At 38.0% G+C, this 144179-nt stretch overlaps 7 protein-coding genes across 14 annotated transcripts in view; 2 read left to right on the plus strand and 5 right to left on the minus strand.

Moving 5' to 3' along the window:
* Window positions 1-6299: 6299 nt before the first annotated feature.
* On the minus strand, window positions 6300-23957 carry LOC121734259 (bromodomain-containing protein DDB_G0280777-like). Of its 6 annotated transcripts, none has more exons than XM_042124749.1 (3): window positions 23939-23957; window positions 10060-10145; window positions 6300-9099 (listed from the first exon to the last, which is right to left on the minus strand). In XM_042124749.1, the coding sequence occupies exon 3, from the start codon at window positions 9068-9070 to the stop codon at window positions 6422-6424; it is 2649 nt and encodes an 882-aa protein (XP_041980683.1). In that variant the 5' UTR covers window positions 9071-9099; window positions 10060-10145; window positions 23939-23957; the 3' UTR covers window positions 6300-6421. The 6 variants fall into 6 exon arrangements, with proteins under 6 accessions (XP_041980683.1, XP_041980679.1, XP_041980684.1 ...); XM_042124745.1 differs by lacking the exon at window positions 23939-23957 and adding an exon at window positions 23018-23113 and having other exon boundaries at window positions 10050-10145; XM_042124750.1 differs by lacking the exon at window positions 23939-23957 and adding an exon at window positions 23018-23037.
* Window positions 23958-25352: 1395 nt separating this feature from the next.
* On the minus strand, window positions 25353-53646 carry LOC121734311 (cytochrome P450 6a22-like). The gene is made up of 9 exons (XM_042124841.1): window positions 53263-53646; window positions 43107-43305; window positions 40647-40913; window positions 40200-40318; window positions 39740-39838; window positions 36937-37152; window positions 35601-35746; window positions 29846-29954; window positions 25353-26053 (listed from the first exon to the last, which is right to left on the minus strand). The coding sequence occupies exons 1-9, from the start codon at window positions 53552-53554 to the stop codon at window positions 25599-25601; spliced, it is 1902 nt and encodes a 633-aa protein (XP_041980775.1). The 5' UTR covers window positions 53555-53646; the 3' UTR covers window positions 25353-25598.
* Window positions 53647-63201: 9555 nt separating this feature from the next.
* LOC121734225 (A-kinase anchor protein 17A) lies at window positions 63202-90624 on the minus strand. The gene is made up of 14 exons (XM_042124705.1): window positions 89624-90624; window positions 89121-89328; window positions 80957-81101; window positions 80530-80679; window positions 79880-79957; window positions 77577-77736; window positions 77005-77181; window positions 76223-76414; window positions 69954-70112; window positions 68577-68734; window positions 65449-65535; window positions 64785-64870; window positions 63963-64035; window positions 63202-63315 (listed from the first exon to the last, which is right to left on the minus strand). Exons 1-14 carry the CDS (start codon window positions 90538-90540, stop codon window positions 63227-63229), a joined length of 2679 nt encoding a protein of 892 aa, XP_041980639.1. The 5' UTR covers window positions 90541-90624; the 3' UTR covers window positions 63202-63226.
* A 2972-nt stretch (window positions 90625-93596) lies between these two features.
* Window positions 93597-111649, minus strand: LOC121734189. The gene is made up of 7 exons (XM_042124657.1): window positions 110087-111649; window positions 100328-100569; window positions 99550-99660; window positions 99152-99234; window positions 96997-97117; window positions 96356-96534; window positions 93597-96132 (listed from the first exon to the last, which is right to left on the minus strand). The coding sequence occupies exons 1-7, from the start codon at window positions 111039-111041 to the stop codon at window positions 95916-95918; spliced, it is 1908 nt and encodes a 635-aa protein (XP_041980591.1). The 5' UTR covers window positions 111042-111649; the 3' UTR covers window positions 93597-95915.
* Window positions 111650-121917: 10268 nt separating this feature from the next.
* LOC121734301 (zinc finger protein 383-like) lies at window positions 121918-135766 on the plus strand. Its single transcript, XM_042124827.1, has 13 exons — window positions 121918-122324; window positions 122597-122728; window positions 123058-123345; window positions 123824-124006; window positions 124673-124810; window positions 127605-127732; window positions 128348-128422; window positions 130136-130265; window positions 130833-130966; window positions 132117-132258; window positions 132987-133106; window positions 134019-134216; window positions 135486-135766. Exons 1-13 carry the CDS (start codon window positions 122217-122219, stop codon window positions 135669-135671), a joined length of 1962 nt encoding a protein of 653 aa, XP_041980761.1. The 5' UTR covers window positions 121918-122216; the 3' UTR covers window positions 135672-135766.
* A 2549-nt stretch (window positions 135767-138315) lies between these two features.
* On the plus strand, window positions 138316-143016 carry LOC121734118 (omega-amidase NIT2). Of its 3 annotated transcripts, none has more exons than XM_042124536.1 (6): window positions 138316-138366; window positions 138982-139128; window positions 139784-139968; window positions 140555-140723; window positions 142255-142488; window positions 142877-143016. In XM_042124536.1, the coding sequence occupies exons 1-6, from the start codon at window positions 138354-138356 to the stop codon at window positions 142960-142962; spliced, it is 834 nt and encodes a 277-aa protein (XP_041980470.1). In that variant the 5' UTR covers window positions 138316-138353; the 3' UTR covers window positions 142963-143016. The 3 variants fall into 3 exon arrangements, with proteins under 3 accessions (XP_041980470.1, XP_041980469.1, XP_041980471.1); XM_042124535.1 differs by having other exon boundaries at window positions 138319-138458; XM_042124537.1 differs by lacking the exon at window positions 138316-138366 and adding an exon at window positions 138655-138725.
* A 273-nt stretch (window positions 143017-143289) lies between these two features.
* Window positions 143290-144179, minus strand: part of LOC121734164 (D-amino-acid oxidase) — a 5819-nt gene continuing 4929 nt past the window's right edge. The window contains exon 8 of the mRNA XM_042124600.1: window positions 143290-143542. Coding sequence (XP_041980534.1) covers window positions 143445-143542 — 98 coding nt within the window. The 3' untranslated portion in view covers window positions 143290-143444. The remainder of the gene's footprint in view (window positions 143543-144179) is intronic.

The following is a 144179-nucleotide window of genomic DNA, read 5'->3' on the forward strand; positions in this document are numbered from 1 at the left end:
TACCTAAAGGACTGAAAGAAGGAAGGAAATATAAGAATTTAGGGCGAAAACGTATATCGTTATTAGAAAACGCTTAGGGAAGCCCGCTTAGACAATTCCCGGTACAAAATACTGGCTGACGTGGCCGATAAATCGACTTCTTTACTGATTCGAACCCACTTACCACTAACTATACTTTATTTTCACAAAATTTCTCTTACTCTCCGCCTGTTTTAGCGAGGCTTTTTGCTGAGCAATAAAATCTCTCTTAATAATATAACCCAGCCTTTTCCAAAGTGGGCGATAACGCCCCCTTGTGGGCGCTGAAGGCCTAAAGGGGGGCGGACCCAGAAAAAAATGGGAGCGTTGTGTAGAGCTTTTAATTTAAAAGAAGGTGAAACAAAGGGGGCGGGCCCCAAACATTTTTTTTCCATAGTTCCCACTTGGACAAAATAATTTTGGGAACCCCTGATATAACCTGATTGGCCCCAACCTATTAGGTTTTTCCAGCATATCTTAGAGTATTTTTAAGGAAACGAGCAGTAGGACCACTTGATGGTAAGTCATAGCCATCGCGAGAGGATACTCGCAATACTAGAGGAGTTTCAAGTACACCTCCAGTAATCCCTATGCCCTTGCTAGACACAACATACTTACAGCATACTTGTTTTGTTTCATGCTGAGTTTCTGTAAGGCCGTTGCATTTATTTGGTCGAGACTCGAGCCGACCTATTTGTGATGACTGATGAATCATAAATCTTCAACATTTCAAAATCAAAATATTTATTTCTAAATAAGTTAACACTTTCAGAACGTCCCTATGAGGTATTTAAAAGCTTCTCATCAGGTATGTCAACTAAGATATTCTTAAGTTTCTTTTCCTGTTCTGCCAATCTGAGAGAGTTACGGACTAAGCAGTTAAGGGGTTCTAAGTTCTAACTGTTAGAGCCCCTTAACTGCTTAGTCCGTAACTCTCTCAGATTGGCAGAACAGGAAAAGAAACTTAAGCTAACAACCTCAACAGTTTAAAAAATAATTTTGATGAACTTACTGAAACATTAATTTCAGAACTAAAATCACTTTCCAAAGTACAGTACATTCAAACTCTTGTTACTGTTAGTACAAAACCTTTTGTAGCTGCAAAAGATTTTGAACTAACAATTTTCTGTGTAAGTGAATTTCTGTGCAGGCATTTTATTTTAAAACCTTGCATACATCACTCGAACGTAGCCTCATTTCGCTAAACTTATGACTTTTACAAATCTATTTGTATTTTTAAAAATCGGCCATTTTTGGCACCGTAGCTGCGAGTACCTATTTGGAATATATCCAATACATTTTCAAGTTGGTGCCTTTCACACGTAACTGCGTTTTTATGTAAGTTAACTGCATTTGAATAGGATGTTTGTTAAGACATCTTACATAATACAGAATAAAATATTTGTATATTATTACTCTATGAATTTACAAGCACAATATATCAATATATATAGCACAGTATATAAGCTTATTAATATAATAATATTTAAATGTTATACATTAATGCGAGAGTGACTGTATGTCTGTTACCTCCTTACGCTGAATTAATTTAGATGTAAAGTGTGTACTTTAAGGACTGCAGGGAAAGGACGTAGGATAATAGCAGTTTCCTTAAGAAACTGATGAATGAATGAGGCATTTTAATTCAGTATTTACATACTTTATCCTTATTATAATATTATGGACGCTGTTAATCATAAATTGTGATTTGTGTATCATCCCACAAAAATTACGTATTTAGATATGAATTCAGTCATGTTAGCATCTCCGCATTCATAACTCAACAAATGTGGGTTAATACACAAATGCTTAACAGCGAACATATAACATATTTTCAACGTTACCATTATTCCAGAACCGCACCGCGACTCGTCTGAATCGCCGTTCCCAGCCTTCGCTAAAACTTCAGGATGAGAGATGGACGTCATTTCTCTCCAGCTAGCAATAAATGTATACGGTCAGATACCTTACCCTTGTGGGATAAGGATATGGACCCCGTATGGCTGACGGTGAGCAATATTGTAAATGTAAAATGCAGATTGCGATGATTCAACCCTCTTGCCATAGTAAAAGGAGGGGAAGTAAGTGATCTTCGGCACCGCGCGCGGCTTGTATGTGTGCGCCATAGTATAAATGCGTCGCCACGTACGGCACACAACAAAATCTCGGCGGTACCAGCCTAGTAAAACTGGCCGAGATTTTGTTGTGTGCCGTACGTGGCGACGCATTGATACTATGGCGCACACATACAAGCCGCGCGCGGTGCCTTTGTATAAAGATAACTTACTTCCCCTCCTTTTACTATGCTCTTACTGCTGCACTCAGAGACGAACATTATTTACATAAAAGTTAAATGTAATTAATTAATGACAATTTTGATTAAGTACTTACTCCATACATTATCTGTCAAACTCTTCATTAAATTGAAGGTTAATCATAGTTAAATGTCTCTGAGTACGGTAGTTAGTAATATAAATATCCAATATAAAATGTGTAACCAAACTGAGTGATAATAATTTGGGGTGTGTATGTGTCTCTTATATCTAAGAGCTCACTGTGAAAGTAGCAGCATTAGAAAAGGATTTTTTGTGATTTGTCCCCCAAGAGTCCCGCGTTATGGATTTTTCCAAAGTTGAAAGTTACTCTTTCAGAGCTGCTACTTTCACAGTGAACTCTATATAGGGAATTAGGGACCCATACACACCCTAAAGTATTATCACTTAGACCCAGTATACGTTAAAATTTTACGATTTGTCTTCGTTCGTTCTTGGCTGATACGTTAAGAAAATGGCTTGGCAGACAGGGACAAACTACTGTATACCTACATTATTTTTTTTATGAAATAAGGGGGCAAACGAGCAAACGGGTCACCTGATGGAAAGCAACTTCCGTCGCCCATGGACACTCGCAGCATCAGAAGAGCTGCAAGTGCGTTGCCGGCCTTTTAAGAGGGAATAGGGTAATAGGGGAGGGTAGGGAAGGGAAGGGAATAGTTGAGGGTAGGGAAGGGAATAGGGTAGGGGTTAGGGGATTGGGCCTCCGGTAAACTCACTCACTCGGCGAAACACAGCGCAAGCGCTGTTTCACGCCGGTTTTCTGTGAGAACGTGGTATTTATCCGGTCGAGCCGGCCCATTTGTGCCGAAGCCATCTCTCCCACGTATTATATCAGAATGATACAATATTATAGTGTTAGTTTTTAGTAGTTATGTTTTTATTAGTAATGTATGTTAAATACGCACTTACAGCAGCCTGGGGTATTTTTAGTACCAAACCCTGAAACTCCAAATCATTATATTCAGCATACTAAACCGTCGCGGCTAGTCCGGCATAGAAACGTCCTAGCATACATTCTGTGTAGTTTAAGTAAGAAGCTAGACATGCAATACGAAACAGCTAGTGGTTAAATAAACGGCCAAGTGCGAGTCGGACTCGCGCACGAAGGGTTCCGTACCATAATATAGAGCAAAAATAGGCAAAAAATTGTGTTTTTTGTATGGGAGCCCCTCTTAATTTTTTATTTTATTTTAATATTATTATTGAATATTATAGTACACATAATATAACTAAGTACTTTGAGAAAAATTCAAGTACCTACCTCTTGCCATTATTGATATCGAGCAAAAAAGGCCAAAAAATCTCGTTTGTTGTTTTTTTTTTTTTTTATGATATAAAGGGGCAAACGAGCAAACGGGTCACCTGATGGAAAGCAACTTCCGTCGCCCATAGACACTCGCAGCATCAGAAGAGCTGCAGGTGCGTTGCCGGCCTTTTAATAGGGAATAGGGAAACATGAGAGGGTAGGGAATAGGGGAGGGTATGGAAGGGAATAGGGTAGGGGATTGGGCCTCCGGTAAACTCACTCACTCGGCGAAACACAGCGCAAGCGCTGTTTCACGCCGGTTTTCTGTGAGGACGTGGTATTTCTCCGGTCGAGCCGGCCCATTCGTGCCGAAGCATGGCTCTCCCACGTACAATGTATGGGAGCCCCCCTGAAATATTAATTTTATTTTGTTTTTAATTTGTATTTGACATTTGTTGTTATAGTGGCAACAGATATACACAATCTGTGAAAATTTCAGAAGTCTAGCTATAGCGGTTCTTCAGATACAGCCTGGACACAGACAGACGGACAGACAGATGGACAGACGGACAGACAACGAAGTTTTAGTAATAGGGTCCCGTTTTTACCCTTTGGGTACGGAACCCTAAAAAGAACAAAATATCACTTGTAACTCCGAGATTTATGAGGGTAGTATGAAATTGCAAGTTTTATATTTTGTCTCAAATAAGGAAACATAAAAATGCAATAAAGAAGTGAGAGAGCGTTGAGGTATTCATCTCATTTTACCTTAGGGGCCTGGCGTTATGGACACTGCTGTGCCACAGTAAAGTGAACCTTAAGTTAAGAAGATAGAGACGATTGTCGCGTAGTGATTGGACTACATGATATGTAAGCCTAGAGCGACTATTTTATCTTACTTCATACATTAGGTAGTCTGTAACAAGTCTCAAGATATACATATAGTATAGGTCCCATTGACAATAAGGTTGTTTTATCGTTTTGATGATGCCAAAGCGCCAAAACAAACTTGTAGGCTTATACTAGTGGTTGTAGTAGCAAAAATACACTAACTACCGCACTCAGAGATGATTATTAGTAAGTAGTAACTTAACCGCAATTAAGAGGAGTCCACACCGCCCTTTTTTCCATACAAACGTTGTCCCCTGTTTCCTCCCTGGATAATGCTAGTAGAGTTATAATTTTTTTTCTGAATATCTACGGCCACTAATGCAATGTCCCTATGTTTTCTTTTTTTTTCATAATTTAATTATTAAATAAGATATGAACGTTCAAAAACCCAAAAAAATGGCAAGATTTTCCGCTGTGTTCAAACGTCCAGAAAACAGATTTGGCTAGATTATACAAAAAAAAGCAAAACATAGGAACACAGCTCAATCCTTTTTTTAATCGGTTAAGTTTTGGAGAAGGAATCAGGGGACAACGAATCGTTGATTTTCTGCAGTTGTCTCTATCGCGTTCTGCGGTATAGGCTTGAGGTAAGGGAGACAGCTATAGATATTACACGTACTTTTTTTTCATTTCTCTAGCCCCTGGTGTATCCTCTTAAATAAAGAGTTTGACAGATAATGTATGAGACATAGGTCACTGACCTCCATTATACAAGTACGCTGGACTTATGATAGGTACCCTTTAAAATGACAGCTATTTTTTGTGCCTATTTGAAGTGGAATCAGCGCCCCCAATGCGGGGGAAGAGAACTTAATCTGACGTAAAGCAGTAGTGGGAGTACTTGGAACTAATACTAGTTACTACAACCAATACCGATTAAGCGGCCATTTGCAAGTTACGTCAGATTTAGTTCTCTTCCCCCGCATTGGGGGCGCTGATTCCGCTTCAAAGAGGCACAAAAAACAGTTGGGTATCATAAGTCCAGCGTACTTGTATAATGGAGGTCAGTGGGCATAGGTACTTAATATTATGTCAAAATCTTCATTTTGTTAGGGCCAATCATGAACGCAACGCGACGCGTAATATGCATTTCTAAATTTGTATTAAATTGACAGACTTGCATGCCGTCTCACGCAGTTGAAGTCTGTCAAATCCATAAAAAAATAGAAATGCATCTACGCGTAGCGTTAAGGTCTGAATTGACCCTTACGACGTTTCTAAGTGCGGCAGTAAAATATGACGTATAAGCCATTATGCCATTTACACTGAAATTAACCGGACTTATGAACTATTTGCTGGTCGTATAAAAAACTACAGCGTTCTTTGCCAATATTTTAATAACAACTTATTATAGTCCTTCTTCAAAGCTTTATATACATATAACAAAAAACATAACAACTTACAAACTAGACGCAAGTTCACACCGAGAATGCATTTCTAAAATAGAGATTCTAAGCGATCTTTATTCGATATCCAGGAAGATACAAGTTTCATCGTCAGAGAAATGAGAATTTTCGAGCTGAGTTGCGACCCTCACTCTTCTACTGACTCCCGCATTCAGAGACGAATATTAGTAACTTAACTGCAATTAAATAAAGAGATGAGGTAGAATAATATTATGTCAAAATCTTCATTTTGATAGGGTCAATCATGACCGCAACGCAAAGCTTAGATGCATTTCTTTTATATGGATTTGACAGATTTGCAAGACGTCCTATTGCAATTGAAATCTGTCAAATCCAAACCAATTTAGAAATGCATCTGCGCGTCGCGTTGCGGTCTGAATTGACCCTTAGTTACAGTTTGTCTCTGAGTGCAGCAGTTGAACGTTATATTATCGTGTAGTTAATGATAATATTCAATGTAAAATGGCTGCGCCTTGTCGCTTCTCGGTGTGAGCTCCTAAATTACATTTTATCATTAAATCTATCTACATTAAATCTTTGGTAATGCTTCTATTTGACAACATCTTGTCCTGATCAAACATCGCATATTTAAAACTATTCCGACTTCTTTTATATTTATACTTACTAATAAGATTCAATTTAGCTAACATTTCAAATGTTTTCTTAAAGGTGGGTATTGGCAGCACTGGTGGTGAATATTCCTTCTTGGAAACTTTTGATAGCGATCTAGAGGCAGGACTTCCATAAGTGGTGTTTTGCTTGGGTGAATTTTCAGCTTTCTTTGTAGTCGATTCCGTTGGATTTGGTGTTAGTTTAGCAGGTTGCGCTGGTTTTACGTTAACCTCTTTTTTTTTTATTTCTATCTTACTATATTCTTCTATTTTCCGCTTATTAACTATCTTTGGTGAGCTTTGGTGTGTTTCTACCTTTACGCATTGCACAGGACTTTGGTATGGCGATATTATAGTGTTTTTCGGACTTTGCCTGTGTGCTGGTATTTTTACAAAAGACGGCGTTGTTTTTACCTTTTCTTCTCCTATAGTTGGTTTAGTTTCTTTTTTAGCGACTTCTTTTTTTATTGGCTCTTCGATTATCTTTTGAGTGTCTTGCTCAAACTTATCGTTATGCTTTGGAGAACTGTTTTGAGATTTTGCTTCAATTTTTACACTTTGTGGTAGCAATTTTTTTTGAGTTTCTTCTTTGTCTGTGTTCTTTTCTAATGGAATCCGCCAGGGTTCTGTTACGTTTTGTACTGCACTTACATGATTTATATATTCCGAACTATTTTGAGGTTTTGGCAACACTTGTAAAGGTTCTACTATTTGACGATTTTGCAGGGTAGGTATTTGCTGAGGTACTTGATTATTTTCATACAAAAACATTTTCCGCCGGAATTCTTGAATTTCATCCGGATGGAAACTTGTCGAAACAGCGCTATGTTTGTTAGGTTGAAGTGTCCATACTTCTAAATTCTTATTAATGTTGGTTTCTGGTACATTATTCACTTGTTTATTATCTTGGGCTATTGCATTTTGGAGGATCTTAACTACTGCTGGATGTTTATTAGTGACTACACTGTTGCTTTTTAAATTTGTTTCATGAGGAATATTTTTGGCATTCATAATTTTATTGGGAACAATTTTACCTTGGTAACTATTCTGTGGCGATGTCGTATCATTTATCGTTGTTCTTCCAATTTCTTGTTGCTTCACTTTATTATCTTGGGCTATTCCATTTTGGAGAATCTTAACTACTGTCGGATGTTTATTAGTGACTACGCCGTTGCTTTTTAAATTTGTTTCATGAGGAGTATTTTTGGCATTCATAATTTTATTGGGAACAATTTTACCTTGGTAACTATTCTGTGGCGATGTCGTATCATTTAACGTTGTTCTTCCAATTTCTTGTTGCTTCACGCTAGCGGACAATCCATAATTATGTATCGGCCTTATTTTAACGCTTCTGGGATTCTCATTAGCTTTGGCCAATTTTTGTAAGTGTGGTTTCATGAAGTTAATTGATGATAAACTTCTTGGCTTAGTAAAATTGGTTGTAGCCTGATCAGGAAAATTCTTAAAATTGTTATTTTGAAGTGCAAAGTGTAGATTGTTGTTACTTGAAAATTGTCTTGGTGGTTGCATAAAAGCTTTATTTATATTATTATAATAATATGGTATTTGAGCGTAGGGGCTTGTTACTATTGGAAGGTTTGAATGATAGAATATCGACCTACCAACTTGCATGGTAGCTAATGGATGCATGTTTACATAATTTTCTTGATGCCATTCATACATTTGTGGTCTGGGTGTATAATTTGGTAAAAGATTTATGTTATTCATTTGGTTATGACAAACGTTCGAATTATTCAATGGTACAGTATTGTTCGAGAAGTCTAATGGCGTCTTTGAAGACTTTTTATAGTAATTATTTTTAAGTTCTTCTACTTTTGCAAGCATATCTGCAATCTTTTTCTGCATTTCGATATTCAACTGTATTGATTTAGTATGATTATTTTTCTTTTTATCTTTCTTTTTTATTGAATACTTTGATTTATCTAGTGACCGATCTTTATTTTTAGTTTGCTTACTACTCTTGAATATGTTGTGTTTTTTTGGATTTTCTCTTTTATTGGATTTGTTGTCGCAGACTGTAGAATCGAATAGACTGACGATTTTAGGAGAGTCGAACAATAATGAATTATCAGGGCTAAAATTATCTTTCCTTGTTTGAGTCATTATATTTGAATTTACTTCTTTAGCTTTAGAGATCGAGGTATCTTCATTATTCACACATTTTATTTGTTCATCTCCTCTTCCATTTTCTTGAACATTGTCGAACCTTATCAAATCTTCCATATCAACTTCATCAGCAATATCTACATCTAGTTCTATAGTGTCATCGTCACTTATATCATCATCCTTTTCAGAAAGTATCTCTTTAAACTTGTCATTAAAATTTTCTCTTGTCTTAAGATCCTCAGCCAGTTTGTCGTTGTAGAATATCTTAAACTTCTTACAATCTACCACCTGGATCGTCAAAGGGCGACATCTGTTTAACAGCTTAATATTTTGATTTATTCTACAAAATGACTGTGGAAGTATAGCTGTATCTTTTTGAAGAGAGCTGACATACTCATCGAAGTCTTTCTGTTGTAATTTACAAGATATATCCATAATGCCTTCGTCTTCTATAGTTATTAGGTCTGTAACAATTACAAAAAGTATTATGATATAATAATTGATATATAATTATTTATCACTATGTCTATTGGCACGAATGAGGAACACTCATTTGTGCATAATTCTCAATTATTATTTGTAAATGATATCATCCTTATTTTTTTATTATTTTTTTTCATTTTTTTATTTATTTATTTATTATCATCCTTCTATTGACAAATCATTCGTAAAAATCTAAAAATATATAGGTTGGTAGACAAAACTAGTTATAAGCTTACTCATTGTGTATCATTTTCATGAATATTTTTTGAAACATTAAGGGTGGGTTGCACCAACTTACTTTAACTATAACTGTAACTTGAACTATAACTTTAACTTTAACTACAATGCAAAATGTCAAATCTTTGGTTAGTCAATAATTGATGCCATATTTGACGATAGCCTTGAGTTCGACAAGGCTTTAAATGAATGTGGGCGGGGGCGCTGCGGTAAAGGAGAACTGTCAAAAATGGCGTTTTTGTATGATGGCAGCGTGTTAGTTTCTTTTTTTACCACGTGCATTTAAAGCCTTGTCGAGCTCTATGGTTATGGTTAAATATGGCGTCTTGATGGCGTCCATTTCTAACTTTAACCAAAGATTTGACATTTTGCGTTGTAGTTAAAGTTATAGTTACAGTGGGGCTAAAATGGTCGCTTTGAAGAATCATGATATGAATCATAATATGATTCATTTTTCTAAAATCGCAAAATGCAACTCTGCTTGCAATTCATTTCTATATTTTTGTACTGATTTGACATTTGTCAGTTTGACAGTTTTGACAATTCATTTGCTGAATTGATTGAGAGGAATTGCTAAATGTGACCATTTTAGCCCCGCAGTTATAGTTAAAGTAAGTTGGTGCAACCCACCCTAAATAGTTAAAGTAGCATACAGGATAGCCATGTAAACTACAGACCACATAAAAAACAATACCTTGCAACACCTCGTACTCGTCCGTATATTTGTTCTTGTCCACGTCCAGCAGCACCACCAGGTCTTCTAATTCGTCCTCAAACTCCATCTTTGGCACTGAAAACAACAATAACACGATTTTACAATGTGAAACGATCAGCAGATCATCTAATGGTTAGTATGTAGAAACTAGATGACGCCCGCAACTCTGTTGCGCCAAAATTAGTTCATCGCGCGGGAACCGTACATTTTTCCGAGATAAAAGGTCTCCTAGGTCCTTTCCGGGACTCAAATATCTCCATACCGAGCAAAATCAGTTAAGCGGTTTGGGCGTGAACGTAATTCAGACATACAGACACACTTTTGCATTTATAATGTTACTAACATTGTTGTGTAACACCGTTAGTATAACATTACTAACAGTGTTTCTTGACCGGAGAAATACCACGTCCTCACAGAAAACCGGTGTGAAACAGCGCTTGCGCTGTGTTTCACCGAGTGAGTGAGTTTACCGGAGGTCCAATCCCCTACCCTATTCCCTTCCCTACCCTCCCCTATTCCCTTCCCTTCCCATCCCTACCCTCTCCTATTATCCTATTCCCTCTTAAAAGGCCGGCAACGCACCTATATCTCTTCTGAATTCTGATGCTGCGAGTGTCCATGGGCAACGGAAGTTGCTTTCCATCAGGTGACCCGTTTGCTCGTTTGCCCCCTTATTTCATAAAAAAAAAACAAAGTTAGCGGCTTCGTTTTAATTGCTCGGTATGGAAAAACCATAAAGTTAATAGGAAAAACACGTCTGCTATCTTTCTCGTCATTATGTGAGATCGAGAGGTCGTACGAAAATGAATGTAAGTATGCTGACAGTAGGTTGTGTTGTAATACATTAAACATTTTTTTAAATTAAAATGGCTGACTCTGGCAACAGCAATTTTCTTAATGAATATCATTTTGTGATCACACAGTACAACTCACAGAAATTAATTTTGCAGCTTCTTTCATACGGTTTTTTTAAAACGAGGTGCCTACTTAACTTGTGCGTGTTATAGCTATGAATAATATTTTATAACCTTATCTCCACATATTCAGATACAAAGTACATACTTATTTTACTTTCACAGGAAATATTTTTTATAACTTAAACAAACCTTTACTTAAACATTTGATACTTTTAAGTAATTTAAATATTATGTTAATTATATTTTACAATCACAATCAAATTCGGCTGCATGACTATAACATTACATACTAATAAAATAATGTGGGTAGTTGTTAATAACATTCAATATCTTGCTTATAAAAATTTTCGTTAAAATATCAGCTGATTGATTTAAAATCCTACCATTTTTGGGTCGTATGTCGAAAGTTATCCATTAGCTTTGTCCACACTGTGCCTTTTACTGTTCGTCAAAGGCATGCGTTATAGCGCAGTCAACAACGAACGTGAGGCATGGCCGCGACGCATTCCCTCTGATTGTAGGTATCCAAAACTTCGAAAATGACAATATTGGCGTTGCGTTCCTTGACGCATTCAATTATTGAATGCGCCAAAACGAAAGTTGAATGAAAGAAGATGACGAAAATTGAAGACGAAAGCGCATAGTGTAGACATAGCTAATCAATAACGCTAGTGAAAAGATAAACTTGACACTGGCAGAATGTTGCAAAAAGCAATGGTTTGCAGTAAAAGACGAAGAGGAGTTTTGCCGGGAACGTGAAAGAGTGCTGGGGCTGGCCGTAGCCAAAGTCCCTTTCGCTAAAAACGATGACGAAATTCGTTATCAAAATGTATGGGATTTGACATTAGTCTTCGAAAGCGAAATGTCATTTAGCGATGACTTATGTCAAACCGCATATTATATTATTTTAATAACGATTTTCATCATCGTTTTTAACGAAAGATACTTTATCTAAGGGGATGTTGTGTTTTTGTATTATTTTCCTAAAATTGTGTTATCTGAGTTTTTAATGTATAATATTGGTAGAATATTAACCATTAGATATTCGTTATCGTGAACAAGTGTAGGCAAATGTTGCTACTTCCAGAAACGTGCTATTTTGTAAAATTCCCTCCCCTTCCCTCCAAAACTCCGTCGAAAGTTTCAGTAAAGCGTCTACCACTTTACTGAATTGACCGACTTGACTCCTTGACTGCTTTGAGTTTTGCTTAGACTCTGACTAGACTTTAGACATGATGATATTTAATATAGTAAAACGTTGATGAAAATGATTATGAAGAAGACCTTTGTATGTGGCAAAGTACACCCCCGGTGTCAGTGCCAAAAGTAAAAAAAAAGGCTATAAATGGTAAAGGAAAACATGTCAAAAATGGGGTTTTCGGCGGCGTTAGTTCCTTTTTTGGCCACGTTCATTTATAACCTTGTCAAGTTCATAGGAACTGCCCTGCGACATGTTTAATGTAAGACCACACTAGGCGACACTACACTGCATCGGAGCGACCCGAGTCCCGACACGTCACGGTCAAATGAAATTCTATGAGCTACACCGCCCTACGTTTCGGCGGCATTTTCCCACGAGCCACGACACGACACAATTTAACCCATCAATCCCCAACAACATTTCAACAAAATCTCGGCCAGTTTTAGAGGCTAGTACCGCCGAGATTTTGTTGTGTGCCGTACGTGGCGACGCATTGATACTATGGCGCACACATACAAGCCGCGCGCGGTGCCTTTGTATGAAGATAACTTACTTCCCCTCCTTTTACTATGCCGCAGTCGCTTTAGTAGTTCTACAGACAACTGTCATAATATTGTGTCGTACGGTCCATAGTGTGCAAGTTCATACAGGTTCTAAAGTTTAGTTCACGCCAAATCGTTCACGCTTTTTTGCGGTAACGATTTGGCGACTGTTTAGAATCTAAACAGTCGCCAAATCATGGAAAAAGGAGGGGAAGTAAGTTATCTTCATACAAAGGCACCGCGCGTAGCTTGTGTGTGTGCGCAATAGTATCAATGCGTCGCCACGTACGGCACACAACTAAATCTCGGCGGTACCAGCCTTATAAAACTGGCCGAGATTTTGTTGTGTGGCGACGACGCATTGATACTATGGCGCACACATACAAGCCGCGCGCGGTGCCTTTCTATGAAGATAACATACTTCCCTCCTTTTACTATGGCCAAATCGTTACCGCAAAAAAGCGTATCAACATAGCAGTATCTGACCACATAGCGATTTGTCGTCTGAAATTCGTGTGTCGTGCTGTGCGGCGTCGTTGCATGTATAAACGGTACATAGAAATATATGGCAGAGTCGTCACCGCATTTTGTGGTGTCGTGTGAAAACCATAAAGTTAATATACCTTGCGGAATAGAGAAACAAAGGCCTGAGCAAGAGAGATGTCACTATCAGTAACACTGCGGGGTAAAAAGAGACGTGTGATACATGACAGCAGCAATCTTTTTTTGACCTCCAGTCGGCACGTGCCGCACGTTGACAATTTAATCTCATAGAAATCATGTTCAATCATGCTTGTGTAAGTGTATACGTACACATATTTTTTCACACAGATGAAACCAATTTCGGTTTCGTTTGACAGCTCGAGATTGTTGCTCTATTCCGCTAGGTATATTAACTTCATGAGGAAAACGCCCATGCGCGACACGTAAACTTCAGTATTATGGAACATGTGACGTCATGTCGCCTAGTGTGCCTTTATGATTATCGACAGTTTCAAGACAGTTCCAACTTAAATACCCCAATTGCAATAAGTATAAATATCAAGGTGCCGGTTGGCAGCGGGCGACATGAAGCAACCGCAGACGACATGTCGCAGCGACACCACTGGTTTGTATGTATTTCTATGAAATACCCTCCGCAGCTAGCGACACGAAGCTAGCGACACTTTTTCATAGAAATACCATAGGAAATACATACATAGAAGCCAGTAGTGTCAAGTGCCGCAACTCGAAACGACACGTCGTCTGCTTCATGCAGCCGGCTTCCAACTTGTACCTTTTTTGTAGACGGACCAACCTTAGCATCTCCATGGTCTCACACCATCGTAGGTACAACATTACACTGCTATACTACACTACAACTTTACACCGCTTTTTTTTAATGAAATAAGGGGGCAAACAAGCAAACGGGTCACCTAATGACAGCATCGGAGAGCTGCAAGTGCGTTGCCGGTCTTTTAAGAGGGAATAGGGTAATAGGGGAGGGTAAGGAAGGGAAAGGAATAGGGGAGGGTACGGAATGGAATAGGGTAGGAGATTGGGCCTCCGGTAAACTTACTCACATGACGAAACACAGCGCAAGCGCTGTTTCACGCCGGTTTTCTGTGCGAACGTGGTATTTCTCCGGTCGAGCCGGCCCATTCGTACCGAAGCATGGCTCTCCCACGTATGCTATACTACACTACTACACCAAACCACAAAACTACAGCGTACGCCAACACCAAACAACCAAAAATACAACAATATAGTAACTACGCCACCATACTGCTACGCCAAAACTACAAGAACTATGCGCCTTCGTACACAGAACACTAATACTTGCCTTCGTAGCAGCCGACTGACTACTGACTGACGAAAATTACTGCTAAAACTTCCAGGGTTATTGTCCTTTTATGGTCCTTTTCATCTCATTCTCATCCCTCCATTCCTCTTTCCTTCGTTATCACAATTCGAACTCAAAAACAATAGTCACCGTTGTCTTAAAAGTGATAAAAGTTATCACAAATGAACAATAAATTTCGGGTCTTTAAGTAATTTGTTTGATGCTTAAAAAATACGAATTGTCTTACGTTGTACAGCCAACATCTGTTCGGACTTATGAAACTTTTAATATTTTACAACTCTTTGTTACTTTCCATTATTATTTAGTTAATAGGAAACACTTAACAGTATATTTTTATTCATCCTTATCCATATTATGTAACTTCTCTAGTAAACTCTTTTAACCTTAATATCCTTCCCTTACAAGCCACTCATCACTATCCCCATTCCTCACCCTCTCTCCTGGACCTGATGATTGTGTCGTCTCCTCACCTTGTTGACACGCATGGCCAGCACCCAGCAGAAGGTTTTTCCTATCACGATTGTATCTTTCTATCGTACAAATGGCGAACACCTAAAGCTAAACCCAAGGTTATTATGCAAAGAGCATTTAAAAATATGAATTTAGGTCATCTTCGCGCGGATGCAAACTATGTAGATTGGTCTGAGATTTTCAATGCCCAGTCGATTGATAACAAAGTAAATATTTTCAATAACATTATAACTGAACTCTTTGACCACCACGCCCCCTTGCGACCAATTAAAATCAAACACTTACCTGCACCCTGGCTAACGGAAGAAATCAGAACACTAATTAATAGAAAAAACAGAGCCAAAGTTAAATTTAAAAAATCGAAATCAGATTCTGATAAGTTACTTTACAATAAACTGCGAAATCGTTGTAACACTGCTTGCAGGGATGCGCAAAGGCGCTATATTCATTCTTCTGTAGATAACGCTGACCAGGCCAAAGTTTGGAAATTTTTAAAATCGTTGGGTGTTGGGAAGGACGCAAAAGCATCGGTTCCTTCTAATTTAAATCTAGAACACTTAAATTCCCATTTTGCTAATACACCACGAAGCTTCGATGCTCACAAAAAGGCTCAAACCTTACACAATCTGACCACCTTACCTTCTCCCGATAATGCTCCTTTCTCCTTCAGAGAGCTGTCTACTACAGAAGTTAAAAGAGCTGTTATGTCAATCACATCCAGGGCTGTGGGCAGTGATTGCATAGGTCGAAACATGATTGTTCCCTTGTTAGACATTTTAGCTCCGGTCCTGGTCCATATCCTCAATTACTCACTTTCTACCGGTTCCTTTCCCTCCTCCTGGAAAAACGCTAATATAATTCCTCTCCCCAAAAAACGGAGTCCTAAAAGTTTCTCTGACTATCGTCCGATCTCTATTCTACCTTTCCTTTCTAAAATCTTAGAACGTTCTGTACAACATCAACTTCAGACCTTCCTTAACTTGCATAATTTATTAAACCCGCTACAATCTGGATTTCGTTTCGGACATAGTACCTCCACAGCCCTGGTGAAAATCACAGATGACATTCGTCTGGGGATGGATAGTCATCATTTAACTATACTCACGCTCTTAGACTTTAGCAATGCCTTCAACTCCGTAGATCACGATATACTATTACTTCTTCTCAGCTCACTCAACCTATCTCCTATCGTGCTCAACTGGTTCCGTAGTTTCCTTCAGGGACGCCGGCAGCGTATCAAAGTTGACAACACATCGTCAACTTGGTGCGATATTTTCGCCGGTGTCCCTCAAGGCAGTGTCTTATCTCCTCTCTTGTTTTCAATTTTCATTAATTCTATTTCTCGCCATATTTCCTCTTCCTATCATTTATTTGCTGACGACTTACAGATATAGACGACTATATCCATGTCCTACTTCCCTTACTATCCAACGGTATTGCTCAAACAAATGCTGATTTGAATGAAATTTTGAGGTGGAGCAATGCCTATGGCTTAGTCCTAAATCCTAACAAAACACAATGTATAATCATTGGCAGCCGACAGCTAATTGCGAAGGTGGACTGGAATACCTTGCCCAATATTGTCCTTGATGGGATTACCATTTCCTACGGCTCCGCAGTGCGTAATCTTGGAGTCTATTTTGACCGCACTCTCTCTTGGAATATCCAGATCCAACAACTCCGCAAAAAGATGAACGCTGCCACTGCTTCCCTTAGACGACTGAGCAACCTTTTGCCAATCGCAACAAAAATAAAACTTGCTACTACTTTACTTTTCCCTATTCTCGACTACGCTGATGTCTGCTACTGTGACATAAATGAAAATCTTCTTTCTTCCCTTCAACGCCTTCAAAACTTATGTATTCGTTTTATTTTTGGCCTTCGAAAGTTTGACCATGTTTCTAATTATCGATCTCAGCTCGAATGGCTCCCGATCAAGTTGCGTCGAAACTCTCACATGCTTCACTTACTGTATAACATCCTTTTTAGTCCTTCTACTCCTAACTACCTCAAAGTAAAATTCAATTTCCTCGGTCATGACAATCCTATACTTCGCTCTGCAAACAAACTGACTCTTGCGTTTCCTTCTCACAATACTTCATTCTACGATTCTTCTTTCACCATCTCCGCTATTCGTCTCTGGAATTCCTTGCCCGATTTTATAAAAAAATCGGAATCAATTAACATCTTTAAGAAACGTTTGAAAGCACACTACCTAGATCAGGCTCAGTCCTTGTAAAGCTCTTGGTGTTTTTTGTAAAATTATTTTAATGTTCCTTTATTTATAATGTAGGTTTTTAATGTATATATGTATATATGTATGTATGTATGTATATTTATATATATATATGTATGTGTATATATGTATGTATGTGTGTGTGTATGTATATGTGTTGAATGTGATGTATTACACATAATATAAAAATAATAAAATATATAAATATATTACTATATATATTTTATAAATATATGAGGATATTTTTTTTTTCTTTGTTTAAGTTTAGCACTTACACATTATTTTCTGCCACCATATTTTGGTTGCCTGGAAGAAACCGCTAAAAGCGGTAAGGCCGCCTATTTGCTATGTTCCTTGCCTAATGTTGTTTTTTGTTATTTTATATTGTTTATAATGCAAATAAAAAATTTATAAATAAATAAATAAATATGTATATTTTACATATTATATTGTTACTAACTGTAGTGGGGAAAACAGACTTTAATTAAACACTGAAGTTAAATGCAAATGATATATATATATTATTCAGAAAAGGTACATTCAATAATTATTAACAAGTACAGCTTTACAATTCAAATCAGTTATCAGACACATGTGCCTCTATCTCGAGCCTAGGTCAGATTGACCCTGCCACCCCCGGCTCTCCCTGGCGTCGACCAGGAGGCTCACATTTGGTTACCATTAAATAACATTATTAATGGCCCTGTTACAAGAAACTCAGCCTGTCACGCCAAGTGAACTATTAAATATTTCTTAGGATTGTTTTTATATTTAGTTCAACTCCTATTTCTAATGGGTGTGATATTTTAAAAGCTTGTTTCCTTGTCAACTTAAAGTAAATTATTAATGTTTGTGTTCCTCAACACTTGGCGTCAAAGACCGTAATTCTAGTATTTTATGTTCCTTGTCAAAGATTAAGGTGTTTACATGTTTCAGGGTTCCTCAATTTATGTGATTTCTGTAACCGACCTCGTAAATGTACAATAACTTTTTAAACATAGTTTTAGATTAAAATAATATAATTCCTAACAATATCAAACTAATAAACACAAACAAAGCTTCAACTTCTATAATTTTCCTGGCCCAGAACGTACCCAGGTTCTGGGCCAGGGGGAGGCAAATTACCCAGGTTCTGGTGCCAGGGGGGGGCAAATTACCCAGGTCCTGGGCCAGGGGGGAGCAAATCAGATTTTTCATAAGCAAGGTGTTTATAAAGAATAAAAAATTAATAATTTTTAGTTGTAAAAATATTGTATTGCAAATAAATGGCAAAAAATAGTTTTCTTAATTTTTAATTTTTATAGATAAAAGTACTAGATAATATACTTAGTAGGGACGTCAACATGATCCAGGGGGGGGGGGCAGCTGCCCCTCTCTGCCCTCCCCCTCGGTACACCCATGCCCTTTATAATATATTTTGTAAAGTTTTATTTTGAATGAAAATTACCTTTTCACATCCTTTTCATACGACCACCTTGCTTCGTTTTTACAGAAACGTCTGAGGTAGGTATGTTACATACATAAGTAATATTTTTGGGAAAGAAAAACTTAATTTACAGTAATTATAAATTAATTTCCTAACGCTTGTGACTTCTGAGAACATAAGAAATGACAGTTAAGTCATTGCAACTTTGACTTAATTTGAATTGAACAACAACTGACGTTATTTTTTTTAATAAAAGAACATAAGTTGCGTGCTTTGGATGGAAAATAAAATAATCGTTTGTTGGTACCAAAACCAAAGATCTCACCTAACCAAAACACGTGAAGCAAATGAACGCAACGCCACTGCACAACCATAGTATAAAACCTCCTTTTTGGAAGTCCAGTAAAAATAATCGAGCAACATTTTTGGAGATGCTTTCTCTAATCGATAGCATATTGCTATACTGTGTCGATAGGTAAGCGTCATAGGCTTCCTGATAAAGTTACATCAAAATCAGGCCGTACAGAATGTCAGAATTTCACTTTGTATTGTTTTTTTTTTAGATTTTGCATTAACAGCGTTTTACAAAATATGAAGCTAACGGTTCACACAAAAAAAGGTTAAAAACAATGGTTAAAAATATGGAAATTATTATTTAGAAACGCATTATATCGTATGGGCAGATATTCTGAATTTTACAATTCAGATTACGAATCTAAAGAGCCATTGCAGCTGTTCGTGACCTACACTGGCTTGTCAAAGCGATGATGATCACGACCTGCGCTATAAACAGGACGATCCCTCGCTTTTCATTCGCAGATCGTAATTATGATAGTATACAGCGGTAACTGACGTAAAAGGACCTTTTAAATTCCCGCAAAGACGCTGAATATTGCGGAACTATTGGCCGACACAAAGAAGGTTTTCATTTAAAATTATTGCAGATTTTCCGCAAAGTTACCGAATGGTATGTTTTAAACACCAAATAACTTTCCTAGCAGCCTAAAATTCCTTTCCAATCGGTTTTAAAGCGGTTACGTAAAGGGGTAACAGTCGAAGAGACAATGATAAGCCTGAGTGATAAATTGATAACAAAAGTTTTTAGTTTTTAACTTGCTTAATATCTCTTCCAAATACATACATAGCTTCAAAGTCAAAAGATTGTTTGTTTGAGAGGGCCTGCGTGCTTTTGTCTACCAATCAGCTTAACTTTATTTGATTAAATAATATACCTACACAACATTATTATTAATGCAGGTTAAAAATAATTCATATTATTAATTAACTTACTGAATATGCACGTGTTATTTGGCATTTTCATTGCGTAAGTAAATTTTTTCGCTATAGATTTTGTACGAGACGACGAAAATATAATATAGGTTTTAGTTTGTGCAAGGACAATTTATAGTATTTGTGATAGGACAGTAAAAATATTATATAGAGTACATAGTTGAACATATAGATATTAACTTGTAGTTTGTTCATAATAGTAATAGGTTTAAAATACTTTAATTTAATTCATAGGTTTCATGTAAGAGTGAGACGGAAATAAACCATCTCATAATGTGTTTTTTATTCCCAAAACCAAATAGTTTAATAGTCAATAGTCAATAGTCGCATTTTATTAGTTAATTTGTATGATTTTATGTCTTTATTTCTAATTCTGTTAAATTTAAATAGCTTTAATAGTAAAAATAGCATAATTATATCGTTCTTTGTAAATTTCGTGTTAGAGTAGGATAGACATATACAAAGTAGCATGTAATAGATAGAGATAGCTTGATTAGTCACTTTGTTTTACCAATTTTCCGTAGTTTTAATAGTTTACGTTTAATATTGTAATAGAAATAGGTAAATAATATAGTATAATAGTCTTTAGAATTAGTAACATAGCAATATGTTTGTACGAAATAGTGTAAATATTTATAAAAAATAAAGAAAGTTTGGCGGGGGCGAGGTGATAACGGGACCGCAGGTCAGGCCTATTGTTTTAAACCTAGTATAAATAAAGGGCCGGGCCGGCCGCCGACGAGACCGCTCCGAGCCTACCTAGAAGAAACAGCAAGACAAGAAGAATCGGGAAAATATTGGGGAATTATTGGGTCATCGCTACATCGGAAATAGAAGAAAGGCTGGCCGGAAATCGCGTCTACCTCGACCCCCGCTAATAGTACAATGTGTCGAAGTTTATACTTTTCTCAAATTAAAGTTTAACATAATTTATTGACTTGAGATTCGCTTTTTAAAGTAACTTGTGTCATTGGAAATTATAGGTTATACATTAATTAGACCTATAATGATCTAAAAATAGTCTTAGTTGCAGTATTTTTTATTAACATGCTATTTTTTTAAAACTCGGCGTGTAGACGGACTTCCCTTACAGTTTGAGGTAAGTCCGTCTAGTAGCAATATAGCCCTAACCTGCGAAGTAATATGCATGGCAACGGTTTCTAGCGAAGCCGCAAAACGGCCATTCAAATATGTGTTTAAGGTGTCGGTATTAAGGTTCGCATTCCAGAGAAAATTAATTTTATAACATTTTAAGGCAAGTCGGCATATCGTAAGTCTAAGTGGTTACAAACATTTTTTGAAAAATTAAACACTAAATATGCACATAAAATAATGTTAATTACAAATTCAAAATTATAATAATTAGTGCCGGCAAAATCAACAACTTTGCTTCATTATCATTTATATTTTATGGGATAAGACATTTTTCAACATACTCCCCTACTTAATTTTGAATTGATTATTGTTTATTCATAATATGTCTACTTATTACCCAATTTTTTATTCCTTAATATTAATATTTAGTCAGTTGGAATAACTTTTTAGTTCACGAAGCAGATTGGGGCCATGCACGCGAAAGTTACGCGTTTTTACCATTATTTTCGCCGCTCAATTAAAATTATACGGGTTGTTGGTCTGGGAGGTAAGATTTTTCATGACGTGTTTAAATCTGAAACGAATAATTATGGCATTAGAAAAAGAAGTTACTTTTACAAGTTTTTTGTTTACGATAAAGGGGGCAGACGAGAAACGGATCCCCTGACAATAAGTGAACTACCGTCACCCTTGGACACCTGTAACACCAGGGGAGTCACATGTGCACTGCCCACTTTTTAAAAAGGAAAGTTCGTGCAGTAAAATTTGGGTAATGCTATGATCTAGCAGTCCTATTTTTTAATGCAAATTAACAATAAATACATGTAGATCTGAAAAGGTTGACAATATCTGATTCGAGGCAAGACCGGCATATGACGGCCTTTCCTTATGCAAACTAGACGGACTTCCCAACTATTGCAATTTTAGGTTAGACATATGCACGTGATAATAACGAAATTAAAGCGATATTAACGAATTGAACATCAGTAATAAGTAAAAGGATCACTAAGTTACTAACGCAATCCAAGAAACTCCAAAAGTTCCTTCGTATTCCTACTTTATTTTCATTTTTTGGCAGAGACTTACACTCCGACTGCGAGTTCAAAACGGGAAAAAATGGCAGATCGTTTTTTTCGTAAAAGGTAGTTAGTAGCGACATGTCTGTTTCTTAGGTCAAACTAACTCTGCAATATTGTTTTACCCACTGAGCCATATGAAACTAGTCGATCAAATATGGAAGCTATTGCCTATAGACGGACTTACCTCCCAGACGGACTTCGACACATTGACCTTACTATATATTATAAGTTACTATAAAATATTATGATAAATTATTATTTTCTTAAGTAGGTACAGTATGTAGTTCCAATTTGGAATAATTATAATGGAATAATTATACGTCATGATCTTGTGTTTTTGGGAATACTGTTTATAATGTTTTAAATATACTACTTCTTACTAATTATTTTCTTATTTGACTGATCTATAACATAAAATGTACCTTGTACTATCTAAGTACTTCGTAATTCATAAAACAGATAAGAAAGATAGGTACTTACTTATCTATATGGAGAATCTGTCAAAAAAGTTGTGAAAAGCCTATTCGGCACTTTATCAGAAGCCATATGAGTTCAGCCATACTCGAGATCAACAAAATTTAAAATTCATTTTTATTTACACGTTTCACATATAGTTAAATAAAATATAGACATAATTATGCATATATTATAATGCTGCGTTTCGCGCGTTTTCATAATAATAAGAATTCTTCTGCGAGAAAAAAAAACAGACAGACGGAGTTGCAGGAATTATCAAAGTCTTAATCTGAGCCGGTTTTTACCCTGTAGGTGTAGGTAAAGGTACTAGGTACGGAACCCTAAAAATCATGGCGATTTTTAACTTAAGAAATAAAATTCGAAATCTTACCTCGTAGCATAATTTCTTCTGTAGGCAACACCATTTTTGCACGTTTCAGGATCACTGCATCACAAGTATTCCAGGTCCAGGGAATAACAACCTCCCTCTTCTATGTGTTAATAACAAATGAAACAGGCAACAGCCCTATAGGTGTCAAATTATTATGGGATAAACAATTTACACTTAAGTTATAATTGTTAACGAAATGTTTTTCTTATGACCTGTGTGATTAGGTTCGTTTTACATTGCGTAAATTGTTTTAATAAAAGTTTGCATAAAAGAAGCTTACTTGCAAAATAATGCACTAGTAAACACACCTTAATGTGATTATTTTATTAATATTGTTGTTATTAAGTATGTAATATTTTGTCATTATTACTTGTAGACTATTACCTCTGCTAATAAATCCACTGTCTCCGTCTGTCATGTGAGTTTCTAATATATCAGACAAAGACAAGCAGACCCTGTTTATTAACACGTTTTTAAGCTTGGGGTGTATGTATGTAACGGAATCTATGAGCACAATTTTTACCTACTTATCTGCTGCATAGTCTAATTAATTCGAAACCTTGCATACGTATTAAGAGCCAATGACAAAGCAATTTTTCACAGTTTCCGTTGCCGCTATAAAAACAAAATAAAGTTTTAATATTTAAGGGGGGCTCCCATACAAGAAACCTGATCTTTTTGCCCTTTTTGGCTGGCTCGTAATCAATAATGGATACAGCTTGAAATTTTCACAAAATCATTTCGGTCATTGTTATAATATGTGATCGAAGCAAAATCCATATTTGTACTTACTTTAATAATTAATAATTAAATTTAAATTAGGTAAATATTTAAGGGGGCTCCTACGGGGGCTCCCATACAAAAAACACAATTAGCATAAATATTAACTTTTTTTAATAAGTAAGTAAATAAAAATTTAACGTCTCTGTCGATATTCTATTATGCAGTTCGCCTGAATACCCTGGATCTCTTGCAAAATGCATTTTATCACAAAGCCCGCGGGTTTTTATATCGTCTAAGCACGGCTAAATTCACGTATGCCTCTTTCTGACTGATATTTAAGGCAGGCATCTGACAGTAACACCATTAACTATTTATCAAGAAGGCATTCAACACCATAGCGATCTATGTCTCAAGTTTTATTAGTCATGAATGCGTCAAGTGTCTATAATGTGCACTCGCCTTTATGAGTACTTGCTAACAGGAGTGTCGGATTCTTTCTGGGAATGTAAGATAATAAACAAGGTTCAAAGTGCTGAGAGCGAATTTTTGTTAACACTTGAGCGCAGTGCAGACGACAGACTATCTGTGACGCAATTTTTAGTCCGTTGAAATAGAATCTATGCAATTATATGCAGTAAGCCAGTAACGCACACGATGCGCAGCGCAGACGTGGTTCTATTTCCACGGGCTAAAAAGTGCGTCACGGATAGTATGTGACGCTGCGCCTTGCTGTGAACATTTTATACGCTGCGCACATATTTAAGATTATTCGGCAAAGTTGGTCCCTGAGTACCTAAGGAACTTCTGACACGGGTACTAAATAATTTATTAATATCCCTCCCAACTAGTGCATTTGTTCAACCAATAAGCCACAGAGGTCATGAAAATTTTCAGTTCACTTCTTTACGTCAAGTAATGAAAAATCCCGCACTTGGTGACCGTACAGACAAAAACATAATATCATTCCCTGCAAAGTTGGATAAAAAGTAGCACAAAGTACTGAATTGTGAAAGAGGTACAAACATCTGGTTTCAATATGCAACTAAAGCCATCGAAATGGACCCTTAGATTGATTTAAGAGGTCCACTACGTTAAAAAAACTTGAGTGTCTCGAGTCCCGTCACAAAAGTGTGAGAAACGATAAATTATTCAGGCAAACTTTTTTTACGGACTCTTGTAGAAATAATAATAATATCTATGGACGCATCACACCACGTCAGTCTGGCCCCGTGGTAAGTACCTGAAGGACTTGTGTTACAGGTACCAGACAACGGAAATATATTTAATACTTTTAATTTTTATACTATACATATATTGCAGATTTTTATTATATGATAAACATATTTAATACACATCCATGACCCAGGAACTTTTTGAAATCTTTTTGTTCCGTCGGCGGGATTCGAACCCGCGACCCCCGGCTTGAGCTGCCAACGCGCTCACCACTGAGCGTAACTATTTAGTAATCTGTGACTGAGCCACAGAGGTCGTCGTCAAAGGAATGTAACATTCTTTTAATTAATGTGATGTGTACTTAGTTTAGCTTATGAGTGGCAAAACACTTTAATAATAAAACAGGTTTTTTACTTAACGATACGTTTAATCACAGAAACAATATTAAGAAAAAATCTATTCTACTTATGATAGACATTTTCTTTACAATTTCCCAAATATATTTTTTTGTTCTCATGCAATCATAATTTTTCAATTCAAATACATATTCTGTAGACATGTGCAGTAACACTTATAAAAAATATTGTGTTTTATACTCAGTACTCACTGCATTTTTGCGTTTTTCTACTCACTTTAAAAAATCAGTGCTTGGGGCTTCCACGGATATTCTATAAGTCTAAGTTTGTCATAATAAACTTAAAGTCACTCTCGAGTCAGCCGGATGTAAGGTCATTGGACAGCGAACGTCAGCTGCAAACGGCTCTCTGCGACTCGACTTAAGTCTAGATCTTGAGTGAGGCTGAGTACATGACTGTGTGTATGAGTGAGATTGAATACTCGACTCTCGTATAATGTACGGCTGTGATGCGTGAGTACATGACTTGAAGTCAGATTTAACGCTTGAGTTAGAGTGAGTATATGACTCGGAGTCAGATTTTACATTAGAGTTAGAATGAGTACATGACTCAGACTCAGACTTTCCGTAAAAGTGATTGCTTGAATCAAAGTCAGATTTATCATTTGAGTGAGTCCATGACTCTGAGTCAGAATTGTCCTGTCTCCCTGGCGCTGGACTTATCCTCACGTGTTGCAGTAGTTTCACGAGGCAGCATTTCATTTGGATTATAGCGAATCTTTTACCTGAAAACAATAAGCAATTGAATAAAAAAAATTATAGCCGAACATAGAAACTCAACATACTTGAATTTTATATAAAAAAATTAGAATAAAAAGAGAATTTTATATAAAAAAATAGTTAAATTTTTATTTTAATTACATACTTATATTATCTATTTATTTACACTGTGCTTATACTGTCTACAAGTTAAGTTGTTATTTTAATTGTCTAAAGTAATGTAATTGGGGTCACTCGTTTTAATTAACTGTAAATAAATAAATTAACGAAATAATTAATTAAACATTTTGGAAGTCGTTTAAAAATAATAATTCAAAAATATCTACATTCTACAAGCAAAAATGTAAAGTTACAAAAATTCGGACAGACAATTTTGTCGTGTTTATAGATATTATAGTAGGCATTACTAATCAAAATAAAAACGCTTCAATGCACATTATTAACTGCAAAACACATATTTAGTTTTTGTTGCTTTAAGCAAAATAATTATATTGTAAGTATATTACTTAACCTAATAAAACAAAAGTTTCGAAATATGCTTTGATAGCTCTAATCTAATTTAATGAAAATGATAAACACAAACTATCCAGCGGCCTGATGAACTATTATTACTAAGAACCACTCTCGGTCATGTTATCTTTCAAACAGAGAAACTAGACTAAAATTCAAAAGTTATAGGGATATTAGGGATTGCAATCCGGATACTTCGAAATCCGAAAAATCCGGATTTTCGGTTTTTTCGAATAGTTGGTAAAATTATAAAAAATAAGCTTTTACGTAGTAAGTATAAAATTAATTAAGATGTATTGTGTAGCGTCTGACATACGAATTCACATTTGTTTAAAGTCACAATCACAAATTTGCGCGCTCAATAGGTACCTATCTCAGTACTTCGTATGTCCAACATTGCATTGTTTAGTTATTTGGCGGTTGTAAATTGTGTAGTAACATTTTTAAATTTTATAAAGAACGTTATTTTTTAATATCTTATGACCTACCGTTTATTTTACCATACATTTTACCATTTAATAATATGACTGCAATCATGATAAATGTACAATAATTATTCTTTTAGGTATTGTCAGTATTGAATAAAAAGGTTTTCTATAAAATCTTCTGATTTGTGACTGTTTGTCTGATATAATAAAGGAAAAGGGTTTATAAAATATTAAAATGTTGATTTAATGTTTAAAGAATTATTTTAAGTTTTTACATTCTGTACAATAAGCCTATTGGGTCAAATTTATGCTGGACAAAGGTTCCCCTAGGATATTCCACTTATCTCGCTCCAACGTCACTGCTGATATATCTCCAAGGGAGAGTTTGCAACCGTGTGCTAGTCTGAGGTCTTTGCAATAAACGGTTGCTCACAAGAGCCAAGAGATGATAGTTAATAAAAATATATTCATCTTCTCTGACAGTCAAGCTGCACTTAGCACTGCAGCAGAAATTTCGTCAAATTGGTTCTAGATTGTGGTGATACGTAAAACATGCTGGAAGAGAAGAACAACTTCGACTAGCATGGGCCCCGGGTCACATTAATGTATTTAGGCTTAGAGCTGAGAATCTCATATATGATCCAGAAGCGGTCTGTGAAACATCTCCCATTGCTACAAAGCAAGTGCTCGAGGCATGATGTCGCAAACAAAAGAAAAGAGCAATGTAATTAGACTCCTGGTCTTGAACATTCTAAAGTACTAATTCCTGGCTTTTACAAAACTAACTATTAAAACTTATAGATAAGAATAAATATAAAAATCTTAATAATCATTCGTTATTAATATCGTTCACATAATAACTAGTATATCTAGCATTACGCCTTGCAGATTCTAGGAAAAGGGCCGAGACACCTTTTAACTTGTTTTGTTTTTACCTTGTTGACTATATTACTTTACTCAGCAGCTGTAGCTGCTGCAGCTCAGGCAGCTCAAACTCACCTTCTCTACTATAGAGGAAATTGGTGGCACCAATTCCAACCACATCGTTTAATTTATTCTATTGTGACTACTTAATCCTCATAAGGATTAAGTAGTCACAATAGATCCTCAGGAGTTTTGGTGACTTCAGGGCTACAGAGTACAGCAACCTGCCTTCAGAGGGAAAAAATGCCTCCAGGGCATCGAGCTATATTTTCCTAGGCCTAGGCAAGATACCCACTCTGTCGATATCCAGCCTAGATGCATGTGGATAACACGACCAGCCCAATGCTACTTTAGCCGCCGTCTTGACTCCTACGTCTGAGATTCTTGTTTGGACGAATTTTTTGTTTTGTCGAGAAGACTTACTTCCAACTTACTGCGATTCATTGCTCTTAGGCAGGCCCCAAGTTGGATTTTTGTAAATTAGTCAATGACCGAGTTTGCGCTCTGTTGGTTAGGACGAGTAAAATACACATGTCGACGAATCTGTGGTTCCCTGAGAGGGGTTTGTCTTCCTTCATCAGCTTCTTCATGGACTAGTTTCTCTGTATTTCCTTGTCTGTTATCAAAAGAAACTAACTGGCCCAAGTACGTCCACCTCGATCTTACATCTCGTGTCATTCATTTCATTTCAGGTCATTGATTGTGCATAAGGTAATTTTTATTATCTGTTTTCGTAGGAGCAAAAAGGGCTTAGTCGTCCATAAACCGGAAATTGTATAGGATTTTATTGTTAAGTGGAACTTATTCAAATATCTTTAAAAAATCAAGATATTTTTAAGTGGTTAATAACGTCTTAATTATCAGATACTGTTATTTTATTTTCTTACTTCATCACGCCCATGTGAAAATCACTAACTTAAGAAAAATGTTAATTGTTTTAAGACGTCTGATATTGCGCTTTTAAAATCAATGTTTAATAAAGAAGTAACAAGAAAATAACTCGCATTTAAAGCTTTAAATCAAAAATATTAGAAAAATTTCATAAAATCCGGATTATCCGGATAATCCGGATTTGAGCTTGTCAAAATCCAAGTTTTTTGCAATCCCTAGTTATAATAATTATGTATCTATACATTATATAATAAAATCGTAGAAAAGTCAATTCTGTACATTGAATATTTTTCAAAAATAATACTTGGGATGTGATCTACAAGCGATATGGAAGCCAAAAATATACTTTTTGGTATTTTTGTCTGTTTGTCTGTATGTACGTCCGGGATAAACTCAAAAATTTGCGGAGTGCTTTGGCACCGGTCATTTCTTGGGGGGGACTGCGCCCCTGCCCCCAAATCTCCCCCCTCCTGATTTTTTTTCAATAAGTTGCGGCGTTATATTTCTCCTTTTTTAAGAACAAAGTTAAACACTAAACTACTCCCCACGCGTGGCGTTTGTACTGCGTCCAATTTCTCCTTTTTAGGAACAAACTAAGCCATCTATACATATTATAATGAAATCGTAAGAGACTCAATTCTGTACATTGAATATTTTTGAAAAATATTACTTGGGACGTGATCTACTATGCTAACGCGGACGAAGTCGCGGGCAACAGCTAGTATACTTACATATAACTTTTGAAAAGCACATTTTTTTCAGACGCTGATATATACCGCGGCCGCACATGCGTTTATCGTCACGAAGCTTCGTGCTATGAGACGATACGATTGGACGTTACACGCAGGATACATCGTCCAATGGTATCGTCTCAAGCACGAAGCACTACGCATGTGCGGCCGCAGTAATAGACTAACATAATATACGAAAACTGGGCAGTTCTGGAAAATTTACATACATAGGCGTTAAATTGATAACCTCCTTTTTTTGAAGTTGAAAATGTTCTGCAATTGCGACTGCACCTACGTAACCTCTGATACTCACCGATGCAGTACCGAGGGCCCTCTCCGAAGGGCATGTAGACTCCGGGCGGGGGAGGGGGATTCCCCTCCGCCCACCGCTCAGGTATAAACGATGACGCGTTCTCGAAATACTGAAACAAAATACATAGATGAAACATATTTTATTCGGTATTTTTTTTTTAATATAAAACTAGACGTTCCGCGCGGCTTTGCCCGCGTAATTTTGGAATTTCACAGACAAATTAGCCCACAAAATAGTCTATAATCCTTCACGTGGTTTATTTTTCATCTGTGACTGTGAATAACATAAAAATTGGTCGAGTAGTTCGTGAGAATAGCCCTTTCCTCAGAATTCAGAACAAATTGTTCTGTATTCTGAGGCCCTTTTAAACTTTTCAAATAATTTTCCCCGTTTTTCCACATTTTCCTCTTTTTCTTCGCTCCAATTACATTGGCGTGATAAAATATAGCCTAGCCTATAGCCTTCCTCAATAAATGAGCTATCTAACACTAAAAGAATTGTTCAAATCGGACTAGTAGTTCCTGAGGTTAGCGCGTTCAAACAAACAAACTCTTCCGCTTTATAATATTAGTATAGATAAGGGGTCAAACGAGCAAACGGTTCACCTGAAATGCCTACCGTCGCCCATGGACACTCGCAACATCAGAAGAGCTGCAGGTGCGTTGCCGGGCTTCAGAGCTTTAACACTGGGTTACGCCGCTGCAGTCTACTCTTACTTAATATCGACTCACATTTCTATACTAGACTAGATGACGCCCGCGACTCCGTTTATCGCGCGAGAACCGTACATTATTCCGGGATAAAAAGTATCCTATGTCTTTTCCCGGGACTCAAAATATCTCCATACCAAATTTCAGCAAAATCGATTCAGCGGTTTGAGCCATATCCCATATCGTATTCCCATATCGTAAATTTTAACTTATTAGAATTTCGAATTCTGAAGTTATAATAATATACCGTTTATAAAAGAAAGTTCCATCAGTCTTGATAATGGCCGCTGCCCGCTTCGAAATATTTCTTCGTAATCTATACTTATAAAATTACATGTCCTGACTGACTGACTGACTGACTGATTCATCATCGCTGAGCGAAAACTGTAAAAGTTACAGCCACGAAATTTGGTGAGTAGGGTTGTTTTATTAAGTAGACACCCACTAAGAAGGAATTTTGAAAATTTTACCCCGAAGGGGGTGAAATAAGGGTTGAAAGTTTTAATGAAAGTCCGTCATTTCTTGAGTTAAAAACATGAAACTTTATTTTTGGGTTACTGTATTTAAGCGTTTTTGGAAACTCTACCCCCAAGGGGGTGAAATTGGGGTTGAAATTTTGAATGAAACTCTGTTATTTCTTGAGTTAGAAACATGAAATTTTATGTTTGGGTTACTGATTAAAAATGATTGGATACATGTTTAAGCGTTTCTGAAAATTCTACCCCCAAGGGGGTGAAATAAGGGTTGAAAGTTTTAATGAAAGTCCGTCATTTCTTGAGTTAAAAACATGAAACTTTATTTTTGGGTTACTGTATTTAAGCGTTTTTGGAAACTCTACCCCCAAGGGGGTGAAATTGGGGTTGAAATTTTGAATGAAACTCTGTTATTTCTTGAGTTAGAAACATGAAATTGTATGTTTGGGTTACTGATTTAAAATGATTGGATACATGTTTAAGCGTTTCTGAAAATTCTACCCCCAAGGGGGTGAAATTGGGGTTGAGAGTTTAAATGAAAGTCCGTCATTTCTTAAGTTAGAAACATGAAAGTTTATTTTTGGACTGCTGATTAAAAATGAATGGAAATTTGGTGAGTAGGGTTGTTTTATTAAGTAGACACCCACTAAGAAGGAATTTTGAAAATTTTACCCCGAAGGGGGTGAAATTGGAGTTGAAAGTTTGAATGAAAGTCCGTCATTTCTTGAGTTAGAAACATGAAACTTTATTTTTGTGCTACTGATTAAAAATGAATGGATACGTATTTAAGTGTTTCTGGTAATTCTACCCCCAAGGGGGTGAAATTGGGGTAGAAAGTTTCAATGAAAGTCCGTCATTTCTTGAGTTAGAAACATGAAAGTTTATTGACGTTTGCGTTTGACGTTTGCTTAAATAGGGTCCGTTTTTACCCTTTGTATAAGGAACCACAAAAACAAAAAGGAGAAAACTATCCATCTTTGTTATTATACTATGTTAACGCGGATGAAGTCGCGGGCAACAGCTAGTAATTATTATACAAACAATAGCTTTATAGGTAAAAGGGCCCAGTGAGCTTTGTAATAAATTTTACTATTTTATGGTTAACAGATGTTGATTGTTATGGTATAGTTGGATACGGTACCGTGAAGACTGACCTTTTGGATGCTAAAGTAAATAAAATGTATCTTATTCAAAATATCTTTTAATCCAGGAAGAGCGCTATGGCGTAAAAATCCGTTTTTATTGCGGTAATATTATTTTAATTATATAATATTAATTGGTTATCTATACTAATTAAAATGCAAAAGTGTGTCTGTCTGTTACCTCATCACGCCCAAAATACTGAACCGATTTTGCTAAAATTCAGTATGGAAATACTTTGAGTCCCAAAGGAAATACTTTTTATAGTAGTACTTATATCTCAATTCCTTTTTACTTTTTATACTTGGATTCTATGTCCAGTGTGTTCTGTTTGTTTTTGGTGCATTAAAGTATTTCAATTAATTTATTAATTCATTGTCGATTTATAAGATCTTTTAACATTGTAGGAGGATGTTAAGTTGAAATATTAGATGCTAGGCCCGATCCTATAGCACTCCGAATCTCGGTTCAGTTAGCGTTGACTCATTCGCATAGCTAACAAATCGTACATGAGTGAGGGCTGGACGATTGAAATTCAAGACGAATTGGGTTCCCCAGAAGCACTGAAAACCACCCGAATACTAATTCCTAGGTGTCACAGAGGTGGCGACTAATATACCGTTTGGAGTCGATTACAAAGCGCCTTTGAAAATGTCGCCACAAAGCATTCTACTGCACGCCACTCGCACAGTGAGAGCGGAGATATACGCAGCTATTTATAGCATGAAAAAAAAAACATTGCTAGAGAGTGAGTTTTCTTTCTGATAATAATAATTAATTATTTACTTATTTCCGAATCATCAAATGAATGGAAGTAGTGCGTTGATGTCTTTTATAGGGCGATTGATCGTATGTTAAGTCTGTACTCTGTAATCATATTTTGGTCTTGTACTATAATAATTTAACTTAATTTGTTGAAAATATTTTCACTGCGATAAATAATAATGACTTATAATATATTTATGATCACAAAACCAAGTATATTTACTCCACATATGCGAAAATTCATATTTCTGTCTTTGTATGTCAAATTACTTTTTCAACGTAAAAGGTAACAAAGAAACAATTCGGTCTACTAGACAATGTTTATTCAATTAATTATAATATTATAATCTAGCTTGTATCTAGTTTTAAGAGTTTCTTTTTAAGACGTACAGGACAACATCAGTGTGATATTATGAGGATACCACAGCGGCTAGAGAAATGAAAAAAAAGTACGTGTAATATCTATAGCTGTCTCCCTTACCTCAAGCCTATACCGCAGAACGCGATAGAGACAACTGCAGAAAATCCAGAAAATCAACGATTCGTTGTCCCCTGATTCCTTTTCCAAAACTTAACCGATTTAAGTACTTTTTTCATTAAAGATTAAAAAAAGGCTTGAGCTGTGTTCCTATGTTTTGCTTTTTTTGTATAATCTATCCAAATCTGTTTTCTGGACGTTTGAACACAGTGGAAAATCTGGCCATTTTTTTGGGTTTTTGAACGTTTATATCTTATTTAATAATTAAATTATGAAAAAAAAAAAAACATAGGGACATTGTATTAGTGGCCGTTGATATTCAGCAAAAAAATTATAACTCTACTAGCATTATCCAGGGAGGAAACAGGGGACAACGTTTGTATGGAAAAAATGGCGGTGTGGAATCCTCTTAAGTTTATAATATTATTAATATTTAGTATAACGCCTCCGTGGTCTAGTGGTATAGAGCGCGGCTCTTGACTCGGAGGTCGTGGGTTGGATTCCCGCGTTGGAAACATGTTATTTCCAAGTTTGGTTAGGACAGTGCAGGCTGATCACCTGATTGTCTGACAAGTAAGATGATCCATGCGTCGGATGGGCATGTAATGGGCTCTCGCCGGTCGTGTCGGTCTGCCGTCCCACTGGGTTATGAGAGTAAAGGAATAGAGAGTGCTCTTGTGTACTGCGCACACACTTGGGCACTATAAAATTACTCCTGCGTAGCTGGCCTGGTTTCAATGAAACCGGCCACCGTCACTGAAACCGGTGTGGGAGCTATTATTATAATATTAAGTATAATAATATAGCTCGGCAGTGGAGGCAGCCCTAAAATATCTTGGTCACAGTAAAAGCTTAGCAAGTATGCGAGCGTGTGGGGGGGCGGATGCAGTCACAAAATGTGCATACCTGTGATTCTTCGTACCGGGTAAGGGTAAGCGCATATTAGACGTAGTATTTTTACATCGTACGTGTTTACCACCACACCGTAGCTTAGGAAGAAAAATTAAAAAATCGATTACTTTATATTACTTTTTTCTGATGGGTTTCGTGTTTTATTTTTCACGTCATTTAAAAGTGTATGATTAATCATTAATAATGGCTTAAAACTTTTGTAATTTGTTGTGTTTATGTTAGTAAATAAAGAAGTGTCTCTTAGAAGAAACAAGATAAGTAAATTAAAAAAAATAAAACTCCGAAATCCTACAAATGGAAGAAGAAACAGACCTTAATGTTTTAAAGATCGCAAGTTTGCATCTGCCCTTAATTGATACTTTTGCATACAAGCGACTATAAAATGTTTGAATTTATTAACATTATTTATTTGCTTTGAACTTGCATACGACTTCTATGGTAAAAGAAAATTTAAAAATGCATCTATCTTATTTAATATGGCATTGTTGAGTTTAGAAAATATGGATTACATTGCTCCCAAAGTGATAATGCGTATAGAAATTTTCGTAATTTTTTGGCAACGGTCTATTTCCCGAGCGTCGGAAGACGTCGCTGCAAGCGCTGCACTATTTTAAACTTAACTTTAAGAAAAACAACGCTTGGACGTTACCATGGTAACGACTAACGCCGCTATGGCTTCCCGGGGAGTTAGCGACAGTGGACAGCCACCGGCTATATGATATTTACTTCTATTTCTTTTGAACAAGGTGCAAAATGCAAGTTTCATAGATTCGGGTGATTTCGTGATAACGACAATTAGCGAAGATTTCCATGCGCATTATTAATTTGGGAGTACTGTATCTTATATATTATTTTAAAACTACGGCTACTAGTATTTCGTGTCTGTAGGTTACTGTAATATTGCCTAACAAACGACGAGATGAGACGAAGCATTCAAAATTTTACTTATACAAGGTGTAACAAAATAAGTGATAATACTTGAGGGTTTGTATGTGTTCCTTATAGAGAGTTCACTGTGAAAGTAGCAGCGCTGAAAGACCAAATTTTTTTTTCACTTTTGTACGGGGAAACTCGTGACGTTCGGGCGCTTGCCCATACAAAAATGAAAAAGTGTTTTTGTTACACCCCGTATAAGTATGTGGTGTGTACTGCGCACACACTTGGGCACTATAAAATTACTCCTGCGTAGCTGGCTTGGTTTCAATGAAACCGGCCACCGTCACCGAAACTGGTGTGGGAGCTATTATTTATTATCATTATACATAATATCTAAATACCTGTTCGTCTCTATGCAGACCGAGCGTGGGGAAGATGACGAGGGTGTCCGGTTCTATGACGGTGTCGGTCTGTCCATCCGCGAGCGAGTACCGCCTCCGGCACTGCCGCTGTATCGCCGGGAACGGCGGGTACAGGCGGAGGGTTTCTGGAAGGAGAAGAAGAAGAGAATATGTAGGCTTAACTGCGAGATGACTATTTGTTTGTGTTAATTACTTGTGGACTGTATTAGACGTTAAGATGTAAAAATATAAGATATATAAAAAAGGTTATTACGTTGAATAAAAGAAACTGTTGCACCCCGGCCGGGGTGGTTTCATAGAAGAGAAGTGTCAACTGAAGCATAGATTACTAAGTTGAAGGAAGTCCGGTGTTGCCAGCCTTTCTGTGTTACATGACACGTCTTGACAGATGCTGGATTGCTTGTGTGTTTTGCCCGTTAAAAAAGGGAATGGTTATTTTAATAGCGCATTCGCGTACACTATTCATTATTAACTGAACCTTATTTGTCAAACTCTTTATGAAATCGAAATCTTCTAATATATAAAATTCTCGTGTCACTATGTTAGGCCGCGTACTCCTCCGAAACGGCTTTACTGATTTTAACCAAATTTTATATGCATATTCAGTGGGTCCGAGAATCGGCTACTGGGTACTTTTTATATTGATAAGTGCATTTGTTGAATAAATAATAATAAATTATTACAACTCGAGACTGACGGCGACCATTGTTTGTGCGACGGGATAGCGATGGAGGTTGCCATGGTGACATACTTATTTAATATAATATTATCTCTGAGTGCGTAAGCGTCAGAAGAAAAGAGTGCTTATAACTTTTTTTGAGCTAATGGTGGCTGGTAAAAGTTAAATAGATAATACACGCGATTTCTGAGTGTAGAATCCTCGAGACACTGGCTCACTAACACACCCAGTACCACTGCGGAGCGCACGTCTATCCACCGTCACTGTCACTATGCAACTGAGAGATATTGACTACTTGGCAGATGATTTATATAGACTGCATCCCTACTACTGGTGCTTATCAATGTTAAGTATCTACTATGTAGATACACTGCGCATACACTACACTGAGATTTTTAACTGACTTCCAAAAAGGAGGAGGTTATTTTTAAAGGTTTATCTTTTCATTAGCGTTGTTGATTGTTTATTTTTTGCGAGAAAAAATATAGTGAATAGATGAAGTAAAAAAACTCGGAAACTGGGCGTTAGCAGGCTCACTACGCGCGTGAAAATAGAATTACTTTTAATACCAAGTATCTTTCAACTTTCAAGAATCCCAAACATCGTCTGTTTGTAAAAAATAATTTCTTCATTTACCTTGTATAACCATTTCCATATAGGTAAGATCCTGTAGAGTCTCATACGTGATCATCCCCCCGTGCTTCTCCAGAACCTGGTGTATCTCGTCCCTCATCTTCCCCTGGACCTCCGGATGTTCAGCCAGCTCCAGGAACATGAAGGACAGGGTGGAGGAAGTGGTCTCGAAGCCCCCGAGGAAGATGATGAACGCGTTGGCTGATATTATCATGTCCGCTGGAAGAGGTAGTTTGGATGTGAATAAAATGTTTTAATGGCACGTTAATGTTTGGAAACAAGTCTGCTTTGTAAAATAGACTAAAATAAAGGTTTTATATTCTAAGCCACTAAGGCATAAAAACACAGGTATTATACAAAGGTGAGTTACAGTAACACAGACCACAATGTTTTGATTTTGTCTGTCAATTTACTTTCTAACGTGTACGGTATAGGGTAATTATAGTATTAGAGTTTTACGAGCTTTTGCCCGGGGCTTCGCCCGCGTTAAGAAGTATTATTATATACTAACTTTCATCCCCTATTTTAACCCCTTGGAGGTAGAATTGATCAAAATCCTTTCTTAGCGGATGCGTACGTCATAATATCTACCTGCATGCCAAATTTCAGCCCGATCGGTCCAGTGGTTTGGGCTGTGCGTTGATAGATCACCATGTCAGTCAGTCACCTTTGAGTTTTATATATATAGATTAGAGGCCACTGTGTGGATTTTTTCATTTGGAAGCAGCAAAAAGCAGCAATTTCTTTTCTTCAACGTAATAATTTTTATTTATCTTTTATTTTAAATCTAACTTCTAATACAGTCCACATAAACACAAACAGTGAAGGCTAGGCAGTTAATAAATAATCACAATTCTTTTAAAGGTGAAACAAAAGCGGAGAAATTTTAAGCTATCACATAGCTTTTATCGCGAGCTTTGAGCGCGGCGGCCGAATCAAGAAATTCCGTAACGAAAATAAACCTAACACCACCCATTCCGACCGGCACAGCGGTGCCGGTTATGCCGTTCCGCGTCTAACGTCGTTACAGTTCGGCAGACTTCGGTTCGGTGTTTGTGTGCGTGCGAATAGACGTATGCGAATTATAACAAATGCTATGCAATAGCTTTACTTTTTTTGGTAGTATTCCTAAGGTTGGGTCGCACCAACTAACTTTAAGTATAACTGTAACTTTAACTATAACTTCAACTACAATTCAAAATGTCAAATCTTTGGTTAAAGTTAAAAATGGACGCCATCACGACGCCATATTTAATCATAACCATAGAGCTCGACAAGGTTTTAAATGCACGTGGCGAAAAAAGGAACTAACGCTGTCATCATACAAAAACGACATTTTTGACAGTTCTCCTTTACCAGCAGCGCCCCCGCCCACGTTCATTTATAACCTTGTTGGACCAGCTTTCATCTGTCAATTTCTCCGGTTAAAGTTAAATTTAGCCTTAACTATAACCATAACTTTAACCTTAACTTTAACTTTAACCACGCCTGTGGTACACCGTGCAAGTTGCAACCCAACCTAAGTATGCACCTCCAGTAGAACCGACGCTGACGATGCAACACAACGAAACGATGTGGCCTCATTCTTTGTAGTAGCATGAAATTACATCTGTGATCTGTCTATGTCACCAATTAGTGTTAAAGTTACGAGCGATAAATTATGACTGAACTTTTACAACTTGGCGTATTTAAGAACTTGAAGTTTTTTAATTGGATGACTGAGAGAAATTGTGAGTCTCGCCCGATAGCCATGTAATAGGCATTAAGGAGTATGGACGTAGACGTATAGACGTATTATTATTGTTATTTTAAAACATTTTTTTTGTATTAAACCGAAAAATGTTGACCAATAATGCAAGAATAATCAATTTCCACCAAGAAATTAACGTACATTCATAATCCAATAATGAATAATGCATGATTTGCATTTATACGTGGGAGAGCCATGCTTCGGCACGAATGGGCCGGCTCGACCGGATAAATACCACGTTCTCACAGAAAACCGGCGTGAAACAGCGCTTGCGCTGTGTTTCGCCGAGTGAGTGAGTTTACCGGAGGCCCAATCCCCTAACCCCTACCCTATTCCCTTCCCTACCCTCAACTATTCCCTTCCCTTCCCTATCCTCCCCTATTACCCTATTCCCTCTTAAAAGGCCGGCAACGCACTTGCAGCTCTTCTGATGCTGCGAGTGTCCATGGGCGACGGAAGTTGCTTTTCATCAGGTGACCCGTTTGCTCGCTTGCCCCCTTATTTCATAAAAAAAAAAGTGACTGACATCTAAAAAACGTACGACTATAATTAGATATTATTATGGTCCATCATAAATCGAGATTTAAAAAATATTCAAAGCCACATAATATAACCTTTTTTAAAGTCAGTCGAAAAATAGTCAACTAGGACCCTTTTTAGGGTTCCGTAGTTTTGCGTTGTGGGAATGCGTTTACGCATCCCCAGGGCCTGGGGAGGACCACCGAGGTATGTGGGACTCCCCGGGGCGGACGCTCCTGAAGGTGGGACTACGGGAAACACGTGATACACGACCGCAGCCCCACCACCTCTGCCTCTTCAGGCTCAAGCCTCAACTCATGGACCCCGTTCCACATTACTCCACGAGTCGCGACGATGCGCTGGAACACCTAGCGCAACGTGGCCTATTGGGGACTCGATGTCACGGGCGACGGCAGCCCCATGCCGACGCCCCGAGCTCCCCTGCTATACGGGATGTCGTGACCATGTCTGGCCCTTGGTCTCCACCTCGGCCTTCTCCGAGAATACTCAACTAGGACCTAGGTTATAATTACTCACTGATTCTGACGTCATCTTTGTCAGGTACATTGTGGTTCCTCTCATCGCTCTGCAGCGCCATCATCATGTCGATGAAGTCTCCCCGCTTGTCGTGGACACCTGATAAAATAAAAACATTTGTAACAAAAGGACATGGGATACTTTTTGTGCCGGAAAAATGTACGGTTCCCGCGCGATAAACGAATTTTGGCGCAACGGAGTTGCAGGCATCATTTAGTTACAGAATAAAAGGGAATGTTTGTAAATATATTATGTTCGTCACTTCTCTGTTCTCCACGCAATACTACTGGATAGATTTTGACTGAAATGCTGTTTTAGCTTTGAATTAATACTCCATGACAAGACTCCTTTTCACCCCAAAAGTAAAGTATTCTCGTGAAATACCGTATATTGGAATAAATAGATTTTACCAATTTAAATTTTAATTAATTACACTAACTTAATATTATAGTGTTCTTACCATTTTGCCTCTCGCGAATAACATTTGCGACGATATTGTAGAAGAAGTCATGAGTCTTCTTTGGTATGATTCTGATCTTCATGAATATAGCAAACGCTGGCCAGAAGTAGTGTAAGGATCTGGAAATTAATTAAAATATATTAAAACAGTTGTACCATACATCGTGCGTTTTCAGAAATATGAATATCAGTCAAGAAAACATTTATATAATAAGACAAAAATTATAATTGTCCGTAAAACAACGAATAAAATCCCAGATAAAAACATAATACCATTAAAATTTTTAAAGGTCACACCGAAAAGAAACGAGGCACAGCGCTTTAAATCAAGCAGTTCGACGACATTTAACTTTGTCATCTTTTTATGCATAAAAAGGCGTCTCGTATCGTCTCGTCTCGCTGTGACTTTCAATACAACTAATTCGTGGTCCTTACGGGAATAACATACTTCTCTAGTACATTACGTAAAGTAAACTCATAGTAGGCGCGGAGGGCGACTGCGAATGGATCCTCTGGATTCTTCATCACATGGCTCTTGACTCCAAAGGCACATGGCACTATGGCATCAGCGGTATACCCACCAAACATCTCACCACATGATACCACTTTACCGACTTTGGGTGTTTCGTTCTCATTTAACAGTTTTCTCACTTGATTGATGAAGTCCATAGCTGTGTTGTCTACTAACGGCAGCATGCCTTTCAGCTTTATTGGTCTGGAAGAAATATCTGTCTTTTTAGTATAATACTGACAAGATTTTGTTAAGCGATCGAGGTTTTTTTATAATTATAAATGTGAAAGTGTGTCCGTCTGTTACCTCTTCACGCTCAAACCGCTGAACCGATTTCGCTGAAATTTAGTATGGAGATTCTTTGAGACCCGGGAAAGTATATAGGATACTTTTTATCCTGGAAAAATCTACGGTTCTCGCGCGATAAACAAATTTCTGAAACTAGTCCTAGAATAAAGAATATCATAGACATAGATGTAAGTAACAAGACATGTCATGTCGACTCGAAAGCATGACCAAAAACTTCAGGCATTTCGGTACTGCTTGGGAGTATTTTTTTATATTGTCGTTAATGGTATGATAATACTGACAGTATGAGTAATGGTATGACTTTTGATAAATTATGTAAATAGGTCAGAGGATGTCTGAAAAGTAACAACACTGGTAAAATTTTAATAGCATGGTTTTTAGCAAGATTAGCTCATCCAATTTTTATAAAAATACAACCATATTTCCGTAATTTCAGGAGCAAATCGAAGCCTGGAAAAGTCTGTATCGAAATAATCTACATATTTTATTGGAGACAAAAGAAAGCGGCTCACGTAATAAGAGGTAAACATATAAGTATTTGAACAAAGGGGCATATTTTATATGTTCCCAATAAATCTAACGTAAATACATATTTGAGTGAGCCCGCTGTTGATTTTTTCAATGAACGTTCGAGACGCGAAGACAAATATGAGAGAAAACAACTTTAATGTGAATTTGTATGCAGGGAGCGTCCCCGGGGGAAATAAAAAAATATTTTAGTTAAGCTTTTAAAGAGTTTCCCCGACCTGGCTTATTAGGAGTTTTATGCGTTTTGTGGAGTTTGCGTTGAAGTTAGGTTTTTTAGCTGGTTGGAGCTTTTCGCTTCTGACCTTAGGAATTATTGCCTTGAATATATAGATACTATTATCTATGGTCTTAAGAGTCCGGGTGCCATGGCAATTTCATACAAACGTAATACCAATATCATTTCCCACACGAGAATATTTACCATATTTGAGTGAAGAAATGATCTTGGTATTACGTACCTACGTATGAGAATTGCGATGGCACCCGGACTCTTAAGGAAACTTGTCAGATCTTTGGATTTACCTCACTATACCAACACTCGAGAGGGTGCAGGTTCGATCTCGGGTGAACAGTGCATGTGACTTTTTCAGATCTCAATTCTCAAATGTAATATGGAAGCTTATACAGTGAAGAAAAACATCGTGAGGAAACCTCATGGTTTAGACTTTAGACTGTATGGCTATTCATTCCTCTGGACTAAGCTGACTATATTGCGAATACCGGTACTATGGTAGTCGTTCGTACGACTTTAAATAACCTTTTCCAGGCATCACAGTACCTGAAAAGGGTTACTTCGTTCGGAGTATGGTGCATATTCCAAAATGCAAAGGCCTTAAAGGAATGATTGCGGTTTCGTGTGGCTCACGAAAACAGCACTAATTTAATAATTGTAAATTACGGCCAGGCAACCTGATTTGCCGGTTATGAATAAGTCATCGCCGAAAACAAAAAACTGCAGTGCTCAATTTGCGCAATGATAATGAAATGTCAAGCGATGTCCTCTATTTGATCTTTGAAGATGGATACAGATGAACTGATATTGTTGAAAAACGAAATAAACATGTAGATAAATGTCTATTCTGTGGAAGAAAAACAAGGGATTCTCTTACAATTTTACCCATATGATCAAATTCAACGAATGTGTTATATCCTTTAGCTCTGAAATAAGTATAGGCTTTAAAATATATTTAAGCATAGTTATACGTGGGAGAGCCATGCTTCGGCACGAATGGGCCGGCTCGACCGGAGAAATACCTCGTTCTCACAGAAAAACCGGCGTGAAACAGCGCTTGCGCTGTGTTTCGCCAAGTGAGTGAGTTTACCGGAGGCCTAATCCCCGACTCTATTCCCTTCCCTACTCTCCCCTATTCCCTTCCCTTCCCTATTACCCTATTCCCTCTTAAAAGGCCGGCAACGCACCTGCAGCTCTTCTGATGCTGCGAGTGTCCATGGGCGACGGAAGTTGCTTTCCATCAGGTGACCCGTTTGCTCGTTTGCCTCCTTATTTCATATAAAAAAAACACGAGAATTTTATTTATTAGATAATTTGCAAAAACTTACGAGAATATCGGCGAGATTTTCGACCTAAGCGCCTTCCATTCGTTCCCCCGCAGGTACAGCACGGATTCGGCCAGCGGATCCAGGCGCCTGTCGAACGAGAACCCTCGGTCTGTGAAGTGCTGGAAGTCGTTGATGCACATGCGCCGGATCACCTCCGGATCCGTCACCACCACGGTGCGGCGGTAGAACTGGTGGATACCTGGAATTACCGTGAACATCCGGTTTATATTGGTGAAGTATAGAAGAATATAATATTTCTGCTGAAGGTATGACATCTTAAGCAATGATGGAAAGGCCTGAAGATATTGCTAAAGTTATGGTGTTTAGCAATTACTGTAAGTGTATACAGAATGTACCATGTAATATAGAGTCCGCTGCAGTAGGTATAGAGTTCGCTGTGAAAGTCTCATCGCTAAAAGAGTGACTATTTTTTACTTTTGCATATATTTTTTTACGGGCAAATGGCCCACCATTTTTTGTTTTATGTCACCATCGAGGGCCATTTATGTATGTGTTCCTTGCATATTACTAACATAGTTTTTAGGTTTATTGTTTATTAACAAAATATGGGTTAAAAAGCCTGAAATAAACATATATTTTTTTATATTATGTGTGTGTATGTTCCTATCGTGTCTACTCTGCATGTACTTTACAGATAGTCGAAGTTTGCAGTGGACTCAGTCAACTGTGCAAAATTGACCAATAACGAGAAGACGTGCGTGAAGACTGAAGAAGTAACAGACAGACAAACAGACTCACTTTCGCATTTATAATATTAGTATGGATGGTGTTAATTGAAAAGGCGACAATGATTCGATATCGAGTAATCAAAGAACCCTGTCGTGTACATTTCTATGAAACAAAAAACATTTGCTAATATTGCAACTGTATCTTCAACTTAAGGGCGCTATCACATTTTGTCACAAATATCAGTGATTTTCAGGTACCATTTTAAAGAGATAGGAGTCACACTGCGAGGATATTTTGGTTTCAAATGAAAGATAATATACAGTGTGTAACAAAAATAAGTGATAATACTTTAGGGTGTGTACGTGTTCCTTGTAGAGAGTTCACTGTGAAAGTAGTAGCTCTGAAAGACGAAAAATTTTTTTCACTTTTGTATGGGCAAGGGCCCGAGCGTCACGATTTTCCCCATACAAAAGTGAAAAAAATTTTTGGTCTTTCAGCGCTGCTACTTTCACAGTGAACTCTCTACAAGGAACACGTACACACCCTAAAGTATTATCACTTATTTTTGTTACATTCTGTATTCATCTCCACGTCTACACCATAAAAAAATTATAGTCGCATACAAAATTTTTACATAAATACGTTTTAACCATCACAATAATCGCAAAAGATTTAAAAAATTCGATTAGGTACCATTATAGCTAAATACACTGAACTAAGGAAAATAAATATACAAAAAAATTGTTCTTTATTTAGTCCCCTGTACGAATAGCTAAATATTTTATATAAAAATAAATAACATTTCTATTTATAAGAAAAATAAGAAACGCTCTCAAATTTCTTCATACATTTTCGCCCTATCAAGAACGCGGCGAGCGTCGTAACCGCCACTGTACAAGGCGCGCTGGAGTCGATATACGTACTGACCTGCTAATTTTTGTAATATTTTTTGTGAAAGCGTCCGTAATGGCACATAAGGTACGTACTTATTTTAGGTTTATCCCACACCTATCGGTATCTTTCATAACACCTAGAATTGGTGACAATACCGCAGACGCTGAAATAATACGGAGAGAGTTACGTAAACACCTCAGTACTAATGGATAGAATAACATACCTACACAAAGTTTGTCTTGTGTAAACTATAGTCTACTAGCTGTTTGACCGAGCTTTGCTCGGTATTCGATAAAACACGAATAAAATGACATTTTCTAAAAATTATTCCTAGCTAGGTCGATTTATCGCCCCTGAAACCCCCTATATACTAAATTTAATGAAAATCGTTGGAGCCGATTCCGAGATTCCAATTATATATTATATACAAGAATTGCTCGTTTAAAGATATAAGATTAGCGTTAAGATAGTAAGGGTGGGTTGCACCAACTTACTTTAACTATAACTATAACTTTAACTACAATGCAAAATGGCAAATCTGTGGTTAAAGTCAAAAATGGACGCCATATTTAACCATAACCATAGAGCTCGACAAGGCTTTAAATGCACGTGGCGAAAAAAGGAACTAACGCTGTCATCATACAAAAACGTCATTTTTGACAGTTCTCCTTTACCAGCAGCGCCCCGGCCCACGTTCATTTAAAGCCTTGTCGGACCAGCAACGTCTTCTGTCAAATTCTGTGGTCAAAGTTGAGGTTAAAGTTAAATTAGCCTTAACTAAAACCATAACTTTGACAATTGACCATAACTTTAACTTTAACCACGCCTCTGGTGCCCTTAAACACAAAAAGCAAAATAAGATTTTGATGCATCCAATATAGTGTACTCCACTTCTACGTGACACATAATAAGACAAGCTCAAGCTCACACACATAGATCTGCTCATGTCTGTGCTCAAGCTGCTTAAGTTCGACAAGCGGTTAGGCTTGAGTCTGCCAAGGTAACATGCATTCAAGATACATGGTTATGTTTTTGAACAAAAATACTTCTCTTTCTTATTTCATTACCCGACAAGGGTAAAAAACTTGAGAGGTGTCAAGAGACACCCGAATGGAACGAAGTTATTTCTTATGTTCAAAAAACCTGTTTACATATACACTAAAAAAAATATTAAAAAACGCCATCTATTGACGCACAGGAATACTACCAACGCCCTCTGCCCCTACCATGCAGGTACTAATAAAAAAGTGTCGAGGTCAAATATCGTTCTGTCTAGCCTCTTTTAACGAACGCGCGATAAGGAACTTTGTTCCAAATGTCAAAATTAACCCATGACAAAGGAGTTATATTGTGTACCTCCATGGTATTTTTTTGTGTTCAGGGCGAGCGAAACGAGCCCTAGTATAATATTCCACAACCTCAGCACTTTTGTGGTTTTTCACTTTACGGAAAAATAATCAAGCCTATTGATTTGTGCTTTAATATAGTAATTTTTATTTATATGTAGATTTGCTATCATCGTGGGAGAGCCATGCTTCGGCACGAATGGGCCGGCTCGAGCGGAGAAATACCACGTTCTCACAGAAAACCAGCGTGAAACAGTGCTTGCGCTGTGTTTCGCCGAGTGAGAGAGTTTATCGGAGGCCCAATCCCCTACCCTATTCCCTTCCCTACCCTCCCCTATTCCCATCCCTCCCCTATTCCCATCCCTCCCCTATTCCCATCTTCGGGATTTGGTCCACACATGAATCAGCATTGCTCGATAGTTTTATTCTAAATCGATATATTTAATTCCTTCGAGCCGACTCGATGCGAGCCTTCTAAGTTCTAGCGGCTCGATGCGTGCCTTCGAGCTGTGAGTTTTGCGGTCCACACAGTAATTATTACTCGATTTGGTGTAAAACTATCGAGCAAAACCGCATGTGAGTACTTAGCATAAGGCTGGATTTATATGCGGAGGCGCAAACGCACAGTTTTGCCGCTACACCGCGCGATCATAAGCAAATTGTTCATTAATTTGTATTATGCATGCTTCTATGTTAATAACTGCGAATTCGTGCGAATTCTGTCGCAGTCTTGTGTGACGCAGTTTTGTGTAGGAGCAACTTATATTGATGCGGCATAATCTCTCTCTTAATTTATGACAAAAAATCGTCAACGTCGATAATTTATATCGACGTTGACGAGTCGAAGTTTTTTTTTCCTTCCATTCGAATAATTTACATTTTAATATTTGTCATTCAAAAATGTAAAATATGAGTGTTTTTGAATGCATCAACAAGTAGCACCTCGTTTTGTTTTGATGCTGCCTTTTAGCCAGAGTTTTTCAACCTCTGTTTGCGACATTATGAGTTGTGACCCTTATATTATTTTATTTGTATCATATTGTATGTATGTTTATGATTTTTTTGTTAAAGGCTCTACAAACTAAGTGATAATACTTACTTTAGGGTATGTATGTGTCTCTTTATATATAGTTCAATGTGAAAATAGCAGCTCTGAAAAACACTGCTAACAAGGAAAGTAAAAAGTACTACGTACAATGGGCGCCGGCAGAAATAATTTCCAAGGGGTGCAGATTTTAGTTTTCTTTCTTTTCGTTTCCGATCAACAGCGACATGTCTATTTACGTTAACAGAATATATTTACCGCCGATACATTACGAACTATCTGTGTACGGCATGGTAACAGGGTTATTTTTTTTAAACGTACTTTGGCCCACCACTGTGCACTGTATCTCCTGTGTCGCCAGGATCGACAGCGGTATCCAACCACGAAAACCCTTTGATATGATCTCAGGGAGCCCAAGGGACATGCTAAAGCTGTCCCGAAAGAATTAGAATTCTTCCTACTCCTCCTATTTTCTTCTAATTATTTTCGTTGGTAATAGGGTTACAAAAAACTAGGCCTTTACATCCGTTGTGGTGTATTTTTTCAGAGCGAAGTAACCACTCCTCAAATACTGTAGTACCTGGGACAAGATTTTTAAATGTCCGTATAGTTGCCCAAGCGCATACGGCATTCTCGCATCATAGTCGGCCTAGTCCAGAGGAAAGAACTTGACTAGTTCTTTCCTCTGGACTAGGCCGATATATACGTCTGGGACCAACTATGTGCGGGTTTCCTTACGATGTTTTCCTTCACCGTACGAGCGTCCGTATTATGTACTTGAGATCAGAAAATGTCTCATAGGTACACGCCTCCACCCGGGTTCGAACCTGCAACCTCTAGGAGTGCGAACCGAAGGTCTGCCCATTAGGCCACGCTGGACGCTCTGAATAGGGTTACAGACGGCTTTTTATTTCAATAATTCCTGTTGATTCCGAGATTCCCAAGGGGTGGAAGTGCACCACCTGGCACCCACTGCTAGCGCCTATGCTACGTACAATACTAGATATTATAATGTATGATCTTGACCCTAAAGATTTTGTCTGTATAAGCTATTGTACAATCTATATATATATATATATATATATATATATATATATATATATATATATATATATATATATATATATATATATATATATATATATATATATATATATATATATATATATATATATATATATATATATATATATATATATATATATATATATATATATATATATATATATATATATCGACCTATGCAAAGAACAAAGTTTTATTTGAAAATATTACCAAAGTATTTTTATTGCATTTTTTACGGTCAACGGACCTCTACATTTCACAAAAAAAATGAAAATTTAAAAATGTTACGTAGTTCCAAAGATAGCAGTCGAACAAAATCCTATTTAGTTTGGCTGTCCGAAAAACAACGTCCCAGCTCCATATGTGTCGTTAACCTCTGTCCGGTGCGGCGCGAACGCAGCGCGCGGGGTGGGGGACATCGATAGTTGTGAGCATGTTCTATGGAGAGAAGGACGCGCGCACGCTTCTGCGAAAATTAGCTGCTTACGCATTTATAACTATATTTAATTATTTATAATGAAACCAACACGCTCGAAACGCATGCTAAATATGCTATTTAACTCGCTTAATGATAATATTAACCGTGTTACGACAAACTCCGCTGGGATAAATAATGGAGAAATCAATATTCCTGGTAAGTAAATTAAACTTTAGTTATTTAGATTAATAGTTGAATTACATACATATATATTGATTATTCTAAAAAAAAAATTGTGATATTTCTTGCATAGATATTTTTTAAATCCAAAATAGTCAGATGCACGGTTCCATATTCAAATAGAACTTTTTTCTATGGAAATATTAGCTTTTATTGAAAAGCATAAAAAAAGAAAATTTCAATTCATTCAGTCTTTAAAAAATTATATTAAATAACATGATAATCAATAACTTTTGTGTATTTTTATATGCTTGTTACTTTATTAGTCGGAAGTTATGTATTAAATATGGGGGCTATATGCAAATGTTACTTTGTTTGAGGGAACTCGTTTTAAAATCGAGAGGTCTATTTGTAAATGAAATCTTGTTCTTGGTTATTATATTAAGATAAGCCTTTGTTCTACTTAAAAACTGTTTAAATCTCAATAAATATTTATATTTTTATATGAAATATTAATATGCAAAAATCTATATCCATTTGCACTTTTTTGTTGTGTTATTTGTAACGATGTTTTATTTTCATACATTTTTGTTTTCAGAAAATGATCCTGAAGCTGCTTCAACGTCGTGTCATCAAGCACGGTCATTTTCTGTTTCACCACTACCGCAGGGGGCTGAAAATATCGATCAAGAGATGCCTGAGGTATGGAACGACGTATTTGGCATACCTGATGGAATAATTCAAGAAAATCAACTATCTTCACTAGGACCTGCATGTAATACTGAAGTACCAACTAGCCCAATACCGCTTTATGATAAAGTTGCGAACCCATTAAATGACCAGATATTCCCATCAACGGCAACACCTGCAATAATAATTAACGACCCAATAACACCATTAACATTCGATGCACCATCCAGCTTTGAAAATTCACCCGTTGTTAGTTTTCGAGATATACTATCTGTTACAACAACGAATGTTATGACTCCTATACCTTCTCCGTTAAATAATCATATTAATTGTAATGACACTTTTTGCGCTGTCCATGATGACGACCACTGGACACAGTCACCATCAAGTGCTCGTACATATGGTTTACCAAACAGTAATGAGGAATACCCTGCTACACCTGCTACATCTGCTACACCTAAAAAAAATGTAAGAAACGTTTACGCCGCAAATCTGACTGGTCAGACGTTAAGCGAAAATGCCTAAAAAATAATGGTAAGAAGCATGTGACCAAAAGAGGTAAAGTAGTTGATGATAAAATCTTGGGAGCTCCATGTCACTGTCGGTATCGCTGTTTTGAAAAAATATCTCACTCTCAAAGATATGATTGTTTTCAAAGGTTCTGGCGTTTAGGAACCCGAGAAAAACAGTGGGATTTTGTAGTTAAATACTCAAAAAAGCAACCAAAGAACATGCGTTTAAATCGAGAAACACCAAACAAACGTCAATTTACGTATAAATATTTTTTACCCATAACACCTACTTCCACCCAGAGTCAGATTGAAAATGTTAACGTCTGTAAAACTATGTTTTTAAATACACTTTCTGTAAGTACTAAAATAATTAGAACAGCCTGGGAAAAATACGATGGCTGCACTGTTATGGAAGAGGACATGAGAGGACGCCACGCAAATCACCATCGCGTAATAAAGCCTGACACCCTCAGAAGTGTGTGTGACCATGTTCGATCCTTTGTCCCGGTTGAATCCCACTATATTCGGAAATCATCTACTAAACTTTATCTGGACGGCAGTCTCACCATTCCCAAAATGTTTCAGCTATATAAAGATTGGTTTGACAGTTCAATTTACGCTAGCAAGGCAGATACAGTACGCCAATACAGAGATTTAGTTAATCAAAATTTTAATTTAGGATTTTTTATCCCTAAAAAAGACCAGTGTGATGTCTGCCATATTTATCGCAATAAGACAGATCATACACACGAAGAGGAAGATAGTTATAACAAACATTTACTAAATAAAAATACTGCACGCAAATTTAAAGATGTAGACAAACGTACCGCCGTAGAATCTTGTGGCAAAATCTTATCGGCGGTTTTTGATTTTCAAAAAGTATTGTCATGTCCTCATGGGCAGGTTAGTGTTTTTTATTATAAGCGTAAATTATCTTGTTTAAACTTTACAATTTTTGATATGGGAAATAAAAAGGCTTGTTGTTATATGTGGGATGAGACAGTCGCAAAGAGAGGTGCTAATGAAGTAGGTAGTTGCTTGCTGGACTTCATAGAGAAAAATGCTCAAAATGGTGTACAGGAATTTCGCTTTTGGTCCGATAACTGCGCCGGACAGAACAAAAACCGTTTCGTTTTTTTTCTTTATACATACTGCGCTAAAAAGTTTAATGTATCAATAAGGCATAGGTTTCTAGAGAAAGGCCATACTCAAAATGAGGGGGACAGTGTACATGCTTTAATAGAACGAGAAGCAGAAAAAAAAACCATTTACACTCCTGACGAATGGCGTTTGCTAGTTCGCTGGGCGAAATGTACAGATTATCCTTATGAAGTCCGAAATATGACACAAAATAATTTTTTTGAACTAAAAATGCATGTCAATAATAAATTTTGGGATAAAAACACAGAAGGAGTTAAAGTGTCGTGGAATAGTTTAAGAGAAGTATTCGTGGATAATTCAGAACCTAACAAGCTGTTGTATAAATATGATCTTAACGAAATAGTCTACAAAACGATTTTAATATGCTCTAATACCCGCCGCAATGCCGTTTCTTCTGTACCAATCTTACAGCAAGCTTACAAAAAGCCATTAAATTTATCTGAAGATAAACACAAGGATCTGATAAGTTTACTTGATTCGGGAATTATACCTGCTCAATATGCGAATTATTTCCGATCTCTCCCTTATTCAGGCGACAATAATAACGCTAATGATAATATAAGTAGTGATAGTGAAGAAGACTGATATATTTTGATTACTTTTTTGACCTATAATTTTATAGGTACTTAATTACGTTGTGAAGAAACAATTTTTATTTGTATTTTTAATTATTTTTTGACCTTCAGCTGTGTCATTTATTGATTGCATTTTCTAAGAAGGAGCTAAGCATAATAATAATAATTATGTTAACGTTTTGATCTCATAAAATATATTGATCTCATAAAATAATGTTAATTAGTAAAGATTTTTTAGCAATATTTATAATTTTTATGTCATTTTTATACTACCCTACCTAGCCTACCTACCATACCTACCCTGCCTACCCTTCCTAGCCTACCTACCCTACCTACCAACCCTTCCTACCTTACCTACCCTACCTACTCTACCTACTCTACCTACCCTACCTACCCTTCCTACCTTACCTACCCTACCTACCCTACCTACTCCACTTACCCTACCTACCCTAGCTAAACCGTGCCCCTAAAAATGTCGTGACCCAGGGAAATGCCATGTTTTATAATTATGTACCTAATTAGTTAAAGCTCGTTGATTTTTTAGTTCCTTTGAGATTAGGTAATATCCTAAGATTTTTTTTATATAAAAAATAATGTTATACTTACACGAGATTCAGTGTTATTTTGTTGATTATTATTATAATATAATATTTTATGTAACATGGTGTTATAAAAACGATTAAAAAATTTAATTACCTATGATTATTATGTTGCATACTGTGATTACTTAATAAATGTTTATTTTTTTCATTTCTTTGTGTCTTTTTATGCCCTTTAACAAATAAAACCTCTTAGCGCTCAGAATTTACTAAGAACAAAGTTTTAATTACACTTGGTACCAGCACCTACCAGCACTCTTTCCAAGAACAAGGTTTCATTTGCATATATGACACACATTTGTACAGTGATTTCCGCAAGAAATGGTCATATGTGCATATATAAACTACTATTTTTTAAAATATTGGATTTCAATTTATTGTTTTGATAAGAATCAATGCATAATACTATTATATACGTATTTTAAAAGAATCAAGTATAAAGAACTAGTGGAAAAAAAGCTATAGCTAAATTTGAGTAAGACAAACTTTATATTGCTCTCCTGAAAAGTAGAGAGTTTGCAAATGTGACTTTGTTCTTTGCATAGGTCGATATATATATATATATATATATATATATATATAAAACTCAAATGTGACTGACTGATTGACATAGTGATTTATCAACGCACAGCCCAAACTCCTGGACGGATCGGGCTGAAATTTGGCATGCAGGTAGATGTTATGACGTAGGCATCCGCTAAGAAAGGATTTTGATCAATTCCAACCCCAAGGGGTTCAAATAGGGGATGAAAGTTTGTATATAATAATACTTCTTAACGCGAGCGAAGCCGCGGGCAAAAGCTCGTCTTAGATATTAGTCTTATGAAAGTACTTATGATATTTTAAAGTTTAGAGTATGTCAAAGAACATACAATAATTTTTCTAAAGACGAATCATTTTGTCGCTTGAAATAATTATAACCACATAATAACTCGCACTTCAAGTTTCGGTACTTGTATAATATTTTAATAATTCACTCACCTATAAATCGTTTATGCTTGTAGTTATCATACATCCTTTTAAAAAATACTCCACTATGTTCCCTGAATGTGGCCATTTTCCAAATATGACCCACGACAGGCCAAGCTGGGGGCGAGAACATCCCCTTGTATATCCAATAATCGTAGTCATATGTTAGCAAAGTTAATATCACAGATATCCAAAGAGTACACGAGAATATGAACTGTAAAACATCACCGCCGAGAGCATAGTTTTCCTTACACCACGCGACGAAAATCACCGTTCGTAAAAAATACCGTTTGAAATAGAACATTTTGCCAATTCGAAAATCGCTGTTTACTTTACCATTTTTATTAAAAAAAAATTGGCAAGCTTTAAAAAAATTAACGGTTCGAAATTTAAAATAGTTGCAGGAACATTTTCCGCGCACGCGTGCTCGCCAAATGCGCGGCAAAACACGTTGTGATGCTGTAAGAGTGAAAGTTGTACGGGGACTACGTAATTCGGCCTATTCCATTGAACTTGAGTGTATTGTTCGTATTTATGAACATTCATGAATGGTTAACATACTTTCGGACGTTTCGACACTTATTCGGTCGATTAGTCAACGGTAGTTACTCAAAATTACAGTTTCAGCAAGTAACTGTTATGTTTTGTGTGATAGTAAGTACTTACCTGAAAATTCGAAACAATCTTGCATTTAAGATAGTTCCCACCAGTGACCTGACTAAATAAAAATTGCCTCAATTCTATAATCTATTGAGTGCGTGCACGTAAGTTCAACTACGTCCGCTGATTTCGCGGTCATTTTCTTGGTTTAGCCCACAGAACACATTTTGAGGATTAGCCCTTTAGCCCAAGAGGTTTAGCCCTTGCAAAGGCTTATAGCTGGTTTAGCAGTGTTGATTTTGTACAGACATTTAGAGAAAATATAAGCAAAGTTTTCAAACGGTCTTTGGTAGTTTCTAGCAAGCGGGATTGTACCATCGAGGAAGTTGATTCCTATGCAATTGACAGACCAACGTTATTTGGTCGAATATGTCAATTCAATGTTAATTGTGATCTGTCAGTTGGGTTTGACGTAACGCAACCAAACTACTTAGGTCCCCGATTTGCATAGGAATCAACTTCTCTGATAGTAGGTACTTACCTATTTGAATAAGCATAATTTAAGTTAAACATTATTTCACTGCGTGTTGACTTACTGTTGGCCTAACAGTAAGTCAACACGCAGTGTATAAAATTTTAAGAGGCTACTTATAACACATTTTAGCTGTTACTTTTGTAATACTTTTGATAATATTTATGAACTTATGTTCTTTATGCTATTAGCAAAATTATTACGTTAAGATTTAATATTAAATTAATTACAGAAATCAATTAACACACCGTTTGAACTTTAAAGTAATAAAACCCGACAAAATGACACAGCGCTCAATAAAAGTATCGCGACATCGCACACTTTCTTGATTCCACACTGAACCGTGAAATTACATAATTATTACAACAGTCGGTTATTATATCAAAGTGACCTACAAACCTTACTCGTAGTAAAAATTTAACATTCAGTCTAGGGCGAATTATTTTCATTCATCCAACCTTTCGATTAAAATTAATTTTAGACAATCCTGACTGAAGAGAAAATGACTTTGTTTATTTAGTATAAGTCCTTCGACTCAATCTTAATTTAAATTACGCCTAGGCGTTCCTCAGGGAGACTAATTGGGCCCGCTCTTTTATATTGCGTACAAATCGGCTATAATTAGGGTCAGGATTTTATTATCATCGATAAAAATAATGTGCCCTCTTTAATTTTTGTAGGCAACATAAATTAATATCAATTAGGTCTGGCTCAAAATTAATCATACTAAATATATCCAAAAAGAGTAATTAAATAGTATTTTTGTGAGAGACCAATATATCCATACTAATATTATAAATGCGAAAGTATCTCTGTCTGTCTGTCTGTCTGTCTGTCTCGCTTTCACGCCAAAACTACTGAACCGATTGTAATGAAATTTTGTACACAGATAGTCTAAAGCCTGAGAAAGGACATAGGCTACTTTTTAACTGGAAATGGGGGTTGTAAAAGGGTGAAAATGCGTAAATTTGGTCAAATTAAGTTAGTTCCAAAAACTCAAAATAGATGGCGCCAAGAGTCCCCTAGATCGCGCTATTCGCGTATTTCTATAAGAGGTGGTACCATGTTAAAACAAATTTTTTGATTCTTTCGATTGTTATACACGTTCTATACTATTAATATTATAAATGCGAAAGTATCTCTGTCTGTCTGTCTGTCTGTCTGTCTCGCTTTCACGCCAAAACTACTGAACCGATTGTAGTCTAAAGCCTGAGAAAGGACATAGGCTACTTTTTAACTGGAAAAGGGTAAGGGGGTGAAAATGCGTAAATTTGGTCAAATTAAGTTAGTTCCAAAAACTCAAAATAGATGGCACCAAGAGTCCCCTAGATCGCGCTATTGCTTGCTCATGCGTATTTCTATAAGAGGTGGTACCATGTTATGCCATGTTTTTCGATTCTTTCGATTGTTATACACGTTATTAACTAAGAACTCACCTACCAACTTAGATTAGATATCAAATTCAAAAACAAGAGCGCCAAAACTACTGAACCGATTGTAATGAAATTTTGTACACAGATAGTCTAAAGCCTGAGAAAGGACATAGGCTACTTCTTACTGGAAAAAGGGGTTGTAAGGGGGTGTTTATGCGTAAATTTGTTCAAATTAAGTTAGTTCCAAAAACTGGAACAGATGGCGCCAAGAGTCGCCTAGATCGCGCTATCGCTTGCTCATATGTATTTCTATAAGACGTGGTACCATGTTGAGTTAATATTTCGATTCTTTCGATTGTTAAATACATGTTATTAAATAACTCACGTACCAACATAGAAATCAGAAACAACAGTCTACCAATAATAAATACTAAATAGTTTATGGCCTATGGGTATTGGCTATTGGGCAAAGCTAAAGTTGTGTAATGCATTATGCAGCTAAGTTGTGTACCGCTAAATAAGCTTTAAAAGGTATAAAAAAGTTTAATTAAAAAAATCATATTATGTGCACACTACACGGCTGTTTTGGGTATTTTGATTTAAGGGGTACCAGGGTTTTAAAAAGCTTTTGACACCAATTTTATTGACACCGCGCGCTATAAACTGAAGTCCACGTGGACGAAGTCGCGGGCAACAGCTAGTTATTATATTAGATCTTATTTCATCTTTTAAATAGTTACTTCATAGACAGCTACAGCTACCAAAGCTGAGACACTTACGTCCCATGACAGTAAGTATCATCCATGTGCCACAAATATCTTTGTATAACAATGATAGCACTTATCAAATGCTTAGCAAAAAACCATTTTAAAACAATGGTCAATTACAAGTTTAAGAAGCGTAAAACCTGTCCGTTTATGGGTTAAGAACATTACAATGAGAAGATTAGAGAAAGGTGTGACACAAAACGGTGTCAAGGCGGTCTACTCGCGCAAGATTTACATACTTAGACGCTTAAACGGTCGTTCAACCGCGGTGACAAAATTACCACTTTGCACATTTGTTTTACCTTAATCAGCATTTCCTGCTTGCAGATGTTACTGCAACCTTTAGATGTGTTGTTAACATGGTGAGAAAGTGTAGTGACAGACAGATGGACGGACAGTAATGTTTCAGTAGTGGGCCCTTTTGGGCAATGAACCACGATCTACTTCATCACCTTACTAGCGTTTGTATAATGTACTTCAGATCTGTAACTAATTTCTCATTGGTGTACACGTCACCCGAGATCGAATTTGCATCCTCTCTAGAGAAAATCAATAACTTACTATTATTTTTCACTAGGCCACAGTCAAGACCTAACAATAAACATCTACTTTTAATCGCAAAGGCATTTGAAAGTAGCTATTATAGGTCTACCAAGATCTCATGGCAAAAAGTGAGAAAAGAAATTGACTGAAATATCGGGGTAATTGGAATAAAACATTTTGATCCTTTTTTTCCTTATAGCGGCTGTTTCTGTGTGTGAAACATACAAATATAAAAATGATCAAGAATATTTTTTGAAACACTGCCATCTAAATTTAAAACATCAGATCCTAGTAGACCTATTATACGAAATATCACGCAAAGATCACAGTCGAGAAATACAGTGAATAGTTCGACCAAAATCAGACATGTTGCCAGTTGCACACGTCTCAGAATATTGGTAAAACGTTTCCAAAGGTCGAACAAAACTTTTTGTTTACTATCTATTCTGGTGTTGCCTCTAGAGTAAAAACTAGGCCTTTACATACGTTATGGATGATTCATACGGTATTTTTCAGAGCGAAGTAACCACTCCTCAAATACTGTAGTGCCTGGGACAAGATTTTTAAATGTCCGTATGGTTGCCCAAGCGCATACGGCATTCTCGCATCATAGTCGGCCTAGTCCAGAGGAAAGAACTAGTCAATACGTCTGGGACCAACTATGTGCGGGTTTCCTCACGATGTTTTCCTTCACCGTACGAGTGTCCGTACTTGAGATCAGAAAATGTCTCATAGGTACACGCCTCCACCCGGGTTCGAAACTGCACCCTCTAAGAGTGCGAGCCAAAGGTCTACCCATTAAGCCACGGACGCTCCCTCTCTCTAGAGTGTTCACTCTATTGCATAAATATACAAATCCTATTAGATGACTCCCGCGACAACGGAGTTCACTGCGCAGGAACCGTACATTTTTGCGGGATAAATGGTATCCTATGTCCTTTCTCGAGACTCAAAGTATATCCATACCAAATTTCTGCAAAATCGGTTCAGCGGTTTGGCCATGAAGAGCTAACAGACAGACAGACACACTTTCGCATTTATAATATTAGTATGGATAGTTATGGATTGAAAGTGACTGGGGAACCACAAGTATTTAACTGACGAAACCGTGTAAGCCCATGAAGCAATAACAAGTGAGGTGAACCTAATAAAAAGTTAGATTTTGAAACAGCCTTCATGAGAGTCCGCTATGAGAACAGCTCGTTCACACGAACTATTGAGGTAAGTGTTCATTATGTAATCACTTGCAAAAGATAGCAACGAGACAAAAGATGTCGCAAAGATATCTTAGGCTGCGACAACTTGCGCAGATCAGCACCCTAGTCATTTAGCCGAAACTTTTTCTTTTTCGCTTCGTCATAGAATCGCCGATCAAAATGTATGGAATTGTTATAAGACGAGTAGAACATCAACGTCATATTAACGAACGCTTATGTTAATTCCATACATTTTTATCGGCGATTCTATAACGAAGCGAAAACGAAAAGATTTTGGCTCACCCCTGGCCATTTAGCCGAAACTTTTTCGTTTTCGCTTCGTTATAGAAAGCGTTCGTTAATATGACGTTGACGTTCGACTCGTCTAATGTCAATTCCATATATTTTCATCGGCGATTCTATAACGAACCGAAAACGAAAAGATTTTGGCTCACCCCCCTGATCTTATTAATTCAATTTTTCAATGTAAAATCCGTCATGAATAACTTCTATCGCAATAGCTCAAACTTTTTCCTTTATTTTGGGGTTGTCAAAAATTTTGCTTTACAAAGCGCCACCAAAAAAGTTTGAGGACCGCCGTTCGTTTGAAAAGTCATAATCTACTGGGTATTGACTCTTAAGGGGCCGGGTGCCATCGAAATTCTCATACATACGTAAATCGTAATACCAAAATCATTTTCTCATACGAAAAAATTTAACACTAGATGTCCCGCGCGGCTTCGCCCGCGTAAATTAGGAATTTCACAGAAACCGTACATTTTCGAATAAAAATAGCTATAAATACTCCTTTCACGTGGTCTACTCTATAAAAGTGCCAAATATTGCTATAAAAATTGCTCCAGTAGTTCGTGAGATAAACCCTTTCTAATATTTTCCCCGTTTTTACCACATTTTCCTGAGTTTCTTCGGTCGTATTAGTCTTAGCGTGATAATATAATATAATATAATATAGCCTATAGCCTTACTCGATAAATGAGATATCTAACACTGAAATAAGTTTTTAAATCAGACCTGTAGTTCCAGAGATTAGCGCATTCAAGCAAACATACTCTTCAGGTTTATATTATTTTTTTAAATTATCGCTTGAGAAACTCGAGCCTCGATCTAAATGACTATGAAAAGGCTCATAATCATGGGACGATGCACGGTATAATATTATGGTAGCGATGATGATGATGATGAATGTAATTTGCATAGTAGCATATGCTTTCCGTTCTTAAAACAACGCCGAAACTCCCAAACTTGTATCAGGAGTTCTCTCAGCACTTTCCGAACCACGGTATACCAGATATACCTCGGTGCAAAATCTTACTTGTTTGTAGCATATGCTTAGAATACTTCTCACGAAACCGAAGTCACCACATGTTTCCCCATAAATTTTGAGAAGTTCCCTCGATTACTTATGGATCCTTCATCAGATCACCTTTTTTTTGATTGGGATTCACAGATTGGGATGATACCCTACATACCAAAAGAAAAATTTTGAAAATCGGTTAACAAACGGCGGAGTAATCGTTGAACATAAGAAAACGAACATAACACCTCCCCCATTTTGAAAGTCGTTTAAAATTGTAGCCTATGTGTTATTCTGATGTATAAGCTATATTATTGTAAAGTTTCATTAAAATCCGTTCAGTAGTTTTTGCGTGAAAGAGTAACAAACATCCATACGTGGGATTTATACGTGGGAGAGCCATGCTTCGGCACGAATGGGCCGGCTCGACCGGAGAAGTACCACGTTCTCACAGAAAACCGGCGTGAAACAGCGCTTACGCTGTGTTCCCCGAGTGAGTGAGTTTACCGGAGGCCCAATTCCCTTCCCTATCCTCCCCTATTCTCTTCCTTTCCCATCCCTACCCTCCCCTATTACCCTATTCCCTCTTAAAAGGCCGGCAACGCACCTGCAGCTCTTCTGATGCTGCGAGTGTCCATGGGCGACGGAAGTTGCTTTCCATCAGGTGACCCGTTTGCTCGTTTGCCCCCTTCTTTCATAAAAAAAAAAAATACATCCACACATCCACACATCCATACATCTATACATCCATACATCCAAACAAACTTTCGCCTTTATAATATTAGTAGGACTAGTAGGAAGTAGGAAGTAGGATAGTAGGAAGTAGGATGTTTCACAAAATATACACTAAAAATATTTTTTAGTGTTTAAATATTATGTAGTAAATTTTTGTGCAGGAACATAGGTAATTACTATTTTAAGCCGAAAAGTAACTCAAACATGTTAAATATTTTCGTATGTGAAAATGATTTTGGTATAACGTATGTATGAGAATTTCGATGGCACCCGGCCTCTTAAGATAGTTTCTTAAAGATACAATAGAACTTAACAATATCTGTATTTTAATATAGGAAGTAAGTAAGTAGTAACCAAGTTTGCAACTACATAATTTTACAAAGATACGCGTAAACAAATTAGTATTCTGAAATAGTGTTGTCATTAGGATAGGTTTGCTAATTTTCTACGTAATTTTATACTTTTTTATTTCATCAGACCTTCCTCCGATAAGCAAACGCATTAAGAATTACCGAAATTGGTTCAGCTGTTCTCGAGATGAGAATTTGAGTGTATGCCTCATCTCATATGCGTAACTGTGCCTTCTTATCATTATGACCTCATGTGTTGGCAAAATGTCAAATCAATGAGTAATTCTCGAATATTCGTCAGAAGTGGGACGGACTTCGGAGGTAAACTTGAAAGCGTTGACCGCGGTTATATAACGTGTGTAAAGTTATGATCATGTTACATACACTCAATCATTATTCAATGGCGTTAAACTTAATTATTCATGTGTCAACTTAGCTTAGCTACCGCTGAACAGGTTTATATTTTTATGATATATATTTTTACTAGCTGTTGCCCGCGACTTCGTCCGCGTGGACTTCAGTTTATAGTGCGCGGTGTCAACAAAATTGGTGTCAATAGCTTTTGAAAACTCTGGTACCCCTTAAATCAAAATACCCAAAACAGCCGTGTAGTGTGCACATAATTTTTTTTTAATTAAACTTTTTTATACCAAATTTCAAAGCTTATTTAGCTTTACACAACTTAGCTGCATTACACAACTTTGACTTTACCCATAAACTATTTAGTATTTATTATTGGTATGCTGTTGTTTCTGATATCTATGTTGGTAGGTAAGTTATTTGATAACGTATATATAACAATCGAAAGAATCGAAAAACTCAGCCCAACATGGTACCTCTTATAGAAATACATATGAGCAAGCGATAGCGCGATCTAGGCGACTCTTGGCGCCATCTGTTATGAGTTTTGGAACTAACTTAATTTGAACAAATTTACGCATAAACACCCCTTTACAACCCTTTTTCCAGTAAAAAAAGTAGCCTATGTCCTTTCTCAGGCTTTGGACTATATGTGTACAAAATTTCATTACAATCGGTTCAGTAGTTTTGGCGCTGTTGTTTCTGATATCTAAGTTGGTAGGTGAGTTATTAATTAACAACGTGTATAACAATCGAAAAAATCAAAAAAACTTAGTTCAACATGGTAACACCTCTTATAGAAATACATAATATGAGCAAGCGATAGCGCGATCTAGGCGACTCTTGACGCCATCTGTTATGAGTTTTTGGAACTAACTTAATTTGAACAAATTTACGCATTTTCACCCCCTTACAATCCCTTTTTCCAGTTAAAAAGTAGCCTATGTCCTTTCTCAGGCTTTAGACAATCTGTGTACAAAATTTCATTTCAATCGGTTCAGTAGTTTTGGCGTGAAAGCGAGACAGACAGACAGACAGAGATACTTTCGCATTTATAATATTAGTAAGTATAGATTAGTAGTATAGGCCATTGCCCATTTTAATTTTGCCGCCCCTATGTACGAACTCTGCCGCCATCCCAGGACACTGCCGCCCCTCCTAGGACGCCATAGGACGCTACCGCCCATAGGCCATGGCCTATACTGCTTGTACCATCGAGGAAATTGATTCCTAGGCAGTTGCGGACCTACGTCATGTGGTTGGCTTATGTCAATTTAATGTTAGCTAGTTCAGTGATCAGTAGGATGGGTTTGACATACCGCGACCAAATTACTTAGGTCCGCCATCTGCCTAGGAATTAACTTGTCTGATAGTACATAAATTTAAAGCTGCCGCCGAAGGCTTATGAATCATGACGCGTTGGCTTAAAGCCTCCAAAACTACACTTCCTCTCACACATCCCTATAAGGGTTTGCTAAAATTGCAACGTAACGAGCCGATGCGATGCGAAGCATTTTTAAGCCAAACTAAACTTTATTTACTACAAAAGAAATTTTAACAGGGTGAGTCCTGCGGCCTACCTGCTCCTATCTGCCTGTTCCAATTTAGCTTTAGCTTGTGGTCGACAAACTTACGGTACAAGCTCAATAAATACATGATATCGCCTTGCTGCGTTCCAATATAAACAGAACTTTATTATTTCCATAAGTCACGCATAAGTTTTAAGTCTATTTTGATCATCAATATCACATGTTTTAAAGCCCAACGAAGTGGACACCATAATACATCTCATAGTCTATAGCAGGGGTCACCAAATGGCGGACCGCGGTCCGCATCCGGACCGCCGACCCATTGTGTGCGGGCCGAGCATTTTCGAAGATGAACTTCGTTAAAAATAAATTTCGGTCTCGACTTACTGATCAACATCTCCAGGATTCAATAGCTTGCACCAATTTCACTCCAAACATCAGAGAGATAACAATTAGCCACAAAAATTGTCACTTTTCTCATTGATATAATTTTGTAAATGATGATGAAAAGAAAAACCTTTGTAATTTCCATAATATGCGGACCGCGAAAGTCATTTCCTTTCTTAAAATGGACCCCGAGCGAAACTAATTGGTGACCCCTGGTCTATAGTATCCCAGTGGACAAAAGTAGTGCAATAAAAGACAACATAGTAAATTACACGTTATTTATTAACATTTAAGCACCGACAACCATGACGGCCGCGGCGGTGTCCGCTTCAATCTGCTGGTCGATCCAGTCCTGGTATACAGCGGTTTGCAGGAACACTGGAATGGAAAACATAATATAATAAACCACAGTGGCGGGGCAAGACCTAAGGATGTGGCCAAGATATACAAGGCCCCCTGAAGGATGACGCAAGAGGACGGATTTTGTTGAGAAAAATAGTTTTTTGATACCCAAACTTTTCTTTATAAATATTTTATTTATAAAAATTTGAGTATCAACAACTCATAATTTATCCTTTAAAAATCCGCGTGGTCCAAGGGGCGCGAGGCCCCTTGGAGCGAGCGGCCGTGGGCGGTTGCCCACACCGCTCACTCTGATACGCTGCCTCTGATAAATCAACCGACAGACGAGAAATAAAACCTCTTTTTTTCTCCGAAGGTGGATAGAGCCCCGACTCACTCTGACATCACTTGAATCAAATCCTCACTACATAGTACATACCTACCATAATTATAAAGAGAAAAAGTCTGTTTGTTTGCACCGAAAAGGCTCCGAATGTACTGAATGACAATTTTGATAAAATTTGGCATAGACATAGATCACGGGGAAGGACATAGAGTCGTTTTTTACGGAAAATTTACGGTTTCCGCAAATACATTTTGCGCGAGCGGAGCCGCGTAGATCCAGGGTTCTTAATATATTTTGTCACAGCTCCCCAGATTCTGAATCAAATGTAAGTACTTACCACTAGGTTCTCCAGCACCAACCAGGATGGCGTGGACGGCGCCGTCAGCGACCACCGCCGCGCCGAGGTCGAACTGAAAATATATGGTCCTTTGAGCCGGATACAATACAATAGAAATATTTCTAATGTAAAATAATGAGTTGTACGGTCAACAACTATTTCCTATTAACTTCGATCACCTATTAATAATTTAATTAAGGGCTAGCACACAAAACTGCGAATTTGCATCGCATCGCAAAAATCTGCATCAAAATTCATAAGTACTAAAAATGATATTATATGCAGCTCTTAGACGTTTGCAAATTATATTATGTGAATATATTTTGAATCCCGGAAATGAACACAATGTTTAATCGTACCTAGACATACAAATTTTACTACCCAAAATAAATAGCATATCAGCAAAATGTACTATCAGATAAGTTGATTCCTAGGCAGATGGCGGACCTAAGTAATTTGGTCGCGTTACGTCAAATCCGGCCGACCGATCACAGCTTATACGAGATTTATATTTGCGCCTCGTGGCCGGCTCGTGGCTCGGCTTGCGGCGCGTCTCGCAGCTCGCGTCGAAGCGCGAGTGTAAACACAAAGCTCGCGTCCCCCTCGAGCTCCTTTGGAAATCGCTCCCGACGCGAGCTTTGCGTGCCGCGAGACGAGCCGCGAGCTCGAGTTTACACTCAGGGCTCGCGCCGCGTCTCGCGGCTCGCCTCGTAGCTCGCGCGCGAGTGTAAATCGAGTATAACATTGAATTGACATAAGCCGACCACATGACGTAGATCCGTCAGCTGCCTAGGAATCAATTTCCTCGATGGTACTATTTACCTTGGTGGTTTGTTCGTCAGCTACCAGAGCGCCGATTTCGGAAGCTTCCAATTCGATTTCCTTGCAGATCAGCTGCTCACCGGGAACTGAAACAACGTATTAGTGCCCAAATATTAAGAAGGTAAGTGATAAATCATCAAGCATTATGCGTATATATACTTTTATGAGTACTTTCAGAGGTTTGAAATGTAAGCAGTTTCCAGTGATTTGATCATAAAATACTAGTATATATTAAGTCTATGGATTTGATAGACTCAACATTTTGTTGTCTGATTGACTCTTCTCTTTGATTTGATTTATTAGAGTTTCATATCGGGGGTTGTTTATTTTAAGTTGAAAGAAGTTTTTGTGTTTTGGTTAACTCTGCAATAATTTTTGAACACTTTTATTTTCCACTATCTGCGAAAACTTTGAAATAGCAGTTTAGCTGTAAGTTTTCCGAAGAACTAAAAAAATAAAATAGTGTGTAATCAGAGAAGTTGATTCTGAGGCAGATGGCGGACCTACGTAATTTGGTCGCTTTATGTCAAACCCAGCCAATTCATCACAACTAACATTGGATTGACGGAAGCCGGCCAAATGACGTAGGTCCCCCATCTTCCTATGAATCAACTTTATTGATAGTAGGTATACTATATAATATAGTAAGTTAACTAAAACTTACCATCCTCAACACCGCCGTACGCGCAGACCTTGCCAGATGAAGGGACTTCAGAGTCGCTGCTTGCCAGACCAATGGGTTTGATGTTGTCTGAAAATTACATATTGAGTTAAGAGCATATTTTGGTTTGGTTCAGTTTAGTTAGAGTTCAATTTGGTCAAATATGAGATAACTAGATGACGGCCTCAACTCCATCGCGCCAAAGTTCGTTTATCGCTCGGGAATCATACAGTTTTCCAGGATAATAATAATAATAAAAATATCTATGGACGCTTCACACCATGTCAGTCTGGCCCCGTGGTAAGTACCTGAAGGACTTGTGTTACGGGTACCAGACAACGGAAATATATTTAATATTTTTTATACTGTACACTAGCTGTTGCCCGCGACTTCGTCCGCGTGAACTTTAGTTTATAGTTGTTCCCGTACATCGATTGAGTCGTTTACGCGCAAATCAGAAAAGTACTATATTGTGTGGGAACCACACATTTTTCCGGGACAAAAAACATTCCTTGTTTCTTCAATCCTTCCTTCCTTTAATCTCCATGCCAAATTTCATCAACATAGATTGAATAGTTTACGCGCAAATCATAAAAGTATATTGTGCAATAAAAGTATATTGTGCAGTAACCGTACATTTTTCCTTGACAAAATTTATCCTATGTTCTTTTTCGGGACTCATAGTATCTTTATACCAAATTTCAGCAATCGGGTCCAGCAGTTTACGCGTGATGTCGTGACCACGCGAAATATAACGTTCCACGCAGCTTCGCTCGCGTAAATTAGATATTTCACAGACAAATTAGGCCACTAAAAATAGCCTATGATCCTTCACGTGGTCTACTTCTTATCTGTGCCAAATAACAGAAAAATTGCTCCAGTAGTTCGTGAGATAAGTCCTTTCAAATAATTTCCCCCGTTTTTTCCACATTTTCCTCTATTTCTTCGTTTCTATTAGTCTTAGCGAGATAAGATATAGCCTATAGTCTTTCTCGATAAATGGGCTATCTAAGACTGAAAGAATTTTTCAAAGCGGACCAGTAGTTCCTGAGATTAGCGCGTTCAAATAAGCCATTTCAAAGAATTTCTCCCGTTTTTTCCACACTTTCCTCTATTTCTTCGCTCCTATTAGTCTTAGCGCGATAAAATATAGCCTATAGCCTTCCTCGATAAATGGCCTATCTAACAGTGAAAGAAATTTTCAAATCGGACCAGTGGTTCCTGAGATTAGCGCGTTCAAACAAACAAACAAACAAACAAACAAACTCTTCCCAATTATAATATTAGTATAGATATATTTAAGATTTTTATTATATGATACACATATTTAATACACATCCATGACCCGGGAACTTTGAACACTTTTTGTTCCGTCGGCGGGATTCGAACCCTTGAGCTACCGACAGCCCACCCACTGAGCCACAGAGGTCGTCGATAAGACGTATCCTATGTCCTTTGCAGGCAATCAAACTATCCCCATACCCAGCAAAATCGGTTCAGCGTTTGGGCGTGAAGAGGTAACAGACAGTCAGACTGACTTATAATATTATGGATCTTATACATTTTCACTAATTTCTTTGTCACCATTGCGTGCTGTATTTCACCTGTCATTGGAAGTCATCTTAAACCTATAAGTTACCATTGTTTGTCTTTTGTTTTAATGTGCCAGATAATATTCTGTTGGTGAATCGTAATAAATAAATAAATTAAGAAAGAGAAGATATAATTAAGTGTCTATGGTAACCTGTAACGACTAGCTATTTAGCAAGTAATTAACATAAGTGTGATTTAATGAAAAAGATGGTTAGATAGTTTTAATTCTTATTTTGCGTGTTACCTTGACACTCAAACCGCTGAACCGATTGATGAATATTTCAACCCCGATAAGGGACATAATATTATGATACATATTGCTAAGGCCAAACGATGAAACAGACAACATGCAGTTCTAGTTTTTTAGCTATTGCATAGCTTTTATCGCGGGCTTAGAGCTCGGCGACCGATTCAAGAAATTCCGTAACGAAAAACACCTAACGTCGTTTCAATTCGGCAGACTTCGGCACGGTGTTTGTTTGTTTATAATCGCATAAGTATTAAGTTCATAAAATTAACCGCGGCAGTCACCAAGTGCCACACGTATTTTTTTAATTGAAGCTGGGTCACACCTATCCCATTTCCCTGTGCGATACAAACACAGAACACACATTTATTTAATCTTTACGGAGCGTATCGTGGCGTGGCCGCCGGGTGGATAATAAAACCCCCAGTTAAGTGCCTCTATCTGTGTTGATCTAGTTATTCTAGCCCGAATATCGTGGAAGGTTATAAAAAGAGTTTATGGAGATGTATTTATTGCTAGACGTTAAGGTATTTAATGCGTACGTGCAATATAAAATTCTACTGGAACCGTACATTTTTCGTAGATCCGTAAATCAGTGCTTTAGAGCGTGGCTCTTGACTCGGAGGTCGCGGGTTCGATTGCTTAAGAAAATAGTTGTTTCCAAGTATGTATTTCCTGATAACCTAACCTGCGCCTAAAGTCTAAACTCTCCCCAGTCGTGTCGGTCATCTATCACATTGGGATATGAGGCTTAAATACGGCGCCGTACCGTGTTTGGCCTAAAGGCCGCCGGATGGGAGTGCTTAAAAAACAATATTTCCTACTCAGCTATCCCTCAGCGAAACACATTGGAAGACATCATTTATACCAGCTGCCCTGCAGCTGCTTGCCCGTCTACCGGTCGTGTCCTCGCGACAGTAGAGCTGCCAATCTGCTGTCTACTAAGCTATCTACTCACCGGTAGACTTGACGGAGCGGTTGATGCGCAAGGGCGACGTTGTTCTCGCCGGTCTTGGCGTCGTAGCCGGGATGGACTGCAGTAAAGCTGCCGATCTACTGTCTACCTGCTGTCTACTAGCTGTCTACTAGATTTCTACCTGCTGTCTACTAGCTGTCTACTCACCGATAGACTCCACGACGCGGTTGATGCGCACCAGGACGACGTTGTTCTCGCCGGTGTTGGCGTCGTAGCCGGGATGGACGGCAGTAGAGCTGCCGATCTACTGTCTACTAGCTGTCTACTAGATTACTACCTGCTGTCTACCTGCTGTTCTACTAGCTGTCTACTCACCGGTGGACTCGACGACGCGGTTGATGCGCACCAGGGCGACGTTGTTCTCGCCGGTGTTGGCGTCGTAGCCGGGATGGACGAAGACGGCAGACGTCTCCGTCACGAGCTCGGGACGGATGACGTCAACGGCGCCGTATCGGATCCAGACGAAACGGGCGCTGGGGGTAAATGTATACTGTTGTTAGGTGTACTTAAGTTAGTTGTGATTAGCATAGAGGTAGCGATGGAGCCAGCAGGAGGGCCCGAACTAGCCGCTCCGGGGAAAGATCATTTTCGCCGCCCTTTCCAGAAGACCATATTATAAGTCATGAGCTAGTTTTGTTGGGAGACAATAGGGGGGATTAATTAAGTGGAAATAAAGGGTTTTCCAATAGGGACTCGACAATTTTGAATTTAGTTTGTGGAGTGCGTCCATTTAACGCACATTTGCTTTCATTTAACATTGAACTGATAATGTCGAAATCGAGTCGAAAATCGGAGTTAACGCAGCAGTCTTTAAGAGCGTTAACTCCGATTTTCGATCGTAATTCTCGCCCTTGTAGACAGACAGATTGGCCATGATTATGGATTATTTTTGGCCCGAATTAAAAGATATGGACTTGGACAGCCAGACATGAGGATTCAAAAGGACGGTGCCACAAGTCACACACGTTACAATCGATTTATTGAAGAGCAAGTTTGATAAGCGTGATATCTCAAAAAACGGACCAGTCGATTGACCGCCTCGTTCGTGCCATTTAACGTCTCTAGATTTTTTTTCTTTGGAGCTGCGTCAAGTCTTTAGATAAGCCAACAATGTTGGAACAGCTCAGAGCCAAAATTAAACGCGAAATAGCCGAAATGTGTGGCTGAGTCATAGAAAATTGGGTTCAACGAATCACCGCTGCAAACGGCCTGCAGCAGCGGCCATGAGCGAAGTCGAATTCCATTAAAAAATGTTTTCATTGTGCTTCAATCCGATACGGTCTACTAAAATTTTTGAAATACTTATCTCAAATGGTTTTAATTTTATTTTGGAAAAAAGTTGTAAAGTCCTTATTGGAAAACCCCTTATTTACGTATTTCGTAAATATTGCTCAAATTCAATTCAATCCAACCTTGAGTTGGAAGATAATAATTGTGAAACTTGGGTGGTGGATGGCTAATGTTGGAAAATAGGATTATGTGAATTTTGCCACCCCTTTTTAAAAAAGGGGGTTTCTCAATTCGACAACATATAAGTATGTCCTTTTTTTATTGGCGGTAGCAACTCGTGAATTGCTTTGCAGTTTGTAGTTATTCTCTAACTAAAAAAACATGAAAAAGAATGTACAACCTTTTTTTGTCATGCAACTTTTTCAACATATCAGACAAGGACGAAACAAAGGGTCTACGAACTCGTTAACACAGCTAGCGGCGGTGAGCACCCATGAGTCGTTGTACAGAGTCCCGACACAGGACTCCAGGAATCCGCTGGTGGACACCGCGATGCGGAGGTGCACCACCCACGGGTTCTCACCCAGTGCAGCGGCAGATGCTGGTTTAACTGCAAAATTCATTATGGTTAAAATCACGAGGCTACACAGTACACATTGACCCGACAAGTGGTTTGTGCCATGAAAGACATCATTCAAATTCAATCAAAGAAAGGATGAATGTCAATTGGACCCGACCAAATTAGGTAGAACCCCATCTGCCGCCCTGCAGTAGTTTATATCCCCTTTCATCTGCCTATAAAACTATTTCCCTGCAAATTATTTATACAAATCGTTGCCACTTATAGGGTTAGGACGCTACACACGAGATGGGAAAAAATCGACCAAGTGCGAGTCGGACACGCGCATGAAGGGTTCCGTACTGTTTTTGAGCAAAAGTTGGCAAAAAGTTGTGTTTTTTGTATGGGAGCCCCCTTAAATATTTATTAATTAGTTTTAATTTTATTATTAATTATTAAAGTACAAATATAATTAAGAATATTGTGAGTATCTCAAGTGCCTACCTGCTACCATTATTGATTACGAGCAAAAAGAGCCAAAAAATCACGTTTGTTGTATAGGAGCCCCCCTTAAATATTTTTTTTTTTCGTATTTGTTGTTATAGCAGCACCAGAAATACACAATCTGTGAAAATTTCAGAAGTCTAGCTATAGCGGTTCTTGAGTTACAGCCTGGAGGCAGACGGACAGACGGACAGAAGGACAGACATCGAAGTCTCAGTAATATTTTTACCCATTTTTACCCTTTGGGTACGGAACCCTAAAAAGATTTGGCAAAAAAATGCCGCGAGGCATTATTTTTTGCCTCGAACCATAAAATACAAATCAAGAGTTAATTACTTACATTGAACATTGTTACCAGTACTGCGAGCCTGAAATATGAAATTTAAATATGTAAATAATGTTCTGCTGCGTTTCCATGCTTGCCAAGGCTTGACCAGCGTCCACAAGCAAAAGCGTGTATAGAGTATCTGGCTTGGCTTGCGTGAGCTTGTGGACGCTTGTATCCGATCCAGTGTAGTGTCGGTTTTTGGACAAAGATCAAAGGGCGCTTGCGGCAAGCGCTTGCGACGCGTTCACACGTTGGCGCGCGCTTAGTAGCCGCTGTGAAAGGTTAAACTAAACGTAATAGCCGACACAAGTTCAGTGTCCGCAATGCTGGGATGTACGTAATACACTGACTCATTCACAAGCGTGTAAACGACTTCCAAATGCCAAGCGAGATTTGTGGACGCTTGTGCCTCGTGGATGCTTGCCAAGCCTTGGCAAGCATGGAAACGCAGCATAAGGGTTACAACATTCAACTTTATTATTATTTTTATAAAGTTGAATGTTCTTAAATTCTCTGTTAAATAAAGATGAATTGAGTAACTTTAAAATGAATTACTTGTATTTTATACATCTAGTTACGTAATAACTTATAAGTAGGTAGTAAAACCTAAAATGTACTTTAAACAACAATTTTCATTTTTCAATAACGGAGTTACTTCCAGTGACTTTAAAACTTTAAACATTATTTAATAAAGTTAATAACATTTTAAAAGTTTAAAGCTTATAAAATGTTGATGGTTATAGCTCATATTATGAGATCTCATAAAGTTTAAAATGCCTTTTACGAGCAAAACCGAACAGTTCATACTATTTTATCATTTCCTTTTATTACGGAAAGGTGTTTAAAGCGTTTTCAATAAAGGTGATTTAGTTCGTTTATCCTGCTGTAACCATACCTACAGTTTGGCGTTATAATATAGGCAATCGGTTCGGTAATATTATTGTGAAATCATAAAAAAACCGGCCATGGGCGTGTCGTGCCATACGCAATATACGTAGGGTTCCGTAGTACCGCTAGTTTTTGATAATTTTTATGTGGTCAATGAATGTACATTTATAACGTGTTTTACACTACTAACAAGTAACAACATCATCTCAGTTACTTTCAAGGAATTTGAACGAAAAGTTTATTTATACTTCGCCGAATAATTTTTTTTTAGTTGATCGACTATTACTCAATAACTTATGAAGTATTATTAGCCGTGATAGTTTTCCTTTTAAATTCAGCATATTTCCTACTCCCATGAATATTTTCACATTTCCAGAAACAACCGTGTAGCTGGTAGAAGAGGGGACACTGGACTTTAATGATTTTTTCCACTTTAAAACTTCATATTTCCCTAATGGATCTCTAAATCGGAAAATGATCATTGAATACTCGTAATATTTTAAAAAATCTATCCAACGACACCCCACACGGTGGGGTGGACGTGAAAAAAAATATCACATTGATGTGTAGGGGAGGTACCGTAAAAATTTTTTTTTTTAAAGATTTTATACAGTGTGTAAAAAAATAAGTGATAATACTTTAAGGGTGTGTACGTGTTCCTTGTAGAGAGTTCACTGTGAAAGTAGCAGCGCTGAAAGACGAAAAAAATTTTTCACTTTTGTATGGGCAAGTGCCCGAGCGGCACGAGTTTCCCCATACAAAAGTGAAAAAAAAATTTGGTCTTTCAGCGCTGCTATTTTCACAGTGAACTCTCTACAAGAAACACGTATACACCCTAAAGTATTATCACTTATTTTTGTTACATCCTGTATACCATTTTGTCGGCATCATTAAGATGTGCATTCATGCCGAATTACAGCTTTTAGGCCTTATACCGCCGTACTCAGAGACATTTAATTACAATTAACCTTCAGTTTAATGAAGAGTTTGACAGATAATGTATGGGGCTTATGTCAAAATTTTGAATTAATTACAATTAAGTAATTAATGTTCCACTCTGAGTGCGGCAGTTAGTCTCTAAGCAAATCCGCAGACAGACAGACGGACGGACAGACAGAAACTATATATAAGGATTCCTTGTTGACTACGGAACCCTAAAAAGTTTAGTACCAAGCTTAAACTTTCTTGCAAACATATTTATATTTTTATTTGAAAAGTTTTTATTTAAAATAAAAATTAAATCTCTTACTTATCAACATATTTTGCAAGTAACAAAATATCATCAATAATACAAAGATTAAAAGATAAATAAGATAATACGACTTAATTCAGTAACACAATTTGTGGGGATTTCCTTTACGATAAGATAGGAAGTGGGTAAAATAATTATAATATAGATAGGTAATAGATTCTAGTTTTTTTGCAATAAAAACTTACTTTGTACCTACTTACTCAATTTATTAGTTGAACGCTTTTAAGGGTTCCGTAGTCAACAAGGAACCCTTATAGTTTCAGTCTGTCCGTCCGTCTGTCCGTCTGTCTGTCTGTCTGTCGGCGGTTTTGCTCAGAGACTATAGGACCTACAAAGCTGTAAATTGTCATGAATGCACAACAAAATGGTGCATGAAATCTTAAAAAAAAAATTTTTTTTTGGTAAGTACCTTCTCTACACATCAAGCGGGAATGAATTTTTTTTTCACGTCCACCCCACGCGTGTGGGGTGTTGTTGGATAGGTTTTTTAAAGTATTATGAGTATTCATAGATCATTTTCCGATTTAGGGATCCGTTTGTGAAATTTTATATGAAGTTTTAAAAAAAATTGACGGGAGTAGGAAATATGCTGAATTTAAAAGGAAAACTATCACGGCTAAGAAGACTTCATAAGTTATTGAGTAATAGTCGATCAACTAAAAGAATGTATTCGGCGAAGTATAAAGGAACTTTTCGTTCAAATTCCTTTGAAAGTAACTGAGATGATGTTGTTAGTAGTGTAAAACACGTTATAAATGTACATTCATTGACCATACATACATTTAAAAAAACTAGCGGTACTACGGAACCTTATATTGCGCGTGACCCGACACGCACTTGGCCGGTTTTCTATATACTTACTTAGGTACTAATAGATGAAGCCCGCAACTCCGTTGCGCCAAATTCGTTTATCGCGCGGGAACCATATATTTTTCTGGGATAAAGATGATCATATGTCCTTGCCCGGGACTCAAAGTATCACCATGCCAAATTTCAGCAAAATTGGTTCAGCGGTTTGAGCGTGAAGAAGTAATTTAGACAGACAGACAGACACACTTTCGCATTTATAATATTAAGTATGGATTTCGTCTGTCTCTTTCTTCTTTTTATGAAAGGGCAGATACGATATTACATTTTTTTAAAATTACATTTACAATCAATTAGCATAAACCAGTATTTTCCAACCTTTTTTATGATGTGGCCCTCCCGATAAGAAAAAATATTTCACGAGTCACGACAACCCAACTTTTGCTTTTTTTATTTATCATTAAGCATGTTTATAAATATTCTTTTGGTAACATTTTCCTCCTTAATATACTTACCAATATTTTTGTCTTTTTTACTGAAATAAAAAGGCAAAAAGATTGGTTACATATTAAGTTTCTTTCGACCTCTGCCGACCTCTCTACATATTATGAGCTATATGTAGAGAGGTCGGTCGAGGGGTCGCGACCCAAAGGTTGAAAAGCACTGGCATGAACTAGCACAGTTTTTACCAAGCAACTTACTTTTTTCCACTTATCATAAAAATCAATATTCCAACGTGTATGTATGAGACTAATATTATGTCTACTTGTTATATAAAATAATAACCTCCTTTTAGGGAAGTCGGTTAACTTACCTGTACGGCGATGATCGCACACAGGAGAATAGCGAAACCCTTCATGATTGAATTCTAATTGACCACTAAACTACTAATTACTTACTTATTTTACTAATTAGGTGAACTTATCGAAAACGTCATACTGTTTATCAACAGCGATGTAGATTTGATAGATTTTTCAAAGATATATTATTTATTGTGATTCTCTTGCGGTCAAAACAACTTTAAAATTACATTATTTTAAAAATGTCTATTGTAGGTACTAAAGTCATTGGATTGCGATTTGACTGGAGAACCGCCTTAAATTAATTATTATTATTAGTACTTACCTATAATATGGTAATTTAAATTGCCCATAAGTGTGAAACAAAACCTCTTTTATGTAGTCTCGTACGGTCTTCATTTCATAAAGTACACCTGAAAAAAATATTGAAAGTAAAATGTATTTATCATAAAACGATTCGATTTATGTATAATATAATAATAATAGCTCCCACACCGGTTTCGGTGTGGGAGCTATTATTATTAACCGGCCACCGGGCCGGTTTCATTGAAACCAGGCCAGCTACGCAGGAGTAATTTTATAGTGCCCAAGTGTGTGCGCAGTACACAAGAGCACTCTCTATTCCTTTACTCTCATAACCCAGTGGGACGGCAGACCGACACGACCGGCGAGAGATCAGGCGCAGAGGACTGACTTTTTACATGCCCATCCGACGCATGGATCGTCTTATTTGTCAGACAATCAGGTGATCAGCCTGCATTTTCCTAACCAAACTTGGAAATAACATGTTTCCAACGCGGGAATCGAACCCACGACCTCCGAGTCAAGAGCCGCGCTCTGTACCACTAGACCACGGAGGCGTTCATTATATAATAAATGTTATGTAAAGTAAATCAAAAAATGGCAGGCCATGTTTTATTTTCCCATCATTATTATTTATAGGGGAACACATTATATGGTGTTCCCCTATAATGATGGGAAAATACAACAAGGCCTGTGTTATGAAGGGGAACACATTTCTTATAATATTATATGATTTTATATCGCAGCCACTTGTTAATACAACATAATCCATAGATAAAGATTGGATAAAGATACTATTTTTGTCCAATTTTATTGATAATTATAATTCTGATATTAGAATGATATTAAGCAGCAGTTAAATAGATTTCGATTATGTTTTACCACAAGGAGCCAACACTTTAAAGGACTTTCATAAAACCAGCCTAAAATATCGCTTGCGTTAATTTTCAATGACAATATATAGGTGTAACTACGAATAATATAGTTTTTATTATTCGTAGAGGTGTAACAAAAATAAGCGATAATACTTTAGTGTGTGTACGTGTTCCTTGTAGAGAGTTCACTGTGAAAGTAGCAGCGCTGAAAGACAAAAAAAAATTGTTTCTCCATACAAAAGTGAAAAAAAATTGCGTATTTCGAATAAGTATATAAGGTCTGTATGCCTTTGCTTAAAATCTTACAAAATTTACATAGACAACAATAGCAGACCTTAAATAGTGACACGCAGTGTAATTAAAAAAATAATGAAATAAAAATACCATGTATTAAATATATAGTATATTCTATTTCTTAGGACTCTTGGACCACGACTTTCTCCCCGCATCCTTCGGCAGGGACCAACTCTTGGACCGCCGTGGCGTCTTGCTCTTTTCCTTGGCTTTAGGGCTAGGCGTCCTAGCTCGGGACTTATCTCTGGATTTAGACCTAGTCCGCTTGCTGCGAGATCTGGATTTCCTCCGGGATTTTGATCGACTGCGGGATCTGAAATAGAGTAGCATAACATTGTTTAATAACGAAATAATATGAAAGTATTGCAGCTACATTTTATTCACATTAACCTCTAAATAAATAAATATTTGCAATACGTTGCATAACTTTAAAAAAAAATACACGTATGTATTATATTACGTACGTAAACGCACACATACGTATACACACATGCGCGTATACGCATACGTACGTACACACACTCTTAGATATACGCACACGTACGTAAACGCTTATGTTATAGGTATACGCACTCGTTATGTATACGCACGTACGTAAACGCACACGAACGTAAACGCACACGAATGTAAATGTACACGTACGTAAATGCACACGTTGGTATACGCACTCGATATGTATACGCACACGAACGTAAACGCACACGTACGTAAACGTACACGTACTTAAACCCACACGTGCGTAAACGCACACGTAGGTATACGCACTCGTTATGTATACGCACGTACGTAAACGCACACGTACGTAAACGAACACGTACGTAAACGTACACGTAGGTATATGCACTCGGTATGTCTACGCACACGTACGGGTACGCACAAAAGAGAGAATGTTTTATCTCTCACCTGCTACGACGTCGGCTCCTAGAGCGAGAGCGCGTATACGAGCGACGCCGCGAGCGGGAGCGAGACCGCGTATACGACCGACGGCGGGAGCGCGAGCGGGAGCGGCTGTACGAGCGGCGGCGGGAGCGGTCGTCGTGCTCATTGCGGCTCTCGTTCTCTGTCAGCTTCTTGAAGTATCTGAAACGTGACAATTCGTGACGTCAATATATTTTGTAATAAAAGTTTTTGTTACATAATGGAGCGATGTGTTGAATTTTGGGGTAGTCATCGAATCTAGTTTACACTAGCCTAACACAAATCAAAACTGAAACCATAAGGCTGCGAACTAATTCAAAACTTAAAATGTATAAACTATTATATTATAGGTGGCAGCACTTGTTCCCTATAAATCTCTAATACACACTCGCAATCTACATAAACTTACAGGTAATACTGCTGGCTGGTCCGGTCCATCGAAGTACGGCATCCGCGGTCCGTGTCCGCACCAGCGCCGCTCGTGGTACCGGCGCTCGTAGACTACTTACGCATTGACTATTATGTAGGTGTATCTAACACCATATATATAGACTCACTGGTAATACTGCTGGCTGGCGTCCGGTCCGTCGAAGTACGGCATCCGCGATCCGCGCCCGCGTCCTCGTCCGCGTCCGCGCCCACGTCGCTCGTGGTACCGGGGCTCGTACGCCACGTAGTTCGGATTGGGCATGTACCCGCGCCCGCCGTAGTACATCGCTGTCATATTGTCACGGTCTTATTGTTCACTTTTTATGATTTTTTATTAGCTATAGTCAGTTCGCGTAAAGTTCGCACTGTGAAGTTCAAGAGAAGATAGGCAGTTTAAAGACCTACGTCATTTGGTCGGGTTATGTCAATTTCATGTTGGATGTAATCTTTCGGCTGAGCTTGACATAACGCGACCAAACTACGCAGGTCCCCAATCTGCCTATAAATCAACTTCTTTAATAGTACACTTTAATGGTCACATCACACATATCAACTCGGAAAGGGATCGTCACCGTATCGCCTTTCGCCTCGCCGTCAACCAGACGTCAACCTAACACGTAACCAAAGCGTATCAGTAGCGCCTGTACGTCAACTCGGCTACGGCAAGGCGACGCCTCTCTTACGGCTCGGGAAAGGGGAAAGGGGCAAGGGTGGACGAAGAAACGTAAGCTTGAGTACGGAGAGACGTAAAACCGGGGACGACGTGCCGTAAGCGGGTGGACGACGAGCCGTAAGCGGATGGACGACGAGCCGTAAGCGGGTGGACGACGAGCCGTCCACGCGTCGCATCCCGGTTCGGAGCCTGATCCGAGGCGAGGCGATGACGTTACGGTTCCACTTAGTGTGCGTTGCAGTAGGGAGTTTCATACAAACAATATTGAACGGCTCGAGGCGATACGGTGCCGATCCCTTTCCGAGTTGATATGTGTGCTGTGACCTTAAATCTCTTTCATGATTGATATCAAAATAGAGTTACTACTTTGACGATGCAAAACTTTGTAGTGAAAACTTTTAGCGAATAGACTATAGGGCATGTAGATAACACAATAATATGTCGTCAGTTGTTAGAAAATTACAGACAAAAGGCAAAAAAATAGATACATTTGAAGGTAGACAGAAGTTTAAATTGACTGCAATCGATTTGGAGATTTTCTTCCTGTAAGTGCAATATATTAAACAAATGTCCACCTTTTGTGATAATAGGTCGGCTAACAGTGAAGTTACACTTATAACTTTCCCGAAAGCATTTTACCCCTTTATTCATAAAATATTTAAAAAGTCAATGTATCTGTCCAGTGTCCTTGTCCGTATTAAAAAAAAACTTCACAGACAAATGACAGCATAAGCTTACAGTAAATAAGTGTAATGATTTGTATTAGCTGTAAAATATCAATAAAAGTACATACTTTACGAAAACTGTAGAAAAAACCAGTTCTGAAAGATATAAAGAAATAGTTCCAAATACATGATAATATTATGTTTTACCCTTGTCTAATAAATTGGAAAAGTGCAAAGTGGCTAAGGTTAAAAGATTGTATAACTAACGGCCATTCCCAATATTTGATCTATCTCTGGTTTTGCCCTACTAGAGATAGGAATAGCTCACATTAGACATTAGAGACATATATTTTATGTCAATTGTGAGCTATTCCTATCTCTAGTAGGGCAAAACCAGAGATAGATCAAATATTGGGAACGGCCGTAAAACGTATAACCAATGAGGGATGTTTGGCGCTATGTAGCCGTAGGGTCTTCCGTGTCAAATGTCGTGTCAAATAGACATAATATTGCAGCTATATCGTGATTCGTGACATGTGGAAGCTATTGCCTATTATGACAGCTGTTTGACACGACAATTGACACGATAGACCCTATATAGCGCCAAACATCCCTCATTATAGCATAATATAGTGTAGATATTATGTTGATGTTTTTATCAGTACGGACAGTAAGGCTGCGTATCCACGAGAGATAAAATAAAATAAAGTTTCTTTCTTTCTTCTTCCAGATGCGAGGAATGTGTTTAAAAGATCCAATAGAATCGCTGCGCTGAGCGAGGTCGGCGGGGCTAAAATGGTCACATTTAGCAATTCCTCTCAATCAATTCAACAAATGAATTGTCAAAACTGTCAAACTGACAAATGTCAAATCAGTACAAAAATACAGAAATGAATTGCAAGCTGAGTTGCATTTTACGATTTTAGAAAAGTGAATCATATTATGATTCATATCATGATTCTTCAAAGCGACCATTTTAGCCCCGCAGGTCAATGAAGCGATTCTATTCGTTATCAAAAACAAATTCCTCGCAACACATCTCTAGATGAAACGCAGCCTAATATTGGTGTATACGAAATCTCGATACTCATACTTTGGAAGGGATAACCGGGCGGCGGCACGGCGGCGTACGGGTACCCGAAACCGTACGGGTTCGCCATGGGGTACATTCCTGAAAATTAAAATAGTCTGTTCAGATCACAGAGTAAAAACTTAAAGCATAGAGAGTGTTAAATGCTCTCCTTAGATTAAAACAGATATTTGACAGAGTGTTTGTATAAAAAAGTTTCTGTGGTAATTATCCCTATTCCTTTATATAAAGAAAACGCCTCTATGATCTAATGGTGTAGAACTTTAAACTCTAAACCATGTGCTCAAAGTGCTCAAAATATGAGCCAAGCGGCACACTCTAAACTTTAGAGCTTGGCTCAGTAGGCCTACCACAAAACTGTTTTGAGAGTAGGACGCGGCATTCTCGTCCGATTGTTTGAGTCTCAAAACAGTTTCATGGTACAAGACCTGGACTCAAAGTTGATTTGATTCCTGCGCTGGAGCCCCAAAAGTTGTTTTCAAGTTTCGTAAAAACAATATAGGCTAGCGAGTGTCACCCGATTGTCTGGTACAAGAAAAGAAATAGAGGTACTTAAATTACTGCTGCTTAGTTTACTTTCAATGAAAATGAAATCGGCCACTGACACTGAAAACGGTGTGGGAGCTAATTCCATAAATTAATAGCTTACTCACCAGCAGCTCTATTGTACTCCATCTCCCTCTCCGGCGTGGTTAACTTCTCAGTCTTCACTCGTTTCGGCAATTCCGCTGATGATATCGAACTGACCGAGGATTCCCGTTTTGGCTTCTTAGTTTCTAACGCTGAACGGATTATGATGCGTCCTGGAAAAACGAAAAAGTTATATTTAAAATAACATGGGACTAGATAATATGATTTAATTATCATAATAATTCATAAAATTTTACAAAAACAACAGTTTTCAAACAGTATTTCCTTATGATGAGACCACCTGTGAAGTAACCTCTTTCAAACAAGAAAATAATCATCAAAATCGGTTCACAAACGGCGAAGTTAGCTACGAACATACAAAAAAAACATATTTGGTCGAACTTAAAAACCACCTTTACTGAAGTCAGATAAACAATTAGGTACTCTCACCGTCCAATGCACTCTTGAGTCGTTCCCTCTGCTCCTCATAAGTCCTCTCGTGTTGTCGTCGTACAGAGTCGACTATACGCGCGCGCGCAGCACGCTCGCCCGCTTCCGCCCGGCTATGTTTATTGCGTTGGAGGTCGGGACGGAGCTGAAATAATAAGTTAAATGGTTATAAACATATAAATTATAAACTATACTATGTCATAGGCAGCGCACGAGTTTAATGTGACGTTTATATTCAGCCCTGTTGGTAAGTGAGCAGGGAAGTGGTCAGCGAGAGAATGTAAATGGCGCTGCCATTTGTCACGCCACTGCCTGGCTGAGTGTAAACGCTCACTCGCGTCGTTGCTGCTGCAGAAGTATGCAAAATTGCCGGCAGCGCAAAGAGCCACGGCAGTGGCTGAATATAAACGTCCCATAAGATCGTTTGAAATAGCTGGAGGGAGGATAGCCGCATACGTACTATAATATCAGTGATATTTATTCACAAGCAGATGGTAGACCTACTTGATTTTTACATTAGTTGTGAATCATGCTGGACATAGGCCTCTGTCCTATGTCCTATGTCCAGCAGTGGACGACTATAGGCTGATATGATGATGATGATGATGATGTGAATCATGATATTTTGTCAATTAGACTTGACATGACTTTACCAATGTACGTAAACCTTCCCTGTCCAGTCTGGACTTAGCAATAGACTTCCCTATCAATCAGTTTTCTGATAGTACTATTTACTCAACAAGATGTCTGATAGCATGCCAGCAAAACTGAGTATTTAACGCGCGTTTTCAAAACAAAAAGAGATACTCACATGGAACAAGAGTATACGATCTCGCGCGCTTAGCGAGTTTCGCGGCGGTAGGATAGCCTTAGCAGGCACTGAGTCTTGCCTCTCAACTTTGAACTGTCAACAGTTAAACTAATTGGATTCCGTGCACAGTAAGCCGATCCACACATAGCCACATAGCTTAGAACTTAAAAATATATAAAATACTACTTTATTGCTAAAGTTGGCTGTATGATAAAAAACTCAAAAAAGTAAAAAAAAAATTATTCAGAATAAATTTTTGCAAATATCCTCTGAAAGTCTACATGATGCCTACCACCGGTTCGGGAACTAACCCGGCGAGAAGAACCGGCGTAAGAAACTCGCGATTTTTGAACATGTGATTGTGAATGACAAAAATTCAAATAAAACGCCACAATGAACTAGGTTTAAAGGAGTGAGCACACTGAGACGGGCCGTGCCGGGGCTCAGCGTGCCGGGGCTCATCGCAAATCCGCTGCGCCCCGACACAGTGTGCGATACGCGCATCCGCTTACATACAAATTGTATGGAGGCGGATTTTTGCGATGAGCCCCAGCACGCTGAGCCCCGGCACGGCCCGTCTCAGTGTGCTCACTCCTTAATTTTGTTCTGCACAAATAAAAGCAGTGGCGGCTTCAGTCGCTAGACCAATGTCAGTAGAAATTTAAACCTAGACTAGTTAATAGTGGCATTTTATTTGAGTTCTTGTAGGTCGTAATCACGTGCTACAAAGATCGGAATGCTACCTTTAGAGACAAGTGCCAATAAAACAATACACCAATTTCTCTGCTTGGCATTCTTTAGGCACAAGTAAAGTATCCCTTTTCGTCTTAAAAACTGGCAGAGTATAACTAGGGTTGCCATCCGTCCGGATTTCCCCGGATTTGTCCTAAAAAGAAATAACAATCGAAAAAAATCAAAACTTAAATGTACAATGATACCACCTCTTATAGAAAGATGTTGGGCAAGCGTTGTAAGAGACGCACGGCGCCATCTAGTATGAATTTTTGGAACTAACTTAATTTGAACAAATTTTCGTATTTTCACCCCCTTACAACCCTTTTTTCCAGTAAAAAAGTAGCCTATGTCCTTTCTCAGGCTTTAGACTATCTGTATACAAAATTTCATTACAATCGGTTAGGTAGTTTTGGCGTGAAAGCGAGACAGACAGACAGACAGAGATACTTTCGCATTTATAATATTAGTATATGGGTGTAATAAGACCACTTCCGATAACTTTGGGGTATGATTATACTACATTTTCTGATTACGAATATGTATTTTTTTTTTAATTTTTTTTTTAATTTTTTTAATTTTTTATTCTTTATTTTTTTATAATTAAAACCCTTTAAACATGATAATAAACCACATAGAAAAATATTTTAAAATATTTTTTTAAATTTTATTATTTTTACCCCAATAACCATTTGCAAGCGCGCGGTCAACGTTCTCGTGTTCCGAGTACATACCCGAGAACGTTGACCGCGTTAATCAGCTGTTAGCTCCGCCCTACGCACGCTAAGTCGAAAGGTCGTATGCGACGAATGACGATACACTACGAGTTACGACTTACGACAGAACACACAGAAACCCTAATGTAGGTATGTCTTTTCAATTTCAAACCCATGAAGGTCACCATGACGTGGAACTTAGAACTCTGACCTCTGACCTCTCATCTAAGCTACTTGCAGTGTTAAGAGTTTAATGGTACCTCATGTAGAAAACTGTAAGTAACTGTCTGTGCATGTGTAACAACTTACGACAGTATGGCAAACTTCTAAGATTATTAGACTAGTTAAAAAGTTCATCGTAAGTAACGAAACCTATGCGGATGAACTGTTTATCCGCAATCGTCACTTATCAATCGAAATAACAGATGATACACGAAAAAACCTCATACGTAAAACTGGCAATTAACTTACGTGAAAAATGTTGAGTTCAAGTGTTCTTACTTCTTTATGCATTTTGAAAATAGTCCTTAACACCAAGCAATAAGACCAGTCACCACCAAGAACGTCAAAAAAACTTCTCGTTAATGAAATGTATCACACCACAAAGTATTTTATTACAACTGAAATAATAATCAATTATTTATTAACACTTTACACAATACTACCATGTTTTGATACTTGAAGTAATTGTTAAAAAATCAAACTTATCTCCTAACAACTCTAACAACCTATTACCTCAATGCTCAAATGGCTACTAAATTAAAAAATCTATTTTAATTTTTGAAATAATGTTCGTCGTGTATCGACTTTCGGAAGTAGTCAAAGGACACCGAACAGCGCGGCGGCTTGCTTTGATCGCGGCGCCGACAAAGCGCGCCGCTCTGCAGGTGCCCGACGCACGTGTCGCTAATCCATTTCAAGGACAATCTAAGTGTTGTACCCTATAAATTCAATACTATTTAGTCGATATTTAAATTACCATTAAATAATAAAAATTATAACTATTATTTAGTAGATCTCATCTCATTTTTTAAATTCGATACCTACATTACCGTGATAAAGTGATTGTTATACCGTGGTACGCGTTATGCGCGTCTAAAATACTTTAATACCTAATTAATTAAATAACTATTAATTATTGTCGCTTTTCTTAATATTGAGTAGGTATTTGTTTATTTTTAGTTTGACAGTAATCAATACGTACTCGTATGTAAAACAATTAATACGATTTATCGATAAAAAAATTATCGATTACTCAAAATATTCACATTGCACAGGGATACATCCCTATTATTTTACAAAGTTTTTTCTTCAATTTTGTTCAGTCGGCTGTCTAACACGCGCCGTGCTGGTGTAGGTACCTACTGTGACGTTTTTGTTTAAGTTTTGTAATTTTACGTTTAGATGTTGTCATATTATTGCTTGTTTTGTGTATTGTTAACTATTTTTTTTATGTTTGTAATTAATAACGGGCCGTGACAAGATACGTCCGATGAATTTGCGATGCTTTAAGGAACAGGTGAACATCGTCGTCGATAGACGATAGTGCGGTTTAAACAGTGCAATAAAAAGTGTTTAAAGAATTGGAATGTCTCCTGTAATTACTTTTGTTAAGTGTTGAAAACCTCTGCAATCTACATCGAGTTAGATGGATCATGGAACACAGTTCGAACTGCATTTCATAAAAGCAGACAGCTGATCACAGGTCAGTGAACATGTTTTTTTCCATTTTCCATTGATAGGTATTGATAGGTGCAGTAGCCCAGTAGGTAACTGTGTATGTATTTTTACAGATGTGTAAATCGGATGATGATCGGATGTGAATTATGATTTCTTTTCCTTTTTGGCCGGAAGTAAAAACTGAGTATTTTTGAGTAAAAACCTGAGAAACGGTAATTAATAAATTGTAACATTTTGTTAAATCGTGTAAACTATTGTAATTTAATAATCATTACAATATTGGTGGTTTATTCACTACCTACGGGCTAGGGTATAGGGCACACCACGATCAGCTGTTTTGTCTTAACTCATGACTAGCGCAGAGCCGCGCGCGCGGTATTCGGCACGGGCGGCGCGGGGGGGCCGGCTCGGCCCGGGGTTTCATTCATCGGCGGCGGGCGATATTATCGCGCATTAACTGCACGCATTATACATTGCGTGTTGAAAATTTTGACTATTTTAAAAACTGGCGATTACATGAAAATTTCTTGCACCAATGGATATATCTCATGCCCTATAATAACCCCACGAAGTTATCGGAAGCGGTCTTTTGACACCCTGTAGATTTTGTCATAGAACTCAGCATTATTAGCTCGTACCGTCTCCAAAATAATGAAGATTGTGTACATATAAATAGATGAGGTTTAGGAGAGTTATGCATAAGGCACATTAAAGAGTAAGAATTATTTAACACCTTTTTGTTCATTATAAATTATTATTGTTTTTACCCTGGAAGTCGGTTTTAATTTTTTGTTAAAAATAATATTATCTATAAAAATCAAAAATTAAGAAAACGAATTTTTGCCATTTGTTTGCATTGATACAATATTTTCACAACTAAAAATTATAAATGTTTTATTCTTTATAAACACCTAGCTTATAAAAGATCTGATTTGCCCCCCCCCCCCCCCTGGCCCAGAGCCTGGGTACGCCCATGGTCATGCAGCAATAAACGAAAGATAAAAACTCGCTAAGCATACACACGGTTTCTTGCACGGACTTGAGTTAGTCAGATTTTTACAAAAGTCGCGCGCTTGAGCAGCGCCGTTCGTCCGCATCTTCCAACGCGTACGCTCCAACAGCGCTGCCGAAACGCTTAAGAGGATACACCAGGGGCTAGAGAAATGAAAAAAAAGTATGTTTAATATCTATAGCTGTCTCCCTTACCTCAAGCCTATGCCACAGAACGCGATAGAGACAACTGCAGAAAATCAACTATTCGTTGTCCCCTGATTCCTTCTCCAAAACTTAACCGATTTAAGTATTTTTTCATTAAGAATTAAAGCAAGGCTTGAGCTGTGTTCCTATGTTTTTTTTTTTTGTATATTCTAACCAGTTTTGTTTTCTGGGTGTTTGAACACAGAGGAAAATGTGGCAATTTTTTTGGGTTTTTGGACGTTCATATCTTTTTTAATAATAAAATTGTGAAAAAAACAAAACATAGGGACATACTAATAGTGGCCATAGATATTCAGGAATAAAAACCGGCCATGTGCGAGTTGGACTCGCCCATTAAGGATTCCGCAGCAGCAATAAGGTTTATTTTTATGAAATTTAAAGGATTTTGATTTATTTTTATATTTCAGTTGATTTAATGGAAGTTAATTTAAGGTTTACCATTTATGGCGTATAAAAAAAAACTACTTGCTAGATTTCGTTCAAACCAATTTTCGTTGGTACCTAGCTTTTATAGTAATGTATGTACATCATATATTTTTTTTAGACTTATCATGCCCCTACTTTAGAAACACACATTTTACCACTTTGGAAGTCTCTCTCGCAAACTATTCAGGTAAGAAAAAAATGATATTAGAAACCTCAATATGATTTTTTCAGACCTATCCATAGATACCCCACACGCAAAGCTTAGTTGAAAAAAAATTTTTTTTTGTTTCAGTTGTACCTATGGGGTCCCCTAAAATCCATACTAATATTATAAATGCGAAAGTATCTCTGTCTGTCTGTCTGTCTGTCTGTCTGTCTGTCTTGCTTTCACGCCAAAACTACTGAACCGATTGCAATGAAATTTTGTATACAGTTATTCTAGAGTCTGAGAAAGGACATAGGCTACATTTTGATGTGAGAAAATATCTTATTTCCATGAAAATTTCGATGAAAATGAATTCGCATTGCGCGTGGCCAGCGCTCATCCCGGGGGTCCTGGGTTCGAGTCCCGCAGGCGGAACAAAAAGTTTTCAATTTTCCTGGGTCTTGGATGTGTATTAAAATAAAATTTCTAAAATCTTAAACATATTTTATGTATAATATTATAAAAAATCCAGAAATAAATCGATGGAATGAACATTTTAGTTCTAATACGATTCAACAGATGGCGTTTTATTTTTTACTTTATTGTAACATAGAACTAATCATACTTATTAGTTAGTATGTTTTTGTTTATAGTTTTTAATACGTTAGAATATTATCTATACTAATATTATAAATGCGAAAGTATCTCTGTCTGTCTGTCTGTCTGTCTCGCTTTCACGCCAAAACTACTGAACCGATAGTAATGAAATTTTGTACACAGATAGTCTAAAGCCTGAGAAAGGACATAGGCTACTTTTTAACTGGAAAAAGGGGGTTGTAAGGGGGTGAAAATGCGTAAATTTGGTCAAATTAACTTAGTTCCAAAAACTTAAAACAGATGGCGCCAAGAGTCCCCTAGATCGCGCTATTGCTTGCTCATACGTATTTCTATAAGAGGTGGTACCATGTTGAGGTAGGTTTTTCGATTCTTTCGATTGTTATACACGTTATTAACTAATAACTCACCTACCAACTTAGACATCAAATTCAAAAACAACAGCGCCAAAACTACAGAACCGATTGTAATGAAATTTTGTACACAGATAGTCTAAAGCTTGAGAAAGGACATAGGCTACTTTTTAACTGGAAAAAGGGGTTGTAAGGGGGTGAAAATGCGTAAATTTGGTTAAATTAACTTAGTTCCAAAAAACTCAAAACAGATGGCGCCAAGAGTCCCCTAGATCGCGCTATTGCTTGCTCATGCGTATTTCTATAAGAGGTGGTACCATGTTGAGGTAGGTTTTACGATTCTTTCGATTGTTAAACACGTTAATATTAACTAACTAGCTGTTGCCCGCGACTTCGTCCGCGTGGTCTTTAGTTTATAGCGCGCGGTGTCAACAAAATTTGTGTCAAATTTAAAAACTTTTTAAAACCCTGGTAAGTGGTACCCCTCTTAGGGCCGCGTTACACCGGAATGGCAGCGCTGAAAGTGCTCGCCTCGCCGCTGCCATTCCGGTGTAGCGCGGCCCTTAATTAATCAAAATACCCAAAAACAGCTGTGCAGTGTGCACATAATCTACTAGTTAGTTCCAACAATTCATAATAGATGGCGCCGTGCGTCTTCTACATCGCGCTGACGCTTGCTCAAAAGTCTTCCTATAAGACGTGGTATCATCTTACATTTAAGTTTCGATTTTTTTCGATTGTTATATCTATTCTACGGTATTAAATAACTCAGTACTTTATCTGTGCAGTGACGTAACCTTAAATCTATCAATGATAAATAGTTTATGGGTAAAGTTGTGTAATCGGAGGGCTAAATAAGCTTTAAAATTTGGCATAAAATATAAAGTTTAATATAAAAAAATGAAATACTTATTGTGTGCACACTGCACAGCTGTATTGATTTAAGGGGTACCAGGGTTTTTTTATAAAAGCTTTTGACACCAATTTTGTTGACATCGCGCGCTATAAAGTACTATAAACTGAAGTCCACGCGGACGAAGTCGCGGGCAACAGCTAGTTTTTAATATTTTTTCCATTTTTGTATCAAAATCTTAATGCGGTTCACAGACTACATCTAAGTACTTACCAAGTTTCAATAGTATAGCTCTTATAGTTTCGGAGAAAAGTGGCTGTGACATACGGACGGACAGACAGACAGACAGACAGACAGACATGACGAATCTATAAGGGTTCCGTTTTTTGCCATTCTTTTATAATTAAATGTAATTGGAATCTCCGAATTGGCTCCAACGATTTTCATGAAATTTAGTATATAGGGGGTTTCGGGGTGATAAATCGATCTAGCTAGGAAGCATTTTTAGAAAATGTCAATTTATTCGTGTTTTATCGAATGCCAAGCAAACCTTGGTCAAATAGCTAGTATAATATTAAGGAAGGAATTTGAATATGCATGTTTGTTAATAGTTACCTCGATTCTTTTAAACAATTCTTCTATCAGTCTCACAGCCTGCAATCTCTTCTGTGCTTTCAACAGTCTCTTCTGTTCGTCCGTGATATTCTTTGCGAGGTCCACGTCATCTCTCGCCATGAGTTTGGCTAGCTGCTTCTTCTTTCTTCTCTCTTCTCTCTCCTTCATTTTCGCTAGTTTCTCTTTTTCGGATTTTTCCAGTTTTTCTCTGAAATTGCAATGTTAATTGTTAATGTCATGTCTCCTAATGCTGTGTTTATTATTTAATAATGCCACAGAAGCAAAACTTACTAAACCCATCAAGCCCCATAAGGACACCGGTGAACAAAAGAATAACAATAGATTTCAAGAATCCGCGATTGAAAGATTAAAGATTTTGATTTAGATTTCATATTCAAAAGCTAGCTTTGTTCCTTGGGCTAGTAAATTTTGTGTTTATTATTTAGAAATATTATATAAGTGTTTAAAATAATTTAAATACACCCAAATTGTAGCATCATTACCTTTCTTTTGCTTCTCTCTTAGCAATTCTTTCTTTTTCCAATCTCTCCTCTTCCTCAACAGCTTTCCTTCGAGAGAACAGCCTCTCCCTGACTATAGCCCTCCTCTTAACAGCGGCATCTGTCATGTGCTTTGTTTTATCAAAATCAACATTAATGGCACACCACTCTGCTAAATCGTCATTCTTTCTCACCAGCTTTTTTCCTCGTAGTGCATCCATACATCGAACAAAGCTGACATACTCATTGAACTGGACGTAGCCTTCGAAATACAGCCCAGACTCCGAAGGGGGTATCGTTATTCCTCTCATAGCCTCCTTCATTTGCAATCTGAAAGGATCTGAAGCTGGCACATCCACTTGACGTATGTCGCCGTACTTTTCAAAACATTTCTTGAATATTGACTCGGACGGTGGGGCGTCATCGTCTCTCTCGCGGTGGTGGACGAACCAGCGGATCGGTAAGTTTCTAATGTGCACCGTATCCGGCCTTTCCCCCGGTTTCATCTCGTCCATATCTGTGGCGTCCCTGAAGAAGGAGTCCCAGGCATGGCGGGAGGGATAGTCGATCTTCACTTCGGAAACCCTGACCTTCAAGGGGTCGGGGTAGTCGTTTAGCTGGATGATGCGGCCCTCCAGCCGCGCCAGCACTCGCTCCAACTTCCCCCGGCTCTCCAATTCCGCTTCGAACCTAATCACTTCCGAGCTATGCTTCGACACTTTTAACATTGAAAAATTATCAGGTTGGATCATTTTTCGCAACTTTTCCATTAACTCCCAATTGGAGATCGATTTCCCGTGTACCTTGTGGGTGGGAAGCTGAACAGAAATGTTAAGCTTTGAATACGATTTGAGATACAAACGCTGTGGCAGATACAGAGCCACAGCGTCTGATGTGTCCCTACATACTTGTATGCTCATTTTAACTAATTAGAACAATTAAAACTTAAATCTAAACCTATATCAAGAAAGAAATACGCTAAACTAAAGTTATAAAATTAATGTCTTATGACCAAAAATGTTTTGCAAGTCAGCTCCCATATTACGCGGCACACGATCTGTATTTATGAAACGATTAAACTTAGTTAATTTATCAAATTTTCACAGTTTTTAATAAATAAGTAGGTAAATATAATTTTTCGTAGTAAATGCAAACAAGACGCGGTTCCAAGAGGAATTTCGACTTTGACAATTAGTTATTTGACATTGACAATAACATTGAATTTTTTTTTAATTTAAAGTTAACGTGGTATATACTTAAGTCATTGACTTTTATAAGTGGACGCGGCATAATGGTCCCTACCAAATCAAAATACTGTGGCCGGTCCGCCATTTTATGTTCCGGTTCTATGAGGTACATAAACTGTCAAAGTGTCGTATTATAGGGATGTCGAAATTGAAAGAAAATATCGATATATTTATACACATTTACATTTATAAATTAATTTATAGTCCGTCAAAATCACTTTTTTGACGGACTATAAATTAATTTAGCTAGCAGTAGCTGCAGCAGTGGCAGAGTATCCCTTAGTAGTCTGTGAGTGGCAGCGCTATTTACATTCTCGCGCTGCCTATTTCATATTATATACACAGTCGTATAGATTGTAGACCGCCGCGCCGACAGAGAACACTATAATTCTGTCTTCGATTTCGTTACCATTATGCCTCGGCGGCACCTGCGTCTATCGTCACGAACACATACTACTTAGGGATAAAAAATACGTCACGAAGCTTCGTGCTATGAGACGATGCCATTGGAATTTGGACGGTCTGCGTGTATCGTCCAATGGTATCGTATTAAAGCACGAAGCTTCGTGAATCGTGACGAATGACGATAAACGCATATGCGGCCGCAGCATTATGATAAGCTTCAGCACCTTCTATTCCGATTTCTGAATAGGTTGATACCATGAACCATCATGATTATGATCAGCTATGCTTAATTACACATACTTCCAACCACTTATAAGCAGGATTTTTTTAAGTGTTGGTGTTGCTTATTGCTTTGATAACGCTTGCGCTATAACGCGATAACGATAGATCGCAGAAAAACGGGACGAAACACGATGCATTGGTGCATTTTTAGATAGTGATTCCAAAATGTTCCAAAACAACCTTTCTTCACCAGTCAACTTACATTTTATAAATAGGTAAGTACTAAGTACACATTTTTTATAACTTATTTCTTTTGTCTTAACTCTTGAATGGAAGTGCTAGTGTCTAGTTTCAGTCTGGACTTACCCCATAGGTAACAAATAAAACATAGCATCAGTAAGAATCTTTTTATTTCGTTAAGAGCAATCCCCTTCACAAAAGTTAAACATGTGAAGTGCTTGCATATTAAATCTAATAAGTCCATAATATTCTAAACCATAAATAACTAAGCTATATATATACAGCTATTCAGAATAGGGATATAAAAACGTGTTTTTTAAGCACGGGCATTCTGAAACGGCAACCATTCACAATAATTTTAGCACTAAATGGAATGACAATTTCAATATTCAGTGCACTCACTAATGTTTTGCCACTAAGCTATAAAATAAACTATTTATAAACTAAATAAATTACTAAAAAACCAAGTTGTGTAAAATACAGGTAAGTAAATAAAAAAAACTGCAAAAAAATTAAAAAAGTACAGTACTTGAATTGTTATAAATAAAACTTTTGCTGAAATTGTTTTTTTTTTTTAATATTTTTCAAGAATTAATTTAGATTGTTGACAACATAAAACTATAAATTAATTAAACAAGGTGGGAATATAAACCTGTATGTTTATTAATTAACATCAATCATCATCATTGTGCAAATAAACGCGAATGCAAAACAATGTAAATGCTAAAGAAACTTAAATAAAAGAAAGTGGCACTTTTTAAAAATAACTTTAATCCTTTTACTTAAATTTTTACAAATGTTTACATTTCTACTAAAGATTTTGAATATATCACTCAAGATCATAGAATCCTGTTCGAGTAACACTTATTCTATAGGAACCAATAAATAATAATCCCATAGCTTTACTCGTTATAACTGGGCGATTAAACCTAAAATAAATAGCTCCCAACTTTAATACTCGTTTCCTTTATACTAGAACATAATTATTATAAGACCAGGATAATCATATTTATAAATTGAATTTGGTCAAATTTCACAGAAAATTATGTATAGTGCGTCAAGAAAGTGAAGAAATTAAAAAGTGGCAACATCATAGTGTCATCCCTTTTTTTTATATTGATTTGAAAGGGATGACACTATGATGTTGCCACTTTTTAATTTCTTCACTTTCTTGACAGGCTATAAGTATAACATGTATTCATGGGCGTACCGAGGGGGGGGGGCAGCTGCCCCCCCCTGGATCACGTTGACGTCCCTACTAAGTATATTATATAGTACTTTCATCTATAAAAATAACGATTTTTTGCCATTTGTTTGCAATACAACTAAAAATTATAAATTTTTTATTCTTTATAAGCACCTAGCTTATAAAAAATCTGATCCCCCCCCCCCCTTAGCTCAGAATCGGCGTAATTTGCCCCCCCCCCTTAGCTCAGAATCGGCGTAATTTGCCCCCCCCCCTTAGCTCAGAATCGGCGTAATTTGCCCCCCCCCCCCCCCCCCCCCCCCGGCCCAGAACCTGGGTAATTTGCCTCCCCCTGGCTCAGAACCTGGGTACGCCCATGCATGTATTTTATTTTGGTTAGGTATTAAATGGCTAATGAATCCAATAAATTTTATTCACGCAGCCAAAATTATAAATTGCTACAATAAAAGAGAAAACCTGTTAAAATATTTTTTCATTTAACCTTTATATTGGTTAACCTGCTACTGTCTCAAATATTGAGGCAGGCCTTAAACATATTTGTTATTATAAAGTAAACAAAATAACCTTACAATAAAGGAAAAATAACCTAAAAATTCCTGGTCTTGTGATTTTTGTCGTTTACTGTGCTTAAGACGATAAAGAGTGGATTTTTATAATTATTGTGATGTTAAATATTAAGCGTATTCATAGTAGCAATACAATATTGGATAGGAGATACGAGAAGATTTAACATATTAAGGGTTACATCTTTACATGACAAATTATACCTATTAAAAGTATTGCTAAGAAACAACTGCAATATGCAGATGTTAGGGTTAATTTAGGCTAACCTGGTTAGTATATCTTAAAGATGCAGTGATATATATGCATTATGCACATGCAAATAATTATTTAGCCCAGGGTTTCCTAAACTGTGCGTACGCCCTGGGGCGTCGTGACATTGTCCCAGGTGCGTCGGATGTCGACACAACCAAAAAAGCAAGCGCATGATCCACATTAGCCAGCCTCGCTGGCTTTAATATCTTTCAGATCTTTTTAAAATTTTTAATTTTTATGCTTACGTTTTGATTTGGTCAGTATTTCCTCATAAAAATAAAAATGTCCAAATAGTGTTTTTATGATAACCTATGTTGGCTGGTTCTAAAATTGGAAAGTATTTTTGGTCACTTGGTTTGGTTTAGGGCGTCACAGTACAAATAAGTTTGGGAAGCCCTGATATAGCCAACATCACAATTTAACAATTTCGTAAAAAAATTACACATCTGTCAAGATGTATGATAAGTTTCCTACAAACTTCGGCCCTGGACTTCTAACTGAACATCTCAAGACATACTCCAAGGTAATTTCTATTTACACTATACATTAAGTTGGTGACTAACACAATTTGTTATCAACACACCAACCATTCGAAATAGTGTTCAGATCTGTCTAAACGTAAACAAAAAATATAAGACTTTAATGGTACTTATTTAAACTTCACTTATTTGAAAAAATATGATGATAGTTTTTTGGTCATTATTCTACTTGTTTACGTTTAAAATAAATTTGATCTGAATAGAATATACAAGTGTATCATATTATATACAGGCATTTTAGGTAGATACTGTAGTACTCTGTTTTAATTCAGTTTAATGTAAATGCAAACAAAAAATTGAAAACAATACCAATGGACATTAAGTAATTTGTGGATGCTAAAACATTCACAAATGAAATGTGTGTCATAAATTTGTAGCATTATATTTCTACACTTAATTATTACATTAACATTAAAATGAGTCAAAACAGAGTATTCACATGACACAAGTACTTATTATAAAAACTCAAATAACTCGCACAACATTTTTTAAATCTATGAGATAATTTGAAATTAAAATTTCTCAGTCTTCTATTGGTATATAGAACAACACTTGAATTAGATTTGTTTTATACAATTTGTACAGTATAAGAAAAATTGACGAGTCTTAATCTTGATATTTACAATTCAGAAGTACTTTGCTTATGTTTGGTGCAATACAACAAACTACTTCTGAAATATATTCTGTCAATCATGCCATATACCTTAATAAACAATAATTTATGTACACAAAGAGAAGTTAATGTCTTTTGGAATATTTTAATAACTATGCACTAGCATCTTACAGTATTGCTAACTAAGGCAGTGTTCCATACCATCCATATTTGCTGACCACTTTTCAATTTTAGTCCTTCGATCACTTTACGTCACTGCTGTGATGTGTCACTGTGTCTAACTCACTGAAACCACTAATTCCTTCATAGTAATATCTCTAGTAGAGATATTTGTAGGTAATATAGTCTTCTATAAATAAGTTCTTTTATAGTCTGTAACTGGCAACTTTTTCATTAGAGAACCAATGGTACTCTAGTTTTATGTAGTAACAATTTTTCCTGCTTATTTTCAGTCATTTATTAATAATTATTGGTAACAATTTACCACTTTTGTATTCATCATATTGTTTAGTCTTTTGTCCTATCCAGCATATCGCCGCAGCCGCACCATCCTTACATTTTATGCCACATAAGTTTCGCCACTCCAAATAATGCCACTTAATTTTCCCGTTAGATGAATTCTAAATTTAAATATCCCACTAGACGGCGCTAGTTAGCAGCTCCAAAGAGTGCCACTTAAATTTCCCGCTAGATGGCGTTAGATGTAAACTGCCGCTTTAGATTTCGGTGCTCCGTTTACATTTGCCGCTAGATGGCGCTAGTTGTACGCTGCTACTTAGACATCAGCGCTTCATTTCTCGCTAGATGGCGCTACTTGTATGCCACATAGATGTCACTTTTCCCAGTACTCCGGCTAGTTGGCGCGCGCGCGTTTCCCGTGCGTCGGGGGCGGGGCGTGCGCGGGGCGCGTCGGCTCGTCAGCGGCTGGGCCAGATCGCAGCATGTACTTGAACTGCTAGATGGCGCTAGTTGTATGCTGCCACATAGATGTTACCCGCTACTCGGGCTAGTTGGCGCGCGCGCGTTTTCCGTGCGTCGGGGGCGGGGCGTGCGCGGGGCGCGGCGGGTGCGTCGGCTCGTCAGCGGCTGGGCCAGACCGCAACATGTACTTAAACTGTGGCATGTGCTGCAACACGTCGCGTATTTGCACTAGGGCCATGCCGTTCTCGCCCGCGGCGGCGGATTTACACTTGCCCGAGTTGCGCAGCACTTGCAGTTGGGTGCTGTAATAAGAAAAAAAAAATAACTTGATGCTGCAGCAATTTAAGATTAAAAGAGACAGAAATATGTAAGAAATTACATGCATAGAGCGTGTCTTCTATTGGCCATTTCAATCAAATACAATGCGACTATTATACACATACAGCTCTTTTTAAAGTCACAAAGACTTTTCTGGCCTGCATAAGCAAAATATACAAACACAAACATAATACAGCGTGTACTCACGAGTTGGGCCTGTACAGCGTGAGGCCGAGCGCGTCCAGCATGGCGCGGCACGTTGTGAGTGTGACGCGCGGGAAGAAGTGGCTGGCGAGATCGGGCAGCGTCATCAGCAACTCCGTGTTCTGGTACGGCTTGGCGTTGATGCACGGCACCATCGTGTTCTCCACTAGGGCCTTTTGGACCTGCGAAGAGTATGATAAGTTTAATATAGTTATTTTTTATCAAGAAGTTGGTTTCTGAATTCTGTGGATTTACTAAAATCTTGGAACAACGTGAATTCAACACAAATATACTATACCAGATGACGCCCGCAACTTCGTGCGCCAAAAGTCGTTAACCGCGCATGAACCGTACAATTTTCATAAAAATATTATATAAAAAGATATCCCATATCCTTTCCCGGGCCTTAAATAATTTCCATACCCAGCAAAATCGGTCCAGCGGTTTGGGCGTGACAGACAGACACACTTTCCCATTTATAATATTATTAGTATGTATATATTAGGCCAGTGTAATAACAAAATTAACGAATGTATCATTCACAACGGCTTCACACTTGCGGCCAAAATATAAGTAGAAAATAGAAATCATCTCTCACTCTATTCTGTAGAAACTAGTGATTGTCTACTTAAAAAAAACCATACCTTATACGGCGTATGGTTGCCAGTTATACTGATGTCTGCTATTGGTGTAAGCCTTTTGCGACTGTCCACGGAGTGAGAGGTTGAGTGGCCATTCATTGAACCACTGACTTGAGGAGACACACTGCAACGAAAAACCAACATTAATACAATACGCACAGAGATTAATTTACAATTTACAAAACTATATAAGGATGGGGTTAAAAAGGTGAAAATTTTAATACTAACAAAAAGCAACTCTATTTTATAGAGCACAAAGATTAATTTGCAAAAGTACTTGACTAGTTTAAAATCAGTTTAAAATTAATTCGAATTTTAAATACCAACAATAAATCAATCGTAAGACATTCCAAAGCCTAGAATTAATTACAAAATGAATTTAAATATTAAGTTGGTAAAAAAACATGCAACAATCTAGGACAAACTATTAATCACTATATTGAAATAAATGACATCAGTGCCCTGTGCAACTAATATTATGACTAATAAAAATTAAATCTCCTATAATACCATGAAAAATGTTTTTGCCTTTCAAGTTAAGTGGTGGATAGCCTATGCGACACTTATCAGGAAGTGGTCAAACAGGCCCTTGGACTATTATGTGTTGGAAACAAATAACAACGATCTGCTTGGACTGTAATAATATGTACTCAATTGAGTACAGATTATGACATATTACTGAAGAAAATTCTAAGAGCTCAAGAAAGAACACTACATCTACAAATCGTTAATTTGTAATAAAAATAGGAACTAAGTATGTGTGAATAAGTATCTAATATTTAGTAAAAACTTTACATTAGTAAAAAAATAAGGCCATTGCATCCGTTGTGGATGATTATCTTCTGAGCAAAGTAACTAATCAAACACTGTAGTGCCTGGGACATGAATTTAGATGTCTGTTATCTATATGGTTGTCAAAGCGCATACGGTATTCTCGCAACATAGTCGGCCTAGTCCAGGGGTTAATACGTCTGGGACCAACATTAACAGCTAGTTACAATATTATAGGAGATTTATTTCGTCAAGAAAACGAGTTTCCTGAAACACACAGCAGTGACAAGACAATGGCGAATGCACAGTGTACATGGTCAACAAATAGAACACCCTCTATGGTGTATAGGCTGCAGCGAATAAGCCGTCCAAATAAAAAGTAGCACAAAAACTATTTGAGTGGAAAAACATTTAAAATCAACAGCATGCTGATAAGTCAGTAAATGATATTATAATGCTGTGTTTCAGTTTCCCTGAACAATATGTCATTTTGAGGGTTCCGTACCCGGTAAAAATGGGACCCTATTACTGAGATTTCGATGTCTGTCCGTCTGTCCGACTGTCCATCTGTCCGTCTGTCTCCAGGATGTAACTCCAGAACCGCTATAGCTAGACTTCTGAATTTTTCACAGATTGTGTATTTCTGTTGCCGCTATATCAACAAATACTAAAAATGCAATAAAATTAATATTTAAAGGGAGCTCCCATACAACAAACACATTTTTTTTTTGTTTTTTCACTCGTAATCAATAATGGTAACAGCTAGGCACTTGAAATTTTCACAAAATCCTTTATTATATTTGTACTTTAATAATTAATAAAAAAAAATATTTAAGTAAATATTTAAGGGGGGCTCTGATACAAGAAACACAATATTTTGCCTACTTTCGCTCTATACCGGTACGGAACCGTTCATGCGCGAGTCCGACTCGCACTTGGCTGATTTTTTAAAAATGCTACAGGCTATTTTACATTGTCAGCATAGATTAACAATTAATTTATCAAGCCCCACAGAGTAATCGGTGACCGAGACACAATAAAAATTCTATTGTGTCTCGTTTTTCCACGATCAACGGGTTAAAGCGATAATGAAGTTCAGAATTACAGTGGGTATTTATGAACTTAAAAGTATGTTTGACTAGATCGCTATAGAGGTGTTTTATTTGGATTTAAAACAAAATTATATAGCAAAATTATATTTAACATATTTCGCGGAACAACAAAACTATACATGAACTATAGAGAACGAATATACGAAGCTATACAAGAACTATAGAGAACGAATATACGAAGCTATACAAGAACTATAGAGAACGAATACACACACTATAGAGGGTGTTCTAGAGGTGTTTCAAGTATATAGAGGGTGTTCGTAGAATATGCTCACTTCATGTTGGTGGTGTTTCCCGTACTCCGCACGAGGGGCGGCGGTTGCTGACTCATCGCCATTGTGATTGCACTGTTCGGAAACTGCAACCAATTTTATACAATGTAACCGACGAAAGCAAAAAAAAAGTTTCAGAGACGTTTGAGATTATTTTTTTATAATTTTTTTAAATTCCCTTACTAGATGGTTTTTGTAATTTCTTCCTTTGACCATTCTCACAATATACTAACACATTATACATCTCTGTCCATTGTCAATTTGATACTGTTTATATCACACTCACTGTATCTTATCCATGTTTTGGTCTACTATTATTCTAACTTTCATAAAACTAGATTCCACTTCATATTTCTCTTATCCATCTCAATCCATCCTCTCAGCAGGTCCATGTCATTTACCTGTACATTCCGCTGATGCTGCGAGCGGTGCGGCAACGCAGCGGCGGCGGCGGCAATCGCAGCGTTGTTGTATCGCGCCGCAGCCGCCTGCGCCTGCGCAGCCACTTGCGCCTGGAAATGACAAGGATATAGCGTCCCATTTGTTTGATCAGTCGATTAAATTAACAATTTTCAAAGATTTCATTTCCAAATTAATTTTTTAAAGTAATACACAACGTATCACGTATAAAGAAAAAAGGTAAAATATTTAATTTGATTCAAAAAACGGAACCAAACATCCTGTATTTGTATTTTATACCATGTAACGCGTAGCCCCAAAGAGTATGTCAATCTTCATTCACAAGTCACAACTCAACAGGTTTAATTAGACATTTAATTTACATAATAACCATGAATGGTTATTTTTAACGTGCATACGTAATTAAACGACAGAACATAGTTATCATTTGATGCTTAGATGCTCTTCAGTTATTTGTTATAAGTTATGGCATTCATCCGCTTGCTCATCTCCATAAAAATGTCTGATGTTGCCTTTAAGTTAGGATCATCGTGGAGCTCCATGACTACTCTCACTGCTTATGCCTCTCCACATTATTATTATTATAGGCGAATAAGACCTCGAGCATAAAATATAATATAATCTACTGAAATTGCCCATACAGACGTACGCAGCTGCGGAATCGTGGCAATCATGGCCAACAATAATGGTGCCTCCAGAGTGTCTTTAGACTCTAAAGGTTCATTGTTGTTGGGTTAGTTAGTTGAGAGTCTAAAGTACCTGCGCTAGCCTAAGCACCTGCTGCGTCTGCGCCTGGGTGAGCGTCCCAGGCGGTATGTTCCAGCCGTTAGTGAGCGCCTGGACGGTCGCCGCAGACAGCCCCTGGTGCGGCATCATGGCGGCCGAGGCGGGGGAGTGACGCTGGGCGGGACGGCGGCCGCGCGACATGGTGCCCACGTTGTTGACGCCCGGGGGCGGCGCCGGTGGTGCCCGCGTCCATTGACCGCCGCCGGAGACGGACCCTGGAAGAGCGGATTATGATTAGGTGTACTACATTATGGTCCAGTAGCAGAGACATGTTTATCAAGGAGCAACTTTATTATGCAGCTTTGTGCCTTCACTCTTGAGTCTTGACACATGGATAAGACTTAAAGGTGCCTCTTCACAATGGACCATGCTGGCCCACTACGAGCAATCGCCACTGTGTAGAATCGGGAATGGCGTACAAGAATTATAAGGTCTATGTAAAAAGCATTAGAATCGGGTAGCTTTATATATAATATATATTTTTTACATAAAGCTATCTTGTATACATCACAAACAATCAATAAACTCCAAGGATATCGTCTATGGCTAGACCACGGTGTCATAAACAAGAGAGCAATAGGAAACGTTGGCAGCACTGAAATAGGTGTCAAGGATTTGTTCAAGGCGGCAACCTTCCACTGCCAACTTGTTCCAGATAGCTCTTAGCAAGTTGTTAAGAGTATCTAAACAAAATCCGCCTTAACAATAAACGAAAAATACGACAGGGGTTTATGAAAATAAACTTCATGGTTTATACTACAATTTTGACGATGAACTTTTCAAAAACTCATTTTTTTAAGTTAAAACGTCGAAATATTGAAATTGCATTTTTTTAAATTGCTTTTATAACGTAGAAGACCACAACACCAACATTAGTGTAAACCTAAAAAAAAAACTTGGTATTATAGAATACTAGTAAGAGATCAGGTACTTCCCGCATCTTTGCTGCGGTAAAACTAAGAAATCCCATATGAATAAAATTGAAATTTCCTTCCTCTACCTGTGAATAGCTAAACGACTGTATTTTAAAATTACCATATTTATAATAAACTAGATGACGTCCACAACTCCGGCCAAGTGCGACTCGTGCTGCGTGCACGAACGACTAATACAAATTGCAAAACGACAAAAAATCACGTTGTATTCTGTAGGCCTACTACGAAACCGTTTTGAGACTCAAACAATCGGGCGAGAATGCCGCGTCCTGCTCTAACGTAATTTCACGTTTGTTAGAGTAGGACGCAACATTCTAGGTAGGGGGCTGCTTTCAACAGAGGCAAAATTACTTGAGAATGAAATACAAGCTTCCATTTGTACCCTTTGGTTATGTGGTAACAGGTAGGTATAAGGTAACCCAAAAAAAATCTGTTTCCTGTTGGTATGTTTCACCACTTCCTGATAAAATACCGGATAGGCTATCCACAACTTATTTAACAGATTCTCCATCCATACTCTGGGCCTGTTTCACCACTTCCTGATAAGTGCCGAATAGGCTATTTACCGCTTAAATTGACAGATGAAGACGTATGGAGAATCTGCCAAAAAAGCTGTGAATAGCCTATTCGATACTTTATCAGAAAGTGGTGAAACAGGCCCAGAGCAGGGATTCTGTTAAGTGGTGGATAGCCTATCCCGTATCCGGCACTTATCAGGAAGTGGTAAAACAGCCCACCTAGCGTTTAATCTTCAAAAATTCAATGCTTTGAGAAGTTTCATTTCATCTACTTAACTTTAAACGATTACTATATATTTTTTTTGTTTAGTCAGAACTATAATACACCTACAGAAAAACTTGATAACCCACGCATGACGCAATTAGTATTTTTCAAGTATTATCTAAGTACATAAATTATTATTATTAACGTTAATTTACTATTATCGGTCGCGAAAAAATCCATGTACAGATTAAGTTTATTTTGGCAAATATTTAAATTGTATTATTATTTAAAATAATTGTAATTCGGCACAATAAAAAACACAGCAAAAAGACAGATATTATACTTATACAAAATTCAGATAATACCTACTTAGGATGGATAAATATTAAATAAGTTAAATAACGTTGAAGATAAGATAAGCAGATAGTAATAATCTTATTCTAATTAATTAAAACGAAATTTATTGTTCGAATAACGAAAGTTTTTTTTCAGTCAAGGCAATTATTTTTATTCCAAACATAAACTTTTGCCATATAAAAACTTTTTTCTTTTATGGGTCTATAAAACGTGCAGCAATAAAAATAATATTGACTAATCTTGCTTCTTCATTTTAACGTACTTTTAGCAGCTGAAATTTTTACTGGCATAAATGATGAAATAAAAAATCTAAAAAAGGACATTATAAAACTATTAAAAATCACATAGAAAATTTTGATTTGTTTGATACAAAAATATGTACTTTCGACAGTTTCGACGAAGGACGACGTGACCCTTATTTTCTAGAATTATTTTTTCGGATTTTTTTGATAGTTTCGGATGGGGATCGATATTTTGGGACATCTCAAAATATTGATCACCAACTAAACTATTACAAGTTTAGGTAGAAAAATAATTTATGTCAAGGGCGAACGGCGGTTTTTAAGTTACACGCTATAAGTACAAGAAAAAATCAAAAATAATATCGCAATAATTATGTTAATAAATTAGTTATGACACCATTGAAGATTAATCAATAGTAACAAGCTATTTAAAAAAAATAGAATTAATTAACTGACCCTAAGTATAAATTACATTTTGCTATTTGTAGGTCATTTTAAAACGATTCGGTTCAATACCGTTAGGAGTAGAAATTATTTCAAGGATTGAGGGGTTAAGTGCTTATTCAATTGTTATTAAACAAAATTAATGTTACTTGATTAGTTTTTTGTTAATTAATTTTTATGCAAGTTAATGACTCGGATAAAGGCCAACTTTGACACTCTTTAAAAAAAACTACAAAGAATATCGATCTCGGAGTTTTACTCTAATGTTTTTATAGCTATCAAGTATCAACTATAGTATATTGAAAGAAAAACGCGGTGAGACAAAACTGAGGTTTGTATCACACTGCGCGCTGCCGCAAAATGATTCCCCATTCCGCGCGGGGTGAAAAGGGTTTTCTCCTCGAAAAAGGGGGGAATTTAGTCAGTAAGCTCTCGGCGTACTCAACGGGAGGGGAGCGACATACCCCTGTTGCCCTCCCCGGGGCGACGGAGAATGTCAATATTCCCCCCCTCGTCAAAAAAGGTGTGAAAATTCTTTAGGCGCGTTGAGAGAGAATAAAGACAGATACGAAGGTATGCTTCTGCGACACGTGTACCAGTAAGCCAATTTTATTCTCACCTGTTTTGGTCGGAGATTCCCTAATCTCCGTGTCAAGCCATGCAGTCATTTCTTTAGAGCCATCTCTTTTAATATAGTTTTCCGAAGGTATAATTTACTTCATCATCTGAGACATCCATATTCAATATTTTCGTAGACACCATAATATTATTAATCTTTATAATGTTGCAATGTATTAATTGTTGTGTCTTGTTTTAGCCTCTAGTGTCACTTGGTATTTTTGTATAATTTTGGAAAATGTTGCTTTTATATAATATAATACATATTATATTACAAAAAATATATTAATTTATATAGAATATTAAGTGTCTCTTGCCAGACATAAAATAAGCATCTATCATAAATCATAATATTATAATCATTTAATATTCCCTTCCAAATTAACAGTTTCAGTAAACTACAATATCAAAAAAATTGATGCATCATGGCATTTAATGGAGATCTTGCGGGTATAAAGTAACTCTGGTTTCTAGCAAAATATGTTGTCAATTGTCATTAGAATTACCACCACATTTGTAATACATCGTTTCGTCACATCAAAATACTTATCAATAATTTCATTTTTCCATCACAGCTTTCTTGCGAGTTCTGTAATCACTGCGTTGTGCAGTAGCAGTTGGTAGGACAACATCTTGGTCAGTTTTCTTGAGTTCCCTTTTTTGTGCTCCATTATCACGACTATATTGTGCTATTGGTGGTCGCTGTACTTGGACTGCCTGATTGCTCGACTTAATTGATTCCTGTTCAATAATACGGTTAAGAATCTTTCTTCTTTCTCTGAATTCCCGACTCCTGTCTGCAGCTGTTTTAGTTGTCCTTTTTACGGTTTTCTGTTGTGCAGTGCTCTCTCGTATCCTTATTTCTTCATTGCCATTTTTCGGCTTCAAACCTGGAAATAAAGAAGAGCGTGTGGACAAAGTACACGTGTCAGATCATGGTGTCACCGTGACACCATCTTGAATTTTCACTCTCAACGTGCTTATAGAAGTTTTAGTTGCTATACGTTTTTTTTTCAATTTTGAATATCCAGCACACCATCTGCGCATCGGAATTCGGAGGGTACTACAAAAACGCGTGAAAAAGTTAAATATAAATAATGTTTAGGTTTCCGACTCTCTTTTATATTCCAAAACTGTTACAATTCAAGTTTCAACCTAAAAAGTTAAGGAAATATTTCATCTAATGCTGCCAAGACACTTATCATAAGACTACCCAACTATGAACTGGAACTACCCAAAAATAGTATTTTTGTTAAAGATAATGAGCGCCAATGTGCAAATTACTAAGATTTTCATAAAATACGGCAACGTCATCTTTCTGTAGCCCAGATAATGGTAAACTTATCAATGAACGGTGACGATATTGTTAGCGGTTTATAAAATCCGGCTTGATACCTGCAAAAACACTATTCTCTAAAATACTAGTCTCATATCTATGAGACATAAAATCCAAAAACCCGACTGCTTTGATGTACTCAGTATCTCTAACGAGTCACGACTTTAAATACCTCTTAACTCATATGCGACAAGCCGTACAGGCCTCATTCGAAAAACATAACCCTTCTTCTGGAGCACTAATAGTATCTACCTAAACGCCTAGGCGGGTAAAGGCCATTCAGTTTTGCTCACATAGATACTCCGAAATAATATAACTGAATATACGAACGGACTAAAGCCTGGTGCAGACGCTAGGTTTCCTGATCCAGGAATTCAGGGGCCGTACCACGAAACCTTTTTGAGACTCAAACAATCGAACGAGAATGCCGCGTCCTACTCTTACAAACGTAAAATGACATTGTTAGAGCAGCGGGGCTAAAATGGTCGCTTTAGAGAATCATATATTGAATCATAATATGATTCATTTTTAAACTCCACTTTGCGTGCAATTCATATAGTGATTCGCTTCGATTAATGATTGGTCGCCGCGCACGAGCGCCGCGCGAGAGACCAATCATTGATGTAAGCGAATCACTATATGAATTGCACGCAAAGTGGAGTTTAAAAGTGATTCGCTTCGATTAATGATTGGTCTCCGCGCGCGAGCGCCGCTCGCGGGACAAATCATTAATCTAAGTGAATCACTATATGAATTGCACGCAAAGTGGAACTTAAAAATGAATCATATTATGATTAATTGTATGATTCTCCAAAGCGACCATTTTAGCCCCGCAGGACGCGGCATTCCCGTTCGATTGTTTGAGTCTCAAAACGGTTTCGTAGTATGCCTCCTGATCCGGAAATGCATGCTGTCGAGGTTTCCAAATCTGCAATCGTGAATAGGAAACCGAGCAATATGCGCCTAGCCTAACCTAGATAGAGAAAAGCGGCTATAAACACTAAACAGTGTAGTCAAAGCTCTATTGGCAGTAAACACTAATACTGGAATTGGAAAAATATATTTGTCAGCAGGTGCTCGGCGCAATAAGGCCACATATAAATGTAACTAATTATTTGAGATTGCATAATACTACCTTGACATCATACTGTTCTAGAGGACATTTAAAGTTCGCCTTGGCACTTTTTTCGTCTTAACCATTCGCTATGCAGTTTTTCCTTAGATAAAAACACGAATATACGAACCGGACGGACAGAGAAAAACTCGAAGGGTACAAAATATTACAGATCCCTATAAAAAGAAACCAGTTTGTGGATCTAGGACAACCCCAGATTTATGCACGAAATTACCGCGAAAAATAAAAGATATTCTGAACTAACCGGTTTCGCCAAAAACCTTCGAAATATTTGCTGAAATCAAAACCCTTCGGGCGACAGGCCGTTATTGTCGCGTGTTGTCGCTATGTGGCACAAGTCACAACTCACAACCTTTTAAGTTCAACTTTAATCGAGTTGATCTTTCAAACACCCTGGGGCCCAGGCTATGTTCGTGGATTGACTTGTTGCAATGCATAAACTAACATCCCAATTAGGATTTTTGACATTCTAGTTGCCACCAGGTGCCGCTATGTAGGCTTAGGGTCTATCGTGTTACATAGGCATATTATCGTGACCCATGACAGCTATGTCGTGACTCGTGACATATGACCCTAAGGCTACATATCGGCACCTGGTGGCCACACGGCCGCACACAGCACCAATCGACCTATGCGTAGAACAGAGTTCTATGTGATCATAGGACAAAAATGATTTTATTGTATAACTGAAATAGGAAATCAAAGCTCTACAGTCTCTCATTTTCAGAATTTTTAAATCTTACTTATTTTCCGAGATACAGAATCGTAAAACGTCCTATTTGAAGTAAGCTCCGTCTTAAAATGCACCAAGCGCACATTGGACGAGGAGAGGGGAGCGCGCGTGGCGCACCATCGTCACTTCGAGCGTTGTTGTGCGGAGACAACGTTGTTGTTGCGTCTAATCTATATTGATATCAGACGTTGTTTTATGGAGGGTTAGAAAAATACGTTTCTAAGTGTAAAAAGTGAGATTTGTTTAATATTTGTATGTTAGGTAAAAATTCGTCGTGTTATCATCAAAAATAATGTCGTAAAAAGTTGACGTTGTAAGTGATGATAGGATGATGTTGGACAAATACTTTAGAGCTTTTATGGGTTACATCTAATTATAGGATTATTATGATATGCAAATAGTTAATCGCAATGGACACTATTGACTATACATCATCAGGATAAATAAATATCTGGCTTCATTTCTTAATTGATTAATAACTGATGATAAAAAAATAATTTTACTTAGTTTTCATTTTCATTAAGTACACTGTAATTTTCTTTCTACTCTTAGACTTTAGTCAAAAATATCAAGGAAATAAGTTCATCTATTACGAAAAAAGGTAACGCAACATTGTTAGTTTGTTAATTGTTACACAAGAACTTGTGCAAGATTTGATATTTTGACATCTAATAAAAGAAATTACAAAAAAAGAATGTGATATAAAAAGCCGATTGCCCAACCACACAATACGAAATTCAAATGTTCGCGTCAAGTAAAACAGATCCCACCAAAACATAAAATGTAAAAGTAGCCAAGCCACTATAATAATTATAAAATAAATAAATCTATTGATACAGTTACTGTATATTGATTTAAATTACAAAGTAAGTTGAAGGCTTGGCTTGAATGTGATCTGAAAACTTTTTACGACAGAAGTATTGAATAGCTAAGCAATATTTAGCTTGGCTACTTTTACATTTTGTGTTTTGGTGGGATTTCATTTCTTTTTTGAATACTTAGGTCCCCGATTTGCCTAGGAATCAACTTCTCTGATAGTACATAACACACATTTGACAACTTGACGCTCCGCTTCGCAGTCGCCTGGTCGCGTAGGTTTGGCCTAAGCTTAAAGCTTCACCGACACTAGCAACAAAATTGTAATTGCGGTGTCGTGTAATAAAATCTATTTTACGCAGAACCGTAAGCCATATCACGGCCCAAGTACCGTTACCACGTTTCACAACTTTGCGGAAGACACGCTCAAAAGTAAGTCTTGATACGTTTTCGACAGTTAATGACCTAGTACTTGAAAGTTGTTGGTTGCCACTTCGAAAGCAGAAAAACCCTGGATGGTGAAGCCCAAACCAGACAATATGAATATTTTATCTCTAGTTAAAAAGGTGCGATTCGGCCACTAAGAATTTGATGTCCAGCCCAGAGTGCCCTTCAAACTAGGACAAATCTGGAGAAACCTGGACGAACAAAGCTTCGGTTGAATTGGATATGAGGGTAAAAGATATTGTCTAAGATAATATACAGGGTGTCACAAAAGTAAGTGTATATTATACAAAGCATACCTTAAAGACTCCTTGGTCCAGTTAATAATTGTGATTTGAATTTTTTTTCATTCTTCATATTAAATAATAATGAAAAAGATGGCATATTATTTTGACAAACAGTTTAAATAACTGGCACTGGCCAGAGTCTGTCAGAAGGGGCCAATTCAACAAAATTAAATCTATACACAAATAAATAAAATTGGAGTGTCTGTTTGTAATATTGAAAGAACTGTTTTTTACTACATGCATATAAATCTTGTATACGCTACATACACCAAAACAACATTTTTTACAATTTTTGTCTGTATGTCTGTCTGTCTGTTTGTTTGTTCCGGCTAATCCCTGAAACGGCTGGAGCTATTTTGCCGGGACTTTTTTTGGTAGATAGCTGATGTAGTAAGGTGTAACTTAGGCTACTTTTTAACCGACTTCCAAAAAGGAGGAGGTTATATTTTACTTTTTTCATATTTGTTAGCGGACTATCCATCTTTGTTATTATACTATGTTGATTGTTGACGCGGACGAAGTCGCGGGCAACAGCTAGTGTAAACATAAATCTATTGTTGCTTATTGAAGTGGCAAAGAGATGTAGAACTATACAGTTATTTAGCGGGTAGACTATTCTATTGGAAAACAAAACATAAATCCTTTTACAAAAAAAAAATACATTATAAATATAACTTTTCTCAAAAATTAACGCCTGTTGAAATACAACCCGAAATGTGAGAATAGTAATGTTGGCCCAATACGACTTGGTTAGGTTTGATGGCCGCCTTAGCCATCGTGGTTATTTTTTGTGAACCACCCAGAAATAGGAGCGATTTATAATTATTGAACCAAAAAAGGTTGGGGAAGGTTTGTAAACATAGGCGTACCCAGGTAGGGACAGGGGGGGGGGGGGGGGGCTGCTGCAGCTGCCCCCCCCCTGGATGATAAAATAAACGTCAATTTTCCTGGCAAGTGGGAATTAAAAACGTGTTACCTACTCTGCGCAAAATGAAGTGTTGGAAACAAAATATATTTTCAGTCAGATTAAAGTCAATTTTCATGATTTTTTGTTTTACTATACCAGACTGACCATCTTCTCGAAACAGGTATGCTGCCCCCCCTAGCTAAAATCCTGGGTGCGCCCATGTTTGTAAACCTTTACCAAGATAAGGGGTTGAAGTGTTTTTCCTTACTAACGAGGGTCACATTTCGGACTGCCTTTCGACCGGGGTTGATTTTTGAGAAAAGTTTATCTGAGCTTTGTTGCTCCCCTTGGCGCCCCCTATCGATTGGTATATTAAAAAGGGGTGTTCATAGGGGGTTGCATTTTTACATCAAAATTTTTTCCTCAAGTCTTTTTCCCATAGTGCACGGGACACTCCAGGCCAACAGTTTTTTTAATACAAGGATAAATACAATATGAAATTTTTTAATCTCTGGCTCCTTGCTGTATTATTTATTAGAAAATTATGAATTAAACAATTTGCATTTATTTAAATAAAATAGAATAATTGATTGCTTCAATGTATCCTGTGGTACTCTCATAATTTAGACAACAGTTGTGTTAGTGTAAGACTCTGGAGTGTGCCAAATGTTATACAAACATACATGTTTTTCTAACACATTACCAACCTTCGAATGAAGTCTGTAAAAGAAATATGAATAACTAAGTTAACTTACCCTTGGCTGATATCAGCAACTGGGAGTCCACAACTTTGTTCGGCCAGTACTCTTCGAACTCCGTTCCTGGCGGAAAGTAGCTCTTGATGTCCGTTAAACTGATCACAGAACACGTCTCACTAGCGAACAGTTCATTCCGAATACCCTGCACCTTGCAACAGAACTTGAGGTACGACAAGTCCCAACCCTTCAACTGGTCCGCTTTCAACTTTAGATTGTCCGTCTCACCCTCAAAATAGAATAGAGGCACAAATTTCTGGTTATCTCGGACCGTGTAAGGAACAACTGACTCCTTATTGATCCGGATAAACCCACACTTGTCCTTATTGTTCGTCGTACCCCGTAACAACTTATTGTAGCACACATCTAGGAAATTGTAAAACTCATAAGCGTCCGATAGTCGCACCACTAGGTCCTTCTGCGTGAACTGTTCCCGGCCGAACTGGCCGTCGCAGTGCCTGTTGTTGATGTCATTCAGCAAGCGGGCCTCGATCTCCGTGATATAGTAGCTCCTGATGCAGGTGCACGAGTAGATGTCCGCGTGAAGGTAGTTCAGGTACTTGTTGAGGAGCTTGATCTCCACCATCCGGACGGCCACGTACCTCTCGCCGGACCGGTAGATGTACGGGATGTGGCACTTGCCCAGCATGTCCCAGCCGAAGTGGCCCTTCCAGCTCGCCTCGTCGGGGGCCGGCGTCTTCTTCTCCTCGGCCGCCGGCCGCTGCTCCGTGGTCTGCGCCCCCGGCTTCCTGGTCAGGAAGCTGAGGATGCCCATCTGGCCGCCCGGGCCCGCGGGCGGCGCGCCCAGCGGGTTGCCGGGCTGGGGCCGGGCCGCCGCGACCGACGCCGCCAGCGCCTTCGCCTTGTTGGCCTCGACCATCTTAGCGGCCAGCTCCCGGATTTCGGCCTCGTCGGGCCGCTCCGTCTTCACCTTGACCATTGTGGTGTCCGTCATCTTGGCTTCACTTCCGTTCGGGAACTCGAGGCACTAATCCGACGCTCGCACGGGCATCATCTCGACCCTCCACGCACTCCTACATGATGAACGCTCGCCGACGACTCGCACTCGCAACTTGTAAACATTGGAACGACAACGTTAATTAGCACTTCACTATTTGACAGTCCGGCAAAGCAAATTATTGCACTCCGCGTTTATAATATTTAAAAAGTCTTCGTCTGCGATTATACTTCACTCGACTTCAGTATACTATCACGCTGAAAAGTGTTTCTCCGGCTTCTTATTTATTTCGCACTTGAAACTCGCGCTTTTTTGTTTACTATCTCATATCGCGACGTACGTTCAGTAATTCAATAAAACTTTGGAAGAATAATCCAGTTTCATCGGTAGAAAAATATTTTTTCCACGCCAAAGCGGGCAAAGGGGAACATGAAACCCAAATTTTGTGTTCGCGAGGGAAATGCCCAATACCGTTGTATGTCTCGTGGGGAGTACGCATTTCATGTATATTTTTCACCTTTTGGTGACTCAGCGAACAAAATGGCCGCCGACAAGGCCTTGTTGGCCAATCAGAACATAGCTTGTTCCATAGTATACCTACGAAAATCTCGCTGATGACGTAAGCGTACTCCCTACGAGATAATTCTCAAGGACTTTTTGTACGGAATTTAGTTATTTCTATGTATTTTTAGGTTTATCGCCATTGAAATCAAGAAAAAAATCATACTGTATGTGATAATTTCATTTACTTTATAAAAATTCTAATCAATTCCATAGTTTTAATTTCTGAAATTCAAATTACAATAATAATAAGATTTATGAATGTACTCACAAAGTAGGTAGTCACTATGGATAGTCTCGTGACTTGGCATTCAAGCTTTTACAGCGACGTCATTCTTTTGAACACTCAAAAAGTAGACTCTATTTCGTTGGATATAAGGATGAACTACTTTTATGGTTTTAAGATTTTGATCCTTACCGTTAATTTTACGAGACTAGCCGACGCGCGCATTCCATGAACAATAATCTCCTGTGAGTGTGAGCGAGATAGGGTTATGTAAAAAGTTGATGTCAAATGTTCAGGACTTTAGGTATTTTACTATGAAGTGCTATAAACGTAAAGAGAACGTAGGTAGGTACATTAATGCAATTACAAACTTATGTAAGCACTTCTAACCTACTTTACAGTAAAATAGGTGCTGTCTCGGTACTGTGTAGCGGAATTTGAAGTTGGGTGAAGTCTATAATTCAATAAGTTCCTTTTGACTTGGAAAGTATTAATTGCAATAAATTGTACTCAGGTACCTACACATCAGCAATAAATTAGCATAAAAACTAAAAAATTACATCTTTTATTTACTTAAGTACTTACTTACTTATTATCTTCCTGAAATATTAGACCAAGATTAGACCGTGTACCGTGTTACAACTTACATGTGAGTACGTCTATGTAAATGTAGGTACGTTTTCGATTATTGTTTGATTAAAGTCCTTAACTTGTTGAATCATATTGTACCATACATTGTACTTTGGCTTTGCTAGTCATAGATCATTAATAATTTATGGTAAGTACATAGTACTTACCTACCTAAACTTACCTAGGCGCTAGCCATGGCCCATGGGTTGGTACTTGCTAGTTGTTACAGTACGAGAAAATTAAATTTATTCTTTATGTACCTACTTACTTACTTAAATACTAGTACGAGTAATACAGCGACCTATTACCTATTATTATGCTGATCACCACTGACATAGTATGTACTACGTACCTGATCACATTAAAAAAAACTGTACTTAAGTAAATACAACCTATGAATTCGTACTATCTTACTTTTTTATATTTTATTACTATCATTCCTGCTTTTTATTCAAAATTCTATTATCATTCTATAGAAAACCAGCCTAGTGGCTTAGCTACCGGCCACCGGGTTCAGCGCTACCGAGGCTCATTCAAAGCTGCAGTTCCGTTGTTTATAAGTACCTTTTTTTATGAAATAAAACGAGCAGACGAGTCCCGGGAATAAACTAAGAATAGTTTTTATCTTCGTTGTACGGTTCCTGCGCGAGATAAAGAGAAAAAAGATTTTTTAAATGAAATAAGGAGGCAAACGAGCAAACGGGTCATCTGATGGGAAGCAACTTCCGTCGCCCATGGACATTTGCAGCATCAGAAGAGCTGCAGATGTGCAGATGCAGAGTAATAGGGGAGGGTAGGGATGGGAAGGGAATGGGGGAGGGTAGGGATGGGATTAGGGTAGGGGATTGGGCCTCCGGTAAACTCACACACTCGGCGAAACACAGTGCAAGCGCTGTTTCACGCCGGTTTTCAGTGAGAACGTGGTATTTCTCCGGTCGAGCCGATCGCCATTCGTGCCGAAGCATCCCAACTAACAAAAATTGCTCGTGTAGTGGCTTATATTGCCAAAAATAAAATTCTTATAGGAGTCATATTATCGCTAATAAGGGTGCATTTGGACGCAATTTATAAAGATAATAACCTTATTCCACTTATAACAAACATATGGAAAGCGTTAATACGGGCGATCACCCTTATACGTGTTAATTATTAATTATTATTGTCCAATACAAGGGAGTAATTAAGCTCAATGCGGCAAATCAAAGGCTCTTAAAATCCGTTTGCCCTTTTTGCCGTCTTAATTTAATTTACATTTTCGCAACAGTTTGGACAAGAAAAACTTAACGTCATCCATTTTACTGTCAAGTAAACGATAAAGTCATTATTTTATGTATAGTTTATTTACCTGATTTAGTGCTCGTTTATAATGAAAAGTGTATGGGAATTCAAATGCATGATAAAATGTGATATGCTGTGTGTTTTGGTATCAATTTTCCCTTGAACTTAAGCTGTTTTTGTGCTAAAAATGTCATTAATTATTTAGTCAAGTTAAATACAGTGCTTTTAAGAGAACAACAGGATTCACACATCGTCTATAAGGAGTCTATGAGAGTAATTAAAGACTTTATAACGGCATCACTTGTTTCTGATTCTATCGCCATTTTACATATCAGGCTTAGAATTTAGATAAATGATTGGTCTCGCGCGCGCGCTACGACTAGATACCGTCGCGTCGGAGACGTCGGAGTACTTGAAAAATGCGGCAACAAATCATACGCCACCGGCCACATACGGCGTAACCGCCCCAGTCGCGCCGCAAGCTTCGGGTGAGGTAGATGTGTTGATAATTTTCTAAATTTTAACTTACGTCCGTAGCAAAATGCCAGTTTGCGTAGTGAGACTATGCAATAATAACACTACAAGAAACAAGAAAGATACTGGCACCACATACCATCAGTAAGTATATTATATAAATCGTCATAAACACAGAATATTAATATAAACCTGAAAATTCGGATCGGAGTACCGCTTGATGATCAGTGTTGCAATTTGCCATAAACTAAAAATTCCCAAATTTTTCTGAGATTGTGATTTTTATTTATTTATATGTTATTTTTTATTGATATATGTATACATAATGGCTGAGTGGATGAGCGCATTAGAATCTCTAGCTAGGGTCGCTGGTTCGAATCCCGCCGACGGAACAAAAAGTTGTCAAGGTTCCTGGATCATGAATGTGTATTAATAAATATGAATTATGAGTATCATATTTATTATAATAAAAATCTTAAATACTTACAGTTTATATTTTATGTACCTACACATACAGTAACAAATGAGAAACAAATTACAAATTTAACATCTGCTATAATTTAACAATCTGCTTTTTTATGATTCATTCTTAACTTTCGTTAAACTTCCTACCATTGTTTTTGCATCGTTTTCTCATAAATATTGTACCCATTATATTTCGTTGACCTAAAAAACGTTGTTATTTTATTGCATTCTTTTCGAATGGACTTACTCAGTTTATAGTTAATAATAAGTATTATCATATTTTGTTTGGTTGGTGCAGATTTCCTGCTGATCCTGTTATCTGTGACCGTTGGACTGCTGTAGTGCGACTTAATAGAGAAGAAACATGGTGGAAACCAGCAAAACGTAGCGTTATATGTTCTGTTCATTTTAATGACAGCGACTTCTACTTTACAAAATGTGGTTATAAAAGATTGCATAAGGATGCTGTACCACAGAATGCGTTATTTTTGTCATCGAACCCGCCGGATAGTATCTGTAATCGACCTAGCACATCAACATCAGTTGTAAATTGTAATAAAAGTTCAGTACCCGCTGAACCCAGCACACGAGCTTCAGTTATCGAAGAAGCGATAGATAAAGAAACTCCGCCATCAGACGATTTCCCCGACATTAATTATATTTTTGATACGCCAAGAGAAATAAAACTCAAAAAAGATCTTGATAGGAAAACGGCTTTACTAAAAAAACATGGGAGAATAATTAAAACTTTGCGTGAAAAGACTCGTCGATTAAAAAAAGCTAATTGTAATTTAAAGAGTATAATTAAAAATTTGAAGCAAGACCGGTTTATTAACAATCGTCGATTAAAAAAAGCTAATTGTTATTTAAAGAGTATAATTAAAACTTTGAAGCAATAACGGTTTATTAACAATGATATATAGTCTGTCAAAAAAGTGAAGAAATTAAAAAGTGGCAACATCGTGGTGTCATCCCTTTCAAATCAATCTAAGAAAAAAGGGATGACATTACGATGTTGCCACTTTTTAATTTCTTCACTTTCTTGACGGACTATATGTAATATTCTTAGTAAAAATGTTGTCGCAGCGGATTTGTTTAATAATATATAAGTATAAAAACATACAAACACTAAGAAAGTTATACCAAAATATTCCAATTAACTCAAGAAATTCTGCTTAACTTTAAACTTTTATTCCCCATCGGCATATAATTACGTGAGGAGTAAATTTTAATAATTAAAAATTGTCATAGATGTCATGAAACAATTCATTGGTAATAGTTCTAGATAATATTTTGATTTCGACATAAGTATGACATAATGTTAATGTCATGTTAATGGTGCAATACATCAAATAAATTTGATGAAACTAGTAGTTGAAAAATATAATACAAATTCGGCTTCATTATAATACTAGCTGTCCCGGTGAACTTCGTGTCACTTAAAAACCTTACCTGGACTTCTACGAATATTTTAAGACTAAAATTAGCCCAATCCGTTTAGCCGTTCTCGAGTTTTGCGCTTAGCAACACATTCAGCGACTCCTTTTTATATTATAGATGGCAAAGAGAGATGTGTAGGGTCAAAAAGGCAAGTGTATCGTAAACTTGTTCAAACTAGTGGAATGTAGTTCTAAATAATTCGTTTTAATTTTTATTATTATTAATATTTTATTGTTATTTTGTATTTTTGTAACAAACCATAACGACACGATGTTGAAATAAAAACCTTATTGAAAATACGCCTAATAAATATAGGTTATATAATTTAATAATCCCTATTACCTCAAAAAAATAATGATGATTTCATTAACCCATCAATACCCAAGGCCCCTTGGGGATTGATGGGTTAATATGAAACCCGGCTGTCGTATAACAATTGAAAATCTATTGTATATCTGCGATATCTGATGATTGAAAGATCAGCACTTACGATAAAATAATAATAAATTACAAGACCACAGGCCACAGCAACAAATTTTCCCCATTGATTGGGCACCAGTCACGTTTCTGGCAACCCGATTATCTACGCACACAACAATATTTGTGCATTGTTATACACACAATACAATATTGAGTTGCCGCATTCAGGAATCTGTCGTAGCGCGCGCGCGAGACCAATCATTTATCTAAGTCGTTAGGGTTTTTTTTTATGAAATAAGGGGGCTAACGAGCAAATGGATCACCTGATGGAAAGCAACTTCCGTCGCCCATGGACACTCGCAGCATCAGAAGAGCTGCAGATGCGTTGCCGGGCTTATAAGATGGAATAGGGTAATAGGGGAGGGTAGGGATGGGAAGGGAATAGGGGAGGGTAGGGAAGGGAATAGGGTAGGGGATTGGGCCTCCGGTAAACTCACTCACTCGGCGAAACACAGCGCAAGCGCTGTTTCACGCCGGTTTTCTATGAGAACGTGGTATTTCTCCGGTTGAGCCGGCCCATTCGTGCCGAAGCATGGCTCTCCCTCGTAAAAGGTTCCTTTCACACTAACAAAATCGCACCTAGCTAGTGTTATTCCCGTATATTATATATAAAAATGATTTTTTTCCACTGTAGTTGGCTTAGATAAATGATTGGTCTCGCGCGTGCGCTACGACTAGATACCGTCGGAGTACTTGAAAAATGCGGCAAAAAATCATACGCCATGTACAACGTATCCGCGCCAGTCGCGCCACAAGCTTCGGGTGAGGTAGATTTGTCGATAATTTTCAAAATTTTAAGTTACAGTCTACCAAAAAAGTCAACAAAATTAAAAAGCGGCAACATCGTAGTATCATCCCTTTTTTCTTAGATTGATTTGAAAGGGATGACACTACGATGTTGCCAGCGACTGATCAAGAGTTCTGACCGCCCTAGGCTAATTATGAAGACGTGCCCCCGCTAGGTGTGTTACAAGTTTTGAACTTTTGAACTTTGGGACTCTCAAGCGCATTTCATTTTAATGTTTTGTCTCGGTCTAGTTGAAATTTCTAGAGTAGATGCAATGATGCTAGATAAGTGCATGTGAATTGCGAAGACACGAATTCAGCGCCTCCCCCCCCGATCCTCGCGCCCTAGGCTGCAGCCTAATTAGCCTAAGGGTTAATCAGGCCCTGGATGTTGCCACTTTTTTAATTTCTTCACTTTCTTGACAGATTGTACGTCCGTAGCAAAATGCCAGTTTGCGTGGTGAGAAATAAATAAATAATAATAAATAAAATATCTTTTTATTCAAAATGGGTATCATGATACACTTTTTGAAAGTCGAACGAAGAAACTACGTTGCCTACCACCGGCACCGGTTCGGGAACTACCCCGCCGAGAAGAACCGGCGTAAGAAACTCGCAAGGGGCCATCTTTTGCAAAAAAAAAATGGAAAATTACAATGTTATGGCTTACAGATATGTAACAAAATTAAAAGAAAAGTAACCTGCATAGAGCCACCCTATTCCCAAGGTGTGCTGTCCTCAAAGAAATCATTGACTTTATAATACGCTTTAGCACACAAACGTTCTTTAACTGCTTTTTTAAATTTGTTTAAAGGTAGATTTTGAACATTTTCTGGGATTTTATTGTATAGGCGTATACATTGGCCTTTAAAGGATTTGCTTATTTTGGCTAGTCTGAACATTGGTATTGCTAACTTGTTCTTATTTCTAGTATTTACATTATGATTATCACTTTTCTTTTTGAAAATATTTATGTTCTTTCTAACATATAAGAGATTTTCCAAAATGTATTGAGATGTGACGGTCAGAATTCTTATTTCTTTAAATTTTTCTCTTAGAGATTCCAAAGACGACATCTTATAAATAGAACGAATAGCTCGCTTCTGCAGCACAAATATTGTATTAATGTCCGCCGCGTTTCCCCACAAGAGACTATGCAATAATAACACTACAAGAAACAAGAAAGAAGAAACAATAAATCGTCATAAACACAGAAAAATAATATAAGCCTGATTATTTTTCCGACCCAAATATCGACCAATAGAATTGCACCATTCGACGTCACGTGGTACAACCTACATGGTATTATAATGATTATTTTTCCGACCCAAATATCGACCAATAGAATTGCACCATTCGACGTCACGTGGTACAACCTACATGGTATTATACTGATAATTTTTTGAAAATTTTCTCTGGTAGTTGCTATATAAAAAAGACAAACACGTCAAACTGACAGGTTGAATTCAATTGTGTCTCATGGTGCAATTATATTGGCCGACATTTGGGACGGAAAAATAGTCCCCCGAATACCACACGAGCTTCAAAATTATCTGACATTCCCTCAAGGTTCCCTGCAAACAAATAAAGTCGAAAAATCACTCGCGCTTCGCGCTCGTGATTTTTTAACCTGAAAAACTTGAATCCTTCATTTGTTTGCAACGAACCTATCGGGAAATATCCGATAATTTTGAAGCTCTTGTGGTATTATAAGTGATAATTTTTTGAAAATTTTCTCTGGTAGTTGCTATATATAAAAAACAAATTCTAATTCTATTGGCCGACATTTGGGACGGAAAAATAATCCCCCGAATACCACACGAGCTTCAAAATTATCTGGCATTTCCCTCAAGGTTCCCTGCAAACAAATAAAGTCGTCAAGTTTTTCAGGAAAAATCACTCGCGCTTCGCGCTCGTGATTTTTTAACCTGAAAAACTTGACTCCTTCATTTGTTTGCAACGAACCTATCGGGAAATACCCGATAATTTTGAAGCTCTTGTGGTATTATAAGTGAAAATTTGAGTACCGCTTGATGTTCAGTGTTGCCAATTACTATAAGCTAAAAATTCCTAAATTTTTCTGAGATTGTGATTTTTATTTATTTATTTATTATATCTTATTTTTTTACATATACATAGTAGCTGAGTGGATGAGCCGTGAGCGCATTAAAATCTCTAGCTAGGGTAGCTGGTTCGAACCCCGCCAACGGAACAAAAAGTTTTCAAAGTTCCTGGATCATGAATGTGTATTAATAAATATGAATTATTAGTATCAAATTATAATAAAAATCTTAAATACAGTTTATATTTTATGTACACAATACAGTAACAAATGAGAAAACATTTGCTTTTTTATGACTCACTAGCTGTTGCCCGCGACTTTGTCCGCGTGGACTTCAGTTTATAGCGCGCGATGTCAACAAAATTGGTGTAAAAAGCTTTTATAAAAAACCCTGGTACCCCTTAAATCAATACAGCTGTGCAGTGTGCACACATTAAGTACATATTTCATTTTTTATATTAAACTTTATATTTTATGCCAAATTTTAAAGCTTATTTAGCCCCCCAATTACACAACTTTACCCATAAACTATTTATCATTAGGTTAAGGTTACGTCACTGCACAGATAAAGTACTGAGTTATTTAATACCGTAGAAGTGCCGTAGAATAGATAAAACAATCGAAAAAAATCGAAACTTAAATGTATGATGATACCACGTCTTATAGAAATATACCGTTCCGCGCAGCTTCGCCCGCGTGAATTAGATATTTTACAGACAAATTAGTCCACAAAAAATAGCCTATGATCCTTCACGTGGTCTATTTCTTATCTGTGCCAAATAACAGCAAAATTGCTCCAGATAAGCCCTTTCAAATAATTTCCCCCGTTTTTTTTACATTTTCCTCTATTTCTTCGCTTTTATTAGTCTCAGCATAATAAAATATAACCTATAACCTTCCTCGATAAATGGGCTATCCAACACTGAAAGATTTTTTCGAATCAGAGTAGTTCCTGAGATTAGCGCGTTCAAACAAACAAACAAACTCTCTCAATTGTAATATTAGTAAAGATGTAATAGATAAAAGTTAAAACACTTTCCTCAAGTTTGCCATGTACAATTTACAGAAGTGATTTCTCTGAGCTTTTTTTTTCGATTGTACCCAATGAATAAGGAAACAGATGGAAGTGACATAACTACAAAAAAGTGTGGCCGGCGCCATATTGCCAAGAACTAAACATGGCGGTCTATAGTGATGGGACACTCGGTTGATATTTGTCGAGGATATCGATAAACTAAGATGTGTGATAAGTGAGCGTCATGTTATATTATATATTATATTGACATCAAAAATGTTTTTTTTTTAATATAAAAAAATCATTTTTGCCTATTTTGTCTCTATGTATTATTGTTATATATACATAGAGACAAAATAGGCAAATATGGTTTTTTTTTATATAGGAGCCTCCTTAATAAAACTATTTAATTTATTTTAAGTTTATTTATTATTATTTAATTAATTTGCCATTATTGATATCGAGCAAAAATTACCAAAAAAATCGGACAAATACGAGTTGTACACGTGCACGAAGGGTTTACAGTTTATTTTAATTTTACCATCACTTATTATTATTATTAAAGTATGTATACAACTGAGTATTTTGTGAACATTTCAAGTGCCTATCTTTTGTCATTATTGATATCAAGCAAAAAATATCAAAAAAATCACGTTCATTTTGGGGCTCCCTTAAATATTTAATTTATTTTGTTTTAAGTATTTTTTGTTATAGCGGGAATAGATATACACAATCTGTGAACATTTCAGAAGTCTAGCTGTAGCTAGCCTTGAGACAGACAGACAGACAGACATCGAAGTCAGTAATAGGGAGATCACAGACTACAGACTTTTTGTGCGATCGAGTCTGCGTCAAACACAGCACAAAAAAAGAAGAAGAAGACTTTACTGAACTGACACATGTCACATGTCATGTGACATGTGTCAGTTCAGTAAAGTTCAGTAAAGATCATCAACTCTGACGCTGGCAACTCCTAAATGGGGAGGCTTACGCCAAAAGAAGAAGAATAAGAAGAAAGATCAGTAAAGTATATTAATCTTAGAAAAAAAGGGATGACACTACGATGTTGCCCCTTTTAAATTTCTTTACTTTTTTGACGGACTATAAATTAATTTAAAAAAAGCAAATTGGTCGAAAAATTTGACCGATATATCGATATTTTTTTCGCGATATATCGAGCCCGATATTGATATTTTTTCAAATATCGATGTATCGATATATCGATATTTTCTTTCAATTTCGACATCCCTATAAAACGACACCTTGACAGTTTATGTACCTCGGAGAGCCGGAACATAACATGGCGAACCGGCCACAGTATTTTCATTTGGTATAGACCATTATGCCGAGTCCACCTATAAAAGTCAATGATTGTACCAGTCACCAGACGCCATCTGTCATGGCATGAGCAATGAGCATAAAAGTCACTGTCAAGTGTCAAAATTGTCAACAAATATGGCGGATTTTGGCGTCTTGTGTATTTATAGACATTCTCGACCAATTTATTAATTAAATAATCATTTATTTAATTGCTCATAATTTTCTGTGCTTAAATTATATTATTTTTGTTCCGTATAATCATCGAAAAAGCCAATGCTTAAGCCTAAAATGTTGCTAAAATATTCAATACTTTTGCTCTAGTAGTTCTAATAATTTCTAACTCTATTGCTATAATTTGTTTGTTTATGCCGCGAATATACAAATGATAAGGTGTATAGAATTTTCATTGATCTTATAATATAAATTTAATACAAAATGAATGATTTAAGAGTGTGTAGAACATGCCTCTCATTAGATGTAAAACTTGTGAATTTAAATTCCCAACCATTACATAATTATTATCAATTGTTATTGGGAAAATCTGTAAGTATTCAAGCCTCTGTACATATAATATAATGGAATTTATAATACAGCAGCCAAAATGAAGATATTTTGAAAAAAATATTTTTGCTTATTTGGTATCTTATACTATAATACATATATAATTCGGTAGCTTATCAATTATTATGCTTAATTTAAATAATAAAATTTAAAAACTAACTTTTTTTGTAGCCAGAGTTAAAATATTCATTTTTCATCTTTTGTCTCCGGATTTTATAAGAATTTATGCACATTTACATGATTTAATATTTTAGGTATTCTGGGACCCGATACCAGTAACAATTTGTGTAAAATGCACTGCCATGTTTACGAAGTTCAGCAAATTCCGTGAGCAATGCATCAACAGTGAGGGCATACTGAATGCTCTTGTATGCTCAAATGCGAAGGTAATGGATGTCTACTTCCATAACAAATATTATTAATATAAAAATGTGTCTGTCCGTTTGTTATCTCTTCAAACCTGAAGACTCTGAGTGATAAGAAAGGACTCAATGGTTAGGAATGGGAGGAAAAAATGTATAGTTTATGTTTATTTTAAACACAAATTTGGGTGCAACAAAGTTAAGAACATGTTTAATTTTATACAAAAACTACATGCCACTGATGCCACCCAGTAAATAAATCAAGGATTTATTTGCAGTTTTTTAACTGACTTTAAAAAAGGCGAAGTTTTCTCAATTCAACCATATATTATATTATTGCTAATTCATTACAGATAACAGACAAAGAGATCGAGATTAGCAGAAGCAATCTACGCCTGTCTATAAACTTAAGTACAGAAACACAGCAAAATATAGATGTTTTGTGTAATTCAGAAGAATTTGATGTTGACGCGAAGATAGAACCCCACATTGATATAAAAGTAGAGGCCGACTATGACGACTACTATCCTCTGTCTAGTGACGATGAGCCTCTATCATTACACAGAAGCTTAAAAGATGAACAAGAGGGTAAAAAAGAGAAGAAGAAAAAGAAGAAATCTGAAAAGAGTAGGGAGGTTCCTGTGAGTAATTAATTAGTTTAAGTTTTTATTAATTAAGTTATGTAAATTAATTTGTTTCTCACTTTATTGGCTGGGTGTATTTAAATTATTATAGGTATGGAATCCTACCTCCAAAAAATACACACCAAAACATTATTTGTTTTGGTGTGTATTTTTTGGGTTCCATATCCAAAGAGTTAAAACTGACCCTATTCCTAAGACTTCAATGTCTGTCTAGCTGTCTGTATGTCTCCAGGCTGTATTGCAGAAACCGCTTAATAAATATATAAGTGGCTTCCCTACAAAAACCTAGGGCCTATTTTTGCTCTATACATAACCCTTTGTGAGGTTGACTCGCACTTGGTCGATTCTTTCATAATTTTTTTGTAGCTAAAGTTTGATTTTAAAAGGAAATAAAATTCTTACAAATATTTTCGTCCTATCTTGGGTAACTTCAGTATAGCACTTGAGTTATTCAGATTGACAAAAACTTTTCTAGATGGTGACAGTCGATTCTGTCGACGATGATGTCGAGCCCAGAAAGCAAAAACGTGGAAGGCCAAAGAAATCTAAAGAAGAATCAAAACCCAAGAAACCAGTGATAAGACGTACCCAGAATACGGGGGGAGTGTGTAACGATGATATGGATTTGGAGACATTCTGCACCATCACAAAGTTGACGGTGATCTTGTATTTCATAAAACAGTATACATAAATGTTTTATAGCATTTTTTATCAACGCAATTATTATAAATCACATATTATGTCTAGAGTCTAGATCAGTGGTTCTTAACCTTTTAGTCATGAGGGACCATTTTACCAAATGATTGTCTAGCCGGGACCACCTAGTTGGTTAATTTAAAGTCTAAACTAAAGGTTGTTTGATAAAGAAAACAAGCACGATTTTATAATTAGCACTCATTTTTTATTTAGCAAAAATCTGAAAATTTAATGTGATTTTTCATTTTTGTGACTGCATAGTGCATACTCTTTACTAACTCCTGAATTCTCACATATTATTAGGATGGCTTCGCGGACCACTTGGATTGCCTCCAGGGACCACCAGTGGTCCGTGGACCACCGGTTAAGAACCACTGGTTGTACGCAAACAAACGAAGTCTGGCAACGTCGCACCGACCGGCACAGCGGTGCGGCAACGTCGCACTGATGTGCCGGTCGGTGCGACGAGCACCACACCCCGAGCCACACCGAGCCGAAGTCTGCCGAACTGAAACGTCGTTAGGTGTTTTTCGTTACGGAATTTCTCGAGTCAGTCGCCGCGGTCAAAGCCCGCATAGCTTAAAATATAAATCCGGCAGTGATACTAATTTACTATCTTTTATTATAGCTCGAGGAGCAAATAGCTGAGGTGGCTAAGCGGCAGAACTCGTCAAATTACAAGAACGCGTTATTTCAGTGTGAGCTCTGTTACAAGGGCTTCATAGACGACGAGGCATGGAAACACCATCTCAACAAACACAGTCCGGTAAATATGGAAATATATTATATAATCAGGGGTTGGCAAGTAATTTTAGGTGGGGTCCGGATACTGTGGGAAAATTTTAATGAGGTCCAGAAAAAAACACACTTGTCCTATGTGGCTTCAAAATATTATTTTAATTAATAAAGGTATATGTATATTGTTTACCTGATCTATGTATTAATTGATACTTGGTATATAAATTAAGAAATTTAAAAAAAACACCTGCCAAACAGCTTTAAAAAGTAATGAAATAATATATTTTACTGACTTTAAGTTTAAATAATTCCTAAGTGTAAAGTGATATTTTAGTCCATAATTGTTGTCACGGTGTGTCAGGGGACCGCCAACAGTTTTGCATTTTCATTATTTTGCATTTTGTATCGCCATGTCACTGATTGTCTCGATTCGGTTCGCTGTGAACTGACCCTTAAACTATAATGTTATGTGAAATCAAACAAATCAAAAAAAATCAAAAAGAGCCACGCTCTAAACTAAACCACTAACCACGGAGGGGCCAATTAATTGCTGTCCTATGTCTGTAAAGGTCGGGCACTTTTAAGCCCGTTGTACACATTGGGCCAACGCGTTTAGCCAGCGCATTGGGCCAACTTGTAGAGGCCTACTTGGCCATAAGTTGGGAGCGACATTACTACTCTACTCTACTCTACTCTACACGTTGGCATAACGCACTGGCTTAATGCGTTGGCCCAATGTTGGTTCAATGCGTACTTGCGGTCTTTATGTGACGTTTACATTCAGCCCTGAGCGTGACATTAGCGGTCCTGCGACACACCTTGACAACAATTATGGACTAAAATATCACTTTACACTTAGGAATTATTTAAACTTAAAGTCAGTAAAATATATTATTTCATTACTTTTTAAAGTTGTTTGGCGGGGGTTTTTTTCTTAATTTAATTTTATTTTATGCTTTTTAAACTTGTGTTGGTTATAGTGCAGAATAATTCCTATCAACAGGATCATATTATATCCCAATGAATACCATCTACGAATGTCCTTTTGGATGAGGCCGTCAATATGAGTCCAAACATGAAACCTCCACTTTGGGTTCATATGGAGCTCGGCTCCTATAGAATCCAGGTGATGCTGCAGCAGCAGCATGCAAAAATTTATTGGTTATCTACGTCTTACTAGTTGTCGCAATTCAAATGAGCCCAAACACGAAACCGTTGCTCTAAGTTGGTGAGGAGTTGGGTATCCTATTGATTACCAGGTGATGCTGCAGCACAGGTCAACTTTTCATTAATGTGTAAATATTCATAAATGTCACGAACTAGAATGCAATAAAGCCCACCAAACGACTGCAAGTTGCCAATCGGCCCTTCACGAACCAGATGAACCGCGATTTTTCAGCACGGAGCAGGCTGATGATGATGAACTATAGCCAAGAACACTCTCAATGAAGTCAGCTTTCAAACAAAAAAAACTAGATCGAAATCGGTCCACCCGTTTGGATGCTACGATGCCACAGACAGACAGACAGACCGACAGACAGACACGTCAAACTTATAACACCCCTCTTTTTTGTCGGGGGTTAAAAATACAATATTACAATATTTCGCGGTCCGAGATTCGACCATTCGTGGTCCGCAAATGGACCGCGGTCCGCCTGTTGCCTGCTGCCATAGCCAAATTAATACGGCTACCGCTGATATAAACCCTCTCTTAATTTATACATATATAAAGACTAGATGACCTATCTCTAACTAGATATCCTACGTCTTTTCCCGGGACTCAAAGCATCTACATACCTACCGAATTTTAGCAAAATCGGTTCAGTGGTTTGGGCGTGAAGAGGTTGTGCTACCTCCACCTCAGTACCCGACAGACAGACGGACAAAAAGGCACACTTTCGCATTTAGAATATTATGCATATTAATTCTTCAAGCCCCATAAGAGCACCGGTGATCGCGACAACAATAGAATACAATAGCATTACCTGGAAACTGTGATCGAAGTATGAACCCTCTCTTAATTGAGATACATGAGTGGATGAAGTAATAATTTGAAAACTGTTTTTTTTAAATCATAAATAGAGGCTTAAGGACCGGGAAAATGATTTGAAAAAAAAAAGTGGATTTTATACGTATAGCCAGATATTTCTGCCAATTAATGATAAAGTAGGTACTTAGGTACGTTACAAGGTTTGTCCAAAGAATAAAGGAAAAAAAATATTAAGGCTTCAGCCAAACCTACCCGTCAGGACTCAAGACGTGGGATGGGAGCATCTGCAACGCGAAACTGGTTTGCACACCTGTAGCTCTATCATGAGTTTAAAGCTGTAGTGTTTATCGTACTCGATACCGACTACGTAATTTTTTAGTATGGCAAATTTTACAGCGCCTCTAGCGGTTACTTGCGGAACTAAAATCGCCATACTAAATATTTACGTAGTCGGTATCGACTATCGAGTATTGATAAATTTTATAGCTTTAAACTCATGGTAGAGCTACGGCGCGACTACGGTGCGAAACTATAGATTGTTCCCGCTCTGCCGACGCGAACGTCCCGTGTTGCAGACGCTCCCGCTTCGCAGTCGCTTTGGTCGCCTAGGTTTGGCCGAAGCTTCATAATTGCCTTTATCTTATAAAATGGTAGTTCCCAACTTCATCCACTCATCTCTTTATATCAGTACTAGCTGTTGCCCGCGACTTCGTCCGCGTTAGTATAGTAGATCACGTCCCAAGTATTATTTGTACAAAAATATTCAAAGTACAGCATTGACTTTCCTACGATTTTATTACATATAGATTAAGATGCTCTATTTTATTGTCAGAGTTCCGGCGACATGGAGTGTCCGGTGTGCAAGATGCGTTTCCGGACGAAGCGCACCCTGCAGAAGCACACGTCCAACCACGAGAAGAAGTACGAGTGTAAAGCCTGCTGCTACGTGTCGCAGACCACGTGAGTGTGTTAATACTGTTGATATGACTTGTGAGGACTGAGAAGAGATGGTTATGTCATATGTGTGACATGACCTCAACTCCTGGCAATTATCTACCTTAAGCAGATTATTTTTATTAACGTTTATTCCCGTGGTACTTCCCCCCTTCAGTTCTTTGACTTTCGGTTACTGCAACTTTGAGCTGTCTCTCGCTTTATATGGGGAGGGAATCTGGAATTCTTCCTACTCCTCCTATTTTCTTCTGACAGCTTTAGCATGTCCCTCGGGCTCCCTGAGATCATATCAAAGGATTTTCGTGGTTGGATACCGCGGTCGATCCTGGCGACACAGGAGATACAGTGGTGGGAATGTGTGGTGGGCCAAAACCAGATGCAATGCACTTGTGTCTGTGGGTATGACAAAATCTAATATATAAAATTCTCGTGTCGCAGACCACGTGAGTTACCCCTTAACGTTAGATATTTGAGGGGGGGGGGGGAAACCCTATTATAGAAATTGATTCAATACGCAGACGGCGGACTTTTACCTGGGCTGGTTATATCAAGTTATCTTGTTTTAATTTTAATCTTTGATTAAATAATTATTTACTGATGTTTACATTTGTATATTTGTAGAACTCAAGCCAAGCAGCATCAGCGCTGGCATAAAGGAGTGACTTACAAATGTCAGTACTGCGATGAAGTCTCTACGTAAGTCATTTATAACGCATACTTAAACCCTACTTAAATTAAGAGGTTATAAGATAATAAGTGACCGATAGAAGCTTAATTGACATTGGTCTTTTTTTTCCAACTATTTTGCTTCGGCCTGTTTTCACAACCGAAGGTTTCCAATGAAAAATTTAATCGACCTTTTTAGCATCAAGAGTCAAGACGTATTAGTGTTTGCACGAAATTCAGTTATCTATTAAAGGAGAAAAAAAGCAGAAATGAACGTTATTTTATCCTATAGGCCTGTGTATATCCGTATGGGCTTGGGGCCCTTCCGTACGACGTTTCATTTACGCTCGTTTGTATCGATACAAACGCAAGTCGAACGCTCAGCAAACGCAAGGAAGCCGACACGTTTTAACCTTTACACACGATCTAATTTTTGTATTGATAACGCCACGTTTTTCGAACGCAACTAGGACGTGCTGTAGGCGCGCGCTTGTATCGTGTCTGTATCGCGTTTATATCGCGTTCGTGTCGCGTTGTGTATCGATCGGCGCCGCTTTTGACCACAGTAAAGCGCGTTTCAATAGCGTTCAACTTGCGTTTGATTCTTTTTTTAAAAATGAAATAAGGGGACAAACGCGCAAACGGGTCACCTGATAATAATAATAATAATATCTATGGACGCTTCACACCACGTCAGTCTGGCCCCGTGGTAAGTACCTGAAGGACTTGTGTTACAGGTACCAGACAACGGAAATATATTTAATACTTTTATACTATACATATATTTAAGATTTTTATTATATGATACACATATTTAATACACATCCATGACCCAGGAACTTTTTGAAAACTTTTTGTTCCGTCGGCGGGATTCGAACCCGCGACCCCCGGCTTGAGCTGCCAACGCGCTCACCACTGAGCCACAGAGGTCGTCAAATCGTCACCTGATGGAAAGCAACTTCCGTCGCCCATGGACACTCGCAGCATCAGAAGAGCTGCAGGTGCGTTGCCGGCCTTCTAAGAGGGAATAGGGTAATAGGGGAGGGTAGGGATGGGAAGGGAAGGGAATAGGGGAGGGTAGGGATTAGGGAAGGGAATAGGGTAGGGGATTGGGCCTCCGGTAAACTCACTCATTCGGCGAAACACAGCACAAGCGCTGTTTCACGTCGGTTTTCTGTGAGAACGTGGTATTTCTTCGGTCGAGTATTATTCTCGTACCGAAGCATTGCTCTCCCACGTATATAGGTAGTATATGTATCGATACAAACGCGCGTTTTCTTTGCGTCAAAAAACGTGTAATATCTGCCAAAACGCGATGAAAACGCGCAGATGACGAGCGCATCAAAAACGCGCGTCGTCAGTGCGCAAAAAAGTCGTGTGGAAGGGCCGGTAAGATCAGCACACATATCAACTCGGAAAGGGATCGGCACCGTATCGCCTCGAGCCGTTTAATATTGTTTGTATGAAACTCCCTACTGCAACGCACACTAAGCGGAACCGTAACATAATCGCCTCGCCTCGGAAGGGGACAGCGGTCGGCGAGCCGTAAGCGAGACGTCGCCTAGCCGTAGCCGAGTTGACGTACAGGCGTTACTGATACGCTTTGTTAATACGTGCATACGTTAGGTTGACGTCTGGTTGACGCCTGGTTGACGGAGAGGCGAAAGGCGATACGGTGACGATCCCTTTCCGAGTTGATATGTGTGCTGTGACCTTTATGATGATGACGATGAACGTTTTTAGCAAATGGACGTCGTACCTCAGCCACGTGCGTATCAAACATCCGTCTGAACACATCTGTCCCACGTGCGGGTACTCCTTCGTCAGCCGCCTCGGACTCACCATGCACAGGACCATGATGCATAAGGACCAAGTTAGTCTTTGATACTTCTTAAATGTTAATAATAAGAATCATTTGTTAATTTTTTAAGTACTAAAAATACCACTATCTTATCTCTCACTCAACTCTCAAGGGTCCTTAAGAATAAGGATAAGGCCAGTCATAGACGGATCGCATCTTGCAGTCGAAGCCGACTGTAAAATGCGGTCGCCGCACGGCGATCTGCAGTTTTCATACTAAATTCATATCCGCAATACACGGACCGCTCGAGCAGTTCTTGAGCGGTCGGTGCAAATTTCAACGCGACCGCTTTAGAGCAGTCAGTCCCGACTAGACTGCAACATGGCCAGTCTAAGAATCATGTTTTATTAATTTTTAGTAACAAAAATATCACTATTATCAAGGAAACACAGAAGAATAACAAAAAAGAAAACAGAACTTAGGAATGAAAAGTTTCTTCAGAAGAATGGTTACTCTTAACAAGAGTTTAAAAGCAGCTTTTGTTTGCTTATTTTTATTACATATTATTTCGCCTCTATATCAATAGAACAACACATAACATGTAGCTGATTTTCATGTTTATCTCTCTCTATCTCACAGGATCAGAAGGAGACAGACAACACAGAGGGTACATACTGCGAACAGTGCGACGTTAAGTTCGAAACGCCGCAAGCTTGGAGGCGGCACATGGTCACCTCCGTGAAACATACGCAGAGCCGGGATTTGAAACTAGTGTAAGTATCCTTACTAATAATAATACCCCCCACACCGGTTTCGGTGACGGTGGCCGTTTTCATTGAAACCGGGCCAGGTACGCAGGAGTAATTTTATAGTGCCCAAGTGTGTGCGCAGTACACAAGAGCACTCTCTATTCCTTTACTCTCATAACCCAGTGGGACGGAAGACCGACACGACTGGCGAGAGATCAGGCGCAGGACCGACTTTTCACATGCCCATCCGACGCATGAATCATCTTACTTGTCAGACAATCAGATGATCAGCCAGCCATGTCCTAACCAAACTTGGAAATAACATGTTACCAACGCGGGAATCGAACCCATGACCTCCGAGTCAAGAGCCACGCTCTTAACCACTGGACCACGGAGGCGTTATCCTTATTAATCCTTATTAATATTACTTATAATTAATGCGAAAAAGTGTCTGTCTGTCTGTTACCTCTTCACGCCCAAACCGCTGAACCGATTTAGCTGAAATTTGGTATGGAGAGTTCCGGGAAAAACATAGGATACTTTTTGTCCCGGACAATGTACGGTTCCCGCGCGATAAACGTTTTTTTTGACGCAACGGAGTTGCGGGTGTAATCTAGTGATATGATATTCTCTCATGCCAGTTTCAGTGACCGGGATGGTTCCATTGAAGCCAGGCTACAGTAGTGAACATAATTATTATGGCGTCAAAGTGCGCGCAAAGTGCCAACAAGAACCACGGCCGTAGCTAGGGGGGGGCATTGTGGGGCAATGCCCTACCTTAAAATCATAATGCCCTACCTTAAAAATACCAAAACCCAAGAAAATCAATCAATTATGATTTTTTTTACTTCTGCCCTACCTGTAACCAATGCTGCCCTACCTCAAATCTGATTCTAGCTACAGCCCCGACAAGAACACTCTCTCTTTACATAGTAAAATGACTGATACGACTAGATTCGGGTGCAGAAACGACTTTTACATGCCCATCCGATGCATGGATCGTCTTACTTGTTACACAATCAGGTTTCCTCTAACTAAACTTATAAACAATAATCAAGCTAATGACCTCCGAATCAAGAGTCACGCTTAATGTTTTAAAAACAGCATGAGTCGGACCTAATAACTCGCGCCATAGTAAATTTTCCAGTATATTCATCAACAAATACCGTTACAGCAACGGCTGTCGCGTCTGCGGCGAACGGTTCGCGGATAGCGAGCAGCTACGGATCCATCACAGACGTTCCCACGCGCGCGCCCGCCCCAAGAACTACGGCAAGCCGCGCAACGAACGCACCTGGCCCGCCAAGTGCACATATGTAAGTCCAAACTGCGCAGTTTGGTCGCATGAATGTTACAGCAACAACTGTTGGGATTGCGGCAAACGGTTCGCGGACAACTAGTAGCTGCGGATCCATCACAGACAGTCGCACGCGCGCGCCTGCCCCAAGAACTACGGCAAGCTTCGCAACGAACGCACCTGGCCCGCCAAGTGCACTTATGTAAGTTTAAACTGGTCACATGAGTGCTACAGTTTGGTCGCATAACAGTTACAGCAACGATTGCCCGGGTCTGCGGCGAACGGTTCGTGCAACGAGCGCACCTGGCCCGCCAAGTGCTCCTATGTAATTCCAAACAGTAATTGGTCACATGATAGTTATAGTAACGGTTGCCGGGTCTGCGGCGAACGGTTCGCGTAACAAGCGCACCTGGCCCACCAAGTGCACATACGTAAGTCTAAACTGCACAGTCTGGTCGCATAACAGGTGCAACAACGATTGCCGGGTCTGCGGCGAACGGTTGGCGCAACGAGCGTACCTGGCCCGCCGGGTGCACTTATGTAAGTGGCTAGTAGTTTGTGCAACAAATACAGCTGCTGCTGTGTTTGTTTTGACAGAAAATATATATTTTTTGCATTGCATTCATTTTCTGTCTACATGTTCAGTGAATTAAAGTTAAGCAATCTTTAAATCTCTCCTTGCATTCTGTGACAAAGTAAAAGTGTTTTAAATTGTGGGTTATTAAATTTCTTATTTAACATTGTCAGTGTCCGGAAGAGATCCCGAACGCGCGTGAGTATTGGACCCACTTCCGTCGCGAGCACCCCGACAAGAACTATCCCATACCGAAGGACTACGTGTGCGATATATGCGGGAAAAGTTTCCGGGTGAGTATTGATCGTTTAAATACAGAGGTCACTGTAGGTAGCAGATCGGAGAGAGTTACTTAATATGTTTAGTTACACTCTGTATAAGAGATCTATACTAATATAATATAATATTATTATAAAGCGGAAGAGTTTGTTTGTTTGAACGCGCTAATCTCAGGAACTACTGGTCCGATTTGAAAAATTCTTTCAGTGTTAGATAGCCCATTTATCGAGGAAGGCTATAATATAGTATATTTAATCATGCTAAGACTAATAGGAGCGAACAAATTGAGGAAAATGTAGAAAAACGGGGGGAAATTATTGGAAAATAGCTTACCTCACAAACTACTGGAGCAATTTTTATGTTATTTGGCAAAGATAAGAAGTAGACCACGTGAAGGATCATAGGCTATTTTTTGTGGACTAATTTGTCTGTGAAATATCTCATTTACGCGGGCGAACCCGCACGGAACGTCTAGTCTTACAATAAGAAAAGCAAAAATATTTATCAGTAAATAATCCATACTTACCAATATAAATGTAAAAGTGTGTCTGTCTATCTGTAACCTCTTCACGCCCAAACCGCTAAACCGATTTTGCTGAAATTTGGTATACAGATACTTTGAGTCCCGGGAAAGGACATAGGATACTTTTCATCCCGGAAAAACGTACGGATCCCCGAATTTTGGCGCAGATTTATATTTCACTTTCCATTTTTCCGGGATAAAAAGTATGCTAATCCTTCCTCGGGAGTCGGGACTAAGAGTGTAACCACATTTCAGTAAAATCAGTTCAGCGGTGTGGGCGTGAAGAGGCAACAGACAGACAGACAGACGGACAAACAGACAGACACACTTTCGCATATATAATATTAGTATGGATGCTCTAAAAGTATCTATATATTTAACCCGTTCCATCTACTTTCAACAGGGTAACGCGTTCCTCGTGTACCACAAGCGGACTCACTCCAACGAGCGCGGGTTCAAGTGCCCGCTGTGTCCCAAGGCGTTCTTCAACCGCTACAACCTGCAGATGCACGAGAAAACCCATTCGGAGAACAGGCCGCATCCGTGTTCGGTGTGCTTCAAAGCGTTCAAGAGTAAGGGCGCGCTGGATAGACATTTCAGGGTAAGATATTTACACCTTCACTAACAAATAATATACTAAGATCTCTTTTGTCCATCGTCCATCCGGGTTTCGGTGCTTGATCTCTGATGATGCTTTTTTTTTATGAAATAACACCTGATGGAAAACAACTTCCGTCGCCCATGGACACTCGCAGCATCAGAAGAGCTGCAAGTGCGTTGCCGGCCTTTTAAGAGGGAATAGGGTAATAGGGGAGGGTAGGGAAGGGAAGGGAAGGGAATAGTTGAGGGTAGGGAAGGAAATAGGGTAGGGGTTAGGGGATTGGGCCTCCGGTAAACTCACTCACTAGGCGAAACACAGAACAAGCGCTGTTTCACGCCGGTTTTCTGTGAGAACGTGGTATTTATCCGGTCGAGCCGGCCCATTCTTGCCGAAGCATGGCTCTCCCACGTATGGATCAGACACAGAAAATGCGACAAGATCCTTATTATCTTGTCGCATTTTCTGTGTCTTTTTTCTTCGATCGTCCTCTATTAAATCGCGTAGATCTTCCACATCGTCCAAAGAGTTAGCATCACTTAGCATTTGCCCGTCCGCGTGGAATTCTAAGAACGACATAATTGGTGGAAAACTAACTTTTTATACATAAAATATAGCCTATGTCACTCATGAACACACCAGCTTTCTATCGGTGTATTTTTTTTTACAATCGGACCATATTTTCAGAGATTACCTCCTACAAACAAAAAAACAAACTTTAAGTCTTTAATCTTTATTATATTTGTGTAGATTATAAGCTATACAATATTATGTCGTCTATTGCATTGTAAAAAGGCACTGAATAGACCAGGGTAAAACAGTGTTGGTTTATCCGTTGCGTGCCTACTATAGAATCCAACACCACACAAAAATACGTTTGCTTTGTGGTCCGTTGAATTGTTGTGCGTTGCAGCTGCTTGGACGTTACGTCGTTCCCTTGACAATAGTTTATGATATGCCACAATAATTCATAATCAGACAGTACGGTTAGGAGAAGTGGGAGGATATTTTTTTATTTCCGGTATTCAATTGTACTCTTACTGTATTTTCTGTAAGCTGTAAGTTTTCCGAATAAAATAAAATAAATAAATAAAATAAAAGCACTGCACTGTTACTATCTTGTTTTGTGTTATAATTTTATAAAGAGTAACAGCAACGCTATATGCGTTAGTCTAATCCTACGATGTAACGTGCCGCAATGCAAATGAGCTATGTAGCTTTGCTATAATAAAAATAATACTTAAATTTTAATATCTATTTATTTATTCGCAGAGCCACACAGGCGAGAAGCCCTACGCTTGCGAAGTGTGCGGAAAAGCGTTCGCGCAGTCCAACAGTAGGAAGCTACACGTCAGGACCGTTCATCTCAAGCAACCCTCTCCGTATCTAAGCCGCAGCCGCCAGGAGCGCCGCAAGTGCGCCGCCGCCGCGCTGCAGCTCAAAGACGCACACTACTAAGCTAGAGAGATACGGAGATAGGTAAGGCGTGCGGTGCGATAGGGATAGAGTATCGGAGTAGCGCCGCAAATGCGCCGTCGCCGCGCTGCAGCTCAAAGACGCACACTACTAAGCTAGAGAGATACGGAGATAGGTAAGGCGTGCGGTGCGATAGGGATAGAGTATCGGAGTAGCGCCGCAAATGCGCCGTCGCCGCGCTGCAGCTCAAAGACGCACACTACTAAGCTAGAGAGATACGGAGATAGGTAAGGCGTGCGGTGCGATAGGGATAGAGTATCGGAGTAGCGCCGCTAATGCGCCGTCGCCGCGCTGCAGCTCAAAGACGCACACTACTAAGCTAGAGAGATACGGAGATAGGTAAGGCGTGCGGTGCGATAGGGATAGAGTATCGGAGTAGCGCCGCAAATGCGCCGTCGCCGCGCTGCAGCTCAAAGACGCACACTACTAAGCTAGATAGATACGGAGATAGGTAAGGCGTGCGGTGCGATAGGGATAGAGTATCGGAGTAGCGCCGCAAATGCGCCGTCGCCGCGCTGCAGCTCAAAGACGCACACTACTGAGCTAGAAAGAGACGGAGATAGGTGTGGCGTGCGGTGCAATAGGGTTAGAGTATCTCAGCAGCGCCGCGAATGCGCCGCCGCCGCGCTGCAACTCAAAGACGCACACTACTGAGCTAGAGAGAGACGGAGATACGCGCGGCGTGTGGTGTGATTGGAATAGAGTATTTCAAGAGCGCAGTTAGTGCGCCGCCGCCGTTCTGCAGCTCAAGGACGCACACTACTGAGCGCCGTATTAGAGAGAGACGGAGTAAGTGGGACGTGCGGTGTGACAGGGATAAAGTATCTCAGTAGCGCTGCAAATGCGCCGTTGCTGTGCTGCAGCTCAAGGACCCGCACTGCTGAGCGCCGCGCTAGAGAGGGATAGCGATATGCGCGTATAGCGTGAGGTGTGACAGAGATAGTAGATACACTATGTGGGTTGCAACGACAACACAATACAAGACATACACCCTTCTACTTTATCTTCTCTCTGTCGTTCCGTTACGCCATATCATAAAATATGTAGAACGTTGGAGAGTCGTTGCTGCACCAGTGCAACGCACGGCAAAACAATGAATCTTGTAAATATTAAGAAGATTTGTTTAAGAATCACAGTAGTACACATGATAGTTATTTGTAATTATCTGATAAAGTATTTATATATTTCTAGATTAATTAGGAACTACACTGTGGAAAGGTGTAAGTAGATACAAACTTATTGTAAAGTAGGATATCTTTGAAACGATCAACGAGGATTTAAATCGTTGTGTCTATTGCAGCAGAAAGTATTCACTAAATTAATTTATTTTTTTCAGTATTAAGGTTTATTTTCAGCAGCTATCATGAAATGTATTTATGCAAAAAAAAAACAGTACTTTACAATAAGTCAATTTAAAATTCTGTAAGACTGACCAAGTTATATTATTCAGTATATTAATTAAGAATAATGAAATTATAATGTAATTTAGAATTGTAATTAATCTAACTCGCAATAAATTAACTACATAACAATAAAATGGTTTGTTTTTTTTGTCTAAGATCAGTTGTAAATGTTTTGTATTCAAATTGTCAGTATTACAAAATGACTATCCTGCTGATTGTGCTTGTGTTACAATATTCTTTCGTGATGGAAATCACAGGTTTGTCCTAAAATTAAAAGTAATGGGACCACATACATAGATCAAGATAGATACCACATGTGTATGTATGTACTTCGCGTGCCATATCGCGTTCCCAAACGACGAGCAATGCTCGTCTTTCGAAAGTCTGTTCTTTAGTCTGCTATCGGAATCGGACGTCAATCGGAATTTTAAAAATGCCTAAATTCCTGAAAGTGCCATATTGAGCTGTAGAAATTCAAATACAAAACTTTGGCTTAAGACCTAGGTAATGGACACGTTTCTTATCCTTGGTACGTCACAGTAGGTGGGAAAAAGGTGGCATGCTTGTTTTCATACAAATGGAGCGACATACGGTATCTATCTTGATCTATGCTGTGAATGGGATGATATTAGTCGCATTGTATGGCTTCGTTCATTAAAAAAATTCAAGGCGTTTGACACTTGACTGATAGTGAATTATAGTGATGTCGGAGTTCTTTAGTCGAAGTTTTCCGGGAATGTGAAAGAGTGATGTCGTGTTTTTGTATTATTTTCCTAAAATTGTGTTAACTGGGTTCTTAATGTGTAATATTGGTAGGATATTAACCATTAGATATTCGTTATCGTGCACAAATGTAGGAAAGTGATGCCATATGCAGAAACGTGCTATTTTGTGTTCCCCCCAAAACTCCATCGAAAGTTTTAGTAAAGCGTCTACCACTTTACTGAATCGACCGACTTGACGTCTTGACTTTTACTTAGGCTTGACTAGACTTTAGACCTGACCACGACAAAAAACGATGCTGAACATAGACTTATTTTATTTATATACTGTCGATGCTGTAAATTCAAGTAATAAAGAATATGGTTTTCCCGCCATAATATACTCTACACTGGCCATGGTTAAATAGCCGAAGTGCCATAATAAGAAAAAAAAAGTGATGTCATTGTCAAAGTCAGCTGCTTCTTTCGGAGTTCTGTCATTTTATTTTTGAATTTGGTCGCAAAATATTAATTTATTCTCGTAATCATCAACAAATAATATGATAAAAAGAGGTAATCTTTACTGATAATTAAAATAAATAGAATGTGTGAAAGTGATGCGGTGCACCCAAGATTTCAAAATCGACCTTTACATTATTCGAATGGTATTGTATGATAATTAAAATTTAGCTATTTTACCAGTTTCCAGAAACGTTTATATTTAATTAGAATATGCACAAATCTCCCTTCTCACTTTACATGACCTCTGAGGCTCTGCTGTTATCTCAATAAACATTTAACACAAATATAATAAAAGGCGGCAAGTTCGTTCTTATCAGTAAAGTAGAGTGATAAAATTGATAATAATATACGCTAACATCTTTTTGCTTTTGTCTATAATATGTTGTAGTAGCGCTTAGCCAACAAAATCGGTGAGTGTGAAGTTTAAAGTTGCTAATTTTTACTTTAACCCATTAATCCCCCTGGCTGTCGCATAACAATTGAAAATCTATTGTGTCTTCAATTCCCACGATCAAGGTATTAAATAAAGTTAATAATAATTAATTTCCTTTGGCACACAAATTACCCAAATAAAAGAATAATTTGTTTTAAGTAAGCCAGACAACTACTTTTCTCTTTCATTCTTAATTAAAGTACACCTTCATTATGATGAATTATCCATTTCAGTAATGAAGATAGCGCTAGTTCAGTTGTCTGTTGGTGGGGACAAGGCCAAGAACATCGCAGCAGCAGTCCACGAGATACACCAGGCCAAAGCGAAAGGCGCACAGTTAGTAGCTTTGCCGGAATGCTTCAACTCACCCTATGGAACAAGTAAGTTTCACAATTTTCATACTTAACCCGTCGATCATGGAAAAACGAGACACAATAGAATTTCTATTGTGTCTCGGTCACCGGTATGGGGCTTGATGAATTAAAGTAATTTTAAGTTTTGGCACTCTGAACACCTATATTATCTAGGGCCTTGAATTTATCAAGTGACTTCCTCCTAAACATCCTGCCTTCAGTTAAGGGGCTTTAAACATGTTTTTTTAAATGAATTATATCATGGAATCAAGTGTATAGATAAATAAAGAGTCTTGTGTCTATTACGCTAAAGGTTACACATTTCTGCATGTCAATTTATCAGATCCCATAAATACAATGTTTAATAACATAATCAGATAAGAAGATTAAATTTTCATATAACAATAGTATTTAGAATTATTTCCATTTAAATTACTGAAAATTCTCAAATATCTTAGATACTTCTATACTTACTAATATTATAAATCCGATATTGTGTCTGTCTGTCTGTTAGTTACCTATTCGCTCCCAAACCGCTAAACCGATTTTGCTGAAATTTAGCATGGAGATACTTTGAGTCCCGGTAAAGGACATATGATACTGCGTCTTGAGACCGGGTTGCATCTTAAGTACTGACTATTTATACTGGCCTTAGTTTCATATAACAACATCTTTTCTTCAGAGTTCTTTGAACAGTACGCTGAAGAGGTGCCATCCGGTGAAACATGCAGAGCTCTATCCAAAGCGGCTGCGGAGGCGGGGATATGTGTTATCGGAGGCACGGTGCCGGAGAGGTGCGGTGATCAGCTGTACAACACATGCACCGTTTGGGACGGTAGCGGAAAACTGTTGGCGCAGTATAGGAAGGTAAGTTGAAGAGAAAAGGCTTTTGTGTTGTTAAGTCCCGGGAATAAACTAAGAATAGTTTTTATCTTCGTTGTACGGTTCCTGCGCGAGATAAAGAGAAAAAAGATAGGCAGTTTTTTAAATGAAATAAGGGGGCAAACGAGCAAACGGGTCACCTGATGGAAAGCAATTTCCGTCGCCCATGGACACTCGCAGCATCAGAAGAGCTGCAGGTGCGTTGCCGGCCTTTTAAAAGGGGATTGGGTAATAGGGGAGGGTAGGGATGGGAAGGGCAGAGAAGGGAATAGGGTAGGGGATTGGGCCTCCGGTAAACTCACTCACTCGGCGAAACACAGCGCAAGCGCTGTTTCACGCCGGTTTTCTGTGAGAACGTGGTATTTCTCCGCTCGAGCCGAGCATGGCTCTCCCACGCAGTTGATGGGGCTACCTCGTTTGGTCGGATTAATTCTTTTTAATATTACTGGTGATCTCTCGGCTGGGTTTCACATAACGCGACAACATTAAATAGGTCCGCCATCTGCATAAGAATCAACTTCTCTGGTAGTACAAAGGTAATATCATAACATTGCTTGCTTTCTGTTTACAGATGCATTTATTCGACATAGACATTCCGAACAAAATAACATTCAAGGAGTCTGATGTTTTAAAACCCGGGAACCAGATCTCTGTGTTTGAGTATCAAGGAGTCAAAATTGGCCTGGGCATATGTTACGACTTGAGGTTTCCTGAGCTCGCACAGATTATGACTAACCAAGGTAAGAACAAATTCTTTTCGATACCTTTCAAACAAGCAGCATTAAAGATTGAATGTACGAATTTCACCATGGATAGATGATTAATAGAATAAACCTGACCTTGTAAGTTTATTTTTCTGAATAAAAAAGAGATAATAAATAACAGTAAAAAATAGGTATGTACAAAAATTCGGCTTGATAACTTATGTATTTAGAAAAAACATCTATCATACCTATTGTATATCAACTGCTGCTTGTTTTGTTCTTATCATTGTAGATAATTTTATATTTTAATTTTAATTATATATTTTAATTTTATATAATATCATAATAGGGTTCCGCGTGACAAATGAATTTCGACACTTCATACTCTAGTACTATGACTACTATAAGGGCCGAATCACACCGGAATGGCAGCGCAGCGGCGAGCATTTTCAGTGGCATATGATTTTTAACTTTATCTTCATTAATGTAATACATAGTATCGCTTGAGAAACTTGGAAAGTCTCGCGGCCGCATGCGGTCGCGATTTCTCAAGCGATACTATGTATTACAATAATGAAGATAAAGTTTAAAATCATATGACACTGAAAATGCCCTAATAGGTACTATGCGTAGGTAGATGGCGGACCTAAGGCGCCTTCCACACGTGCATGTCTGACTACAGCTTTGCTTGCGCATGCCGGCTTGTACATTGAACATTGTGCGTGTAGTTGGTAAAACGGTAGTATGCGCATTGTGCAAGGCACTAAGTTTGGCTTGACGGTTTTTAAACTTGCTTGAAATTTATGGCTTCGTGTACAAACTTGTCTGCGCATGTGGTTGGACGTTCAGAGTTCAAGCCAAGTTGTTTATACGCCGTTGATCTCGGCAAGAATGTAGCTTGCGTATGCTGCATGCATAACTGTGCCGTGTCGTAGATAAGTCAGTCTTCCGTCTTTTCATGCGAGAAGCATGCGCCAGCAAAACTGTGGTCAAGTATAATAATAATAACAATAACTCCCACACCGATTTCGATGACGGTGGCCGGTTTCATTGAAACCAGGCCAGTTACGCGGGAGTAATTTTATAGTGCCCAAGTGTGTGCGCAGTACATAAAAGCACTCTCTATTCCTTTACTCTCATAACCCAGTGGGACGGAAGATCGACACGACCGGCGAGAGATCGGGAGCAGGACTGACTTTTTACATGCCCATCCGACTCATGGATCATCTTACTTGTCAGACAATCAGGTGATCAGCCTGCATTGTCCTAACCAAACTTGGAAATAACATGTTTCCAACGCGGGAATCGAACCCACGACCTCCGAGTCAAGAGCCACGCTCTAAACCACTGGACCATGGAGGCGTTCAAGTATGGTCAAATATGCACGTGTGGTAGGTGCCCAAGTAATTTGGTCGCGTTATGTCGATCCCAGCCGACAGATTTCGACTAGCATTGAATTGACATAATCTGACCAAATGACGGTCTGTCAACTGCCTAGGTTGCGACTTGCGGCCATCAAATACTCATAGAGAAAAATAAACATACATCGGGTACATTATCTTTTCAGGCTGCTCCCTCCTAATCTACCCGGGCGCGTTCAACATGACGACCGGACCGAAACACTGGGAGCTGCTATGTCGGGCAAGGGCTACCGACAACCAGCTATGGGTAGGGCTAGTGAGCCCCGCGCGTGACCCCACAGCGGGGTACGTGGCCTGGGGACACAGCACCCTGGTTAACCCCTGGGGAGAAGTGGCTGGGACGTTGGATGAGAAGCCGGGGACGTTAATCGCGGATATAGGTGAGTCAGTCGGGTCCAGTTTCGCCAAGCCGAGCTAAGTTGACACTGTTTAATATTATGTCTTTCATAAATACAAAAAGAGAGAAACAATATTTATACATAGGGTTACCTTTAAACCAGACTGAAAATATGTTGGCTTCATTTATATAATTCACGTAAAAATAATTCTTTTATTATTTATGATTTATGTAGGTACAATGACCTCTATATCCTAGAATGTGATTGCCCTTTTCTAATTTTTATGTAAATAACATAACCGGGAAAAATCCCGGTTAATAAAAATTTATTTGCACCACTTACAGCTAACAAAATATATAAACACCCAGATTTAATTCAAAATTCGTTTTCAATGAAACACGCCTAGTAATTTAAGAAAATTTACTTTCAGATCTGCAATTGATAGATGAAGTACGAAGCCAAATACCCATAAGGACACAGAGACGGACAGACATATATGATATCATACAGAAGTGAAAATCAATGTTGTTAGGTAATATATTTTGTTGTATGTATACATTTTATATTTTAGATTTGTTATCAAATATACAAAATTTATACAGTTTGGCCTTCTTTATTCAATTTTTTTAAGAACACTTCTAGAATAATTATTAGCTTTGTCCACACTGTGCCTTTTTCTGTTCATCAAGGGCATGCGTAATAGCGCAGTCAACAGCCAACGTGAGGCATGCCCTCTGACCGTATCCAAAACTTCAAAAATGACAATGCTGGCGTTGCGTTCGTTGACGCATTCAATTATTGAATGCGTCAAAACGAAAGTTGAATGAAAGAAGATGACGAAAATTAAAGACGAAAGCGCATAGTGTGGACATAGCTATTTAGTAATAACACCTTCGGCATGCCACTTTCGACCTTATTCCAACCAATATGAAAATAAAGTTCCAAATTGGTACTGCGGATCTGTTGGACTGAACGTTTATCGATATGTTTGCCTCTCTCTATAGTTTACTTGTCTCTTTCTTGCCTAGGACGTGTTTTTCTAGGAATGTTAAAACGTCGGTACTGCAACCCCAGAATAATGTAAAGCCACTGCCTCCTGAAAATATATTTTAGAATGTTACAAACACGGCGTTCTAATTTTGCCAAGAATTTTTTAATTCGAGCTGTGCCGCCTTTTTACGTTGGCTGGCTGATTGATGGTGATCGATGGTGGACGTTTCTAGCATATTGTAAATAGATTTGAAATACAACAGCGATAATGAAGGATATCCATCATGGCTCAGCACGGGACCTTTGGGTTTTTTCCCAAGGCTCAGGCCTGTTTAGGTCCAATAGAATTGCTGCTCTAAGCGAGGCCAGGCAAATGAAGCGATTATATTAGTTGTCAATACACATTCCTCGCAATGCACTATCAGTGGAAACCAAAGACCTAGGCCGGTATAAATAGTCAGTACGTCTTCAGATGCGACCCTGTCTCAAGACGCGGTTCGGCTCTGTGATTGGTCCAAATTTTGACAGCCAACCAATCACAGAGCCTGAACCGTGTCTTGAGACCGAGACGCATCTTGAGTACTGACTATTTATACCGGCCCTAGTTTCTTATGTCAATGATGGAAACGCAGTCTTGTAGTCACTGAAGTTCACTAGAAAACACTAAAAAATGTTCAACTGTGAAAAGATAAATGTAATAATTTGCTTGTATACGGAGGAACAAGAAACATTAATAAAAAAAA

The sequence above is a fragment of the Aricia agestis genome, chromosome 15, assembly GCF_905147365.1.
Source record: "Aricia agestis chromosome 15, ilAriAges1.1, whole genome shotgun sequence".
In the NCBI taxonomy this organism is placed as follows: domain Eukaryota; kingdom Metazoa; phylum Arthropoda; class Insecta; order Lepidoptera; family Lycaenidae; genus Aricia; species Aricia agestis.

Bases quoted from the DNA above. Each gene is read 5' to 3' on its own strand.
- LOC121734189 (XM_042124657.1), bottom strand. From the start codon at position 111,041: ATGACGGACACCACAATGGTCAAGGTGAAGACGGAGCGGCCCGACGAG. The intron at 99,661-100,327 runs GTACTTTAGACT...TGTCATTTCCAG, and splicing joins AGGTGCTTAGGCTAGCGCAG to GCGCAAGTGGCTGCGCAGGC. The intron at 99,235-99,549 runs GTAAATGACATG...AATTGGTTGCAG, and splicing joins AGCATCAGCGGAATGTACAG to TTTCCGAACAGTGCAATCAC.
- LOC121734301 (XM_042124827.1), top strand. From the start codon at position 122,217: ATGAATGATTTAAGAGTGTGTAGAACATGCCTCTCATTAGATGTAAAA. The intron at 123,346-123,823 runs GTGAGTAATTAA...AAACTTTTCTAG, and splicing joins AAAAGAGTAGGGAGGTTCCT to ATGGTGACAGTCGATTCTGT. The intron at 133,107-134,018 runs GTGAGTATTGAT...TACTTTCAACAG, and splicing joins TATGCGGGAAAAGTTTCCGG to GGTAACGCGTTCCTCGTGTA.
- LOC121734311 (XM_042124841.1), bottom strand. From the start codon at position 53,554: ATGTTCTATTTCAAACGGTATTTTTTACGAACGGTGATTTTCGTCGCG. The intron at 35,747-36,936 runs GTAAATGAAGAA...TTCTCCTTCCAG, and splicing joins TATGGAAATGGTTATACAAG to AAACCCTCCGCCTGTACCCG. The intron at 29,955-35,600 runs GTATTTAGATAT...ATTTTGTTTCAG, and splicing joins GTCTGCATAGAGACGAACAG to TATTTCGAGAACGCGTCATC.
- LOC121734225 (XM_042124705.1), bottom strand. From the start codon at position 90,540: ATGAGCATACAAGTATGTAGGGACACATCAGACGCTGTGGCTCTGTAT. The intron at 65,536-68,576 runs GTGAGTAGACAG...TGTAATTTTCAG, and splicing joins CCGCGTCGTCGAGTCCACCG to ACAACATCAAACCCATTGGT. The intron at 64,871-65,448 runs GTAAGTTTTAGT...ACGTTGTTTCAG, and splicing joins GTACGGCGGTGTTGAGGATG to TTCCCGGTGAGCAGCTGATC.
- LOC121734259 (XM_042124745.1), bottom strand. From the start codon at position 23,051: ATGGTGTTGCCTACAGAAGAAATTATGCTACGAG. The intron at 10,146-23,017 runs GTAAGATTTCGA...TGTTGTTTTCAG, and splicing joins AGAAGAAATTATGCTACGAG to TGCCAAAGATGGAGTTTGAG. The intron at 9,100-10,049 runs GTATTGTTTTTT...TAATTGTTACAG, and splicing joins CGAGTACGAGGTGTTGCAAG to ACCTAATAACTATAGAAGAC.
- LOC121734118 (XM_042124535.1), top strand. From the start codon at position 138,398: ATGTGTGAAAGTGATGCGGTGCACCCAAGATTTCAAAATCGACCTTTA. The intron at 138,459-138,981 runs GTATTGTATGAT...TATCCATTTCAG, and splicing joins ACCTTTACATTATTCGAATG to TAATGAAGATAGCGCTAGTT. The intron at 139,969-140,554 runs GTAAGTTGAAGA...TTCTGTTTACAG, and splicing joins TGTTGGCGCAGTATAGGAAG to ATGCATTTATTCGACATAGA.